The sequence below is a fragment of the Silene latifolia genome, chromosome 10, assembly GCF_048544455.1.
Source record: "Silene latifolia isolate original U9 population chromosome 10, ASM4854445v1, whole genome shotgun sequence".
Classification (NCBI taxonomy): domain Eukaryota; kingdom Viridiplantae; phylum Streptophyta; class Magnoliopsida; order Caryophyllales; family Caryophyllaceae; genus Silene; species Silene latifolia.
The window spans coordinates 146,167,618-146,311,796 of record NC_133535.1 but is presented as its reverse complement, the minus strand read 5'-3'; the positions used below and the strand labels follow the sequence as shown (position 1 = coordinate 146,311,796).

The 144,179-nt window shown below is 36.9% G+C and overlaps 10 protein-coding genes across 13 annotated transcripts; all 10 read right to left on the bottom strand.

The window, feature by feature from the left end:
- Positions 1 to 65,854: 65,854 nt before the first annotated feature.
- Positions 65,855 to 67,418, bottom strand: LOC141606223 (uncharacterized). The gene is made up of 2 exons (XM_074425275.1): positions 66,241 to 67,418; positions 65,855 to 66,151 (listed from the first exon to the last, which is right to left on the bottom strand). Exon 1 carries the CDS (start codon positions 67,210 to 67,212, stop codon positions 66,367 to 66,369), a length of 846 nt encoding a protein of 281 aa, XP_074281376.1. The 5' UTR covers positions 67,213 to 67,418; the 3' UTR covers positions 65,855 to 66,151; positions 66,241 to 66,366.
- A 10,729-nt stretch (positions 67,419 to 78,147) lies between these two features.
- Positions 78,148 to 79,257, bottom strand: LOC141608437 (putative F-box/FBD/LRR-repeat protein At4g00315). Its single transcript, XM_074427792.1, has 2 exons — positions 78,564 to 79,257; positions 78,148 to 78,461 (listed from the first exon to the last, which is right to left on the bottom strand). The coding sequence occupies exons 1-2, from the start codon at positions 79,255 to 79,257 to the stop codon at positions 78,148 to 78,150; spliced, it is 1,008 nt and encodes a 335-aa protein (XP_074283893.1).
- Positions 79,258 to 97,464: 18,207 nt separating this feature from the next.
- Positions 97,465 to 102,266, bottom strand: LOC141606220 (uncharacterized). Its single transcript, XM_074425270.1, has 4 exons — positions 102,034 to 102,266; positions 100,593 to 101,934; positions 100,232 to 100,423; positions 97,465 to 97,955 (listed from the first exon to the last, which is right to left on the bottom strand). The coding sequence occupies exons 2-4, from the start codon at positions 101,823 to 101,825 to the stop codon at positions 97,821 to 97,823; spliced, it is 1,560 nt and encodes a 519-aa protein (XP_074281371.1). The 5' UTR covers positions 101,826 to 101,934; positions 102,034 to 102,266; the 3' UTR covers positions 97,465 to 97,820.
- Positions 102,267 to 104,595: 2,329 nt separating this feature from the next.
- LOC141606216 (uncharacterized) lies at positions 104,596 to 109,828 on the bottom strand. Its single transcript, XM_074425264.1, has 3 exons — positions 109,637 to 109,828; positions 105,179 to 105,373; positions 104,596 to 104,955 (listed from the first exon to the last, which is right to left on the bottom strand). The coding sequence occupies exons 1-3, from the start codon at positions 109,826 to 109,828 to the stop codon at positions 104,788 to 104,790; spliced, it is 555 nt and encodes a 184-aa protein (XP_074281365.1). The 3' UTR covers positions 104,596 to 104,787.
- Positions 109,829 to 109,903: 75 nt separating this feature from the next.
- On the bottom strand, positions 109,904 to 110,836 carry LOC141608436 (F-box/FBD/LRR-repeat protein At5g56420-like). The gene has a single exon (XM_074427791.1). It carries the CDS (start codon positions 110,834 to 110,836, stop codon positions 109,904 to 109,906), a length of 933 nt encoding a protein of 310 aa, XP_074283892.1.
- A 1,199-nt stretch (positions 110,837 to 112,035) lies between these two features.
- On the bottom strand, positions 112,036 to 117,833 carry LOC141606215 (pentatricopeptide repeat-containing protein At5g61800-like). 3 transcript variants are annotated; one of them, XM_074425262.1, is made up of 7 exons: positions 117,680 to 117,833; positions 115,101 to 116,990; positions 114,323 to 114,680; positions 113,731 to 114,148; positions 113,432 to 113,626; positions 113,034 to 113,103; positions 112,036 to 112,728 (listed from the first exon to the last, which is right to left on the bottom strand). In XM_074425262.1, the coding sequence occupies exon 2, from the start codon at positions 116,955 to 116,957 to the stop codon at positions 115,365 to 115,367; it is 1,593 nt and encodes a 530-aa protein (XP_074281363.1). In that variant the 5' UTR covers positions 116,958 to 116,990; positions 117,680 to 117,833; the 3' UTR covers positions 112,036 to 112,728; positions 113,034 to 113,103; positions 113,432 to 113,626; positions 113,731 to 114,148; positions 114,323 to 114,680; positions 115,101 to 115,364. The 3 variants fall into 3 exon arrangements, with proteins under 3 accessions (XP_074281363.1, XP_074281364.1, XP_074281362.1); XM_074425263.1 differs by having other exon boundaries at positions 114,323 to 114,546; positions 117,680 to 117,831; XM_074425261.1 differs by lacking the exon at positions 117,680 to 117,833 and having other exon boundaries at positions 112,425 to 112,728; positions 113,731 to 114,546.
- A 2,946-nt stretch (positions 117,834 to 120,779) lies between these two features.
- Positions 120,780 to 124,449, bottom strand: LOC141606214 (uncharacterized). Its single transcript, XM_074425260.1, has 4 exons — positions 124,031 to 124,449; positions 122,630 to 123,934; positions 122,274 to 122,465; positions 120,780 to 121,604 (listed from the first exon to the last, which is right to left on the bottom strand). Exons 2-4 carry the CDS (start codon positions 123,824 to 123,826, stop codon positions 121,470 to 121,472), a joined length of 1,524 nt encoding a protein of 507 aa, XP_074281361.1. The 5' UTR covers positions 123,827 to 123,934; positions 124,031 to 124,449; the 3' UTR covers positions 120,780 to 121,469.
- Positions 124,450 to 125,248: 799 nt separating this feature from the next.
- Positions 125,249 to 129,147, bottom strand: LOC141606213 (uncharacterized). The gene is made up of 4 exons (XM_074425259.1): positions 129,032 to 129,147; positions 127,600 to 128,915; positions 126,999 to 127,190; positions 125,249 to 125,643 (listed from the first exon to the last, which is right to left on the bottom strand). The coding sequence occupies exons 2-4, from the start codon at positions 128,806 to 128,808 to the stop codon at positions 125,503 to 125,505; spliced, it is 1,542 nt and encodes a 513-aa protein (XP_074281360.1). The 5' UTR covers positions 128,809 to 128,915; positions 129,032 to 129,147; the 3' UTR covers positions 125,249 to 125,502.
- Positions 129,148 to 132,449: 3,302 nt separating this feature from the next.
- Positions 132,450 to 137,669, bottom strand: LOC141606212 (putative F-box/LRR-repeat protein At4g15060). The gene is made up of 3 exons (XM_074425258.1): positions 136,014 to 137,669; positions 135,095 to 135,289; positions 132,450 to 133,098 (listed from the first exon to the last, which is right to left on the bottom strand). Exons 1-3 carry the CDS (start codon positions 137,256 to 137,258, stop codon positions 132,961 to 132,963), a joined length of 1,578 nt encoding a protein of 525 aa, XP_074281359.1. The 5' UTR covers positions 137,259 to 137,669; the 3' UTR covers positions 132,450 to 132,960.
- Positions 137,670 to 139,075: 1,406 nt separating this feature from the next.
- LOC141606211 (putative F-box/FBD/LRR-repeat protein At1g78840) lies at positions 139,076 to 143,395 on the bottom strand. 2 transcript variants are annotated; one of them, XM_074425257.1, is made up of 4 exons: positions 141,615 to 143,395; positions 140,439 to 140,633; positions 139,420 to 139,629; positions 139,076 to 139,350 (listed from the first exon to the last, which is right to left on the bottom strand). In XM_074425257.1, exons 1-3 carry the CDS (start codon positions 142,863 to 142,865, stop codon positions 139,489 to 139,491), a joined length of 1,587 nt encoding a protein of 528 aa, XP_074281358.1. In that variant the 5' UTR covers positions 142,866 to 143,395; the 3' UTR covers positions 139,076 to 139,350; positions 139,420 to 139,488. The 2 variants fall into 2 exon arrangements, with proteins under 2 accessions (XP_074281358.1, XP_074281356.1); XM_074425255.1 differs by having other exon boundaries at positions 139,076 to 139,336.
- Positions 143,396 to 144,179: the final 784 nt, after the last annotated feature.

The following is a 144,179-nucleotide window of genomic DNA, read 5'->3' as shown; positions in this document are numbered from 1 at the left end:
AGGCGAATTCCATGTAAACCAATAACTTATTTCCCGCTTGCGCCAAGGTTACAAGGACTATATGCAACCAAGCACATAGCAGGTGAGATGAGTTGGCACTACAAAAACTCTCGATTAAGAGAAAGGGGGACAATGGCACATCCAAGTGATGGAGAAGCGTGGAAGCATTTCGATAGAGAGCATCCAGATTTTGCAAGTGAACCCGGAAATGTTAGGCTAGGTTTGTGTACGGATGGATTTCAACCTTTTGGGCAGTTTGGGACGAAATACTCTTGTTGGCCCGTGATTGTGACTCCGTACAACTTACCTCCTTGGTTATGCATGAAGAGACAATTTCTGTTCTTGTCTGTGCTAGTTCCCGGTCCTAAGAATCCGAAAACAAATTTAGACGTTTTCCTCCAACCGTTGATCAAAGAGTTGAAACAACTTTGGGAAACCGGCGTGGACACCTATGATGTCTCTAAGAAACAAAATTTTCAATTAAAGGCTGCATTAATGTGGACGATCAACGATTTCGGCATATGGCATGCTTTTACGGTTGGTCCACAAGTGGATATTGTGCCTGTCCTTATTGTCCAGAAAATGATCATAGATCTTTTTGGCTTAAAAATAGCAAAAAGGTTTGTTGGGTTGATTGTCACCGTGAGTTCTTAAACACCGATCATCCTTTCCGCGACAATTGTAAGCATTTTCTTAAAAACAGAAAAAGCGAGAATCGCATAGCCGCATCGAAACTAACGGGTGATGAAGTGTGGGAATCCGTAAAAGAGTTGCCTAAAATAGTTGATGCTTCTGATAAAGAATTGAAAAGATTGAAAGATCAGAATGAAGGTTGGTGGAAACAAAGCATATTCTGGGAACTTCCCTATTGGAAAACGTTGCTGATTCGACACAACTTGGATGTTATGCACATTGAGAAATTTTTTTTTGAACAACTTATCAACACCATCATGGATGTACCAGATAAAACTAAATTTGACACTAAGGGTAAAGAAGACTTTAATGAACTTTGCTATAAACGGACCACATCATCTAGGTTTGTTTTATCAAACGCGGAGAAAAAGGCTCTATGTGACTGGGTTGCTAACTTAAAATTCCCGGATGGTTATGCTTCAGATTTGAGTCGGTGTGTTGACCATAAAAAGATGGTGTTACATTCCATGAAAAGTCATGATTGTCATGTCTTTATGGAACGACTACTCCCCGTTGCCTTGAAAGAGTTGCTCCCGACAGGTCCTTGGAATGCAATAAGCGAGATAAGCCAATTTTTTAGAGACTGTGTACTTCTACGATTAGAGTTGATTCTATGGAACGTCTAGAGTCAAACATTGCGGAGATAATATGCAAGTTAGAGAAGATATTTCCCCCGTCTTTTTTCAATTCCATGGAGCATTTGCCTCTTCACCTACCTTATGAAGCAAAAGTTGGAGGACCTGTTCAATATCGATGGATGTATCCATTTGAGAGATTTCATAATCATATAAAAAAAAAGATTGGCAACAAAGCTCGGGTGGAGGGTTCAATATGCAACGCTTTTTTGTTAGAGGAAATTTCAAATTTCTGTTCTTTTTATTTCGAAGATCACATTGACACAAAAGCAAAAGACTTAGATATTGGTGTAAATTCCGATGACCAGTTGAAATCTAAGTTACCTGAGTTATTCAATGATGACATGGGAACTACAATCGGAAAATGTATACGAGAGGTACTTAAGCGAGAAAGAGTATGAAGAAGCTCATTTTTATGTGCTAAGGAACTGTGGAGATTTTTTAGATACTTATGAAAAGTAAGTTAATACTTCATCATTACTCAATTGTTTTTTAATTATCAAATTAGATTGAATTTATAGGTAATTAATACATAACTAAAACATGCTTTCCCTACTTATAGGGAATTTGAGGCACATATCAAAATCAATTTTCCCGATGTCACATCCTCTGATGATGTTTGGGCATCACATGACAAAAGTTTTCCGAAATGGTTTCGAAATCAAGTAAGTGATGATACATTTTCTTTGAAATTGAACTATACATTTAGATTTCTTATTAGATATTGAAAAAAATATAACAACTTAATTAACATTTTTTTATTCATAGGTTCATAGATTGAAGGATCATCTAATAATAGCTTTAGCATTGGGTCCTAGTAACATGGTGAAGTCTTGGAGACGGTATTCCATCAACGGCTATAAGTTTCGAGCTTATAAGGAGGAGTTGATGTTTGAAGTCTACGTTAAGCAATGGGGTTTTGTGAATTCAATCTGAAGGGTTGGACTACTATGGAACCCTAAATGAAGTAATTGAGCTTTCTTATTATGCCGGGCAAAGGGTTTATAGGGTTATATTGTTTAAATGTGATTGGCTTGATAATTCCCCACAAGGACTTAGTATCCATAAGGTTTATGGACTTGTAGATGTAAACGAGAAAAAGAAACTTCGTGGACATAACCCATTTGTGGCAGCTTTTCAAGTCGATCAAGTTTGTTATGCTCCTTATCCAACCATTAAGAAAGGTAATCAAGGTATTCGGTGGTCCGCGATTTTTAAAACCAAGGCAAGATCACAAGTTGATGCTCCTATTGAAGAAAGTGTCTTTCAAGAAGATGTGGTTGTGAATGATCACTCAATTTCACCGATTTTGTTGGAAGATACAGATGATGAAGATGTATACGAAGTGACAGTGAAAAGAGGTCAAGGGGAATATGACAGAGACGTCGAAGAAGAAGGGGATGAAGATGAAGTTGAAGAACTTATTAGATACGAAAATGAGGAATCCGAGGAAGAAGTGGGAGTGCTTTTTTCAGGAAGATGAACTGTTTTGATTTGTAATGATAGTGATAGTGAGGAGGACTAGTTGTAATTGTACAATTATTAAACATTCAATAAAATATGCCCTCCGTTTTTTATTACTTGTCGTTCTAAACTATTTGGTTTTTTGTTTTATACATGTCGTTTTAGCTTAACATCAATAGTGTGTTTCAATTTTCAAGATTTGGTTATAAGAAACCTCTCAATTCACCCAATAAAATGCATTAAAGAAGAGGCAAGTGGTAATTAGTTCACAGTTTTCCATAGTGTTTTTTTCAATTGTTTATATATACCCTGCAGAAATGGTTGTTTTGAACTAACGATTTGAATTGTTAACATGCAGTGATTATGCCGAACATTTTTCGCCGTATGATTGGGAGCAATAGTAAGGCAAATGCATCTCAACGGAATCGGGAGGACGACGAGGTTGAGAATGAGGAAAATCCCGATCCTCCAACAGATAGACAGGAGAACATGCATGTGATTCTCTCAGAGGCCCGTGCTCGGCCAGATCATTTTTGGTAAGTTTATGTTAATTTTTTAATTTTTAAAAAACTTAACATTTACAGTTTTAATTTCAAATATTTATGTGTTTTTCAGGTGGGATGACGAACCAATCAAGAAATATGTTACTTGGTCATTCACCTGTAACACAGGAGATGAGTACTTCACTAGGTGGGGTGAAGCGAGTAACGCACAGCGTCGGAAGATGTGGAATTACTTTGCGGTAATTATGTTTTTCAATAATAATTTTCTTAAGTTTATAATAATTTTCTTAAGTTTATAAGAATTTTCCAAAGTTTTATATAACTAATTTCACACTTGTTTTTGAAACAGACTCATGTAAGATCCATCGATCCTGGGTATGATCCTATTCCTGAGTGGCAGGCGAGGGTAACGAGGCGGATTACCACTCTTATCAATGGAATAAAATATAACAAGAAACCGCCAAAGTGGGTGCCTGCTTCTTGGTTGGAGAACCTTAGGAATAGGCCAAATGATGCTAGTTTTGCCAAACATTCGAAAATCAACACGGCAAATAGGAAGTCGGGTGGGAAAGATGGGAAAGCATTGGGCACCCACACTCTTGGTCGAAAGAGTTGCTCCGATGCTTTCAAGGAATTGGTAAGTATTGTTTATATTGCTTTTAAAAAGTGGTTAATATATATGATTGACAAAAATATACTTGATTTTACTTGTTTCCATAATAATTTCAGGGTCAAGAGGCCACCCCCCACAAGATGTTCATGAAGACGAAGAAAAATAAGAAGGGCGAGTGGGTTAACCCTCGAGCGGCTGATATTGAGGTAAATTCTTGAATTTAATTTAATATTTATTTTTATTACAAAGAACGATAATCTCTTTCTTATAAAGATAGGTATATATATATATCATTTCTGACGATTTTCTATTTTTTCAGCGTGATTTCCAAGAGGAGATGAGCCAGCCATTGCCACCTGGACAGTCTCCCGACGAGATTCAGGCCTACTACAAGGCTGTAGGAGGATTTGACGAGAAGAACCAGATGTTTGGGACAGAAGATACAGGGGCCCAAATATGGTATGATCTTCCTCCTAACAAAGCTGGCCGGCGGTCTTTATCTTATGCTCCTAGCATGATTTCACAGCTTTCCACCCAAATGAATGATGAGCGATCCGCTCGAGTTGCTCTTGAAAGACAGGTTCGTGAACAGGCTGAAGAAATGGCGGCAATGAGAAAGGCTTGGGCTGATTTGCAAGCATCTCAACCCCCAAACACGTGTTCACAATTTACTCCACATAGACGGGATGACTTTGGGGGTGGTGATGACGGGTTTGGAGGTATTGGTGGTAGTTTTATTGACCCTATAAACACTTAGAGCCTTTAAGTTAGAGCCTTTAGGTTAGAGCCTTTAGGTTAGAACTTTAGTTTAGTTAGTATTGTCGTCTAGTAAGTATGAAAGACATGGTAAAACAATTCTCTGTTTAATTTGTAAGACAATGTACAAATTTGACTATGTTTTTATGTAAAACAATTTGCGTCCCCTTCTCTTTTGTTGTCTATTGATTCCCGCATTAGCGGTCGACGTGAAAATGGATTCCCGCTTGGCGGTCGACGATTGGATGTGTTTTGCAGGTTTTGTTTATATTGGAAACGATGCAAATAGGCATCGTGGCTGGCAGCAGGCTGTATTTGAAACGATGCAAAAAACGCATCGTGGCTGGGCAGCAGGCTGCTGTATCCTCTCCTGTTTTTTAATAAATCTGACGGAAATTCCGTCAGTATTTTTTTTTACCGACGGAATTTCCGTCAGTGATTTTCTCCATCATTTTCCCAGAATTAACAGAAATATGCCACGTGTCTAGACACTGACAGAAATTCCGTCAGTAAAAATAAAATACTGACGGAAAATCCGTCACTACCCTCTGTTAATTTGATTTCAGAAACTTACGTGGAATGCCACGTGTCAGACACCACCGACGGAAATTCCGTCGATAATGAGAAACTTGACGGAAATTCCGTCACTATTGACCTATAAATAAAGACGGATTTTCCGTCAAAGATCCGTCGATTTTGGAAGATCGACGGAAATTCCGTCCGTCTGGTATTATTTTCGACGAAATAGGTCGACACGATTCTCGACGGAATTTCCGTCAGTAAATTGAAATACCGACGGAAAGGCCGTCAGTATGGGCTTTATTTTTCCGTCAGTTTCCCGCGTTTTCCTGTTAGTGTTTGGGAGTACGTAGCGTCTTATATGGGCTATCCTTTGTATTGGAGAATATCGGCTGGAAGCCTGGAATCGCCTCGAAGTTAAACGTGTGGACGGAAAGATGGGTTGGGGGAGAAAGGCCGGAACCCAGAAATGAATGGTTAGGTCTCAACACCAGCCATCTTGCTAACTTACAGGTTAGGGATCTGTTACTACCTGATGGTAACTGGAATGGAGGCGTCATAAAGAGTCTATTCACGGAAGAGTGGACTATGCGGATCCTGGCTGTACCGCGTTGTGAAGTAAGACTCAGGGATAAGATTTTTTGGCCTCACACGACGTCGGGTGTCTTTACGGTGAAGAGTGCCTATGGACAAATTTTCGAGGAATACATGATCAGGGCAGGAACTGCTAAAGACAAAAGTAGAATAAATGATCGAAGCAGACTCTTTTGTCGGAAAATACTTTGGAAGTTGCCAGTTCCACAGATGTGGAAGATTCTCATGGAAAATTATTACCAATGTTTTATCGACAGGGCATGAATTCTACAAGCGGAGTATTGACGTGGACCCGTCATGCGGCATGTGTGGCAGCGATCAACGGACTTTGGAAACGCCTGAGCATCTTTTTCGCGATTGCGGCTTCTCAAGTAGAATCTGGGCAGGCTCTGATCTGGGCATTCGGGTAGATGGAGCCGAGGGCGTCTCTATCTCTGATTGGATTTGTAACTGGATCCGATATTTAGCCAAAAGAGAGGAAGGAATCTATCAAGTGATGTCCTTCGTGGCTACATTATGGGCCTTATGGACTATGCGAAACAGGATCAGATTTCAGGATCAGGAAGTCAACTCACACATTATCATCAATATGATATATCGGGCCATCCGGGAACGAGTGAACATACTAAAGAAGTCTTTTGATAAAAAAACAGATAAAAGTAACAGGAGACCAGAAGAGGAAGGGACTCTCCAAGAGGAATATTTGGCTATTCGGGATGGGCACCCGGTGTGTATTCTCGGCATGCCGAGCGGATGTGTGGTGATACGGGTGAAGGTCGATGCTAGTGATGTATCACTTTCATATATACTTTTATAGCTCCTTTTATACCATTTTACGTACCGTTTCGTGCCTATTATACCTTTTATATGCTTTATTTCAATGAATTGTCGATACTGCCGCTGTTTTGATGCAGAAATGACTCGTTATGAGTATGATCAAGCTAATATTAGCATGGCGGAGACAGCATAGAAGAATACACGAAGTATGGCACGAGAAACGAGGAAGCACGAAGGCTAGAAGAGAAAGAAGAGAAGAAAAAGTCTGTGAAGATGGTTCCTCGATCGAGTCACCTCTGGCTCGATCGAGCAGCTGTCCTCGATCGAGTCACCTCTGGCTCGATCGAGGATTCTCTCTGGCGGGCTTATTTCCGGATTTACCTAAAACGATTATCTTTTGTTATAAATTAAAAACTCGTGTTTTATTGTGAGACTACGTTTTATTTTGCTTGGACACTGCTGGAAAACTCTCCTAGAACCCTAATCTTTCCCTTGTATGGTACTAATATTTCTTCATCAGTTAATCATTGATTGTTTTATGCTTTTAATCATGCTTTCATCCTTAAATCATTGTTGTTGTTATTATAATTATGAGTAGCTAATTCCCTCATCTAGGATGAAGGGGATCTAGGTTAATTAAAAGGGAAAATCGATTAATTGCTATTGATATCGTTTAAGTTGTTGTTTGATTATTGTACTTCTTCTAGTTAATCAACTTGAGGCCTGAGTTATTAATTAGTGTAGCAAATTGATCCTATCGCCGACCGGGTTAGAATTAATATAGGCTGCGATAATTAAATAGATTGTATCTAATTATAGCGACCGCATGTTAGAATCGATCTAAAGGGCATAATTGAGTCGACCAATCTTATGACCTTAAACAACTTGATAGATTTAGCAATTGATTGATAATCCCCGACTGATTGACCTAGTGAACCGTAAATCCTAGACTTTTAATAATATCGTTAAAACCTTCATTTAATTACTTGCAATTAGTTTATTAGAATCAACACAGAACAAACCCCCCGAAATTGGTTACTTTAGACAGTTTAAATATTTACAGACTTAGCTTTTACCGCCTCCCTGTGGATTCGATACCTGTCTTACTACTAGCTATTCTTGTTAGTCCTGAGATAGATTTACTTTGATTTGGTGATACGACTTTAGCCACATCAAATTTGGCGCCGTTGCCGAGGAGGCAACAATTGTTTAGTCTGTTTTTGTTTATTTTGTCTTTTTGTCTCAGGGAACCCAGTTCCTTGAGACCGTTCTCACATTTTTCTTGTTAGTTCCGTTTATGCCCAGGTCTAACAGGTCCGAGATTATTCCTTTTGATCCTGAGCCTGAGCAGACTTTTCGCTACAGACGGAAATTTAATCAAGAAGTGGGTCAAGTAGAAGACTTGAGTATACATGACGTCGAAACAGCGAGCTCCACTGAGTCAGCCGATCGGTCCTACGAAGAGGAAGAGGACGAAATTCCTATTCCTGAAATTCCAGTTACCACTGAAATTCCCAAAGCTCCCATCATGCCTACTTTAGCCAGTCACTCTGAACCAACCTTAGCTTCTATCCCACAAGGATTCAAGCTGCCCACTACTACCAATGGAACATTCGAGATTCGGCCATTTATATCAACTTGGTGGAACGAAATATGTTTGGAGGGACAGCTGCTGAGGATCCTGCGACGCATATGGAGAAATTTGTCACCTACTGCTGTTCTATTCCATTAACAGCTGGAGTGACACAAGATCAGGTGAAGCAGGTGCTCTTTCCTTTCTCTCTGAAAGACGGAGCTGCTGAGTGGTTGAGAGATATGGATATGGATACGGAGGGCGTTACAGACTGGAATTCCTTGGCTCTTGCTTTCTACAAGAGGTACTTCCCACCTCAGAAGACTAATGCTTTGAGAAATCAAATTACTAGTTTCAAGCAAGGAGCTACTGAAGATTTGAACGAAGCTTGGACTCGCTTCAAGCGTTTGGTTCGATCAGTTCCCCATCATGGTTTCCGAAAGTGGTTCCTTTGCAACCAGTTTTACAACGGGTTGTTTGACGATCATCGTGCCCTTTTGGATTCATCTGCTAATGGGATGTTTCAAGATAACACCAATGACGGTGACGCGTGGAAGTTGATTGATCAGATTGCTACCCATACCGCAAGGTATGGAAATCCCAGGGGAAGCACGCGAGGTACCGGTGTTGATAGTGCCCTGGCGGCACAGCTGGAGACTATTTCTGCCCAGATTGCTGAGATAAAGACTACCCAATCATTGGGTAGTAAGAAGAGAGTTCATGCTATGAGTCAGCAAGTGGAGGAGACTTGTGCTAGATGCGGTTTAGATGGTCACACTGCAGCTGATTGTATGAGCACATTTGAGCAGGTTAATGCCTTTCAAGCTTACAGACAAAGTGCACAAGGTACACCTTTCTCCAACTTTTACAATGAAAGAACGAAGGAACATCCGTTCCTTCAATGGTCTAGTTAGAATGTGCAAAACCCGCAGCAGTCACAACCGCAAAAGAATACTTATATCCCTCCCAACAATCGCGGTAATCAACAACAAGGGGGATATCAAAGGCAAAATCAAGGAGGCCAGCAGTTTAACAATCAATATCAGTGAGCCTCCTCAAAGCAAACTCCTCAACAAATTCCTCAACAAGCTCCAAACAATGAGATGGCGGAGTTGCACAATCTTTTGCAACAAACTTTGTCAATGCAAAGGAGGACGGCTCAAATTTCTGAGCTGATTGCCCATAACAACATGCTAGATAATCAAGTGGCTCAGATGGCACTTCAAAATCCATCAAAACAGGCCGTAGGTCTTCCTCCTCAAGGTAAACAAGCTCATGAGCAAGCTAATGTTATTCAGCTGAGGAGCGGTACTTCTTACGTGAATCCCGACCTAAAAAGCCTTGAGAAAGACGTGCCCATTATTGTTGATGAGGTCCCTTATATGCATCCCAAAGGATTGGGTAATTTGGAGCTTAGTGATGATGAGAAAGAACTGTGAAGTTGAAACACGAGCTGACGATAAAAGTAAAAAAGACGAAGGAGCTGAACCTGCAAAGGTTCCTCGATCGAGTCAGAGGCGACTCGATCGAGGATCCACCCAGCTGGATCAAGTCACCCCTGACTCGATCGAGGAACCAAAATCGACAGCTGACGGTGTTTCAAAAATTGTTTCTAAGGATAAGCAAGCCGAGCCCATAACTATTTCACTACCTTTTCCTCATCGACAACAAAAATCCAAGCTGGATAAGCAGTTCGGTAAGTTTATGGAGGTCGTGAAGAATCTACAGGTAAGTGTCCCTTTTACTGAATTAATTACTCAAGTGCCGACTTATGCGAAATTCATGAAGGAAATTTTGACAAGGAAGAGATCCTTTGACGCGGTGGAAACTATTGCTTACACTCAGAAGTGCAGTGCCATGTTGCCAATTAACTCACCACCGAAATTAAAGGATCCAGGAAGTTTTTCTATCCCTTGTCAAATTGGTCATCTTTCTATTAGTAAAGCTCTTTGTGATTTAGGAGCTAGTATCAGCATCATGCCGTATTCTATTTGTAAGAAATTAAATATGGGTCCGTTGACAGTTACTAATATGACACTTCAGATGGCCGATAGAACTGTTAAACACCCATTGGGGGTGTTAGAGGACGTTCCCGTTCGTATTGGGAAGTTTTTCATCCCCGTTGATTTTGTTGTCATGGACATGGCTGAAGAGAACCAAATCCCTATCATCTTGGGCAGACCGTTCTTACATACTGTGGGGGCGGTTATAGATGTTAGGTGAGGGAGATTGACCTTAGCTGTGGGGGATGATATGATTGTTTTTAACTTGAAAAAAGCATTGAAAAACCCCATGATAGAAGAAACTTGTCATAGTATCGATGTAGTTGATTTTACTATTGATGAGTGTCTTCCTATGTGTTTGGGCAGGGATCCTCTGGAGATTGCCCTTGTCACGGATCCAGCTGATCAGAGGAGTTCAGAAGTTCATCGGATTGAGAAGCTTCTAACTGGAGAGGAATGCCCACATCAGAAGGTATATAGTTTGGGTGTCACACCTAAGGTAACTGAGGTAAAGAAACCTGAATTAAAACCTCTTCCCTCTCATCTCAAATATGAATTTCTTGATGACTGTGAAATGACCCCAGTGATTGTCAATGCTAGCCTAACTGAAGGTCAACTATCTGATTTGTTGACTGTTTTGAGAACTCATAAAAAGGCAATTGGGTATAGCATTGACGATCTCAAAGGTATTAGTCCTGATTTTTGTATGCACCGAATTCATTTGGAAGAAGGCCACAAGCCTAGTGCGCAGGGTCAGAGACGACTAAACCCTTCGATGCAGGAGGTGGTAAGAAAAGAGGTACATAAATTACTTGATGCTGGTATTATTTTCTCTATATCTGATTCTAAGTGGGTCAGTCCTTTCCAAGTTGTACCTAAGAAGGAAGGTACTACAGTAGTGAAAAATGATAAGAATGAATTGATTGCTACTAGACTTGTCACAGGATGGAGGATGTGCATTGACTATAGGAAGTTGAACACGGCCACTAAAAAGGACCATTTCCCACTTCCTTACATTGACCAAATGTTTGAGAGATTAGCGTGTCATAGTTATTTCTGTTACCTAGATGGCTACTCCGGTTTCTTTCAGATACCCATTCATCCTGAGGATCAGGAAAAGACCACTTTCACTTGTCCATATGGTGTATTTGCTTATAGGAGGATGCCCTTTGGTTTATGTAACGCTCCTGCTACCTTTCAGCGTTGTATGATGGCCATATTTTTACGATTACATAGAGTCTATCATGGAAGTCTTTATGGATGATTTCGGTGTATATGGTGCGATTTTGATATTTGCTTGAGAAACTTGACTAAGGTTTTGCGTATTTGTGAGGAGAGCAACCTTGTTCTCAACTGGGAGAAGTGCCACTTCATGGTTACTGAAGGGGTGGTACTCGGTCATTTGGTGTCAGGTAAGGGTATTCAAGTGGACAAGGCTAAGGTTGAGGTAATTGAGCAACTCCCGTACCCGGTTAATGTTAAAAGTGTGCGTAGTTTTCTTGGTTATGCAGGGTTCTATCGCCGCTTTATTAAGGATTTTTCTAAAATTGCTCAACCTCTAACTCAGCTTCTTCATAAAGATACTCCTTTTGTGTTTACTGAAAAGTGTATTCAAGCATTCGACAGGATCAAACAAGCACTTATCTCAGCTCCCATAATCCGATCGCCGGATTGGAGCCTTCCTTTTGAGATTATGTGCGATGCCAGTGACTATGCAGTTGGAGCTGTTTTGGGGCAGCGAAAGGACAAGGTGTTACATGCCATTTACTATGCAAGCAAGACTCTCGATGATGCCCAAATCAACTATGCTACTACAGAGAAGGAGCTTCTTGCAGTTGTCTATTCTTTAGACAAATTTAGAGCTTATCTTGTTGGTTCTAAAGTTATTGTTCACACTGACCATGCAGCTTTAAAGTATCTTTTAACCAAACATAAGGCTAAACCTAGACTTATTAGGTGGATTTTATTGTTACAAGAATTTGATTTAGAAATCCGTGATAAGTCTGGTGCTGAAAATGTTGTTGCAGATCATCTGTCCAGGTTACGCTTTTCAGGAAGAGAGATTTTGCCCATTGATGACTCTTTTCCAGATGACCAGCTGTTAGCTGTAGCTGCAAATACTCCATGGTTTGCAGATTATGCCAATTATTTGGTAGGAGGTATGCTTCCTCCCGATCTTTCCTATCGCGAGAAGAAGAGGTTTTTGCATGACGTGAAGCGATATTTCTGGGACGACCCATATCTGTTCCGGGAGTGCGCAGACGGTATCTACAGACGATGTATTCCAGAGGGTGAGGTACATGCCATCCTTTCTCATTGTCACTCTTCTTCTTATGGAGGTCATCATGGTCCTTCTAGGACATTTGCTAAGGTAATGCAATCGGGTTTTTATCGGCCTACTATCTTGAAGGATGCTACTACTTTTGTCCGTTCTTGTGATGCATGTCAAAGGACAGGCAATATCTCGCAAAGGCATGAGATGCCTCAAACTGGAATCTCCGAAGTAGAGATTTTTGACGTTTGGGGCATTGATTACCAAGGGCCGTTCCCTACATCTTTTGGGAACCAATACATATTAGTAGCTGTAGATTATATTTCTAAATGGGTGGAGGCAATTGCCACCCCCACTTGTGATGCTAAATCTGTTGTTAAGCTGTTTCAGAAGACTATCTTTCCACGGTTTGGAGTGCCTCGCGCAGTGATCAGTGATGGAGGCAAGCATTTCAATGAGCGTCATCTTAATTCTCTCTTGAAGAAATATGGCGTTACACACCGCAGAGGATTGGCTTATCATCCTCAAACCAGTGGACAAGTAGAGATTTCCAACAGAGAGCTGAAACAGATCTTGGAAAAGGTAGTAAGCAAGAACAGAAAGGATTGGAGTCGGAAGCTCGATGATACTTTGTGGGCCTACCGCACTGCTTTCAAAACGCCGATTGGAACCTCACCTTACCGTCTCGTCTATGGCAAATCTTGTCATTTACCTGTGGAGCTTGAGTACAAGGCTATGTGGGCCTTAAAAGAGCTGAATATGGATCCCTCACTGGCGGGTGAGAAACGACTGATGCAGTTGAATGAGCTTGATGAATTTTGACTGCATGCCTATGATAGTGCTCAAGTATACAAGGAGCGAACGAAGAAGTGGCATGACAAGCATATCTTGCAAAGAGAATTTCATGTTGGTGAGAAAGTTCTCTTATTTAACTCTCGTTTGCGCTTGTTTCCAGGTAAATTGAAGAGTAGATGGTCTGGACCGTTCACTATTACTGACGTGAACAAATTTGGGTCAGTTACACTGCATTCTGACACAGGAAAGACCTTCAAAGTGAATGGGCAACGCTTGAAAACATACTATGAAGGTGCTTTTGTGGGGGTAATAGAGGCTCTTGACCTCTTCCCCATTGATTCTTCTTGCTGATGAAGAATTACGGTCGTGCGGGACCGCATAAACCAGCGCTACCGAGAGGCAGCTCGGATTTTGTAAATTATTAGTTTGTAATTAGGATTTTAAATTCAACTTTTTGTTATTTTTTTATGTTTCCTTGAACTTTGAGAGATGAGGAGAGGATACTTGATATGCTTTCTAGTATCTTTGCAGGAATTTTTATGGGATTTGAAGCTATGAGTAACAAATGACGAAAAAAGAAGCCCATGCCTACTTCCTCGATCGAGCCAGCTGCGACTCGATCGAGGAACCTATCGGCTCGATCGAGTCAGCTGCGACTCGATCGAGGAACCAGTGAAGAATTTCAAAAAGTTTAAAACGAAAGTCTTTTCACACTACATGAAAAAGAAAAAGAAAAAAAAAAGAAAAAAAAGAAAGTCTCGAAAAGAAAAAAAAAAGGAGGATGAAAAAAGAAAAGTTTCGAAAAAAAAGAATTCAGAAAAGAAAGAGAAAAGAAGAAAAATGTTTGCTTCATTCAGTTTTGTTAAGAGGTCGTGTGTGGTAATTACTGGAGTCTAATGCACATTTGGAGAGCCTTTACATTTCTCTCATTTGTTGTCAAAGTTGAGATTATTTCTCCAGTCGGATGTTTGTTTTATTTCTTATTAGATTTGGCTATTGGTCTAGCGCTGCGACTACCGTCTGAGCCTCACATATCCATACGTGCTTTTGCACAAGCCACTTCTATACCCATGACACTTTACCACCTTTTTGTCCTTGATACATGTACTTGGTCTGTCTAGTGAATGCGTATTAGTTGGAGAATCTCTTATCACATTAGATTGCATGCATATTTCATAAGTCGAGTGAGAGTCTTATTTCTTTCTATCTTACATATATCTCACCCATTATGAGTGCATGAGTGAAACCGCGAGAATCCAACAAAATTATCTTGCAAGGTTGAAAAGTATTTGGCTGAGTCTCGGTATCATGTCACATCTTGAGTAAGAGCTGCGTTAGTCTATTACCCGTGCTTTTGAATTTGTTTTATTAGCACAACTTTGGTCGTTACTTTGTTATAGATATGGACAACTGAGACTTGTATGTGCCTAGACATTTGCTCTGAGTTATTCATTCACCATATGTTTGCTGTTCTTTGTTTGGCCTGATTGCTTTGCTTGAGGACAAGCAAAGGTTTTGTTTGGGGGAGTTTGATGTATCACTTTCATATATACTTTTATAGCTTCTTTTATACCATTTTACGTACCGTTTCGTGCCTATTATACCTTTTATATGCTTTATTTCAATGAATTGTCGAAATCTCTGCCATTTGTTTTGTGTTTTGATGCAGAAATGACTCGTTATGAGTATGATCAAGCTAAGATTAGCATGGCGGAGACGGCATAGAAGAATACACGAAGCATGGCACGAGAAACGAGGAAGCACGAAGGCTAGAAGAGAAAGAAGAGAAGAAAAAGTCTGTGAAGATGGTTCCTCGATCGAGTCACCTCTGGCTCGATCGAGTCACCTCTGGCTCGATCGAGGATCCTCTCTGGCGGGCTTATTTCCGGATTTACCTAAAACGATTATCTTTTGTTATAAATTAAAAACTCGTGTTTTATTGTGAGACTACGTTTTATTTTGCTTGGACACTACTGGAAAACTCTCCTAGAACCCTAATCTTTCCCTTGTATGGTACTAATCTTTCTTCATCAGTTAATCATTGATTGTTTTATGTTCATTAATTATTGTTTTATGCTTTTAATCATGCTTTCATCCTTAATCATTGTTGTTGTTATTATAATTATGAGTAGCTAATTCCCTCATCTAGGATGAAGGGGATCTAGGTTAATTAAAAGGGAAAATCAATTAATTGCTATTGATATCGTTTAAGTTGTTGTTTGATTATTGTACTTCTTTTAGTTAATCAACTTGAGGCCTGAGTTATTAATTAGTGTAGCAAATTGATCCTATCGCCGACCGGGTTAGAATTAATATAGGCTGCGATAATTAAATAGATTGTATCTAATTATAGCGACCGCATGTTAGAATCGATCTAAAGGGCATAATTGAGTCGACCAATCTTATGACCTTAAACAACTTGATAGATTTAGCAATTGATTGATAATCCCCGACTGATTGACCTAGTGAACCGTAAATCCTAGACTTTTAATAATATCGTTAAAACCTTCATTTAATTACTTGCAATTAGTTTATTAGAATCAACACAGAACAAACCCCCCGAAATTGGTTACTTTAGACAGTTTAAATATTTACAGACTTAGCTTTTACCGCCTCCCTGTGGATTCGATACCTGTCTTACTACTAGCTATTCTTGTTAGTCCTGAGATAGATTTACTTTGATTTGGTGATACGACTTTAGCCACATCAGCTAGCTGAAATAGGAATTTTGAGGCGGCTTTCGGATGGATTGCTCATGATGATATGGGGAGTGACCTGGGGCGGAGACAGGTGCGCACGAAAGCAGAATCGGCTTTACAGGCTGAAGCCATGGGGGTTCGAGATATACTACTGTGGGCACAAGAGTGGCGACATCTTCATCTGGACATTTCTTTGGATTGCTTGCAGCTTATAAATCAACTAGCAGGTGCTGACAAGGATGACCACAGGATTATAGGCATTCTTGAGGACATTCGTTCTTCTTTTAGTTTCTTTCATTGCTTATGTTTTAATTTTATTCCGAGGCGGTTAAATGGCATTGCTCATAATCTTGCGAAGCAAGCCATGAAACTGTGAAACCCTTATTTACAGCTGTCAAAAAAAAAAAAATATGAGTACTTCCTTCCCACAACCAAGTGCCCCTCCATTGGCTGTCATTGACACATCCTCCATCGTCGGCCCCTGCCCCTACCAGGCCCGGTCCTAAACTTCTCGGGACTCTAGGCGAAATCGTAAATTGGGCCCCTTTAAAAAAATACAATGTATGATCAGTGGCGGAAGTAGGAATTTGAGGCATTGGGGCACAATTTTTTTTCCCCAACAAATTATTTTGGCTTGAATTTTTTTTAAAAAAATTTCCTTTAAATAATTTTATTTAGCGTAAAAAATATCGAAAACCTTAATAATGTCTCTTGTTATACACACTATAATTTTTTAAATAAATAATGTTTTAGTTTGAATTTTTCTTTAAAATATACAGAGTTTCAAATAAATATAAATACAATTAATATCTTGGTAAATAACTTAGAGGTTTGCAGCACATATAACGAAATAGGATAAAAATTATGGCGAAGTGTCTAAGACCCAAATCAACATATAAAAAAAACAACTACTCTTTTATAAGACCGTTCTATAGCATAGGACGAGCTTAATAGGAAAAGATAGCCCAACAAAGAAACAAGTTACTCCATATTAGCATACCAACACGACTAAAAAGAACAATTGAAAACCTAAAGTACCAAGCACAAAACCCCCATTAAACTCCTGCCTCCTCCGCCACCACTTCCTCTATAGTCGACGGTTCGATACCACAATTCCGATCATCAATCACATCTTCTTAGGTCGCCCCTTATACTCTTTTGTCACTGTCTGGCGTAGGAATTAGCTAAATTAATGGAAAATCTGAAATGGGTTTGCTTTGGAATTGAAGAAAATCGATTGGGTACAAAGGAATTGAAGACAAAGAAGATGGTGAAATGGATAAGATTTTGAGAAAATTGATTGTACACAGGAATTGAAGATTACATACCTAGGAGCCGAACAGGGACACTAAGGCAGATTTCTGAGTTTAGAGTTTTTTTTTCCATATTGGGCCCCTTCCAAGGTTGGGCCCTAGGCAAATGCCCCTCATGACACCCCCTAGGGCCGGGCCTGGCCCCTACACGGTCGTACCGCTTCAAAATCTTTGACGAAATTATTAATTTGTTATGTTGACATGCATCATTTCACCCAAATCCAAACCTCGAAAGTCTTAACCCATGCCAGAGCTTAGTAAACCGTTTAGCTAACGTGAGTTTCTTCATCATTGTGCGTGTTTGTGCCACCTCCCCGCCCCGCCCCGCAACTACTTATAGAGTTATAGGTTAGGATTATTGAACATTTGGACGTACATATAACTAGTATTGTTAGAACACATTGTGTTGATGATGCCACGTCCCCTTTGTTATTTGATTGTTTGCTCTTAGTTGAATGATTAGTGATTGAAGCAATCAAATGGACTTTCAACAATGATTCAAGATGATCAAGATAAACAAGAAAGTCAAGACAATGATATTTTCTAAGCCTTAGTCGAAAAATGTAAGAGTAAGTGTAACATTCTCATTTATATCAAGTCATAGCAAAACCATGCAACAGTACATTGTACTGTGGTTTCTGGTACTACCGTATGGAGGAGGTATTTCAACAAAATGTTTTAAGTGTTAAAACTTTGCAAATTTCAAACCTTAAACATTTGAATTTTCAAAAGCTTAAAAACAATCTGAAATTTTGGAGTCACGAATCCACTTAACTAAGCCTCTACATTTGTGCAAACACCTTTTACTAAAATGGTAAGGAAGACTTGTCAAACTTCTAAAGTAAGAAAAGCTTTTTGCCATTTTGGTAAAATGTCACATGTTGAGTGTAGAAGCTTAAGTTTTCTGATTTCTTAAGCCCCAAGCCTATAGTCTAACACTTACCATCACTCAAGGCTACTATTTTTATATTGGATTTAATTTTTCCCAGTTGTACTTACCTAAGACTAAATCCACTATAAATAGAGTGTCTTAGTCACATTTATTTCTTAAGACTTCCAAAGCATTTATTGTAAAACATTGCAAATCATTTGTGCATTTAAAGCTTTGTTCTTCAAGTGTTTGTAAAACATTTTTCAGATTTTTAAAGTCTTCAAATTGTTTTCGAAAAAGCTGTAAAACCTCCAAGTATCAGTTAGCTGTACTGCGACATAATGAGTTTGTTCCATGATTCTCGTGTTAGATCTTAATTGTGATCTCCATGTTAATTTAGTGAACTCTTGAGATTCAAGATTCTGTAACACCTTGAGATAGAACCCATAAACTCTTGAAGTGGAGTAGCTTTAAGTTTGAGTGCAACCGGAGTAGGTTGACGAGTTATTTTCATTGTAAGGGATTTAGTAAGTTTGAGTAAATTTTTAAACAAGCAATAAAATAACGGTTGGACGTAGGCCTCGGAGTAGAGGCTGAACCAATTTTTAAAATGTCGTTTGTTTGTTCATTTACTTTTACGTTCTTTCACTTTGCTATTTCTCGCTTATACCTAGTCAAGTTCTGTGTCACAGTCACCTATAATGTGGCATAAAACTGTTGTACCTTCTTGTGAACTTACATTCAATTAACTCTCTTAAATCTTGTACTTCAATATTCTTTACTTAAGTTAAACAATTAACTAAGTTAAGGATAAAATTTTTAAAAGGTACACCTAATTCACCCCCTCCCCCTCTTAGGTGTTTATCGTTCTTAACTCTTCAATTGGTATCAGAGCCTCGTGCTCTTGATATTGGTTAAATACAAAGAGTTGATCCTATAATTATGGACGATTCAAACACATTAAGTATCCCATTTTCAAGGGAGAAAACTATGCCTGGTGGAAACATCGCATGGAGCATTATGTTACAAGTGCGGATTATGAATGTTGGTTGATCATTCAAAAGGGTCCCCTCAAAATCGAAGTGACTAATGCTGATGGCACTAGTACCTTGAAAAGTGAGGATAAATATGTTGAGGCCGATTATAGGAAAATCGAGAAAAACTCTAAGGCCATGTCCATTCTTCAATATGGAATAGGTGACTAAGAGATTAATCGTATATCTGGATGTGCTTCGGCCAAAGAGATTTGGGACACCCTAAGCCTTGCTTATGAGGGAACGTCACAAGTCAAGAAATACCGTATTGATCTTCTCATGCAACAATATGAGATGTTCAATATGGAACGAGATGAGTCAATTAATAGTTTGTCTTCACGTTTTTCTAGCATTGTCAGTGACCTTAAGAGTTTAGGTAGAAGTTTTTAATCCGAGAATTTAGTCCGTAAAATCCTTCGTAGCCTAACTGAAAAGTGGCAACCGAAGGTTACGGCTATTGAGGAAGCTAAGGACCTTTCTTTTCTCACCCTTGATGAACTTATGGGCTCACTTATGGCTCATGAGTTAACTCTCATGAAGCGTTCTAGTGAAAGCTCTAAAGGGAAAGGACTCGCTCTTAATGCTCTCTCAAGTGATAAGGAGGATGAAGACGATGAGTTTGCAATATTCACTAAAAATATTGTTGGCATGATAAATGGTCGAAACTCTCAAAGGTATAGCAACAATTCTAGTAAACGCCGTTTTCCTAAGAAAAAATCTAACTCCACTGTTGGTTGCTTTAAATGTGGTGACAAAGGTCACCAAATCAAAGAATGCCCAAAGTGGAACGATATCAAATCTATGGAAAAACGTGACTTTGCAAAACCTGATTACAAAAACAAGGTAATGACTGCTATTTGGGGAATGTCTGATTCTGAAAAGGCGATGTCCTTGAGGATGAATTAGACGCCAAATTGTGCATCTCTTCTAGCTCTTCAAAAGGTGGTTCCAAATCCTCAAAGAAAGAAGACATCAAATGTCTTATGGCTCACTCTGCAGACTCCGATTCAGATTCAGACCATGAGGTAATTAAGTTCAAGAAAAAGGTTCAATCCTTCTCTAAAGACAAAATTTGTCTCCTCCTTGATCAATTTATTGATAAATGTCGTGTCCAAACTAATAAGTTGGAAGCTATGCAAATCGAAATTGAGAACATAGCTGAGGAAAATGTCGTCTTAAAAGAAAGTCTAAATGAGAATGATCAACCTAGTTCCATGTTGAGTCTTGAGAAAGAATGCAAAAGGCTTCGAAAACAAAATTTGTTTTTAGCCAACAAGGTCGATGAAACCAGTGCAACAGATCCCTGCACTGTTGCATCCAGTTCTAACAAAGTAAATGTGTCGTCACTAACTCAAGAACGTGACCAACTTTTGATTGACTTAGCTACTCATAACAATGAAAAAGATGATCTTGTTAAGATTGCTGAAATGTTGAATGATGAGTCTAGTCATGTCAAAAGTGCCTTAGAACGAGCTCAAAAATCAAATGATGACCTTCTTACTCAAATTGAGATGTTAAAAAGGGCTGAACAGACTCATGCCACAGAGGTCTCTACTGTGGCATCTGAGTCAAGAAAAGAAATAGATACTCTCACTAAATTAGTGTCTTCCTTGACTAAAGAACGTGACTCTCTTCTAGCTGACCTCACATTGTGTCAAAGGGATAATAAACAATTGGAACAAATTGGGATGTTACTTAGTGATGAAGCAAGACTTGCAAAACAAGCTTTCGGCAATTTAGGTAAATTGAATCTTAATCATCTTGCTAAAATCGAAACATTGACTAAAGAGCTAGATGAGGCTAAGAAATTTTACTTAAAATGGGAAGGAAGTCAGAATATTTTGGAGTTTCTCTTGAAACAATCACAAGAATATGAAAAATTTGCAAAGAAAGCTGGACATGGTTTCAAATGCAACAGTAGCACACACTATTGCACTCGAAACCAGGATCCAAGCCAAACTGACTTCCGAAGAAGAAAATATGCTGGTCTTCCTGAGTACATCATTTGTAACTATTGTGACAAAACAGGTCATTAGTTTAATGGTTGTGAAAAAAGAGTCCGTGACTTAGAAAGAAACACTAAAAATGCTAAACAAGTGTGGATAAAGAAAGAGGAAGTCAAAAAGGTCGTTGTCAAGAAGGAACCCAAACAAGTGAGGGGCAGCAGCAGCAATTGGTACTTAGACAGTGGATGCTCTCGTCACATGACGGAAGATGAAAACCAGTTCCTCTCGCTAGAAGTCTACGATGGTGGCATGGTGACTTTTGGCGACAACAAGAAAGGTGAAATCATTGGTATTGGAAAGTTGGTAAGTCAAAGTCATTATGCGTGGACAAAGTGTTGTTTGTCAAAGGTTTGAAACACAATCTCTTGAGCATTTCACAACTATGTGATCGAGGTAATATTGTTGAATTTCTTGCTAGTGAATGTAGAATTATCAATGGAAAAACTAGAGAACTCATACTTGAAGGTAAACGTGTCAAAGATGTCTACATAACTAACTTATATTTATTAGCAGGTCAATCACTATCATGCATGAGTGTTCAAAAGAATGACCCTTGGCTTTGGCAGAAATGACTTGGTCATGTAAATGCTAAGACACTTAACACCCTCAAGAGACTTGATCTAGTTGACGGCATTCCTAACATTAAGTTTGAATTTAAATCACTTTGTGATGATTGTGTTAAAGGAAAACAAATTGAATGCTCTTTTAAATACAAAATAGTTGTTAGCACTTCCTTACCTCTTGAACTCATTCATATTGATCTTTGCGGTCCCATGCGTATTGTGAGTAGAGGTGGAAGTCGTTATATTTGTGTCATTGTAGATGACTTCACAAGATTTGTTTGGCTTCTCTTTTTAAGTTCTAAGGACCAAACTTTTGATGAGTTCTTAATTTGGGTCAAAAAGGTTCAAAACAAATTCGGTTATAAACTTGTCTCATTGAGATCCAACCATGGAACTGAGTTTGAGAACTTGTCATTTGAGTCCTATTGCAATGAGAATAGTGTTAGTCATAACTTTTCGGCCGCAAGAACCCCACAACAAAATGGGGTTGTGGAACGAATGAATCGAACTCTTGAAAATATGGCTAGGACCATGCTCATTAGCTCTAAAGTTTCTAAGAATTTTTGGGCCGAAGCCGTAAACACATCTTGTTATATTTACAACCGTGTCATGATTAGAAAAATCATTGAGAAAACTCCCTATGAACTACTACGAGGAACAAAACCTAATCACTCACATTTAAAATGCTTTGGTAGTAAATGCTTTGTGCACAATAATGGAAAAGACAACCTTGGCAAATTTGATGCTCGTAGTGATGAAGGAGTTTTTGTTGGTTATTCCGATCATAGTAAAGCCTATAAGGTTAATAATAAAAGGACTATGAAAATGGAAGAAAGCGTTCATGTAATATTTGACGAATCTAGTCTTTTTGTGTCAAATATACAGGTTGGTGATTAGGATGACGAATATGACGATGATTTTGAGATTGGTATGACACGACATGATATGGATGAAGTGGTGGAAGAGGCTGAGCAACAGTTGGAGCCACTGTTGCCTGAGGAGGATGTCCAAAATTTAGGGGGAACTAATCGTCCTCCAAACCAAGATGATGCTAGCTCATCCAGAGGGGACAAGGATGTTGGAGCTTGTGTCCTCCACAAATTAGTGTGATAACATTTGTAAATCTCTTACAGGTTCACAAGGGTATACTTCGTATATTTAATCAGTTGATTAACGTTTACCTAATAACGGCTGGCTTGCTAGAAAGTTTGACGTTATTATCATACAGATGGCGGTGATCAACTGGTCCCTAAAGGTCACACCTATAGGATGTGTTTGAGAAATGTGGTTATAGAAATATAATCACATTGATGCCCAAAATGACTAAAAAGTTAGTCGATGTGTTGATGAGATAATTATTTAATGAAAATTAAATAATATTAGTTGAGACGAATTAACTGTCAATTCGTAAATTAAATATAAATTAAATATAATAAGTTATATTTAATTAAATGTATATAATGTTAGCTTGGACGAATTAATCTGTTAATTCGAAATTAAATATAATCAGTTATATTTAATATCAACAAGTTGAATGTGTCATAGTGGTAATAGTGAGGGTACACATACCAAGAGGTCATGGGTTCGATCCTCACTAGATGACAATTCAATACATATTATATATTTTTGGAAAGACCAAAAATAAGGATTATACACTCCTTATTTCGGTTTACTTGGCCGAAAATTAGGAGAGTTTTTACTTTCCTAATTGACTCCAAGTTTCGGTCTGTATAAAAAGAAAGGTAGAGAATTATTTCTACCCTAATGCTTTTTCTTGACCTTGCCTACTCTCTCTCATCACAAAACACAAAAACAACTAAATTTTACAGAAAATTTTAGATCGATTTCTAGCATAATCAAAGGGCATATCTCATATCGTCTTGGGTGCAACTAATAGGCGAATATCAATTTTGATATTGTTCTTAGGCCAATTTTGCTAGGACCGAAGGTTAATTCTAAATCCTTATACTTTGTTTATGTATTTTGTTTATGACCTTTATCATCATTGTTAAATTCGTTATAATCCTTCTAGTTTAAGGGAAGTATACAGATTATTTCCCACAAGTGGTATCAGAGCACTAGGCCACGATTTTAATCTTGATGATTTTCATAAAAATTGTATGTAAACAATAACCTAATTCTCGAAATTTTTAGGGTTTCGAATTTTTTTTGGTTCAAAAAATTTTTTTGTGTCGTTTTTCTTCCCTGCGGTTTTTTTTTTCTTCTAGTTTGGTGATATTTTTCCATTTTATTTTTCATATTATAGTTTATAATCAGTTAAAATCATCATATGAAGAATTGGAAGTTTTTGATTTAATGCAGATTAAGTTAAAATTAAATGGAATCGTCATGTTTATGATAATAAGATTGTTTTTGCTATATAGTTTTTGGCATATAAATTAATCATGTTTATTATTTCATATGCTAATCATGTTCTAATAGCAAAGGTAAACAATTTAGTCATCAAATCTTGTTTTAGGGCATATTGCCGCAAAAGAAAAAAAAATAAAAAGGGGGACGATTTTAGGGTTTGCCGAAAAAAAAATTGTTTTTGTTTTTTTTGGTAAACCGAGAAAGAGAGAAAAAAAAAGGAAAGTTTTGTTTTCTAGTTTTTTGCCATATTGCCGAGAAAAAAAATATATGGTAAGTTTTTGTTTTTTCCTAATTTGCCGAATAATAAAAAAAAAAAAGAGGTTGTTTTCAGCCGTGTTTGAGCTGGAATTATAAAAAAAAAAAAAATTGTTGTTTATTTTCAGCCGAGACCAATTTTAATTGGTTTTTGTTTTTTTTTATTTTGGCCAATTAGTTATTGTGAATCGGTTCACAATTTAAAGATACCGAGTTATTTTAAAGCGGTTTAAAATTTAGGCGGATAGAATTCATATTACAAGTTTAATATGGATTAATATGAAATTAATGTGATTAAATTGCGGAATTGTCACTTAATTTAATTTAAATAGGTGGTTTGGATAAATTAATCAACATAATTAATGTATTGTGTTATGTATGTTTAATTTATTTTAGTTGATGCTTTTAATTTTGTTGAATGAATCGAATGAATGAATTTTATTTACGTATTTATTTTGCAATCGGTTGTAATTTGTAATACTTAGTGTGGCCTTAGTCAAATTATGTTTTCGTAATGAAGGAAACATGATTTCTTATGTAATTATGAGATCTCGAATCTCCTTTATTTTAGTTTTGGGTTTTTGAAATTAGAATGTAATTAATAGGTCAATTATGTAATTTTATTTATTGTAATTTCAAAGAAGACTAAAGATGGAGATTGAAGCTCACTCCCGCTACATGGATCAAGATGGAACATCAAGACAAGCTTCTCGGGTCCAAGGATGGATTCTAAACTTGTATTTATTGTTCATTTTGATAGGATAGGCCACACTAGGACTTTTACTGTTTTTACGTTTTTTTCATGCTTATTGCTTTTCATTCACATGTTAGTTTATGCATCATATTCCGCCTAAAGCCAAACCACCTACTACTAAAATGCATGAAAATTGACTCATATAGGTTGTATGTTAGTTTTCATGGACATGCAGATGTCACAGTCTTTAAGCCATCACCTTAGTTTAAATCATTCTCGCATGCTAGATTATAGTTCACTTAAAATGAATTAAAATAAAGGTTATGGGATCTTCCTCTAAAACGGAAATTGAGATTAGTCTTTATAAGGGTAAACATCTATGAATCCCTTCTCCGTCGGTAGGCCTAATATGACCCTTTCTACGTTGGGTAAGTAGTTGTGTTGACTTAGTTTACCTCAACATCATAGTCCGAAGAGTTTCTCGTGATTATGATGGACTATAGATAGAATTTACAGAAATTTATCGACCAAGAATTCTAACGGTAGAATTAGCTAAAAGGTTAGCTTATCAATTTACAAGAGAATTGAGTCTTGGGGTCATTTATATAATTCTTGAGGGAGGTCAATTGTATAAATGTTTTTTGAGTCTTCGCGTTATGACATTAGTTCATTAGACTTAAAATAAAAACGATGCACATGCTTATTATTTTATTCTTCTTTCGTGATGTAGAACACGTTTATTATCAATAATCTTTGTTACAACAAATGGCTGGAAATAACGCAATCCCAATGCCTAGTGCCACACTAGATCGTTCGTCCTGGCTAAAGATGTTCATGGACCAAATGAACCAGTCCACTCGACTGAAGAATGATGGGTCCAATTTTGCGGACTGGGAGGCGGCACTACGGAATGCTGCCACTGCTGAGGGTAAGCTCAGGTACTTAACTGAGCCAATACCGGTCAACCCAGGCCCAAATGCAGGAGCCGACGAGTCATTCGATTATAGTGACTTCGTTATGGAAGCGGGTGCGATAAAGAACGTACTCATCTTTGCAATGGAAACCAATTTGCAGAGACGCTTCATTGCCCAAGGTGCAAACAAGATTTTCACCACGCTCACTAACGAGTTCTCAAAGGCACCGAGAATCGTCACATATGAGTATACCTGTCGCTTCTTTGATGCAAAACTCCAGAAGGGCCAACCGGTTAGCCCACACATTCTTCACATGATTGAGAATGTCGAGAAGCTGGAGGCACTGAATTGTAAAATCAGTGAGAGCATTGTCATTGACCGAATGCTTCATTCTCTTCATGATGGTTTTGCCCTTTTCAGGGCGAACTACTACATGAATGACTTGAAAAAGAGTCCTCATGAGCTACACTCCCTTCTCGTACAGACCGAGAAGGATATGAAATTGAGTGGGAGCATGAAGCTGGATGTTCTCACGATTTACAACAAGGGTAAAGGTAAGGGCAAGGCTCATGGCGACCTAGCTGTAGGTAAGCCAAAGTTTAAGAAGCCAGGAAACGGTAAGAGTGCGCCTGGTGAGACTAGTGGCTCACATGGCAAGATAAAGAGCAAGGGCGGTGACATAGAGTGCCACCATTGTCACAAGACTGGACATTGGAGGAGGAACTGTCCCGTCTACCGTGAGGACATCAAGGCAGGCCGCGTCGTTCCTGTTGGTATGTCATCTTATATTCATATGATTGAGATTAACCATGCAAGTTTCGGAACTTGGGTACTAGATACTGGTTGTGGTTCTCATCTGTGTAATCATTTGCAGGGCCTAAATAACATCATACCTCTCGAAAAAGGTGATGTGGACCTGCAAGTCGGGAATGGAGCACGAGTTCTTCTTCCGCCTCGAAGGAACATATGTAATCCAACTCCCTAGTGGTTTTGAGTTATCTTTAAATAACTGTTACTATGTACCCAGTTTATCTAAGAATATTATTTCAGTTTCCGTACTTGCTAAAGACGGTTTTACATTTTCAATAAAGGATAATAGTTGTATTTTCTCTTTTAATGAAATGATTTATGGCAAAGCAGTTTCCATGAATGGAATTTATATCTTAGATCAAACCACGGAAGTATTACACATGAATAATAAGAAACTAAAGGTTGGTGACAAAGATCAAACCTATCTATGGCATTGTCGAATTGGACACATAAATAAAAAACGCGTGAAGAAACTCGTCGATAATGGGACTATTCCCGCATTCGGATTTTCTACATATGGCACGTGTGAATCATGTCTCATTGGCAAGATGACTCGAATTTCCTTCAAAGGTGTTGGAATGCACGCTAGTGACCTATTAGGACTCATACATACGGACGTGTGTGGACCTATGTCAATTACCGCTAGAGATGGCTATAGATATTTTATCACTTTCACGGACGACTTGAGTAAATACGGATATGTCTACTTAATGAAGCATAAAAGTGAGTCCTTTGAGAAATTCAAGGAATACCAGAATAGGGTACAGAACCAACTGGGTAGAAATATTAAAGCCGTTCAGATCGTGGTGGCGAATATCTTTCAAATGAGTTTGATCAACACCTGAAAGACTGTGGAATCGTTTTACAGTTAACTCCACCTGGAACACCTCAATTGAATGGTGTGTCCGAACGAAGAAATCGAACCTTACTAGATATGGTTCGATTCATGACGAGTCACACGGTTGTGCCTGATTCATTATGGGGTTATGCTCTTTTGTCAGCCGCTCTTATACTTAACCGAAGTCCGTCTAAAGCTGTCGACAAGACTCCATATGAAATGTGGAAGGGAACGGTCCCTAACTTGTCCTTTATTCGGGTTTGGGGCTGCGAGGCTTATGTCAAGTGGAGACACGAGGATAAGCTCGGCCCGCGATCGGTCAAGACATACTTTATAGGTTATCCAAAAGGAACATTTGGTCATTACTTCTATTCGCCTACCGAACATCGAGTTTTTGTTGCGGCTAGTGCGACGTTCTTAGAGAAAGAATTTCTCGAGAACAAGTCGAGTAATAGAACCTTCGAGCTGTCGGAGATTCCAGAACCAACAACCGAGGAACAGATGGAGGAAGCTGTACCTCCAACTGATGATACGGTTAATGTTCTAGAGGAACCTAGGAGGTCGGGTAGAGTCTCTCATCCTCCGGACAGATACATTGGTATGGTCGAAGAGAATGACGATTTACTCCTAGAGAGTAATGAACCCGCTACCTATAAAGGTGCTATGGCCTGTTCCGACTCAAAGCTATGGCTTGAAGCCATGCAATCCGAGATGAACTCTATTATTGAGAATAACGTATGGGATCTAGTTGATTTACCTAATAAGGTAAAACCTCTACAGTGCAAATGGCTTTACAAAATAAAGCGTTCTGTAGACGCGCAACCAGATATCTATAAGGCATGACTTGTGGCAAAAGCTTTCACTCAAGTGCAAGGATTGCATTATGATGAGATTTTTGCACCTGTAGTCATGCTACATTCCATTCGGATAATCTTAGCGATTGCCGCATTTCATGATTATGAGATTTGGCAAATGGATGTGAAAACCGCCTTCTTAAACGGTTATTTGGAGGAAGAGTTGTACATGGTGCAACCCGAAGGTTTCATAGATCCTGAGCATCCTAAGAAAGTATGCAAGCTTAAGCGTTCCATTTATGGACTTAAGCAAGCTTCTCGGAGTTGGTATCATCGTTTCGACCAAGTGATAAAAGAGTATGGCTTCATTCGATCGGTCGAGGAACCATGCTTATATATCAAGTCGAGTGGGAGCAAGATTGTATTCTTGATATTGTATGTCGATGATATACTCTTGATTGGGAATGACATTCCTCTCCTTTCTTCGGTTAAAGAATGGTTGAAGAACCATTTCCAGATGAAAGATCTAGGTGAGGCACAGCACATTTTGGGAATCCGTATCTACCGAGATAGATCACGACGGACGTTATCACTTAGTCAGGAGTCTTATCTGGATAAGGTTCTTGAGAGGTTCAGCATGACCAACTCCAAGAAGGGGAACCTTCCTATGACGACTGGGATGCAGTTGAGCAAGTCTCAGTCACCCACGACGCCTGAAGGTATTGAGTGCATGAGTCGTGTTCCTTATGCATCTGCAATAGGATCGATCATGTATGCCATGATATGCACACGTCCAGACGTGGCATATGCATTGAGTATGACGAGTCGGTACCAAAAGACTCCAGGTGAAACACACTGGATAGCAGTCAAAAATATCCTCAAGTACCTACGGAGGACTAAGGATTGGGTATTGACTTATGGAGGCGATACTAAGCTATGCGCGACCGGTTACGCAGATGCTAGCTTCCAAACGGATCGAGATGATTCAAAATCTCAGACCGGGTTCGTCTTCACTCTTAATGGTGATGCGGTCAGCTGGAAGAGTTCCAAATAGAGTGTTGTAGCAGATTCTACTACTGAATCCGAGTACTATGCCGCTTCGGAGGCAGCAAAGGAAGCGATATGGATGCGTCAATTCTTACAAGGCTTTCGGTAGTTCCTAGTTCGAATGACCCGATCACCATCTATTGTGACAATAGAGGAGCCATCTTCCAGGCTAACGAGCTAAAGTCTAGCAACAAATCTAGACATGTACTTCGGAAAGCTCACTTGATCCGTGATTACGTGGAGCAAGAAGAGATAGTGATTGACAAGATTGCGACGGATGATAACATCGCGGATCCTCTCACCAAACCGTTGAATTATGATAAGCATGTAGGGCATGTAAATTCCATGGGAATTAAACATGTTCCTGAGTTATAGTACTTGATTATGGATTTGATACATTATCTTTTTCATATATTATTTATAACTTCATCGTTTTATATATATAATATTTTGTTTTTCATGTGGATTGTACTGACAACATTGAACGTCACAAAGTGAACTGAATTACATTATATTTGTTTTGGTCCGTAATCGCCAATGTGAGCTGATAACTCCGGCTATTATATTGTGCAGTCGATTGATGGTGGGTTCAACGAGACATAAGTCAAACGGTTGACTGATCGATCACAGATACGAGATTATGACGATACCTCGTAGGACAACTTTTTGTGACAACGTAATGGAGTCCTAAATGTTTCATAACATTCGGTGCCAGGTCGTGGATAGGACGTCCATTGTGTTCCTAGAGTCGATTCTTTTGACTATCGACTGTCTCTTGAGATTAAGGCAGTTTTTGGGTGACTTTGGTTTCTTTCTCACGGTCTACCGTAACTGGGGCTAAGTAGTTTTTTTTCTGGGTCATTTCATACTGTGCTTACATCTGCAGGATTCGAGTTGAGGAAAATATCCAACCCTTATCGGTATAGTTATTTCTCGGGGCCACTCGAGGAGTTGAATCGAAATGCATGGCCATGCTCGAATGTTGATTCGTTTATCAGTTAAGTTACTCTCTAGTCGGGGAAACCACTCTTGATATTGATCGCTTGTAAAATACGACCTTTGTGAATTCGGATTTGCAAATTGTTTTACATTGAGTGGGAGAAATTTTATAGGATATGAGAATCGGTTATCGCACATACACTTGTGAGGACAAGTGGGAGTTTGTTGGAGCTTGTGTCCTCCACAAATTAGTGTGATAACATTTGTAAATCTTTTACAGGTTCACAAGGGTATACTTCGTATATTTAATCAGTTGATTAACGTTTACCTAATAACGGTTGGCTGGCTAGAAAGTTTGACGTTATTATCATACAGATGGCGGTGATCAACTGGTCCCTAAAGGTCACACCTATAGGATGTGCTTGAGAAATGTGGTTATAGAAATATAATCACATTGATGCCCAAAATGACTAAAAAGTTAGTCGATGTGTTGATGAGATAATTATTTAATGAAAATTAAATAATATTAGTTGAGACGAATTAACTGTCAATTCGTAAATTAAATATAATAAGTTATATATAATTAAATGTATATAATGTTAGCTTGGACGAATTAATCTGTTAATTCGAAATTAAATATAATCAGTTATGTTTAATATCAACAAGTTGAATGTGTCATAGTGGTAATAGTGAGGGTACACATACCAAGAGGTCATGGGTTCGATCCTCACTAGATGACAATTCAATACATATTATATATTTTTGGAAAGACCAAAAATAAGGATTATACACTCCTTATTTCGGTTTACTTGGCCGAAAATTAGGAGAGTTTTTACCTTCCTAATTGACTCCAAGTTTTGGTCTGTATAAAAAGAAAGGTAGAGAATTATTTCTACCCTAATGCTTTTTCTTGACCTTGCCTCCTCTCTCTCATCACAAAACACAAAAACAACTAAATTTTACAGAAAATTTTAGATCGATTTCTAGCATAATCAAAGGGCATATCTCATATCGTCTTGGGTGCAACTAATAGGCGAATATCAATTTTGATATTGTTCTTAGGCCAATTTTGCTAGGACCGAAGGTTAATTCTAAATCCTTATACTTTGTTTATGTATTTTGTTTATGACCTTTATCATCATTGTTAAATTCGTTATAATCCTTCTAGTTTAAGGGAAGTATACAGATTATTTCCCACAAAGGATGGTGAAGAACAGCCAAATTAAAGTATAAACGAACCACAATCACCTCCTTCAAACAATCCTCATGCAACAGTCCCCTCTACTGTTACAGACGAACAAACCGAATCCTCTAACTCACTTATTCCCAAAAAATGGAAACACCAAAGCTCACATCCTCCCTCAAACCTTACCACTGACTTAACCTCTGGAATAAAAACCAGATCATCGCTCCAAAATTTCTGTGCACACAATGCTTTCATCTCACAAATTGAACCAGGCCATGTCACAGTAGCCCTGACTGATGAATGCTGGATTATAGCAATGCAAGAGGAATTGGAACAATTCGAAAGGAACAAGGTATGACATCTTGTCCCTAGGCCCTCCCAACGTACTGTAATTGGTACACGGTGGGTCTTTCGCAACAAGCTAGATGATGTTGGAGAAATCATAAGGAATAAAGCTAGACTAGTGGTGCAAGGTTTTAACCAATAAGAAGGAATTGATTACGATGAAACCTTTCCACCGGTAGCTAGGCTTGAAGCCATACGAATGCTTGTAGCTTTTGTATCTTTTCAAGGTATAAAGATTTTTCAAATGGATGTCAAAACCGCATTTTTAAATGGATACCTTGATGAAAAAGTGTTTGTTGAACAACCTCCGGGCTTTGTAAACAACGAATTTCCCAACCACGTTTTTAAACTTGATAAAGCACTTTATGGTTTAAAACAGGCTCCTAGGGCCTGGTATGATAGACTTTCAAAGTTTCTATTGGAAAATGGTTTCTTACGTGGGTCCGTGGATAAAACGTTGTTTATCAAGTCATAAGAAGATGAAATGTTGCTTGTGCAAGTATATGTCGATGACATTATTTTTGGAGCAACTAACAATGTTCTTTATAAGTACTTTTCTGATTTAATGACTTTCGAATTTGAAATGAGTATGATGGGAGAACTTGGATTGTTTCTTGGTTTTCAAATCAAACAAAATGAGAACGGGAACAATGATTCATCAACAAAAGTACTTAAAAGAAATGTTGAGTAAGTTTGGGTTGACTGATTCTAATCCTATGCCTACACCAATGGTGCTTAAAATCAAACTTGATTAGGACGAAAATGGTAAGAGCATTAGTGAAAAGATTTATCGAGGTATGATCGGTTCCTTACTTTACTTAACCGCTAGTCGACCCGACATACAATTTAGTGTGTGTGCTTGTGCCCGTTTCCAAGCAAATCCTAAGGAATCGCATTTCAAAGCCGTCAAACGGATTTTTAGGTATTTGATTGGAACACAAGGGTTATATCTTTGGTACCCAACTCACTAGGAACTTGATCTTGTAGGATTTTCGGATGCGGATTATGCCGGTGATACATTGGATAGGAAAAGCACTTCGGGCATTGCTACTTTCCTAAGACCATGTCTCATTTCATGGGCTTCTAAGAAGCAAAACACCGTTGCATTGTCCACGGCCGAAAGTAAATATGTGAGTGCCGCTTTATGTTGTGCACAAATTCTTTGGGTACGTCAACAATTGCATGATTATGGCCTTATTTTCGAGACTACCCCTATATTTTGTGACAATACTAGTGCGATTAATATATCAAAGAATCCTATACAACACTCACGAACTAAACACATCGACATATATACGACATCATTTTTTACGTGATAAAGTTGAAAAGGGTAATATATGTCTAAGTTTTTGTAAAACGGAAAATCAAATTGCGGACATTTTTACAAAACCGTTGGAAAGAGAACAATTCGTAAGACTTCGGTCGAAAATTGGTGTACTAGGTGACATAGAGCTAAAATGAATTATTTTCTTCAATGATTGACTAGAGGATGGAAATATGTGTTAACAAAATTAGTTAATCCGTCTAATGCATGCAAATGGGTCGAGAAAAATAAACATCAAAATTCTTTGTGCATTTGAGTTAATAGCTTTGAGCCACTAAAACTACTTTATGTCAAATCACCTAAAAGCCTACTACCTAGCCGTTGTCTCTCAACACTCAACCACCCACCTTCCTTGATTAACCACACCAACCCACAATTACTTTCCATGTTTCCATGCAAAAACTTCATATTATCCACTAAACAAATAACCTCCCTTTTTTCGAATTCCCAAACCGTCAATAACACTTCCCTTGCCAATAATTCAATATGTCATCAAAACAAAGATTTTATAAAGAAGTCCTTCAACTTAGAAACTCATTCAATCCAAAATACATTGCCAAAAAGAAAATGTCTTCCAAATCCGCTGCCAAGACTGATGAGACCACATCTGCCACTGCCAAACCCAACGTTGCACGAAAGAAAACACCGCCAAAAAGGGTGGTGGCCGTGGCAGAGGTGGTCGAGGTAGGTATCCTCCTATTTCTTTACAATTAGATGCTGAGGTGGACTTTGACACCGATGAAGAGGAATCCGGTTCTAAGGGAACCGAGAAAGATGAAGAAATTGAAAAAGTAAGTGTTGTGGTAAAATCAAGTGAGAAGGAAGGTCAATCAAGTGAGATGAGATAGGGGGAACTTGAAGGTAAAAAATCAAAAGAGAGTAAAGAAAGTAAAGAAAAATCAGAGGGAGATGAAGAAAAATCAAAAGAAAGTGAGGGAAAATTAGATGGGGAAGAAGAAAAATCAAAAGAAAGTAAGGAAGAATTAGATGGAGAAAAAGAAAAATCAAAAGAAAATGAGGGAGATTCAAAGGCAAGTTCGAAAAAATCAAAAAGGGGAAAGAAAGTTTCGAAGGAAAAGAAGGAGAAGAGTGTAGATGTTAGTGCAGAAAAGAATGATGGTGATTATTCAATTGATAAGGAAAAGAATGATGGTGATGATGTGATTTTGAAAGACTTAGTGAATGAAAGTTTGGAGAAGGATGTGACGAGTGAAATGGATGCAACAAAGGCTCCCACTGTTGAAGGAGAAATCGGTCCTAATGCTGAAAAAATTGATGAAGACCCAAAAATTGATCCAAAGAAGACCATGCATGTTGAAGAAGTAGTTGATGTTGAGGATCATGGTGATGCCGAGAAGGTGTTTGATGATGAGCTTGACCCATTATTCTCACAACCCGCATCAAGAACCCGGTCTAAGCGAAAGATGATTGAGATCTTCGGTGATGATGATGATGCAACACTGGAAGCCACCCCACCAAAGCCCAAGGCTACTCAAAAAAAGAAGGGATCCAGTTCCAAAACCAAGGCAACCAAAAAGGCTCGGTATCATCAAGAGATGTCTAGTGTGAATGAAGATTAGATTATTGAGGAGAAGGTTCCACTCAACACTTATATGGACCTGATCATTGCTCCGTTTGGCGAATCATTCAAGAATGACGTCCTCAACCATCTCAATTCTCTCGATCTTCCGGATGAGACTCTCAAGCTATGCCATGGTATGCTGATCTGTTGCTTCCACAGTGGAAGGAGATACAGAAAATCTTGGTATGATACTTCAAAGAAGCTATGTATGCACAGGGTTGAGTGAATTTGTTGGACAAGTATAGTCCCCTGTACTTGTCCGAGATCATTCAATTCTATGCAACAGTCAAGGTAGATGTTGCATCTGGCACCCTCTCCGCCTACATTAATCAGAAACCTTTTGTCCTTACACTTGACCAACTTGCTGCCCATCTTGATGTATATAATGTCGGGCTTACGTCATTTCCCAAACGTGACTGGGGAGAAATTGATGAGGTCACATCCACCCAATTCATGAAGGTTCTTCGACCTCATGACAACAATGGCCCAACCAACATTTATGCCTATGAACTGACCGCACTCATTAGGTTCATCTTTAACCTTATTTTCCGCAATCTCGTCCCTAGCAACAATAGCCGTGGGAGATGCTCCCTTTTTGATATGCTCCTTATTCATCACATTGTCAAACACAAACCCATAAATCTCCCTTGCCTTATGTTTCACCGAATTCATGAGATGTCCACTGAATTTCAAAGCGGCAATTTCGACAAAAATGTCGTGGTGTCTTATGGTATGTGGCTCTCTACTATCTTTATGAAGGAGGGGTTAGTGTTGAAAGGAAGTCCTGCAATTGAAAAGTTGAGTGATGAAATGACACCGGGTCTTCTATCTCGGATGAATTTGGAGATTAAGGATGGGAAATTGGAGCGGAACAATCAGTCGGGTAGTGGTGCTACAATGGGGTCTACTGTTGAACTGGGTGTGGTGCTAGCAAAGTTGGATGAACTTCTTGGAGTTGTCAATCGCTTGGTCAAGGAACAAGGCAAGTTACGGGATGAGGTAGGTGATCTTCGTACCATGAATGAAGATCTTCTTGAACGTCTTGATGCTAAGAAGACGAACTCCTCCACTTGAACTCATGCCTTCCTAACCCGTTTATCTCTTATTTAAACCTTGGCTCTTTATTGTTTTAAGACTCTTTTGCACTCTTGGATGCTTGTGTGTTTGGTTTGCTTGAACATTTTGTGTGTGTTTTTAAATCGTGTTGCTAAACTTGAACATGTTTTATCCTCCCTTGATGATGTCAAGAGGGGGAAGTAGTTCAAACTATGCTATGTGTGATCTTTTAACTCTTAGGCTAACGTTCACCGTGATTACGTCTTAGCTTCCATGATTAGATGTTTTACTTTAGCCAAGCATGTTGCACCCTTCGAATACCTTGATCATGTTTATAAACCATGTATATGTTGAAATGACCAAAGACCGATTAACCATGGGCTAAGGGGGAATATCACACATGTTTGGACTTGTTATCATCAAAGGGGGAATTTGTTAGAACACATTGTGTTGATGATGCCAAGTCCCCTTTGTTATTTGATTGTTTGCTCTTAGTTGAATGATTAGTGATTGAATCAATTAAATGGACTTTCAACAATGATTCAAGATGATCAAGATAAACAAGAAAGTCAAGACAATGATATTTTCTAAGCCTTAGTCGAAAAATGTAAGAGTAAGTGTAACATTCTCATTTAAGTCAAGTCATAGCAAAACCATGCAACAGTACGTTGTACTGTGGTTTTTGGTACTACCGTATGGAGGAGGTATTTCAACAAAATGTTTGAAGTGTTGAAACTTTGCAAATTTCAAACCTTAAACATTTGAATTTTCAAAAGCTTGAAAACAATCTGAAATTTTGGAGTCACAAATCCACTTGACTAAGCCTCTACATTTGTGCAAACACCTTTTACTAAAATGGTAAGGAAGACTTATCAAACTTCTAAAGTAAGAAAATTTTTTTGCCATTTTGGTAAAATGTCAATTGTTGAGTATAGAAGCTTAAGTTTTCTGATTTCTTAAGCCCCAAGCCTATAGTCTAACACTTACCATCACTCAAGGCTACTATTTTTATATTGAATTTAATTTCCCAAGTTGTACTTACCTAAGACTAAATCCACTATAAATAGAGTGTCTTAGTCACATTTATTTCTTAAGACTTCCAAAGCATTTATTGTAAAACATTGCAAATCATTTGTGCATTTAAAGCTTTGTTCTTCAAGTGTTTGCAAAACGTTTTTCAGATTTTTAAAGTCTTCAAATTGTTTTCGAAAAAGCTGTAAAACCTCCAAGTATCAGTTAGCTGTACTACGACATAATGAGTTTGTTCCATGATTCTCGTGTTAGATCTTAATTGTGATCTCCATGTTCATTTAGTGAACTCTTGAGATTCAAGATTCTGTAACACCTTGAGATAGAACCCATAAACTCTTGAAGTGGAGTAGCTTTATGTAACACCCCCATACTCCAAGTGCCTTACCAGGACCACTCAGGTATAAGGATGCTACCAACTCGGTTACCCGAGGCAATGATAATCAGATAAACAATAACGAAACAACATTTAAATAGAAATACTTTAGCGAAAGGTTACAATCTCAAAACCAAATCCAAAGTGCGAATACATGTTCTCAAACCAACTGTCTAAACAGCTAACTGAAATGTTTATTAAACTACTAGTTACAGCGGAAGACTTCTATCATCGACCGTGGCACATCCCGGCTATCCCGAACTCGACTCATACCTACTCAATAATCGCTCACCATCCCGAATGGATCACCACGAGTTTTTAAAACATTAAACGGGGTCGAGTACTAATCACGCAATTTATATAACCAACAAGATCGAAGAACAACACGGCTCAAACAAATCACACACAATCACCCATTCCAATCAATCTCCGTCACCGATCGTCCATCGAACCACCCGCCGCGGGGGGGGACCGCAGCCGTACCCACCAAATCCCCGCTCATCATACCGAGCGATAACCCTGTCCCATTAATGTGCAATCCCCTTCCATGGCGGGTTTCACGAAGGGCGAAACTAGGGCGTGAAGGCACTCCCGCAAGTGACTCCACTCAGCCGAGAACGCATCTCGAGAACCAGAGACAAGCAATCACAATCACAACATAACATCAACAACCGTCTGAACCAATCAACAATCACTAATTACAGCACAATCACCACACATTATGTAACTAATACTAAGTAGGGAAACCCTAACTGGAAAGCACAACAATCAGACGATCTCACAGCTGATATCAAAAAGCTTCCTCTACGAATCCTCCTCTTAACATACAAACATATAATCACTACCAATCATACAAACAACAAAACCCCCAAATCCCCAAATTAGGGTTTAACCAACTTTAAAGAAACATTATAAAAACGGTATATAGGTCTTACCCTCGACGCTAGGATCACAACGGTATAGAGAAAGGTGAAATCCGACCTTCCAAACTCCGGGATTTGCTAATAATGCGGCGAGAATGATTCAACGTAACTTCTAATCTTCTCTTGAAGGTTTTTAGATTGTAAACGTGTTTCGAGAAAAAGTGACGAAAGCCTTATATATCATTCCCGCATTATTAATAAAACCCGTCAAAATATTACCCGTAAACCGGGCTACTCGATCGAGTAGCTGAGGTACTCGATCGAGTTCCCCCTTACTCGATCGAGTATCAAGGTTACTCGATCGAGTACCCAACAGGTCAGAAACTATTTTTAAAACGCAACACACTCTTACTCGACAGAGTAAGGCCCACTCGATAGAGTACCCAGAGACTCATAAAACCGTAGTATTACAGTCTTCCCTCCTTAAAAAGAACTTCGTCCCCGAAGTTCAACCCATACATAAAAACAAACATACTAACTCGACCAAGACACAACAACATAGCTAAGAACTCAAACGAAAACCCAACCTATAAAACATGAACTCTTAACACCCACTCCACCAACTATGTTTACTTCCACAACATGACTCACGATATCGTATCTACCACATATATATCTCTCACGACACCAACTCCATACATAACCAACTACCGTCCACTAACGCTGCTAGCTCCATAATATATCAGCCACTGCCAAATCCAACATCAAGATACACATAGACATCAAACGGAATGTTACACTTTAAGTTTGAGTGCAGCCGGAGTAGGTTGGCGAGTTATTTTCATTGCAAGGAGTTTAGTAAGTTTGAGTAAATTTCTAAACAAGTAATAAAATAACGGTTGGACGTAGGCCTCGGAGTAGAGGCTGAACCAATTTTTAAAATGTCGTTTGTTTGTTCATTTACTTTTACGTTCTTTCACTTTGCTATTTCTCGCTTATACCTAGTCAAGTTCTGTGTCACAGCCACCTATACTGTGGCATAAAACTGCTGTACCGTCTTGTGAACTTACATTCAATTAAGTCTCTCAAGTCTTGTACTTCAATATTCTTTACTTAAGTTAAACAATTAACTAAGTTAAGAATAAAATTTTTAAAAGGTACACCTAATTCACCCTCTCCCCCTCTTAGGTGTTTATTGTTCTTAACTCTTCAAGTGTGAAAAAGGAAAGAGGGAAGATAATCAAACTAGTATGAAAAAGGAAAGAGGGAAGATAATAGGAAATTGGAGGGAGTATTTTGTATCATAAAACAGTTTTAGACAAAATCGACTTTGAGAATTAGTGTTACAGTATGATTATTATATTCAATATTAGAAAAGACTTGGTCAAGTAAGAATACTCGACAACACTTGATGCATTTCCAATTTCCATATGTGAAATGAGGTAGGACTTAGGAGCCTTCTACTCGGCTATTATTCCTAATAATATAAGAGTGGTATTTAACTTTAGTGTAAACAAAACAATAAAAATGTGGTGGAAATCAAATAAATGTATTTATATGCGAGAATGCAAGGTGTGGAATCACTTCAGTTGTGAACAGTATGTTTGTTAGTTAAGGAAATGACATCGATTTGTGTAAGTGTGTAAGAAAAACAAGGGCTTATTCAATAGACTAATCCCCATTTATTTATCAATTTATGCTACTCATTTTGATTAATAAATGACATATTCTGATTGCATATTGATCATCACAAATTCTTATTATAGACGGATACTATCCGTCTATACGTATAGACGGATACCATTTCCCCTCACAAAATATCCATTTGCCATAAAGTGGAAAACACATGGGGGGTGCCCCACCTTGTCCCCCTACCCATTTTATTAGAGGTCTTTATCCGTCTATTCGCCCCACCCGTCTATACCAAGACCTATTGATTGATCATATTTTACTATTTTTGAATATGTGTCATGATACATACAAGTGATACAACATTATATTCAAGTTATACATGAAAATTATATAAATAGTCATCTAATCAAACATTTTGTTTAAAATTCTGCTAAATTAATTTAATAATTAGCTCTGTTACTAAAATGTAATCATATTCTTGTAATTTTTATCTATTATCGTAAAATTGCTTCTGCCGTTTTGTTAAACATCGTCTACAAAGTGTTTTGAGAAAAAGTGACGAAAGCCTTATATATCATTCCCGCATTATTAATAAAACCTGTCAAAACATTACCCGTAAACCGGGCTACTCGATCGAGTAGCTGAGGTACTCGATCGAGTACCCCCTTACTCGATCGAGTATCAAGGTTACTCGATCGAGTACCCAACAGATCAGAAACTATTTTTAAAACGCAACACACCCTTACTCGACAGAGTAAGGCCCACTCGATAGAGTACCCAGAGACTCATAAAACCGTAGTATTATGTAATACCCCAAATAAAATTAGTTTTAAGATATATATTATAATAGGACCATTAGAGACTTTATACAATAAGCTCGTATATTTTTCTGTATACACGAAGACGGCTCCATTTTAGTATTTTTGTCTAAGAGTATATGAGTCGGACCCGTTACGATTTTTACTGCTCTATTAGATAATTACAAAAAAAAAGAAAAAAAAAAAGAAATTCTACACTAATTCCACCGAGGCCTTAGTGGTGACTCATGTTTTCATGAAGGCTAATATACTACGTTTCATTCACTTCATTTAGAAGACTTATATAGGAGGGTAAATTTCAGCTTGGGATAAGTGGCAATTCATATAAATACATAGAAGAAAAAGAAGAAAAACGCAAGATTAGCTAAATGATGAAGGTTGAAAATTTTGGGTAATACGTATTAGGGAGCTAATAAGATCTCATGTACTGAATTAAGGTATGATTTTAGAACCCTTCGTTGATATAAGTAATTGTTTACCTTGAAATAAGATATTAAAAATAATCCGTTATATTAGTTTCATTGTTAATTTCGTCTTATGATTGTTATACTGTTCAAATGTTATATTAGTTACCGTCTTATGAATATATGACTGTGGTACGGTTGTTTTTGTCATATTGCATAATTGGCCAATTGTAGCATTCGGGATACGATTATTGGTTTGAGGTGACATTATGTCGTAACCTGTGTACACAGAAGGGGGCGTTGGCTCCGGGAGTACTCCAAATATATATAAAGAAAGAGGCGTTGGCCCATGAGAACTAAGGGGCGTTGGCCCGAGTGAAATTATTCTGTTCCTGTGTACATGGAGGTGTGTCTTAGACCCGGTGTGAGTGCGGATCTCCATAATGTTTCTCTTTTCAATAATGGTATACCGGCATTAATGTGATATGAATATATATATCCTGTTGGGATGGTAGTCATATAATGTTTTTGGGATACTGGGTTGGTCCCTGGCAGGGAATACTGTATTCTGTTAAGTTATTGTATTGGGTGGTTCACGGTAATAAAGAGAAATTCCTATTGAATAAAGAATATGACATAAGGACGGTGGAGGGAACTGGAGTCATACTCAGCCTGTGGTTGGCTGATTCCGTTACTTTCACTCTTTTTCAGGTACATGTATCGGGGAAGATCAAGTGTGAGAAATTAGCATTATAGAGGATAATTAGTATAAGTTGTAAATAGTTTTAAGTTTTAATAGTTTATTTATTATTATTGTTTAGCCTTGTATTCTCCGAAGGGGGAATACGGCGGTGACGCCCTTGTAATTCCGCTGCTGTATATTATTAATAAAAGAGATATTTTGAGCTACCTACTTGCTTTTCGGGGCGTTACAGATTGGTATCAGAGCAGCCCTGCAACCACGTGGTGAGCCTTCGGCCGCACGTCTAGCGGGGAAAAGATCCGTGGGGCTAGTTTATAAAACTCATAACAGACTAAAATAGAAACCGACTAATAGAGAGGGGTAGATATAAAGTGTCTTGGGTTTAAGTGATTTGTTTGTTAATTGGTACATTGCTTTAATGATGTATAATTGGATGTTTTATTTGTTTTTATTGTGCTTGCATCGCATATAATGTCAGTCTCATAATATAGGGTACCCCATAATATATAGGTATATTTATCGGGATGAGATAGTCAAGTTTCTGGACATTTTACCTTTTTGGAATTTTACTTTGTGCCCTTCCACTCATTATATCTTGATATTGTTTTCATGATTAATGATTTCATAGTCTTTGATTCAAACAGTTCGACGTATAACGAAAATTTTAACTAGTTCAAGATTTCGAGTTAATCCTTAAAGAATTTTCAAATTTTTGGTTGTATATAAAAAAAAATTTACCTATAAAATTTGAAAAATGAAAATTTCAAATTTGTTTTCTCCGGTTTTTTTGCGGTTGTTGGTAGGCTAAGACTTGTTATTAATGACGTCTAATAAGAGGTTAAGCACCTACAAAAGCATTTGAGTTTGTCTTTGAATTGGATTACTTGAATTATTGTTCGCGACGGGAATTCTTGCGTTCCATTATATAAGACGCTTTTTACTAATTTCATAAATGTGATAAAAAGACTTTGTTAAAGTAAAATCTTGTAAATCTCCCGAGTTTCGAAAAATTGAAGTTTAAATTTTTGGTTAATAGAATACTTATCTTTCTGGCTTTGAGTTTTAAGAAACCGAACTTTTAATTTTTTTTCGATTTTCTATTTTCAAGTTTCGGGACGAAACTTATTTTAAGGAGGGCAGAATGTAATACCCCAAATAAAATTAGTTTTAAGATATATATTATAATGGGACCATTAGAGACTTTATACAATAAGCTCGTATATTTTTCTGTATACACGAAGACGACTCCATTTTAGTATTTTTGTCTAAGAGTATATGAGTCGGACCCGTTACGATTTTTACTGCTCTATTAGATAATTACAAAAAAAAAAAAAAAAAAAAAAAAGAAATTCTACACTAATTCGACCGAGGCCTTAGTGGTGACTCATGTTTTCATGAAGGCTAGTATACTACGTTTCATTCACTTCATTTAGAAGACTTATATAGGAGGGTAAATTTCAGCTTGGGATAAGTGGCAATTCATATAAATACATAGAAGAAAAAGAAGAAAAACGCAAGATTAGCTAAATGATGAAGGTTGAAAATTTTGGGTAATACGTATTAGGGAGCTAATAAGATCTCATGTACTGAATTAAGGTATGATTTTAGAACCCTTCGTTGATATAAGTAATTGTTTACCTTGAAATAAGATATTAAAAATAATCCGTTATATTAGTTTCATTGTTAATTTCGTCTTATGATTGTTATACTGTTCAAATGTTATATTAGTTACCGTCTTATGAATATATGACTGTGGTACGGTTGTTTTTGTCATATTGCATAATTGGCCAATTGTAGCATTCGGGATACGATTATTGGTTTGAGGTGACATTATGTCGTAACCTGTGTACACAGAAGGGGACGTTGGCTCCGGGAGTACTCCAAATATATATAAAGAAAGAGGCGTTGGCCCATGAGAACTAAGGGGCGTTGGCCCGAGTGAAATTATTCTGTTCCTGTGTACATGGAGGTGTGTCTTAGACCCGGTGTGAGTGCGGATCTCCATAATGTTTCTCTTTTCAATAATGGTATACCGGCATTAATGTGATATGAATATATATATCCTGTTGGGATGGTAGTCATATAATGTTTTTGGGATACTGGGTTGGTCCCTGGCAGGGAATACTGTATTCTGTTAAGTTATTGTATTGGGTGGTTCACGGTAATAAAGAGAAATTCCTATTGAATAAAGAATATGACATAAGGACGGTGGAGGGAACTGGAGTCATACTCAGCCTGTGGTTGGCTGATTCCGTTACTTTCACTCTTTTTCAGGTACATGTATCGGGGAAGATCAAGTGTGAGAAATTAGCATTATAGAGGATAATTAGTATAAGTTGTAAATAGTTTTAAGTTTTAATAGTTTATTTATTATTATTGTTTAGCCTTGTATTCTCCGAAGGGGGAATACGGCGGTGACGCCCTTGTAATTCCGCTTTTGTATATTATTAATAAAAGAGATATTTTGAGCTACCTACTTGCTTTTCGGGGCGTTACAGATTGGTATCAGAGCAGCCCTGCAACCACGTGGTGAGCCTTCGGCCGCACGTCTAGCGGGGAAAAGATCCGTGGGGCTAGTTTATAAAACTCATAACAGACTAAAATAGAAACCGACTAATAGAGAGGGGTAGATATAAAGTGTCTTGGGTTTAAGTGATTTGTTTGTTAATTGGTACATTGCTTTAATGATGTATAATTGGATGTTTTATTTGTTTTTATTGTGCTTGCATCGCATATAATGTCAGTCTCATAATATAGGGTACCCCATAATATATAGGTATATTTATCGGGATGAGATAGTCAAGTTTCTGGACATTTTACCTTTTTGGAATTTTACTTTGTGCCCTTCCACTCATTATATCTTGATATTGTTTTCATGATTAATGATTTCATAGTCTTTGATTCAAACAGTTCGACGTATAACGAAAATTTTAACTAGTTCAAGATTTCGAGTTAATCCTTAAAGAATTTTCAAATTTTTGGTTGTATATAAAAAAAAATTTACCTATAAAATTTGAAAAATGAAAATTTCAAATTTGTTTTCTCCGGTTTTTTTGCGGTTGTTGGTAGGCTAAGACTTGTTATTAATGACGTCTAATAAGAGGTTAAGCACCTACAAAAGCATTTGAGTTTGTCTTTGAATTGGATTACTTGAATTATTGTTCGCGACGGGAATTCTTGCGTTCCATTATATAAGACGCTTTTTACTAATTTCATAAATGTGATAAAAAGACTTTGTTAAAGTAAAATCTTGTAAATCTCCGAGTTTGAAAAATTGAAGTTTAAATTTTTGGTTAATAGAATACTTATCTTTACGGCTTTGAGTTTTAAGAAACCGAACTTTTAATTTTTTTCGATTTTCTATTTTCAAGTTTCGGGACGAAACTTATTTTAAGGAGGGCAGAATGTAATACCCCAAATAAAATTAGTTTTAAGATATATATTATAATGGGACCATTAGAGACTTTATACAATAAGCTCGTATATTTTTCTGTATACACGAAGACGGCTCCATTTTAGTATTTTTGTCTAAGAGTATATGAGTCGGACCCGTTACGATTTTTATTGCTCTATTAGATAATTACAAAAAAAAAAAAAAAAAAAAAAAAAAAGAAATTCTACACTAATTCGACCGAGGCCTTAGTGGTGACTCATGTTTTCATGAAGGCTAGTATACTACGTTTCATTCACTTCATTTAGAAGACTTATATAGGAGGGTAAATTTCAGCTTGGGATAAGTGGCAATTCATATAAATACATAGAAGAAAAAGAAGAAAAACGCAAGATTAGCTAAATGATGAAGGTTGAAAATTTTGGGTAATACGTATTAGGGAGCTAATAAGATCTCATGTACTGAATTAAGGTATGATTTTAGAACCCTTCGTTGATATAAGTAATTGTTTACCTTGAAATAAGATATTAAAAATAATCCGTTATATTAGTTTCATTGTTAATTTCGTCTTATGATTGTTATATTGTTCAAATGTTATATTAGTTACCGTCTTATGAATATATGGCGTGGTACGGTTGTTTTTGTCATATTGCATAATTGGCCAATTGTAGCATTCGGGATACGATTATTGGTTTGAGGTGACATTATGTCGTAACCTTGTGTACACGAAGGGGGCGTTGGCTCCGGGAGTACACCAAATATATATAAAGAAAGAGGCGTTGGCCCATGAGAACTAAGGGGCGTTGGCCCGAGTGAAATTATTCTGTTCCTGTGTACATGGAGGTGTGTCTTAGACCCGGTGTGAGTGCGGATCTCCATAATGTTTCTCTTTTCAATAATGGTATACCGGCATTAATGTGATATGAATATATATATCCTGTTGGGATGGTAGTCATATAATGTTTTTGGGATACTGGGTTGGTCCCTGGCAGGGAATACTGTATTCTGTTAAGTTATTGTATTGGGTGGTTCACGGTAATAAAGAGAAATTCCTATTGAATAAAGAATATGACATAAGGACGGTGGAGGGAATCGGAGTCATACGGCACTGTGGTTGGTCGATTCAGATTACTTTCACTCTTTTTCAGGTACATGTATCGGGGAAGATCAAGTGTGAGAAATTAGCATTATAGAGGATAATTAGTATAAGTTGTAAATAGTTTTAAGTTTTAATAGTTTATTTATTATTATTGTTTAGCCTTGTATTCTCCGAAGGGGGAATACGGCGGTGACGCCCTTGTAATTCCGTTGCTGTATATTATTAATAAAAGAGATATTTTGAGCTACCTGCTTGCTTTTCGGGGTGTTACATATTACAGTCTTCCCTCCTTCAAAAGAACTTCGTCCCCGAAGTTCAACCCATACATAAAAACAAACATACTAACTCGACCAAGACACAACAACATAGCTAAGAACTCAAACGAAAACCCAACCTATAAAACATGAACTCTTAACACCCACTCCACCAACTATGTTTACTTCCACAACATGACTCACGATATCGTATCTACCACATATATATCTCTCACGACACCAACTCCATACATAACCAACAACCGTCCACTAACGCTGCTAGCTCCATAATATATCATCCACTGCCAAATCCAACATCAAGACACACATAGACATCAAACGGAATGTTACATTCTACCACCCTTAAAAGGAACTTCGTCCTCGAAATTTACTCACACTCATAACCTCATCATCCAACTGTCAACACTAGTGAAATATTCTCACACTCCTAAACATCACACTACTACAAGCACGGCCATGGCCTTTTAACAACATCAACCACAATATATACAAATTCATTCTTTATGCTACACCAACACTCTATTTCGAATTATACTACGACATGCACAATCATCAAACTCTCTTTTATCGCATCCTACTCCTCTTAAGATAAATGTTACGTCCTCGTAACTCACTAATACTATATCCTTAGTTATATCTTCTCATTATTCTCATCACCATCACATGTCATAGATAACCGCTTATAATCTAAACACTCACTAATCATATATCCAAGGTTCTCTTACTTAAACAACTCTTATACTTCACTTCACCCGTCACACCACCTAACCTATACCACAAAATCCTTAGCTTAACCCAAAACTTCACTTTTTCCCTATTACCGCCAAAACGACATAATCCTCTATACGTGTACCACTTTCATACTCATAACTCACGATCCACAATTATTACACATACTCACACTAGATCCTCAAGTTCTTTTCTTTCACTACCGCAAAACTCATCCGCAACTTACCATGAACTCAGATTTCCAACACTCTATACTCACTGTCCCAATAAAAGATTATGAACCACCTGCATCTTTCAGGTCATTACCACACATGTTCTACGACTCACTTGCAATTACCATATCTACTAAAGCCTCATCTAGAACAAGATCAAAAGTACTGTAACAACCTCTCACAACCGTGTTCCATCAACAGGAAAATCACTATACCATGACAACAACGAAAACATATACAACTCTATTTCATATCATACTCGACCCTCATTCCCAGACTTAAACAGGTAAAGAAAACATCAACAAACAAAACAGCAGTCTACATGTTCAACCAAAGCTCACAAGGAACAGCAGCAAACAAAACAACAATCTATGTTTACTGGTATGTACTTTCGAAAACTCGTATCATAATCATCTCGCCTATTCCACCAGAACCGGTGACGGCATCGCAACACCGCCACCAACAGCTAGACCTGGCAAAACGGGTCAACGGGTCGGGTTCGGGTCGGGCCAATTCGGGTCGGGTCAATTCGGGTTTCTCGTTGATTTCGGGTTAATTCGAGTCGGGACGGGTCTTTTCGGGTTTCGGGTCTATTTCGGGTTTGTTGTCGGGTCTGTTTCGGGTCAAGCGGGTCGGGTCATTTTGGGTCGGGTCATTTTCGGGTCAATGAATAATAGAGAAATAGTCATTTCAAGTCTTTTCGGTTCAATTAGAGTTATATTTTGTCGGGTCATTTTCGGGTTTAGTGGTTCTGGATCGGGTCATTTTCGGGTCGGGCCAGTACGGGTCAAGGAAGCTCGGGTCATGTTCGGGTCGGGTCGGGTTAATTCGGGTTTTCGGGTCACATTCGGGTGATGTAGTTCGGGTCACTTCGGGTCTCGGGTCAGCTTTTTCGGGTCGGGTCAATCGGGTCGGGTTGCTTTTGCCAGGTCTACCAACAGCCACACCGCAGTGCGAAAATACCCGCATCACAACACTAAATACCGTGCCCGGATCACCACCCGAGGCACCACAACCACATCGATAGTCATAACAACTTACACAATCTCATAAGCACTGACTCAACATAACTTCTCGGACAAGAAAAAAAACTTACTCAAATCCACTTTACTAAATCATAATGCAACATATTATATGAATTAAACAGATAATAACCTCATGAATATCATCCCCTTACCACATCACGGAATAACGTATGTCATGAATACATACAAGTATAACCAGTCATGCCAGATCAATCAAATTATTACCTTTTTGAATATCATTCAATTAAATTACCGTGTCCAACATATATTACAGAACATTGGATAATGACTTTATAACTATCACACCATACCACTTCCCGTGAGGTCAGAACCTCACACAAACATTTACACACATCATAGACCCATAATCACATCCAACTAGTCAATCCTGATCACGTAAGTTACCACCTGCTAAAGGTTACCTTTCACCCGAGCTTAACTCGTATGCCCCTCATAACATTCTCCCATTCGTATAACCATGACCTCATGCCAAATATAACCATACCATTACTATTCAACTACTAGCAACCGCCTCCTATAACCACATCTTATACTTTCTCACAACTATACCTATCAATCTGGTCTCTACAAAATCAACCTCCTTAGAATGGCTATCCTTCCTGCTCATCATCGCCCTTAACCACTAGTGACAACACCACAATACCCCCACTGCTCGTATAACAACCCTTTCACACTCATCTCTAAACATCACGGTTTCTTTCCTACCTTTGGTTAACATCCCAAATAACGAACATCAAATCCATTAACAAAATTACCTCAACATTATTCCCAATACTATCCTTACTTGTATCGTCATTTAACTCTCCACCAAAAATCTCGTATCGTGCAAATACTTCACCAACTTCATACTCCCTTAATTTCTCGAAACTCATGATTAATCATATTTTCCTGAAACTCCTATATAACCATTAACTAACGTCCTCATGATAGTATCATACATTTGGACGATTCCTGACTTCTATATCACATAACCCCGATCGACATCTTTCTCAGCTTACTTTTATCCTTCTTATCTCTTTACACACAACAATACCAATTAATAATTGAACTCCTTATTACTTCTACCTAACCCTTTAGTGCTCCAATTACCTTCTCATCGTTCCAAAACTCAAATCCCATTATTTCATATCGATATCATCTCACTCTTTCTTATAAGGGATCTTCTCTTATTATGCTATCACTCACACTTGTCAATAATCTATCCATAAAATCAACGTTCACTGTTCAAACAATTGCATCTCATTTGTACCTCTCTAGAATCAGAATTCATTTCATACCGTTAATTGCCCAAGGAAATCACACAGTAGTTTCACCTCTCAATAAACCAAATCTCCCAAACTCACTCACTGTGTACAAATTTACCTCGCGACATGTCTCCATAAAGTTCACTGTATACCACTCTTCTCAACCCCTTTAAAACGAAATTTCATTACATATATCCTTAACCCACACGTCTCTTAACCATCTCTCTCCATAATTCTTTACACATCTCAACCCCTTTAAAACGAACCTAATTTCTGTTGGAGCTTGTGTCCTCCACAAATTAGTGTGATAACATTTGTAAATCTCTTACAGGTTCACAAGGGTATACTTCGTATATTTAATCAGTTGATTAACGTTTACCTAATAACGGTTGGTTTGCTAGAAAGTTTGACGTTATTATCATACAGATGGCGGTGATCAACTGGTCCCTAAAGGTCACACCTATAGGATGTGTTTGAGAAATGTGGTTATAGAAATATAATCACATTGATGCCCAATATGACTAAATAGTTAGTCAATGTGTTGATGAGATAATTATTTAATGAAAATTAAATAATATTAGACTGTCAATTCGTAAATTAAATATAATAAGTTATATTTAATTAAATGTATATAATGTTAGGTTGGACGAATTAATCTGTTAATTCGTAATTAAATATAATCAGTTATATTTAATATCAACAAGTTGAATGTGTCATAGTGGTAATAGTGAGGGTACACAAGCCAAGAGGTCATGGGTTCGATCCCCAGTAGATGACAATTCAAAACACTTTATATATTTTTGAAAAGACCAAAAATAAGGAGAATATACTCCTTATTTTGGTCAGTTTGGCCGAAATTAGGAAAGATTTTTCTTTCCTAATTGACTCCATAATTTCGGTCAGTATAAGAAAGAAAGGGAGAGAATTATTCTACCCTAATTCTTTTTCTTGACCTAGCATCTCTCTCTCATCAGAAAAAACACAAAAACCTAAATTTTACAGAAAATTTTGGATCGATTTCTAGCATAATCAAAGGGCATATCTCATATCGTCTTGGGTGCAACTGATAGGCGAATATCAATTTTGATATTGTTCTTAGGCCGTTTTTGCTAGGACCGAAGGTTATTTCTGAATCCTTTACTTTTTTTATGTATTTATTTTATGACTTGTAATCGTCTTAATTAAATTCGTTATAATCCTTCATAATTAAGGGAAGTATACAGATAATTTCCCACAAGTGGTATCAGAGCTAGGCCACGAATTTTAATTTTGTTGATTTTCGTAAAATTGTATGTAAACAATGAGGAATTTCGAAAAGAAAAAAAAAAATTGTTTCGGCTGAAATTTTTTTTTGCCGTGAGGTAAAATTTTTTTTACCGTCTGTTTTTCTCGTTTTTTTCTCTTATTGTTGATGATTTATTTAAATTTGATTCATACAAATTATTGTTTTAATCAGTTAAGATGATAATAAAATGAATTTGTAGATATCTTGATTTAATTCGGATTAAATTAAATTGTTAATGGAATAATCATGTCGATGATACAAGAACTTGTTTTTGCTATATAGTTTTAGCATATAAGATTAATCATGTTCATTAATTCATTTGCTAAATCATGTTCTATATGGCAACTGTAAACATTTTCTTCATCGGGTTTGTTTTAGGGCAATTCTTGCCGCAAGTTTTTTTTCCTGTTCGGGTACTGTTCACCGTGAACAGTGTTCATAAAAAAAAACGAGTTTAAAAGTAAACAAAACGGGCTGTTTTGTTTTGTTGTTTTGCCGAAAAGAAAGAAAACAAAAGGATGGGTTGTTTTTTTTATTTGGGTCGTGAGCTAAAATAAAAAAAAATAAAAAATATTCTGTTTGTATTTTTTGCCGAGACAAAATAAAAAAAAAGGATTTTGTTTTTTTTTTATTTTGGCCAATTAGACATTGTGAAACGGTTCACAATTTAAAGATATCACATTATTTTAAAGTAGTTTAAATTTTTGACGGATAGAATTCATATTACAAGTTTAATATGGATTAAGAATGAAATTAATGTGATAAATTACGGAATTGTCACTTAATTTAATTTAAATAGGTGGTTTGGATAAATTAATCAACATAATTAAGGAATTGTGTCATGTATGTTTAATTTATTTTAGTTGATGCTTTTTAATTTTGTTGAATGAATCGAATGAATGATTTTTATTTACGTATTTAATTTTGCAATCGGTTGTAAATTGTAATACTTAGTGTGGCCTTAGTCAAATTATGTTTTCGTAATGAAGGAAACATGATTTTTTATGTAATTATGAGATCTCGAATCTCCTTTATTTTATTTTAGTTTTGGGTTTTGAAATTAGAATGTAATTAATAGGTCAATTATGTAGTTTATTTATTGTAATTTCAAAGAAGACTAAAGATGGAGATTGGAGCTCACTCCCGCTACATGGATCAAGATGGAACATCAAGACAAGCTTCTCGGGTCCAAGGATGGATTCCAAACTTGTATTTATTGTTCATTTTGATAGGATAGGCCACACTAGGACTTTTACTGTTTTTTTTTACGTTTTCGTTATTATTGCTTTTCATTCACATGTTAGTTTTTTGCATCGTATTCCGCCTAAAACCAAACCACCTACTACTAAAATGCATGAAAATTGACTCATATAGGTTGTATGTTAGTTTTCATGGACATGCAGATGTCTAAGTCTATAAGCCATCACCTTAGTTTATTCATTCTCGCATGCTAGATTATAGTTCACTTAAAATGAATTAAAATAAAGTTGATGGGATCTTCCTCTAAAAGGGAAATTGAGATTAGTCTTTATAAGGACAAACATCTATGAATCCCTTCTTCGTCGGTAGGCCTAATATGACCCCTTCTACGTTGGGTAAGTAGTTGTGTTGACTTAGTTTACCTCAACATCATAGTCCGAAGAGTTTCTCGTGATTATGATGGAATAAAGATAGAATTTACAGAAATTTATCGACCAAGAATTCTAACGGTAGAATTAGCTAAAAGGTTAGCTTATCAATTTACAGAGAATTGAGTCTTGGGATCATTTATATAATTCTTGAGGGAGGTCAATTGTATAAATGTTTTGAGTCTTGCATTATGACATTAGTTCATTAGACTTAAAATCAAAACGATGCACATGCTTATTATTTTATTCTTCTTTCACAGTATAGAACACGATTATTTTCGATAATACTGTTACAACAAATGGCTGGAAATAACGCAATCCCAATGCCTAGTGCCACACTAGATCGTTCGTCCTGGCTAAAATGTTCATGGACCAAATGAATCAGTCCACGCGACTGAAGAATGATGGGTCCAACTTTACGGACTGGGAGGCGACACCACGGAATGCTGCCATTGCTGACGATAAGCTCAGGTATTTAACTGAGCCAATACCGGTCAACCCATGCCCGAATGCAGGAGTCAACGAGTCACTCGCTTATAGTGATTTCGTTATGGAAGCGGGTGCGATAAAGAACGTACTCATCTTTGCAATGAAAACCAATTTGCAGAGACGCTTCAATGCCCAAGGTGCAAACAAGATTTTCACCACGCTCACTAACGAGTTCTGAAAGGCACCGAGAATCGTTACATATGAGCATACCTGTCGCTTCTTTGATGCGAAACTCCAGAAGGGCCAACCGGTGAGCCCACACATTCTTCACAAGATTGAGAATGTCGAGAAGCTGGAGGCACTGAATTGTAAAATCGGTGAGAGCATTGTCATTGACGGAATGCTTCATTCTCTTCACGATGGTTTTGCCCTTTTCAGGGCGAACTACTATATGAATGACTTGAAAAAGAGTTCTCATGAGCTACACTCCCTTCTCGTACAGACCGAGAAGGATATGAAATTGAGTGGGAGCGTGAAGCAGGATGTTCTCACGATTTACAACAAAGGTAAAGGTAAGGGCAAGGCTCATGGTGACCTAGCTGTAGGTAAGCCAAAGTTCAAGAAGCCGAGGAAAGCGGTAAGAGTGCACTGATGAGACTAGTGGCTCACGGGGGCAAGACAAAGAGCAAGGGCGGTGACATTGAGTGCCACCATTGTCACAAGATTGGACATTGGAGGAGGAACTGTCCCGTGTACCGTGAGGACATAAAAGCGAGCGCGTCGTTCTGTTGGTATGTCATCTTATATTCATATGAGAGATTAACCATGCAAATTTCGAGAATTTGGGTACTAGATCTTGGTTGTGGTTCTCATCTGTGTAATAATTTGCGGGGCCTAAAGAACATCACACCTCTCGAAAAGGGTGATGTGGACCTGCGAGTTGGGAATGGAGCACCAGTTGCTGCAGTCTCGAAGGGAACATATGTAATCCAACTCCCTAGTGGTTTTGAGTTATTTTATATAACTGTTACTATGTTTAATCAGTTGATTAACGTTTACCTAATAACGGTTGGCTTGCTAGAAAGTTTGACGTTATTATCATACAGATGGCGGTGATCAACTGGTCCCTAAAGGTCACACCTATAGGATGTGTTTGAGAAATGTGGTTATAGAAATATAATCACATTGATGCCCAATATGACTAAATAGTTAGTCAATGTGTTGATGAGATAATTATTTAATAAAATTAAATAATATTAGTTGAGGCGAATTAACTGTCAATTCGTAAATTAAATATAATAAGTTATATTTAATTAAATGTATATAATGTTAGGTTGGACGAATTACACTACTACAGAATTCATCAAGGACATCAGTGGATGGACATCGGATTTTTGAAAATACAGATGTAATAAGTTTGCACATCGGATTTTTATAAAAGTCTGATGTAATTATATTATATGGACATCGGTTGTTATTTTCAACCCATGTCCATTATAATGGACATCGGATTAAATTACAACCCATGTCCATATAATCCTCAATTTGGGCGCAAAATGAAAACAATTCCCCCGCCCCAAATTATTTTCACTAGCATACTGAGTCAATCTATTATACTTACTCCATATCATTCTTTTTTTTAGACAAACCCTAACCCTTAGCTTACTCATCCCTTTCTTCTCTATCTCATCGTTCATCCCTTAACTTCTTCACTTCAAAACCCGATCAAAAACCCAAAAACGCAGCAAATAAGACTATCACCATTTAAAAGAAAAACTCGCTCATTCAATCATCCGTGTCAAATATACAAACTCCAAATCCCTAATTCGTTTCATTATTTCTCACTCTCTCCGCCATCCCTCACAGTCTCACACCCTCTAAATCCATCACGTCGCCAAGGCGGCCACCCGCCACTTTGTCCACCTCGCACCACCATCCATCGCGCACCACGACGAGCCATTGTCGCTAACTCTGCGTTTTTGCGCCTTTTCTCCTCGAGTTTGTACCCTAATTTTGTTCCTAAATTCGAGTATTATTTATTGTTCATTATTTCAATTGAAAATTTTGATCTTTGAGTTTGAATTCTTTGGTGTATTGGTTGATATTGGTACATGCTAATTAAATTAGGGTTTTCTTTTTTCTTGTCAAATTTCCATTGCCAACATCTTTGTTCTCCAACTTCAAGTATAAAATCATGTTCGAACTTAGCTGAGAACATCTTTGTTCTCCAACTCTTCATCTACCATTTAATTAATTAGCATTTTGATTGTCAGTTTGTCCCCTTTTACCCATTTTGTTTTTTGTTGTATAATTGATTCTGTTTATCATATAATTTGAATATGCTTATCAATCTTGTCATTTTAAGCACTAATCCTAAAATATTTTCACATGAACCGTGTATCAGGTCCATGCCGAAGAACTCATGACCAAAAATTGAAAGAAAGGTGAGTTATCCAATGGTTTTTCAAATTGAAATTTGTCTTTCCTTTGTGTTAGTTCATATGTGTGAACCTTTTCAACATTCAGGATCTTTGTTTGTTACTTATTTTGCTATAATTTTGAATGAGCTACCTCATTTATATTTTATATGTGTGGTATAAAATGAAATTTAATTAGGCTACTCCACTAACCATTTGCTAACATGACCTGGTTACTATTTTTTTATTACACCAATTTGAAGAATTGAAGGTATAGCACATTCAAATGGTGGATTCTTTGGGTGTGTGCTAAAACGAATGTTTATTGGTTTTGGTGTCAAAGCTTTATTCTTTCTACTCTATCCACTCAAATCCTATTAACCCCATAAGTTACTTATTCTTGAAAAATCACTAAAAAAAGTTTGCATCTTTAACACTAACACACTTGCTGTTGAGTACTTTAGTGTTTTAAGGGTTGTATAGTGTGTAATGTGGGGAAAATGTTTACTTCTATAGCATCTTCTAACTCTAAGCGATTAAATTTCGCATCTTTGCCTAAAGCCTTAAACATCAAAGACGATGATAAAGGTGTTGCAACTCTATTGTTTGCTTGTTTGCTTCATTTGGAAAAGATAGGGTTTTGAGTATATTCTTGAATGGCCGGATGGGAGAAATGTTGAATTGGGATCACATGGGGTTTTGTTGTTGACTAAAAGTCTGACATTGGCAAAAGGAGGTGCAAATGGAAGGGCATTTGAATATTTTTAGTTACCTTTTGTCTCTATTTCTCATATGGTCTTAAGAGCATTAAGTTTAGGTTCAATACTTTTTTATTTCAGTTTTGTTTATCATACAATTTCGAGGGTTTTGATTTTCTTCTTGAGTGACAAATTGTATTTTGATTAATGCTTTTCCTCTAAATGTTGTTTTTCAGGTGCAATGTGAGTGCTTTGGAGATGTTCTCGCGGACTTTGCACGAGCTTTTTAAAATTAGTGAGTGACCTATACAATTGTTGGTCTTTGATCCTCCCTCATATTATAACTTACCCTCGGGATCTCATACCCTGCCTTTGCTACCACTTGAAGTCATGAATGTTACTCTATTGCACGGATTACCTAAGAAAAGTACCGAACCGATGATGCGTTCATTCTTTGGTGGTTTTATTCTTTATACTATGTTATTCTTCATTCTAGGTTCTATTTTTCATACCAGTCCACCTCGTCTCAAGTTTTCCAATATGTTACGAGAAGTCTTACTTTAACTAAAGCTTAATGAAGCAAACACTAACACTCCAGGCCTGGTCTACTTAAATTTTTTTATAGGCTACACTCAACAGTTCCTTCATTTGGATATATCTATATGTGATTTTTGGTTTGGTACATCTTGAGCCTGGCAAAGCTTGGGAATCTATCTTTTGTTCCGTATTTTTGCAAAGACTCGGAGATAATTAAGTTATTTTTATCGAACTTGTTGCGAGAAATCCATTTCACAGAGTGTTGATATTAGACACAATGATGAACCTTGATGGAACACTCAGCTTAATTGATCTTCTACATTCTTCTAAGTTCTAATGTCTGAGAGGTATGTAGTAACTTCCTCCTCACCATCACAAAAGAGTGTAGGGATTTGATTCCATTGTTGTTGTCTTTGTATCTTATTGAACGTATGTGTTTACGTTTTTTTTTTAAGCAAGGAAGAGAGATCATTTTTCAGAATGCCCTCATCTTATATTGTCAATGTAGGAGTTCATAGATTTAAAATATTTATGTTTCGGGTTTTTCAGAATGCCCTTAATTATTAGCTTATATGAAGTCGCCCTTGTGAGGCCATGTCCGATTGCCCCATTGTCATTAATATGCATTACGGGTTTTTCAAGACACCACGCCATATTCACAAGAAGAATTAGATGAGGTTCGGGACTTGTGGGCGAACTATTTTCTCAATATCTAGCCGTAGATAGCTAGCTAGCGTAGTAATGTATTAGGTAGTTGCATTTTGAAAAAGCGATTACATGATCTGCAAGACCATATGTTATGTTGGTGGGATTTGTTATGCCCTTTGTTGTTGTTCGTTAGTTGTTGAATTCGGATGACGGAGACGGTTGCGTTGTATGTTGATTGGGATCGGTTTTTATTAATTGAAATCGATCATTTTGGTTGAATGGCAGTTGGCATGTTTTGTATTAATGTTTTGGCATTGAAATTGGTGTAATGCAATATGAATTGGCCTGCTCTTTTCAAAATTTTTTTAAAAAAAAACAATATAAAGGACAGCGGATTTATAAAAGTTCGATGTAATTCTAGCTTCAAAGGACATGGGCTTTCTATAAAAATCTGATGTACATTACACATATGGACATCGGATTAATGTTAAAATCTGATGTTCATTACTCATATGGACATCGGATATATTTAAAAATCCGATGTGCATATATTAATGGACATCGGTTTAAAGTCACATGTCCATTACACCCCATATGGACGGGACTGAACTCTACATCGGCCTATAATCCGATGTCCATGTGTCTAGAAGTCCGATGTCCTTCATGATTTCTGTAGTAGTGTTAATCTGTTAATTCGTAATTAAATATAATCAGTTATATTTAATATCAACAAGTTGAATGTGTCATAGTGGTAATAGTGAGGGTACACAAGCCAAGAGGTCATGGGTTCGATCCTCAATAGATGACAATTCAACACACTTTATATATTTTTGGAAAGACCAAAAATAAGGAGAATATACTCCTTATTTCGGTCAGTTTGGCCGAAATTAGGAAAGATTTTTCTTTCCTAATTGACTCCATAATTTCGGTCAGTATAAGAAAGAAAGGGGAGAGAATTATTCTACCCTAATTCTTTTTCTTGACCTAGCATCTCTCTCTCATCAGAAAAAACACAAAAACCTAAATTTTACAGAAAATTTTGGATCAATTTCTAGCATAATCAAAGGGCATATCTCATATCGTCTTGGGTGCAACTGATAGGCGAATATCAATTTTGATATTGTTCTTAGGCCGTTTTTGCTAGGACCGAAGGTTATTTCTGAATCCTTTACTTTGTTTATGTATTTATTTTATGACTTGTAATCGTCTTAATTAAATTCGTTATAATCCTTCATAATTAAGGGAAGTATACAGATAATTTCCCACAAGTTTTGTTGGAGCTTGTGTCCTCCACAAATTAGTGTGATAACATTTGTAAATCTCTTACAGGTTCACAAGGGTATACTTCGTATATTTAATCAGTTGATTAACGTTTACCTAATAACGGTTGGCTTGCTAGAAAGTTTGACGTTATTATCATACAGATGGCGGTGATCAACTGGTCCCTAAAGGTCACACCTATAGGATGTGTTTGAGAAATGTGGTTATAGAAATATAATCACATTGATGCCCAAATATGACTAAAAAGTTAGTCAATGTGTTGATGAGATAATTATTTAATGAAAATTAAATAATATTAGTTGAGACGAATTAACTGTCAATTCGTAAATTAAATATAATAAGTTATATTTAATTAAATGTATATAATGTTAGCTTGGACGAATTAATCTATTAATTCGTAATTAAATATAACCAGTTGTATTTAATATCAACAAGATGAATGTGTCATAGTGGTAATAGTGAGGGTACACATACCAAGAGGTCATGGGTTCGATCCTCACTAGATGACAATTCAACACATATTATATATTTTTGGAAAGACGAAAATAAGGAAAATACACCTTATTTTCGGTCAGTTTGGCCGAAAATTAGGATGGTTTTTTCTTTCCTAATTGACTCCAAATTTCGGTCTGTATAAAAAGAAAGGGAGAGAATTATTTCTGCTCTAATTCTTTTTCTTGACATAGCCTCTCTCTCTCTCTCATCCGAAAAACACAAAAACAACTAAATTTTACAGAAAATTTTAGATCGATTTCTAGCATAATCAAAGGGCATATCTCATATCGTCTTGGATGCAACTAATAGGCGAATATCAATTTTGATATTGTTCTTAGGCCAATTTTGCTAGGACCGAAGGTTAATTCTAAATCCTTATACTTTGTTTATGTATTTTGTTTATGACCATTGATCATCATTGTTAAACTCGTTATAATCCTTCTAGTTTAAGGGAAGTATACAGATTTTTTCCCACAAGTGGTATCAGAGCACTAGGCCACGATTTTAATCTTGATGATTTTCATAAATTTGTATATGAACAATGAGGATTTTCGGAAAAAAAATTAGGGTTTCGAATTTTTGGGTTCGGAAAAAATTTTTTTGTGCCGTTTTTTTTTCCTGTGCCGTTTTTTCCTTTCAGTTTGATGATATTTTTCCATTTTATTTTTCATATTATAGTTTATAATCAGTTAAAATTATCATATGAAGAATTGGTAGTTTTTGATTTAATGCAGATTAAGTTAAAATTAAATGGAATCGTCATGTTTATGATAAAAAGAATGTTTTTTGCTATATAGTTTTTGGCATATAAATTAATCATGTTCATTATTTCATATGCTAAATCATGTTCTAATAGCAAATGTAAACAATTTTGTCATCAAATCTTGTTTTAGGGCATATTGCCGCAAAAGAAAGAAAAAAAAAAAAAAAAAAAAAAAAAAAAGAGGACGTTTTTAGGGTTTACCGTAAAAAAAATAAAAAAAAATAAAATAAAATAAAATAAAAAAAAAAAAACGTTTTGTTTTTTTTTGGTAAGCCGGAAAAAAAAAAGGAAAGTTTTTTCTCTTGTTTTTTTTGCCTTATTGCCATAGGAAAAGAAAAAAATATATATGGAAAGTTTTTTTGTTTTTTCCTAAATTGCCGGAAAAAAAAGAGGGGGGGGGGGGGGGGCTTTTTTTTTAGTGTAGAATTTGAAATTATAAAAAAAAAAAAAAAAAAAAAAAAATTGTTGTTTATTTTTCAGCCGAGACCAATTTATAATTGGTTTTTGTTTTTTTTTTTATTTTGGCCAATAAGTTATTGTGAATCGGTTCACAAAAGATACCGAGTTATTTTAAAGCGGTTTAAAATTTTGACGGATAGAATTCATATTACAAGTTTAATATGGATTGAGAATGAAATTAATGTGATTAAATTGCAGAATTGTCACTTAATTTAATTTAAATAGGTGGTTTGGATAAATTAATCAACATAATTAATGTATTGTGTTATGTATGTTTAATTTATTTTAGTTGATGCTTTTAATTTTGTTGAATGAATCGAATGAATGAATTTTATTTACGTATTTATTTTTGCAATCGGTTGTAATTTGTAATACTTAGTGTGGCCTTAGTCAAATTATGTTTTCGTAATGAAGGAAACATGATTTTTATGTAATTATGAGATCTCGAATCTCCTTTATTTTAGTTTTGGGTTTTGAAATTAGAATGTAATTAATAGGTCAATTATGTAATTTTATTTATTGTAATTTCAAAGAAGACTAAAGATGAAGATTAAAGCTCACTCCCGCTACATGGATCATGATGGAACATCAAGACAAGCTTCTCGGGTCCAAGGATGGATTCCAAACTTGTATTTATTGTTCATTTTGATAGGATAGGCCACACTAGGACTTTTACTGTTTTTACGTTTTTTCATTCTTATTACTTTTCATTCACATGTTAGTTTATGCATCATATTCCGCCTAAAACTAAACCACCTACTACTAAAATGCATGAAAATTGACTCATATAGGTTGTATGTTAGTTTTCATGGACATAAAGATGTCACAGAGTCTTATTAAGCCATCACCTTAGTTTATTCATCCTCGCATGCTAGATATTAGTTCACTTAAAATGAATTAAAATAAAGTTGATGGGATCTTCCTCTAAAACGGAAATTGAGATTAGTCTTTATAAGGGCAAACATCTATGAATCCCTTCTTCGTCGGTAGGCCTAATATGACCCCTTCTACGTTGGGTAAGTAGTTGTGTTGACTTAGTTTACCTCAACATCATAGTCCGAAGAGTTTCTCGTGATTATGATGGACTAAAGATAGAATTTACAGAAATTTATGGACCAAGAATTCCAACGGTAGATATAGCTAAAAGGTTAGCTTATCAATTTACAGAGAATTGAGTCTTGGGTTCATTTATATAAATCTTGAGGGAGGTCAATTGTATAAATGTTTTGAGTCTTCGCGTTATGACATTAGTTCATTAGACTTAAAATCAAAACAATGCACATGCTTATTATTTTTATTCTTCTTTCGCAGTGTAGAACACGATTATTTTCGATAATACTGTTACAACAAATGACTGGAAATAACGCAATCCCAATGCCTAGTGCCACACTAGATCGTTCATCCTGGCTAAAAGTATTCATGGATCAAATGAATCAGTCCACGCGACTGAAGAATGATGGGTCCAACTTTGCGGGACCGGGAGGCGGCACTACGGAATCCGCCATTCCGACGGTAGGCGAGGTATTTAATCGAGCCAATACCGGTCAACCAGGCCCAAATGCGGGAGCCGACGAGTCATTCGCTTATAGTGACTTCGTTATGGAAGCGGGTGCGATAAAGAACGTACTCATCTTTGCAATGGAAACTAATTTGCAGAGACGCTTCATTGCCCAAGGTGCAAACAAGATTTTCACCACGCTCACTAACGAGTTCTCAAAGACACCGAGGATCGTTACATATGAGCATACATGTCGCTTCTTTGATGCGAAACTCCATAAGGGCCAACCGGTTAGCCCACACATTCTTCACATGATTGAGAATGTCGAGAAGCTGGAGGCACTGAATTGTAAAATCAGTGAGAGCATTGTCATTGACCGAATGCTTCATTCTCTTCACGATGGTTTTGCCCTTTTCAGGGCGAACTACTATATGAATGACTTGAAAAAGAGTCCTCATGAGCTACACTCCCTTCTCGTACAGACCGAGAAGGATATGAAATTGAGTGGGAGCGTGAAGTAGGATGTTCTCACGATTTACAGCAAAGGTAAAGGTAAGGGCAAGGCTCATGGCGACCTAGCTGTAAGTAAGCCAAAGTTTAAGAAGCCAGGAAATGGTAAGAGTGCGCCTGGTGAGACTAGTGGCTCACAGGGCAAGACAAAGAGCAAGGGCGGTGACATAAAGTGCCACCATTGTCACAAGACTGGACATTGGAGGAGGAACTGTCCCGTCTACCGTTAGGACATCAAGGCAGGCCGCGTCGTTCCTGTTGGTATGTCATCTTATATTCATATGATTGAGATTAACCATGCAAGTTTGAACTTGGGTACTAGATCTTTTGGTTGTGGTTTTCATCTGTGTAATCATTTGCGGGGCCTAAAGAACATCATACCTCTCGAAAAAGGTGATGTGGACTTGCGAGTCGGGAATGGAGCACGAGTTTTTCTTTGCCTCGAAGGGAACATATGTAATCCAACTCCCTAGTGGTTTTGAGTTATTTTTAAATAACTGTTACTATGTACCAGTTTATCTAAGAATATTATTTCTGTTTCCGTATTTGCTAAAGACGGTTTTACATTTTCAATAAAGGATAATAGTCGTATTTTCTCTTTTAATGAAATGATTTATGGCAAAGCAGTTTCCATGAATGGAATTTACATCTTAGATCAAACCACGGAAGTATTACACATGAATAATAAGAAATTAAAGGTTGGTGACAAAGATCAAACCTATCTATGGCATTGTCGAATGGGACACATAAATGAGAAACGCGTGAAGAAACTCGTCGATAATGGGACTATTCCCGCATTCGATTTTTCTACATATGGCACGTGTGAATCATGTCTCATTGGCAAGATGACTCGAATTTCCTTCAAAGGTGTTGGAATGCGCGCTAGTGACCTATTAGGACTCATACATACGGACGTATGTGGACCTATGTCAATTACCGCTAGAGATGGCTATAGATATTTTATCACTTTCACGGACGATTTGAGTAGATACGGATATGTCTACTTAATGAAGCATAAAAGTGAGTCTTTTGAGAAATTCAAGGAATACCAGAATAGGGTACAGAACCAACTGGGTCGAAAGGTTAAAGCACTCCGTTCAGATCGGGGTGGCGAATATCTTTCAAATGAGTTTGATCAAACACCTTAAAGACTGTGGAATCGCTCTACAGTTAACTCCACCTGGAACACCTCAATTGAATGGTGTATCCGAACGGAGAAATCGAACCTTACTTGATATGGTTCGATCCATGATGAGTCACACCGTAGTGCCTGATTCATTATGGGGTTATGCTCTTTTGTCAGCTGCTCTTATACTTAACCGAAGTCCGTCTAAAGCTGTCGACAAGACTCCATATGAATTGTGGAAGGGAACGGTACCTAACTTGTCCTTTATTCGGGTTTGGGGCTGCGAGGCTTATGTCAAGTGGAGACACGAGGATAAGCTCGGCCCGCGATCGGTCAAGACATACTTTATAGGTTATCCAAAAGGAACATTTGGTCATTACTTCTATTCGCCTACCGAACATCGAGTTTTTGTTGCGGCTAGTGCGACGTTCTTAGAGAAAGAATTTCTCGAGAACAAGACGAGTAATAGAACCTTCGAGCTGTCGGAGATTCCAGAACCAAGAACCGAGGAACAGATGGAGGAAGTTGTACCTCCAACTGATGATACGGTTAATGTTCCAGAGGAACCTAGGAGGTCGGGTAGAGTCTCTCATCCTCCGGACAGATACATTGGTATGGTCGAGGAGAATGACGTTTTACTTCTAGAAAGTAATGAACCCGCAACCTATAAAGGTGTTATGACCTGTTCCGACTCAAAGCTATGGCTTGAAGCCATGCAATCCGAGATGGACTCCATGTATGAGAATAACGTATGAGATCTAGTTGATTTACTTCATAAGGTAAAACCTCTACAGTGCAAATGGCTTTACAAAATAAAGCGTTCTGTAGACGCGCAACCAGATATCTATAAGGCACGACTTGTGGCAAAAGGTTTCACTCAAGTGCAAGGATTGCATTATGATGAGATTTTTGCACCTGTAGTCATGCTACGTTCCATTCGGATAATCTTAGCGATTGTTGCATTTCATGACTTTGAAATTTGGCAAATGGATGTGAAAACCGCCTTCTTAAACGGTTATTTGGAGGAAGAGTTATACATGGTGCAACCCGAAGGTTTCATAGATTCTGAGCATCCTAAGAAAGTATGCAAGCTTAAGCGTTCCATTTATGGACTTAAGCAAGCTTCTCGGAGTTGGAATCATCGTTTCGACCAAGTGATAAAAGAGTATGGTTTCACTCGATCGGTCGAAGAACCATGCTTATATATCAAGTCGAGTGGGAGCAAGATTGTATTCTTGATATTGTATGTCGATGACAAACTCTTGATTGGGAATGACATTCCTCTCCTATCTCCGGTTAAAGAATGGTTGAAGAACCATTTCCAGATGAAAGATCTGAGGCACAGCGTATTTTGGGAATCCGTATCTACCGAGATTGATCACGACGGACATTATCACTTACTCAGGAGTCTTATTTGGATAAGGTTCTTGAGAGGTTCAGCATGACCAACTCCAAGAAGGGGAACCTTCCTATGACGACTGGGATGCAGTTGAGCAAGTCTCAGTCACCCACGACGCCTGAAGGTATTGAGCGCATGAGCCGTGTTCCTTATGCATCTGCAATAGGATCGATCATGTATGCCATAATATGCACACGTCTAGACGTGGCATATGCATTGAGTATGCATTAAAAAAACTAGTCATTTTATAAGCTTATATCTTATGTAAACACACACATATAATTAAAGAACAATAACACTCTTTTAAAGCAGTACTACAATAAATTTGGCAAGAGCATTTTTCAATTGGGAGTAAAACCTTAATAGGCACATCTGAGTAAAAAAGGATTGCTTAGAGTGATAAATGAACTATAAGGTTATGAAACTGATTAAAAGTAAAAGTGTTACTAAACTAAGAGAAAATAAAAATCGCAAAAAATGTAGCGGAGCAAAGTCGAACACGTCACTTCTACAATTATCCACTATAAGCTATCAGAGCTATGCAACGTCCCCCACAACGCCAAATAGACACATCTGTTATCTATACGCTAACAATGTATAAGAGCTATCAGACCATGGCCCGATTGGCCTACCCGTAGCTTCATCACACGCATTCGGATTGATTTAAGTAATTTATTCTTTCATTTAAACTTTAAAGGTAAGGGACCGTTTAGGACAAGTAAATTAAGGGCAAACTGGGTCGGGTTGAGTGAAGGGACATATTCGTATTGTCTGTTTATGTATGAATTGGGTGAGGTCAAGTCAGTTTTGACGAGGTTATCAGAAGAGGGGTAATACTGTAATAGTCACCCAACACCTCCCTAGAGTAATGATGCCAATGGGTAAAGCTTTACACCGTCCCCTTTCCTTCCTTTCCATTAAGAGTTGGTCAAGTCATGTGCTTCAGTCCCACAATTTTTTAGAGATGGATTTTGAATTATGGCCCCCTCCACCTATACAATATATACACGATAATAAAACTTGTACCAAAAAAATAAAACTTGTCAATTTAATTTTATAGGCCGTAACAGCATATAATCAAACATAACATACTATTATTACTACTACCAAGCATACCTCAGCAGAAAAGTCTTGTGAACTTGTTGTTATTGACACTGAATCAGGGTGGCAAATCAAGAAAAGTCCCTCCAGGGCCATAATCAGAAATTCTACCCAATCGAAAGCATATGATTCTTGCACCTTTAACTCTCTGAGTTTGTATGGTGGGCCTGTAACCACATTCCTCAGCTCCTCCTCCTCTACCGCAACGGGCCCAATCTATAGATGCCCACATAATATGATTTGTCATATGCACACAAGACATTTGAACATTATAAATAAGTCATCAAATAGGTACAAGTTCACACCTCAAGAGAGTTAGGCAACTGAATCACAAGAGACTGGAAGGATTTTGTTTCTTTGAGAATCTTCTTTAGCTTAATAAGCCAATCAGCGTTTTTGAAATCCCTCATCATATTCACCAACGGGGAAAATTACGCATTACAATGATCTGACACTCTAATCAACGACAAAGAGGTCCCTACTTCACATTTGCACACAAACTCGATCAAGTTAGGGGCGTCAATTGTAACCTTCATCAAGTTGAAGACCTCTATAATTCGCAGTTCCTTCAGCGAAATGCTTGAGATCATAATGCATTTCAGCATTGAGCATGAATCCAATACTAAGCTTTCTAACGCTACAAGCCCAGATGCCAGCTCGGAAACAATATCATCTGTTATAATAGCATTATAAATAGTATCCAATTCTCTCAAGTTTTTCAATGCAACCACATTCATGTTAAATGGCCACTTAGCAACCCTATGAACTCCACGATAAACTAACCTTCTAAGTGGGGATGCTTTGAATTGAGATTGCATTACCTCACTATTGATAAATTCACCACTCTCATTCACATTTCTTGGCCATGGGAGTGAAATTTTTCCGAGATCACTTATTGTGGTAAATTGAACCAAGGGGCAGAAAGTGATAATTCTCTGAAGCATATCGATATCTACATTTTCCAGGATTAAAGTCAGATCCTCAAGAGAGATAAGTTCCATGGTCTCATAATATGGCAGCACAGCGTCGCTACAATACAAAAATTTCAATGATTTTGCACGAAATAGAATCTCAGGAAGCCTGTAGTTTGATGACTCTGATGTGTGTGGTGACTTTCGTGAGTAAGGGGGAAGGGTTTCAATAAATAAATTCTCGACTTGGTTTTGCACCGCAATCTTTATCCATTTATCAACCAACGGTTCAATCTTTTTATCTGCCATAGGAAGCTCAAGGTCAAGTTTCCTTATTCTATACTTATGAGTATCGTATCTTTGCATAGTCCTATCTATAAATCCCAGATAACTCTGAATAACATCATCATCATCAACACTGAAACCATACTTCACTGAACACTCCCAATATTCCTTCTTATAGTTCTTAAGCTCAAAAACCAAAACCGGAACGGAAGACGAAACCTCATACCACCTCTTAGACAGCACGCTAGTGCGTCCCACCTCTTTGGTATCAAGGTTTAAGAGAATACTATGTACTCCCTCCTATTCTTAATAACCCTCCCCTTTCATGGAGGGCACAAGATTTAAGGGAGGGGAGTATTATATGGTAAAGTATTGTAGTGAGCTAGAAGATTGGAGAGAGGAAAAATATTGTGTGATTAAAATAAGTATTGTTGTGGGGTAAGATGATTAAAATAAGATAAAATATGAGTATTGTGGGGTATTGTTGTGGGGTGGAGTGATTAAAATAAGTATAAAAGTTTGCCAAATATGGAAATAGGGAGAGTATTGTGAATAGACGAAAAAGGAAATAGGGAGAGTTATTTAGAATAGGAGGGAGTAGTATAAATTCCGGAAGTTCCGAAATTCTATCAACTGTACCCTTTTGAATCTTTGCTATATTTTCCCCAAACATCATGAATTTTTCACAGGAATTTCGTCGAACAGTTGGTATGCACTATCTAAATTCTTATTTTTTAGCTAAACTATCAAATACCCAATTCACAGTTCATGTTCATATCTTTACTGCAATTTTAAAAATCAGAAATACCCCATCTCAGTACTACAGTTCCGCAACATTATCAATTAAATATTAAAATGTAAGATAAAAAAAAAAAAAAAAAAGATAAGGAATATACCACAAGGATTTGAATCAATCGAGGAGAAATCCGCAAATTCAATCATAATTTCTTGGAATTTTAGAAACATCAATAATTTTTGAAACTACTGGTGTGTGTACTGTGTAGTTACTCAGTTAGGAATGTAGTCAGGTCAGTTTGGTCGAGTTTGGATTTGTACAAGTTGGGTCGGGTTATATCAGGTTTGAGATATTGGGTTAGCCTATCCTTTTGGGCCTAGACGGGTTTAGGGTCAGGGCATTTCGTGGCCGATGATGTTTCAGGTTTGGGCTGAGTTATTGTCGGATCCGATTACTTTATTACTTCCTCCATTCAAGTCCACTCTACCACTTTGCTTTTTCACGTTTGCCAACGCGTGTTTTACGTGGTAAATATCGTTAACTACGTATTTGCAAAAATTATAAAAGTTAGATATTTTTAATGTACTCGTAAAGACGAATTAAACAAGATCACACATAAATATATTTTCACTTATGTATTGAGAGAAAATCGAAATTGAATATGTATTTGTGAATAGTGTAGAAAATTGAAATAGGTAGAGTGGAGTTGAATTGAGGAAATATCGCATTACTTCAATTTTTTTTTTGAAGGAAAGGATCAATTCATTAATTTCATTAATGAAACGTCAAACGCCACTTACAAAAGATAGGTATAATCGAAAACAATTCTAATGGAAAACAAAGGACAAATTTCTCCTGTAAAACTACGGGCCTCAAAACATGATATGACAATTCGGCTCGTCCTTGTATCGCTCTCTTCATGTAGCTTTTAAGGGGATCTTTCGTTTGATTTATTGATGGAGAAAATAATTTACCTGCTACTGGCACCATAGATGTTGACGAATACGCATATCCATTGTAGAGTCGTATGATGAATCATCAACAAACCGCTCTTATCTATAATTCCAATAATAATACTAAACCTTAGAAAGACAAGGACTGAAAAAACCCTGGAAATAAAGACGGAAAAACAGATCTCACCAAAAGGGAGACTTTTACTGATTAATTCATAATATTTCATACTATTAATTGATAAATGAAACTATTTGAGGGGTTTACCATCGATCAATGATCGATGAAAGCCCTAGATTTAATTGATGAAGGCTAGGGTTTTTAGAGAAAAGGAGGAGGAGAACTTGTATTGTATTATTTTTCGGATTGGGTTAATTCTGTGAAGTCTATTATTTCACTTATTTGCATTACTTCAATTTTTGATTATTAGGTTTAGTTTATCCATTATTTACTTTAATTTACTCTATTACTAGTTTGAATGCCCGTGCGTTGCAACGGGATAATTAACTTATTTATAATGCAAAAAGAAAATGTTATAAGGATTTAATGTTTACATTCTATGTCTAATGATTTGTTTACATATTATTAAAATATCTCTTTCAAAAAAAATAAAAGATTAATATATACGTGGGTTAACTCTTATTTATAATCATATAATCACCCCACCTTATACTAATATTTCGATGTGGGACAATTCTACTATTTATAAGTAATCTATTCACCAAACTAGGACTAATCTTTCGATGTGGGACAATTCTACTATTTATAAGTAATATATTCACCAAACTTGAACTATGTTTCTGATGTGGGACAATTCTACTATTTATACGTAGTATATATTCATCAAACTTCCATTGTTTTTCAATGTGGGACAAATAACATACCCAGAATTAGACCATCTTTTTTGCACTTAGTTCGACATCCAACCAGATCCCGAATAACGAATACGGACAATTGCTACTCATTATATATAATAGTTATATTTAAATTTAATAATATGATCAAGTATTCTCCATTAATATTTGTACGCTGTTTTTCTTCTTTTTTTTTTTATCATAATTGAGATACGGAAATGTCCCGTGGTACCCCTTAATTTTGTCAGATTTTCCATGTTACCCCTACTTTTAATAATCTGCCTATGATAGCCTTAAGGTTCCATTTTTTTGCCCATGGTACCCCCTAACGTAAAGGCTGTTAAATGGTCGTTAAGTTTGATGGCGTGGCAATAAAATAACAATTAAAAAATAATACCCCCTTTATTGTTTTATTGGTACGAATATCTCTCTCTTTTAAATGAAAATTTAATTAGCTATATCATTATAATATTGAAAATTTCTCATGGTAACCTTGAACTTTGATAGATTACACATGGTATCCCTAATTTTCAGTTCTACAAATGGTACCCCTGTGTTCACCTTTTTCTTTCCCAGAATACCATTTGACAACTTTCGTCATTACTCCTATGACTTGTGACTCCTATTTCTTTTGCTATATATTACACAAACACTTCATCATCTAATTCCTAATTCCATATTTTATTTAATAAACTAACATCTAATGCCTAAACAATGTTGTCAGGATCGAGATCCTACTTTGGATCGAACAGGGGTGGTAGGATCGGATCGGAGGATCGAATCGTAGGATCGTAAGATCCTACAAATAGCTTGGATAAACAAGTTTATGTAAACTATTTGGTATAATTTGTGATGTATAATGTTAAAAAGTTTATTTAATGACATGAAAGTCTTAATTTTCATATCAATATATTACATATACCTTTAATTTAGAGTTATAAGTATAGAAGAACAACCAACTCACAAATTTGTTGCACAGATAAACATTTTACGATCCTGAACGATCCTACCATCGATCCTATACGATCATGTACGATCCTATCCGATCCTACCCGATCCTGATCGATCCTATACCGATCCTACCACCAAAACGATCCTACGACGATTTGAATCGTTTTCCACTTTTTGGATCGTAGGATCGTACGATCCTACGATCCGGATCGCGATTTTAACAACAATATACCTAAATAATAAAACACAAATAGCATGACATGCTCAGTTACTCATCTAGTTACTCATATGAGTAACGACATTATGAAAAACTTAAACACAAAGGTATTATATGTAGAAACTTAAAATTAGGGTATTATGTGTAATAATCTACCAAAATTCGAGGGTACAATGAAAATTTTCCGTTATAATATTTAACATTTTATCGCTCTTTCTCCCACCTAAAAAATGTTACAACTTTAAAAATTTAACATTTAATTCAAGATTATGTTTAAAGTCTCTTATATAATAAGTATACTTTGAGAGATTCAATATATTTGGGGTGATACCTAAGTTCCAAGGATAAATCCTATTTATAATCATGGGATCACTTCACCTTATGATAATCTTCTGATGTGGGACAATTCAACTACACCTACATTATTTTTCAATGTGAGACGAATAACATATTTAAAAGTACACCATATTTTTTGAACCTAATTCGACATCCAACCCAATTTAATAATAAGCAAATACTATATTATCTATTAGTATTCATACGTTTGTTTTCTATTTTTTTTATCATAATTAAAATATATGCAAATGATATGAACCTGTACTCTAATAATAGAATTTTTTTTAATAAAATTCTAATTATATTATTTAAACGTAGTATATTTACCACACCTACATTATTTTTTAAGGTGGGACATATAATATAAAATCTATAGGTAGAAAATAATGATATAAACTTTTAAGAGCTCTCCAAGATAATACTTAACAGACTCAAAAAATTTTGGGTTATGACTTCTATTTATAATCATAAGATCACCCTGCCTTATGGTAATCTTCCGATGTGGGACAATTCTAATATATATACATAGTATATTCACCACACTTACATTACTTTTCAATGTAGGACAAATAACATACTAAGTACACCATTTTTTTTCGCACCTACTTTGACATCAACTCGATTTAATAATGAGAAAATACAATCGAATCTACACTCTAATGATAGCATTTTTTTGTCACTATCTAATTATATAATTTTCATATGATATTTTTTTGTCAAATGAAATATAAAGTTTTTATATCAAAATTATAGACATCACTTTAATATAATATAGAAAATGTATATATATGAGACAATTCTATTATTTATACATAATATATTCACCACACCTACATTATTTTTCAATGTGGGACATATAACATACTAAAAAATACATATCTTTTATATATAAACTTTTTGTGTTAATACCTAAGTTTCAAAGATGCCTCCTATTTAAATTTATAGAATCACCCTCCTAAAAAGTACATATCTTTTATATATTATTCTTTCGATGTGAGATGCATAATTTAATTATTTAGACGTAGTATGTTCATCATGCCTAAATTATTTTTCAATGTGAAAGATATTACATACCAAGAAGTAAATGTCTCTTCTTAAAAAACCATTATTGTATACGTATTATTTTTCTTTGAAGGTAAAACCACTCAGTCTCGATCGACGATCATTAGATAGGGATCTCTATATCATACATATAACGACACATTAACGCTCTATTAGTGCATTCAGGAGACAACCATTAGTAAAATCTTTAGTTTTGTACTGTGTTAAGAGACAACCATTAGTAAAACTCTTTGTTTTGTATTGTGCTTTAACTTTGTGTATGTTGTAATGTTGTTCATTATAGGTTGCCTATGTGACACCAATATTAAGTGATAATAATAGAAAATCTTAAGAGAACTCTTTAAAACAATATTTATGAGACTCAGAAAATTTTGGGTTGATACATAAGTTCCAAATATGTCTCCTATTTATAATCATAGGATCACAATACCTTATACTAATCTTTCGATGTGGCACAATTCTACTATTTATATGTAGTATATTCACCACACCTACTTATTTTCCAATGTGGGACAAAACATACTTAAAAGTACACCATTTTACATATTAAGAAGTACACCATCTTTAATATGTGCAAATAATATGAAATTTATACTCTACTGATAGCATTTTTTACCACAAAGCTAATTATGTTATTTTCATAATTTTTTTAACGATATTTTTTTGCCAAATGAAATGTAAAAGTTTGATATAAAAATTAGAAATATCACTTGAATATAATTTAGGAAATATACATATTATAATAATTAAAAGATTCTCTACTTTATTTTTTACATCAAAAATTATACTTTCCTAAATTGATTTTTGATGATGTGGACGCTCTCAGATCGCTCGAAAAAACTCTTATATATATATATACTAGATTTAATGCCCGTGCGATGCACGGGCCACTTGTAATATTATGTTTTATAAAGAGTTGATTGAATATCACATATAAAAAACTGATGTACTAAAAATTTCCAATGACACTCATGAAAAGACTCAATTCAAACTGTGATCCTATGTTGATTAAACTATGTCTCATCGTACATATTATTTTGAAAACGCTGAATAATTTCGAATTTAATTGAATTATTACTAACTCTCATCGTGCGAATGAGTAGACACACGATAAAAAACACTATATGAAAGGCGTTTCATTTCACAAATTTTCAAGGGAGACGGTCTCTCATTAATGTTAGTGAGACTAAGAGACTTTTCTTATAATAGGTAGTTATAATTTTTAATTTATTTCTAACTTTTTAATTAGTTTCTAGGGTATTTATTACTTATTTCTCATTAATGTATTAAGAGACGGTCTCTCAGAAGACTTACTGATTTTATTTTTATCCTCTCTTCTCATTGTCTTCTACAGTAATCTACAATTTCAAATAGTGATAAAAACTGTTCTAAATGTTTGGTTTGTTCATAAAAGAATCCTATTACTAACTCTAAGGTGATGGTTGAGGCCCAACTATTATAAATATTCCTATTACGCTCCCTCACTCAAATGCCCGTTGGGCTTGAAGAGTGGTTAGTTGTACACCGGCTCCCCCGTACCGTGTGCTGGTTTCCACTTCGAGTTTTTGAGGGGTTTTGAAGTTGCCGGGATTTGAACCGTGACCCTTGGTCACCGGCTCGATACCATGATAGATGAACCATCTCAACCAAAACCTTAAGGTGATGGTCGAGGCCCAACTATTATAAATATTCCTATTATCCCGGTCATTTGTTGTTTTATTTCATTTTGGGCGTCTCAGTTAATTGTTGTCCTTTCTATTTTAAGAATGGACTTAATGAGCAATTTGATCATTTACACTCAATTTGTTCCACTTGACATTTAGTAATTCACTCCTCCTCTTTCCCCGATCTTTCCACTTGTCATTTAGTAATTGACTTCCTTCTCTTTCCTTAATCTTTGATAACAATTGACCGAGACGAAGAGAGTAGCTTAATAAGAGTCTCAATCGAACACAACTTTCCAGACTTGAACTTGAAATCTTAACTTAAAAAGTAAGGGAAACAATCTTCATTAATACATCGATGATTCAAAAGACACGTTAAGTTACATGTTAGATTGTGGACTCAAGAATTAACAATGCTTACATATATTGAACTTATTGCAAGACTAACGCTATGCATATTTGTATAATTGTATGCAAGGATCTCATAATAATGCAAATCTACTCAAGAAAACTTGTTAACAACAACCACGCGATTATAATTATTAGGGCTTCTTAATATCTAATGATCGAATAGCTAAGTAATCCCAACCACTAACATGCACATTTACAATAATATAGTAAAAATTATTTATGAGCAATGCTATGGATGATTATTATTTTCAGGTTTTCTCCGTTCTTGTCTTCTCGTAAAGAAGATAAATAATACTCCATATAAAATTTTAAGGAGAAGGTAGTAGATAGAGAGGGGTTTATCATTGATATTACATGTATGCTAAGAACCGTCTCATCACTCATGTAAGATTTTGAATTTGATGACAACTTTTAATTAAATACATTCACATTGTGTTATCTGATTATGATTTTGATGTCAGCAAGTTGACGATTGATTAATTTGTGAACTCTTCCGTTTACACAATCACCTTACTTTCCGAGGACTAAAAGATACAACATGTGCCATATTGCTGGAGTTTACACAAACATGGCTTTCGTGTATGAACATCCAGGTCAATTGCAGGAGTTGAACAGTAGAATGCCGGTGGAGAGAATTAGCACCCGTGATGGGTTCACTAAATGGAGTATGCTACATCACTTTACCTAATCCACACAAACAAATTAGTCACAATCCAAGCCGACGAACAACAACAAAATATAAACAACTCGGTGAGAAAAGCGACAATAAACATACAACAACATGAAACATTAGAGACAATTATATTATATTCATTGTTAAAGATTAAGAACATTAGGATTTTTGCAAAATTAACGAAGAAGAATTTTTGAGATAGAGGATAAGAACGTCATACCATACACCATGATGATTCTAATCTCAGATAATTGTGATCTACGGTGGGAAGGTTGTGTTTATATACACTGCCAAAAGCAAGTTGTTTACAAATTCAAAGTCTAATCAATTACTATGAGATAGAATTCTAATCAACTACTTTGTTTAACCGTAATTGCCAAATAGGCTAGAATCTCTTCATAATATATTGTACGAAAAAGCAATATTAGTAGGACTAAAGTTTAAAAAAGTTGGGAGTCTTTAATTAATAATAATAATAATGCTTGAAAGTCTTTTGGGAATGTTGGACTCTCTATAATCGCTCGAAAAAAGCTTCCTTTATTAATATTAATAATATTAATATTAATATATATATATATATATATATATATATATATATATATATATATATATATATAGATATAGATATAGATATATATATATATAGATTAAATACGCATCAATCTAAATACTAAATCACTTTCATTTTGATCAATATTATTAGGGGGTGTTTGGTTCGCGCGTGGATATGCTTTGGAATCATGAATCATACCCGGGTGGTATGGGTTTGGAACTTAATTCTTCATACTTGTGTTTGTCTAGTTTTTTTTGGTAGGATGGGGTTCAACTTCATCAAAGTTTAAAAAATCTAAAATATATCATTAAAAATAATTATTTTTGATATTGAAAAATCATGAAAATAAAGATTTGATCAAATAAATGTAAAAAAAATCATTTAAAATGTTCCCCATAAGTTTTTTTTCATGGTTTTGGTTTTATTATTTAAAACTCATGGGTATCTATTAGGATATTAAGCCTTAGGGTTAGGGTTAGGTTACAAGATGTGAGCTATTACCATATCTTGTAACCTAACTTTAATGGGCCTAATATCCTGATAGTAATAGACTAAACCTTAGACGGTAGCCGTCATATCTTGTAACCTAACCCTAATGGGCCTAATATCCTAATAGTATCAATCTCATACCCCCGGTATGAAAAACTCATACCTCATGGGTTTGAGGTAAGGAGTATGAAACCCCTATTTTTGCCAAACAAACGCCTAGTATAAGTTTGCCAAACAAAATCCTGATGTGGGACTGACCAAACTGAACAGAGGAAAACATATCCCCTACCCATATCTTTGACATTTCAATAACCTAAACTTGAGCCACGACAGTCTAAACCGGAACTCAGTTCCCCATGAATCCGAGTGTGAGCTTGAGCCATCGGTACATTCAACTTCAATGCTTTTCAGGGGATGCTTCCATTTCCAGCATTGAAATGAGTACAGCCGGCATGGTAATTTGCACTTCATGATATGCAAGATCGCCTGTAAAAACAAAATATGGAAACATGGGATTAGTCCTAGGGAAATTATCCCGTCCAGAAAATGATGTGATATTTCCAGGATTCTGATGGATGACCAACAACAACAACATCAGAGTCTTAATTCCAAAATGATTTGAGGACGGCTGACATGAATCATCCTTTAGAACCGTCCATGCCTGAACCCACACCTCAAAATGCGAAAAAAAAAAATAGTAAAAGAAAAGTGAAAAACAAAAGGGGGACGGTCGTTGAACACAATCCATGTAAACTAGAAGACCAACTAAGAATTCCATAAGTTTTGATATGGGGACGGCCGTTGAATAAAACTAAGTGCAGAATGGTTGAAGATATACGATTTTAAAGAATGGCATTCATAATAGTCACCCAACACCTCCCTACACAGCTAGAGGTGGCAATCGGGTAAGTCGGGTTGGGTTTGGATCGGGTCACGTCGGGTCGGGTTATATCGGGTTCGGGTCATATCGGGTCAGCATACCCTTTCGGGTCGGGTCATTTCGGGTCAACTGATGTATCGGGTCGGGATCGGGTTTGGGTCGGGTCATTATCGGGTCCGGTAACATAATCGCATCATTACAATTTTTAACCATTAAATTTAGTTTTTAACCTATTATTTGGTTTAATTAATTCATTACTAAGTCAAACATATCAATCTAAACGCAAAATAATTTTCATTTTGATCAAAATTAAGCTTTATAATTGTCGGGTCATCAATTTAATCGGGTCAGCATCGGGTCGGGTCAATATCGGGTCGGGTTCGGGTCACTGATAATCGGGTCGTGTCGGGTTACGGGTCGTCATCGGGTCGGGTCGGATCGGTTTCAGGTCACAATATTTTCGGGTCGGGTCGGGTTTGCTCGGGTTCGGGTCGAATCACTCAGGTCGGGTCAGACTTGCCAGCTCTATACACAGCTATGCGGGATGCGGCTACGTCCCCATATACACGATAGTAAAACTTGTCAATTAAACGTAAAATTGTAAATAGGCCGTAAAAGCAATATATCAAACGTAACATACTATTACTAATATTACTACTATCGTAGCATAGCTCAGCAGAAAATTACCGTAAACTTGTCAATAAATCAAACATAGCATACTATTATTACTACTAATACCGTAGCATACCTCCGCAGAAAAATTCCGTGAACTTGTTATTGACAGCACATCAGGGTGGAAAATCCGAAAAAGTCCATCTAGGAATGTAACCGGAGATTCCCAATAATTCCAATGTTGTCCATGCAGCTTTAACTCTCTAAGCTAAGTTATTAACCATGTTCCTTAGCTGGTCCTCCTCTACCTAAATCAATAGATGCCAAATATAATCTTCATTATTTTCATCTATAGTTACACTAGGTATTGTATGATCCTCACTCGTAAATACACGACCACAACACAGCTATGATTTGTCATGTGAATACTAGATGACGACAACAACAACAACAACATCAGAGCCTTAATCCCAAAATGATTTGGGGTCGGCTGACATGAATGTGAATACAAGACATTTAAATGGGTACAACTTCATACCTCAACAAAGTCCGGCAACTTAATCACCAGAGATTGGAAGAAGTTTGTTTCTTCGAGAATCTTCTTTAGCTTAACAAGCCAATCAGTGGTTATGGAATATTATATGCCCTCACCAATGGGATGAATTGTGCATTACAATGCTCTAGCACTCTGACCAACGACAAAGAGGTCTCCACTTCACAGTTGTACCAAAACTCGATCAAGTTAGGGGCGTCAATTGTAACTTTCACCAAGTCTAAGCCCTCTTTGATTCGAAGTTCCTTGAGATCATAATGCATTTCAGCATTGAGCATGAATCCAATACTAAACTTTCTAAAGACACAAGTCCATAATCCATATGCCAGCTTTGAAACAATATCATCTGTTATAGTAGCACTACTGATCTGCAATTCTCTCAAGTGTTCTTCAATGCAACCACATTCATATTCAATGGCCACTTAACAACCCTATTAAATCCACGATATGCAAACTTTCTAAGCGGGGATGCTTTGAGTTTACCGAAAACTTGAGCTCCCTTGTTCACTTTTCTTATGTTCAAGGTCAGTTGATGTAACGAATTCAACCAAGGGGCAAAAAGAGAGAATTCTGTGAAGCAAATCCGTATCTACAGTGTCCGTATCCAAAGTCAGATACTCAAGGGAGATAAGTTCCATGGTCTCATAATATGGCAGCACAATGTTCCTACAATTCAAAACTTTCAAAGATTTGGCTCGAAATAGAATCTCCGGAAGCCTGTAGTTTGGTGTGACATATGAGTAGACGGATAGACTTCTAATAAATAACTCCTCGACTTGGTTTTGCACCGCAATCCTTATCCATTTATCAACCAAACGTTCAATCTTTTCATTCGACGTAGGAAGCTCAAGATAAAGTTTCCGTATTCTATACTTATGAGTATCGTATCTTAGCATTGTCCTATCTATGATCTCCAGAATACATTGACCTTCACCAACATTAACACGGAAACCAAACATCAATGAAACACAATACAAAATTTCCTTCTCACAGTGCTGAATCCGAAAATCTAAAACCGGAACAGAGGACCAAGCTTGATACCACCTCTTAGACAATACACTAGCACGACCCGCCTCTCTGGTATCGAAAATTGAAAGAATATTATGTAGTATAAATTCCCGAAGCTCCGAAATTCTATCAACTGTACCCCTTTTCACCTTTGCTACATTTTCCCCAAACATCATGATTTTTTTTCAAAGGAATTTCGTCAAACAGGTGGAGTGCACTATCTAAATACTTAATCTTTAGCTAATATAACAAATACCCAATTCACAGTTCTCAATATTTTTACTACTACAAATTAAATAAACATAGGGATTAATCTGAGAAGGATTCATGGGAAATTCCAGAATAGTTGATAATACCAGAAGGTTTCACAAGGAAGAAACTACCCTCAATTAACTTGGCTTCTTCCGTAATTTATGGTAAAAATGAGTTTATACGTGTGAGAATATCTTATGAATTTTTACACATTTAGATTATTAATATATGCCGTAGAGAACCTTTCATAAAAAATTGTACACAAAGACGAGGCCTTTTCGAAAAATTATTCAAAATATATTAATCTACTTATTTGCGATATGCTAGAAAATGGAAAAAAAAAAAATCAGACACAACTCTCTCTAGGGTTTCTATGAGAGCCTTCGTCTAAATTTCGTCTTTAGGGTTTTCCTTGGTTCTGAAGGCAGATTTCCACGTCTTTCTCGTGGGAATTTGTAGATTGTTACTCGTAATTTACCTTGTTTCTACTAATCATGAGCACACAAAAAACGATACAACATAGGGCTGGAAAGGAGACTTTAGATGAGGGAGAGGACTTCATATAGAACAGTGGCGATAATACGGCGGAGACAGTGAAGGTGGAGTCCATCCTAGTCGGGAGAATTTGGACAACGAAGGCGATAAACGCAAAGGCGGCGATTGAGATGATGATAAGGCTATGGAATACAAAAGGTACGACTGTGGGTAATCTTATCGATGCTAAGAACAAAATTTTTGTTTTCAAATTTAATTCTGAGAAAGACAAAGCTAGGGTGGTCGAAGGTCAACCCTGGCATTTTGATAAATTCATATGGTGCCTAGATGACCCTATCAGCGACGGTAAAATATCCGATACCCCTCTGTTTCATATTCCGTTGTGGGCTAGGGTTTATGACTTGCCTATTAGAGGTCGGTCTAATATGGATAATCTACGGAGGATGGGAATGCAGTTAGGGCAGTTTGTGGAGGTTGATGAGGTTCCTTTGCCGGAGATTGAGAAGGCTGTCCGTATTCGAATTATTCACGATGTTCGAAAACCATTACGCTCGTTTGTGAGTATTCGTATGAGGAATGGGGAGCCGGTTGATTTTAAGGTTAAATATGAACGCCTTCCTACATTCTGCTATGGATGTGGCATTCTGGGACATGGAGAGAAAGACTGCGAGGACGGACCATACGATGAGGACGAGCTCCAATTCGATGAAAGCCTGAGGGCATCACCATGGCGAGCCACAAAGACAACAGCGGAGGGGCGTGGGAAGAGTGCTAGGTCGCTTAGCGTGGTTTTTGAGAATGAGCACAGGCAACGGGAGGAGGATGTTATCTCCAACATGATTAATAAATTGCAGGAGATTTCGCTTAAGCACAAAACTAAGGGGGTTGGGGTACCTGGGGTGAATCAGAAAAAGGGTGGCGACGCCCAAGAGGGGACTAGTAGTGGATGGGAGGCCGGGAGTGAAGCTGGAAGGGGAGATGAGGGGCGGATGGTGGTAGAGCAGATGGTTAACAGGGAGAGGGAGGACTGCGAGAGGGAAAGTGGGAGGAATAACTTAGAAGGACAGGGGATGAGGGATGATGTAGACAGTGGAGCTGTGGAGGAGTCGGGGACAGGGGTGATGGGGAGGGAGCTTGGGCAGATTGGTACAGCAACGTGGAGGAGATTATGCCGAGGAGGAGGGATGAGTGAGAAGGATGGTGGACTGGAAAGTGATGAGCTTAGCCCTGGGACAATTTCAGGTGGAAAACGAGGACGTGTGACCGAGGAGGAAGTGGAAAATGCGAAGGGAAAAAAGTATCAAAAAACCATGGATGTATGTTCATCTGAGGCGGAGGTTGGGATCAACCAACCCCGCCGGGCCCAATGAATCTCATAAGCCTTAACTGCAGGGGGCTGGGCAACCCCACTGCAGTAGGCGGGTTCCGTAATTTACTACGGAAGGAGGCCCCCGCGATGGTCTTTCTCTCCGAGACCAAATTAAGCGGTGAAGAATTTAGGAGAGTTCGTGCTTGTTTAGACGAATATACTGGGATTGAGGTCGATAGTATTGGTAGGTCGGGAAGTTTGACTTTTATGTGGAAGAAACACATCAAATGTGTGCTTAGGTCTATGTCGGTCCATCATATGGACTTCGAGATTTGTGGAGAGGAGGGCGCGTGGAGAGTTACTGGCTTCTATGGATGGCCAGCCGTGGGGGATAGATATCTTTCTTGGGAATTGCTTTGGGAGCTCGGAGCTCAATCACGTGTTCCATGGGTGTGTATTATCGGAGACTTTAACGAGATTCTATTTGCCACGGAGATGAGGGGGAGGCTCCCGTGCTCAATGGCAAATGAACAATTTTAGAGAAGCGGTTGATGATTGCGGATTGCGGGATGTTGCTTTCGAGGGATATAGGTTTACCTATGATAATGGACAAGCGGGGAATGATAATCGTCAATGTCGCCTTGACCGAGCCTTATGTTCAGACGAGTGGTTTAAATTGTTCCCACGGGCTAAGCTTATCCATCTTGATCGAGAATGGTCGGACCATGCTCCCATTAAATTGATTCTGAGTAGGAAGGAGAGCACGGGGGCGAATAGGCAGAAACTGTTTCGGTTTGAGCAAATTTGGGTGGGGGAGGAGGGGTGCGAAGACACTATTCGAAGCTCTTGGAATGATGATGAGGATTGGTTGGCTACTCTTGCTCGGTGTGCGGAGGGGTTGCAAAAATGGAAGGGAGTAAGTATTGGCAAAATCATGCGTGATATTAACAAAAAAAGAAGGAGATTGGCAGCTTTGAATGAAGGGGGACGATCAGTGACCGAGGTTAGGGAGCGTCGAAAGGTGGTCAAGGAAATTGCTAACCTGTTGAAGCAAGAAGAAATATTTTGGAAGCAGAGGTCGCGGGCTTTGTGGCTAAAAGAAGGGGATCGAAATACAAAATATTTTCATCGGAAAGCGTGTCAAAGAAAGCAAAGAAATCATATTGAGAAGCTTGTCGATGATAATGGCAGGGAGCATGTCGGGTTCGAAGCTATCTCGGGTATGGCTCGGGATTACTTCATGCAGCTATTCAAAACAGGACACCCTAGTGATTTCGAGCACCTTTTGGATGGGATTGAAGGCGGAGTTACCAATTCAATAAATAATATTCTTCGCAGCGAGTATACAATTGAAGAAATTGAGATGGCTTTGAATCAGATACAACCTCTCAAGGCTCCGGGTCCGGGCGGTATGAATGGTTTATTTTACCAAATTTACTGGCACATTGTGGGTAAGACTATTGTTCAACATGTTTTACGTATTTTGAGAGGTGGAGCTATTCCTGATGGATGGAATTTGACGCATATTGTGCTTATACCCAAGAAAAAAGCCCCGGATAAAATGACTGAATTTCGACCCATTAGCTTGTGTAATGTTATCTATAAATTGGTGTCAAACGTTCTCGCTAATCGGCTCAAATTATTTTTAGGGGATATCGTTTCTGAGAACCAAAGCGCTTTTACCCCGGGGAGACTTATAACCGGTAATATCCTTGTTGCTTTTGAGCTTTTTCACCATATGAAAAATTCCAAAAATAAAAATGGTCACATGGCAATCAAGCTAGATATGTCGAAAGCCTATGATAGGGTGGAATGGTTTTTTCTCGAGAGGGTGCTTAGGAGAATGGGTTTCGAGCCACGGTGGGTGGATAGAGTGATGGCATGTGTCTCATCGGTTTGTTTTTCGGTTATGGTTAATGGGCAGCCCACGAAAGTCTTTAGGCCGGAATGGGGTCTACGCCAAGGGGACCCTCTTTCTCCCTACTTGTTTATATTGTGTGCAGAGGTGCTATCGGGGTTGATAAGAAAAGCAGCTGAGCGGGGTTCCATTCATGGTTTACGTGTTGCACCGGCTGCCCCGACCGTTTCCCATTTGTTTTTTGCAGATGATAGCATTTTCTTTGTCAAAGCTAATATCACCGAAGCGAACCATGTTAAGAGTATCCTTTCGGACTACGAGGGGGCATCGGGTCAAATGGTGAATTTTGACAAGACCACGGTATCTTTTAGTCGAGGCACGCGAGAGAATGATAGGCAAGGGGTGGCAAATTGTCTCGGCATACAGGTAGTGGAGGTACAGGAACGATATTTGGGACTCCCTACTATGGTGAGTCATTCCAGAAAGGTGGTGGCCGATGTAATTAGGGACAAATTGTGTAAGAAGTTACAAGGATGGCGAGGTCAGTTGTTTTCGAAGGCGGGGAGAGAATTATTGATAAAGGCAGTGGCCCAATCAATCCCGACCTATGCGATGAGCGTCTTCAAACTACCGACAAATTTTTGTGACGAATTACGTTCTATGGTCTCTCGGTTTTGGTGGGGTTCGGCTAATGGAAAAGGAAAAATACCGTGGATAGCTTGGTCGAAATTATGCAAACCGAAATGCTATGGGGGCTTGGGCTTTCGAGATTTCCATCAATTTAATATGGCTCTTTTGGGTAAGCAGGCATTGAGGCTCCTCGCAAATCGTTCGTGTCTCATGGCTCGTGTATTGGGAGGGAAATATTTTCCAAATGGTGCTTTTATGTCGGCTGAACTTGGGGTCCGTCCAAGTTATACTTGGAGAGGAATATGGGAAGCTCGGGAGGTCCTCCGTATGGGGATTCGAAGGAGGATTGGAGACGGTATAAGTACTAGGGTATGGGTGGATCCGTGGATTCCTGGGACACAAACATGAATGGTGCTCTCACCTAGGAACGATATGAGCACGGAGATGGTTGTAGCTGAGCTTTGGAGCGCTGATGGCCACGGCTGGAATACTAGCAAGGTACGTGAATGTTTTCTCCCTTTCGAACATGATCGTATTCTCAATATTCGGATTAGTCCATCAAAACCGAATGACTCATGGACATGGGAATTGGAAAAGGACGGTGAATACTCTGTAAAATCAGCCTATCAAGCATTAACCAATAGAGGAGAGGAGGATGTTGGCTCGTCCAGTAGAATGGAGGAGAGGAAGGTATGGAACCGGATATGGAAAGCTAATGTTTTACCAAAGATGAAAGTGTTCTTTTGGCAATTATGTAACGAAGGTATCGCAACTAAAAGGAACCTTGCAACTCGTATACATTCGGTGGATGCTACTTGTCCGGTCTGTTGCAGCGAGTTGGAGACTTGTCTCCATCTCGTGATGGGGTGTGGGTGGACGGGTGGGTTATGGGATAGGTTAGGTCTTGAGGTGAAGGTGAATTCTGAGGCTGAGCGGGTGAGGGAGTGGGTGGAGGATGTGTGGAGGGAGATGGAGGACGGTGAGATGTATTCCTTTATCATGGGTTGTTGGGCGATTTGGGAGGCGAGAAACAAGTGGGTTTTTGAACAAGCCAGAGTGGATGCTATTAATGTGGTGAGAAGAGTTGAGAATTTGTAGCGAGAATTACGAGAGGCAGAGAACGATCAGGGGCTTCGAACAAGCACAGTGAGTACGATGACGGGATGGAGTAAGCCAAATGAGGGATGGGTGAAGGTGAATGTGGATGCGGGAGTGAAGGAGGGTTGGGGAGCGGGGTTTGGTGCGGTCTGTCGAGGGAGTGAGGGTCAGGTGCTATGGGGACTGACGGAGGAGTACGATGGAGCCACGGATGGTCGAAGCTGAAGCGATCTTGATGAGCATTCAAGAGGCGAGACGAAGAGGCCATACAAACATAGTGGTGGAAAGCGATTGCAAAAGCTTGATTGATGCGTTGAAGATGAAGGAGACAGGACGGAGTGATTTCCATTTAATTTTGCATGATATTTATTGTTTTTATAACTCTTTTGTTTGCATTTCTTGGAGTTTTGTTAGTCGAAAGTACAATAGAGTAGCGCACGAACTAGCTCACTAGGGTTCGATGCATTATGGTAGGAATACTTGGGACGGAGTCTTACCTTGTATGGCTCAATCTTTGGTTGATTTTGATATTAATGAATGAGTAACCCATCCTTGGGATTTCAAAAAAAAAAAAAAAAATGGAAAAAAAAAAGGATTGTACTAGTATAATATTTCACCATGAAATAAAAAAATGGAAACTTTTGCCTTGTTTATGAGAGTACTAAAAAATTAAAAAGATTTCTCTCCAAAATAAATTTTTTGGTGTAACCCTTCCCACGTTTGGTTTTTCCATATAAAAAAATATAAATAAACTATAATATGATATTACAATTGCAACTTCTAGGTGTTTGTTTGGGTATATTGGAATGGAATGGAACTAGTTTTTGAACCCGTGCACTGCACGGGTGAAAACAGAAAGTATTATTAAAAGTAACAACTTACATATTTTTTGGATTTAGTAAATTATTAGATTTTAGAAAATTTTACTTTATTTATTACCCATACACTTTTGATACTATGATTTTTTTTCTCAACTTTTGACAAGTTATTGGCAAGTAGTCGAAGTAAGCGGCTCAGGTAACTTAGACTTGTCAAAATTGAGCTGATCCGAATAACCCTACCCGACACCCAAATTCAGGACCAAAGCTTGATCTGAACCCGAATTGTGTAATACAATGGATAAGTAACTCCTTACATGAAACTCCCTTTGTCTCAATCAATTGTGTGCCTTTATATTTTAGGAATGCCTTTGTTAAGCAATTTGATACTCCACACTTAATTTGATTTACTTGTTATTTAATAATTGACCCCCTCCTCCTTTCTTGGCATTTGTGTCCAGACCAAAGGTAAACAAATGATCGGGACGAAAGGACTCAAGGTAGTATGAAACTTCATATTTTATTTACCCAATTGTTATTACACAAACTGAAACTATTGCAATGCGACACATGTTATTTTCCTACCCCGTTGACGTATCAATGTTTATGTTCTCATACGCATTTAAGTAAAGATGTATAAAATGGTTTTCCTACCCCATTGGCATATCAATGTTTACGTTCTAAATTCTAATACCCCGTCTTAAACTTAAAACGAATCAAATAAAACACATAGGAAAAAAGCATAATATCTAAGGATTAATAATAAGCTTGTCCGATCCATCCAAGTACGGTGTTATTTAACCCCATCTTAAGAAATACCAACTATGCATTTATAATGTGAAGTATCAAAATGGTGGTAAATACAACCTTAACCGTTGTGAATTTCTACGTCATTGGTTAGTGTTGTATTATCACCTGTGTAAAATTATATGGTAGATATATATTTGTAAATCAACCTTAATTAGAGTAACTGCAAGTAGAGGTGGCAAACAATGACACGACACGAAAACACGACACGAACCCGACACGAAACTAACAGGTTTGGGTTGAGACTTAATGACCCATTTATGTAAGTGGGTCGACACGAACACGACACGATATTTAATTGGGTTGGGTTAGGGTTGACCTCTCTAAACACGAACCCGACACGAATGACCTGTTTACTAAATTAATCCTAATTTTTCTTGATCCTCCATCACATAAATATACTTAAACTTTCAAAATATGGACGTGACATGAAAACCCGACACGAAATTAACGGGTTAGGGTTGAGGCCTTATGACCCATTTATGTAAGTGGGTCGACACGAACACGACACGAGATTTAATTGGGTCGGGTTTGGGTTGGAGGGATTGTGACCCGTTTACATGTGACACGAACACGAACCCGACACGACCCGATCTGTTTGCCAGGTCTAACTGCAAGTTAAAAGAAGTACTGTAAAGAGTAGATTAGAGCACAAAAAAACGATGAATCAAAGGATGATTTATTTAACATATCAATTTATACAAATCCAATATTAACCCCTATCTAACTTGCCTCCAATAAATTGTTCAATCAATCTGTGTTAGTTACATTTCTTGAAAGATACTCTCTTCGTCCAATTCATTTATTTTTGTACCTTTGATTAAAAGACGCCTCACAAAGAATATCAAAGATAAACAAATGATTTTGACGAAGGGAGTAATATGGAGTACTCATGTCCAATATACTCATTGAAATATTAATGGGAAAGGAATCCTTTTTTGACGTTAATGAGGATAATCACAATTGGAATAATCATAATCCAAATCATTTTGAATGAATTTGGCCAAATTAATATGCTAATTTTATAATTGGAAAGGAATCCATTTTTTTTCTTAATTTTGTGGGAGATGCTGTTTTTTGAAGTTAATGAGGATAGTATTCAAATTACAGCTGCCAAATTTAACGCAAATCACACTATTGTTATTTGATGTAAATTCACAATTCTTAACAATACAGTTTGGCAAATATAATATATGATTATGATAATATATGGTATAATATTTTAATATATAGTCTTTCACCTGGTTATGACACATAGCATTCAATACGAAGTATACATCAAGATGTCCTACTATAAAAGAACATTTGGAGTTGCGTATGGTAAAAAAAAAAGTAACATTGATGTAAGATAGCAATAACATTATCGAGTATAAATTAACAATTTAACATAGATAACATCTTTCCTATTATCTTATTCTATCTAATATTCTCTAATATTTGAAGGATAAATATAAAACTATAAAATGGGAAGAAGCGAAAAACGCAACTAAATAAAAAAATCAATGACAAATTGAAAATGAACAATATGATAAACAAAAAAAAAATTAATTGAAGGAATATTTCAATACTATTTCGTATAACTGAAGGAATATTTCAATACTATTTCGTATAATCGATTTGATTTGGGCGAGATTTTTAGTGAACTGAAATCGGGAATTTTTGTGATATTTTTCCTATAATATTCCCAACTAATTAAGGTTACAATCCATAATTAAAAATTTGGTAGCAAATAAAATCTTTTTCCTATAATCTTTCTAAAAAAATGATTTCCGGTGTATCTGAGTAGGGCGAGATTTTTGGAGTTAAATTCGGCATTTTTTGTGTGATAATCGATTTGATTTGGGCGAGAGTTTTAACGAAGTGAAATTGGCAAGATTTGTGATATTTTTCCTATAATCTATATATATATATATATATATATATATATATATATATATATATATATATATATATATATATATATATATATATATATATATATAAGAGAGTTTTTTCGAGCGATCTGAGAGCGTCCACATCATCAAAAATCAATTTAGGAAAATATAATTTTTGATGTAAAAAATAAAGCGGAAAATCTTTTAATTATTATAATATGTATATTTCCTAAATTATATTCAAGTGATATTTCCAATTTTTATATCAAACTTTTACATTTCATTTGGCAAAAAAATATCGCTAAAAAAATTATGAAAATAATATAATTAGTTTTGTGGTAAAAAATGCTATTATTAGAGTATAAATTTCATATTATTAGCACATATTAAAGATGGTGTACTTCTTAATATGTAAAATTGTGTAATTTTCGGTATGTTTTGTCCCACATTGGAAAATAACGTAGGTGTGATGAATATACTACATATAAATAGTAGAATTGTCCCACACCGAAAGATTAGTATAAGGTGATGTGATCCTATGATTATAAATATGAGGCATATTTGGAACTTATGTATCCACCCAAAATTTGTTGAGTCTCATAAATATTGTTTTAAAAAGCTCTTAAGATTTTCTATCATTATCTACGATATGATATAAAAAATAAAGTGGAAATCGTTGGGAAATACCTGGGAAAGAGTTAAGAACATAAACATGAAAATCAAAAACTACAAAATTAAAGGTTTTACTAATGGTAGTCTTCTGACACAGTACAAAACTAAAGATTTTACTAATGGTTGTCTTCTGAATGCAGTAATAAAGCTGTTCCGGGTGTGATTCCGAAGCAGGATTGTGACCACGTAAGCTTGTAGAATGATGTCGTTGCTTGTATCTTCCTTTCACTCTTTCCTGTAAAGATTAACAAACTGAGGACTCGGCTTGGGGCCAAGCGTACTCACTCCGACGCTCAAGTCAGTAAACTTAGAGAGATAAGTTGTATGTTAACTTGGCAAGATATATTGTAGAGAGATAAGGAAGTTTATACCAGATTATTGGATTGTGAGATTATTAGATCCATTTCTCAATGAGAGATGTGGAGTATTTATAGACTTTCACCTTTTGTCACGTAGTGGCCAAGTGGTCAAGTGGTCGTAGCAGGTGGAAAGACTATCTTACCCTCGGCCGAGGGACCCATGACAGGCCGGCAGGCCTGGTTGACTCCATGCCGAGGGGACTGGATGTGAGTACACGGAGATGTCTCTCGGCCGGCTAGTTGCCGAGCCGAGACCCAAGTGACAGGCCGACAGGCTTCGTCGGTCAGGCTGTTTTTCCTTTGACTTGTTGTCTTTTGGCTTTGACCTTGGTCAATATGTTGACTCGGTCAGCGGGTGCAGAATATGCCCCATCAATTTGCCCCCAGCGTAGTCTATGACGTGGTATGGACCTTCGATGCGTGTTGAGCGTATTCTGCGCATGCCGAACTTCTTCCTCGGCTTGGTTCTGTTCAGGCCGTACCATTGTTGTGTAATGGACATCGAATGTGGAAAAGGAAATGGCGCTGACCGAGACCAAGGTTGAGAGTGCCGTGTGCTTTTGATTGCCCCCGGCTGGTGCTACCAAGCTTGGTTGATCAGCTGGCCGTTGGCAAGTAGATACCAAGGAGCGTGTCAAAGAAGATTGGTTACTGTATGTCGATTGACATTCCGTGGCTGCATGCTTGACACGTGGCCTGGTGCTGATTGGTGGACGCTTCATGGGCTTTGCTCTGATTGGTCAATTGAATGGGCTTTGCTCTATAAATAGAGCAGTTTGCCCCTCATTTTGACCTGCAAACTTCTTTTTTCTTAAAAAATTTCCTCTCTCTAGTTTTCGAAGCGTTTTCTTCTCTCTAATTTTCGAAGCGTTACTCGGCGTAACACTTTCTTTCAAGGTAAACAAACAAATTCTTCCCCAACTTTTATTTGTTAATTAATTGTTGCCACCATGTCTGATTGTCCAGTACCTCAACTCCGGGGGGCGAACCGTCGCATCCCGTCGAACAGGAGCCACTGGTTGTCACCCCGGTAGGGTTCGGGGCTCGCAAGTCGCCTTCTCCTGAAATCGACAAGAAATATCTCGAAGATTTTGATGATGATGATGAGAAGACCCAATCTGATCTAGAGAGGTCGCATTACTTGTGGCACGGCGAAGCCTGTTCGATTAAACCGGATCTTGTTTGGACGAACAAGTTCGCTCGTGTCGCCGGGCCGGAACTTTTCGAAGACCATTACAACTTCGGCAGGGGGTATAGAATCATTGTCACTGTGGGTGATCAGGCAGTCTGTTGCCCTCCCGAAGGTTGCATCGGCGTATATATTAGGCATCTGGAGTATGGGCTCCGTTTTCCTCTTAATGAACACGTCGCCGCTATAATCAAAGCCATGAACGTCGCTGTGGCACAACTGCATCCGTTGGCCATTAGGACGATTATTGGCTTCGTGTGGTTATGTCTCTTTAAGGGGGAGGCCCCAACGGTGAACCTCTTTCGCCGGCTCCACCATCTTCGTCAGTCTACCCAAGGCGTCATGGGGTGGTACAGCGTGCAGACTTAGCCGGGTTACGTGACCGTCTCAAAGCTGACATCATGCAAAGACTGGAAGGGTCGGTGGGTATACGTCGAGGTTCCGGAGGACTATCCACTGCCCCGGTCCTTCCAGCGCCGCGTCAATTTGCGGTGTGAGAGTCAGGGGGAGGATGAAAGATATGTCTCCCGTCATAAGATTAAGATGGACGCCAAGAAGGTTTATCTTAACGACGACGAAGTGCGGGCCATGAGCATGTTCGCGGCTGAGAAGGATGGCACGCCGAAGGGATGGATGCCTCCGACGCAGATCGTCCTTCAAGACGAGCCGCTTTGTCACGTCGGCCTCATACCGGCCCTCGGCCAGGGTGAGTGGGGTCGGTATGAGGCCCACTTTTGCTTTTATGCTTCGATGTTTTAGCCCCGGTTTACTTCTTTTGCTTAACTCCTGCTTTGTTTCTTGCAGATCGATTTGGCCGGGATCTGTCCGTCTCCATCCTAAACAAGTTGGGACTTGACCAGGACAGGAGAGTTGTTGAGTTGCACCCTAAGGCCGCGTCGCGTGATCGCAGGCTGGCCCCTCACGAACTCATGGAGCAGGCGTTGAAAGCTATGGATGTGGGGGCGACTCAGGCAGAGATTGGCGGACACGTGCCGCGCCGAAAACCAAAAGCAATGTCTTCGGCGGCTACGACGTCAACTCCGACCCGATCTCCCATCCCCGTAGTCGAAAAGGAGAAGGTGGTCGTCAATGTTGATGAGGACGTCACCGTTCTGGAGGGTCCTCCTCCTTCAAATAAGAGGAAGGAAGCAACGCCTGTTGCTGCTGCTGTTACCGAGGAGAGGCGAGGGGAAAGAGGAGGGGGTCACCGACCCTCAATCCAAGAAGAAGGGGCGGTACGGATCTAACCCATGGCTCGGATTTAGCGGGTTCCTTATGCATGCCACGATGACAAGCTTTCGATATGTCAATGAATGTTGACATGGACGCTTTGTCGGGTTTTTATAGATCGGCCGTCGCCCTTTGTTGTTCTCACCGAACGGCAATTGGAGAAGCGACTGTGCAGACGGCGACAAAAATGTCACCGCCGACTCCTCGTCCGAGAAGGCTTCTTCCGTTCGGCTCGGGCGGACGGCATAAGGTGGCCAAAAGGTGGTGAAGTGGGTGAAGTCGCTGGCGCTCATATTATCGAGCAAGAAAAGCTCATGGCTCAAGCTGCCCCTGCGCTCGAACGGCTTAGGCTTGAGCTTGCCGCTTCTAAGAAGGAGGCCGAGAGGACGAAGAAGGACTTCCTGGCCACCATGAAGGACTTCCTCGCTGAGCGAAAGCTTAAGGAGGACGCTGAGAAGGTGGTCCTGGCCGAGAGAGCCAAGGTTGAGGCTGCGTTGGCTGACGTCGCTAAGCTGCGGGAGGAGAAAGACAAATTTGAGGGCGGCTATAAGGCCATGGTTGAGCAGAGGGAAAGATGGAAGACCCTGCATTCGGCCGAGGCGAAGGAACATAAGAACACCAAGGCTATCCTTGCTCAGAGGTAGAAGGACATTGAGACGCTGAAAACCGTCATCATCCCAGACATGTGTGCCCGGTACCGGGACCAAGCTGAAGATGCTACAAGGGATGCGATCAAGGAGCTCCTTCCTGAAGGCACCTTCCCGTGGCAAGATTTTGACAGGCTTCTGGATGAGAAGGCGGCTGCTGCGGAGGCCAAGGCCGTGGCCGAGGCTAAGGCGGCGAAGGCTGCTCAGGAAGCTGCGGCCAAGGCGGCCCATGCTGCTAAGGTGAAGGAGGCTAGGGAGGAGGCCGAGAGGGCAAAGGCAAGTGAAGTTGTTCTTCTGAATGCAGTAATAAAGCTGTTCCGGGTGTAATTCCGAAGCAGGATTGTGACCACGTAAGCTTGTAGAATGATGTCGTTGCTTGTCTCTTCCTTTCACTCTTTCCTGTAAAGATTAACAAACTGAGGACTCGGCTTGGGGCCAAGCGTACTCACTCCGACGCTCAAGTCAGTAAACTTAGAGAGATAAGTTGTATGTTAACTTGGCAAGATATATTGTAGAGAGATAAGGAAGTTTATACCAGATTATTGGATTGTGAGATTATTAGATCCATTTCTCAATGAGAGATGTGGAGTATTTATAGACTTTCACCTTTTGTCACGTAGTGGTCAAGTGGTCGTAGCAGGTGGAAAGACTATCTTACCCTCGGCCGAGGGACCCATGACAGGCCGGCAGGCCTGGTTGACTCCATGCCGAGGGGACTGGATGTGAGTACACGGAGATGTCTCTCGGCCGGCTAGTTGCCGAGCCGAAACCCAAGTGACAGGCTGACAGGCTTCGTCGGTCAGGCTGTTTTTCCTTTGACTTGTTGTCTTTTGGCTTTGACCTTGGTCAATATGTTGACTCGGTCAGCGGGTGCAGAATATGCTCCATCAAAAGCGTTAATGAGTCGTTATATGTACGATGTAGAGATCCATATCTAATTAATGATCGAGACTAAGTGGTTTTATATTTAAAGAAAAATAATATGTATACAGTAGTGGTAAACATACTACGTTTAAATAATTAAATTATGTATCTCACATCGAAAGAATAGTATACGGTAGAGTGATTCTATAAATATAAATATGAGGAATCCTTGAAACTTAGGTATTAACCCAAATTTTTTTGATATAAAAAATATGTACTTTTTAGTATGTTATATGTCCCACATTGAAAAATAATGTAGGTGTGGTGAATATATTATAATAGAACTGTCCCATATATATACATTTTCTATATTATATTAAAGCGATGTTTATAATTTTGATATAAAAACTTTATATTTCATTTGACAAAAAAGTATCGTATGAAAATTATATAATTAGATTGTGACAAAAAAATGTTATCATTAGATTGTAGATTTTATTGTAATTTCTCATTATTAAATCGGGTTGATGTCAAAGTAGGTGAAAAAAAAATGGTGTATTTAGTATGTTATTTGTCCTACATTGAAAAGTAATGTAAGTGTGGTGAATATACTATGTATAAATATTAGAATTGTCCCACATCGGAAGATTACCATAAGGCAGAGTGATCTTATGATTATAAATCGAAGTCATAACCCAAAATTTATTGATTCTCTTAAGTATTGTCAGGAAGAGCTCTTAAAAGAGTTTGTATTACTGTCTCTAGAATAATGATCTCTAACCTAAGTTAATCTTTGGAAAATCTTTTAGTTATTATATATACTATATACTCTGTATTTCTTATTTTATATTCAAGTGGTATTCTGGGAAAGAAAAAGGTAAACACATGGGTACCATTTGTAGAAACTTAAAATTAGGGGTAACATGTGTAATCTATCAAAGTTCAAGGTTACCATGACAAATTCCCAATATTATAATGATATAGTTAATTAAATTTTCATTTAAAAGAGAGAGAGATTTGTACCAATAAAACAATAAAGGGGGGTATTATTTTTTAATTTTTATTTTATTGTCACGCTATCAAACTTAACGCCCATTTAACAGCCTTTACATCAGGGGGTACCATGGGCAAAAAAATTGGAACCTCAAGGGTACCATAGGCAGATTCTTAAAAGTAGGGGTAACATGGAAAATCTGACAAAACTAAGGGGTACCACGGAAAATTTCTGTATCTCAATTATGATAAAATTTTTTTGAAGAAAAACAAAATACAAATATTAATGGAGAGTACTTGATCATATTATTAAATTTAAATATAATTATTAGATATAATGAGTAGCAATTGTCCGTATTCGGTATTCGGAATCTGTTGGATGTCGAACTAAGTGCCAAAAAAATGGTGTAATTCTGAGTATGATATTTGTCCCACATTGAAAACAATGCAGGTTTGATGAATATATACTATGTATATATAAATAGTAAAATTGTCCCACATCAGAAAAATAATCCAAGTTTGGTGAATATATTACTTATAAATAGTAAAATTGTACCACACCAAAAGATTAGTATAAGGCGGAGTGATTATATGATTATAAATAAGTTAACCCACGTATATATTAATCCTTTATTTTTTTTAAAAGAGATATTTTAATAATATGTAAACAAATCATTAGACATAAAATGTAAATATTAAACCCTTATAATGTTTGTTTGCATTATAAATAAGTTAATTACCCCGTTACAACTCACGGGCATTCAAACTAAGTTAATGTCGGAACATTATTAATGAAGATTATTTGATCATATTAATAAATTTAAATATAACTATTAGATATAATGAGTAGCACATTGAAAAACAATGCAGGTTTGATAATGGATGTCGAACTAAATGCAAAAAAGATGGTGTAATTATGAGTATGTTATTTGTCCCACATTGAAAAACAATGCAGGTTTTATAAATATATACTACGTATAAATAGTAGAATTGTCCCACATCAGAAAAATAATCTAAATTTGGTGAATATTACTTATAAATAGTATAATTGTCCCACATCGAAAGATTAATATAAGGTGGGGTGATTATAAATAAGAGTTAACCACGTATATATATTAATCTTTTATTTTTTTGAAAGAATATTTTGATAATATGTAAGCAAATCATTAGACATAGAATGTAAACATTAAACTCTTATAACGTTTTTTTTTTTTTGCATTATAAATAAGTTAATTGTCCCGTTGCAACGCACGGGCATTCAAACTAGTCTTTCTAATTAATTAAGGTTACAATCAATAATTAAAAATTCGGTAACAAATAAAATCGTTTTCCTATAATCTTTCTATAAAAATGATTTCCAGTGTATCAGAGTAGGGCGAGATTTTTGGAGTTAAATTCGGCATTTCTTGTGTGCTTATATGGAATTATATATCATATATTATCTTTCAATCATTTTTATACTTCCTAACAAATATAATATTTTTCCTATAATCTTTGTATCATAATATAATATATTTTTTGATACTTTTGGGCAACTTCTATCGAATATATCTCAAATATCTCCTAATAAGATTATACCGAAAATATGTTAAAGAATATGTTAAAAAATCAGCAACTTCCAGTTTTTTGGTGTAACCCTTCCCACGTTTGGTTTTTTCATATAAAAAAGGGTAATTTGTAAATAACCACCTAGTATGTCCTAAATTTTACAAATAACCACCTAATATGTCATTTTTTACAAATAACCACCTTAATTTCAACTTAACTAACAAAATTAACACCTAATTTTAATTAGACTGGAGATTTTACATAACCCGAATTTTTTACGATTCAACAACTTAAATTTTAAGTAAAGTACCTGAACTACCCTTCATTATTACCTACCCTCAAGTCACAGTCACACACCCTTACCTCTCATTTCTCAAGAGTCAAGAATCCCTAATTTTAACTTCTCAGGAACCCTAATTTTAATTCAATTACAATTGAAAAATCCATTCAATTTGTGCCAAAATGTTCCTCTTTTTTAACTCTAGGTAATTGTCAAGTGATTTATCCACTCGTTTCAACACGACTCCATTAATTTCCTTAAATTATCCAATTCAATTCGACAATCACACAAAATTTAGTATTCACCAAAAAGAATCACTCAACTAGCAAAAATTGACGCCGCGAACATTAATCGTGAAAAGCAGGAGTAGTGCGAAACGTGAACAACAACTTCATCAATTACCACACTTTTGAACAACAACCGCAATTCAGTGGCGCCATCAATAAGACCGTTTAAAATATCGACAGCGAAGGTCCCGAATTATAAGGAGAGAATGGAAGAACCATAATTTGACCTCCCGAGCAGGTTCTGTGATAGCCATGGGCAGAATTGCCTTAACATACATGGTTACATACTGGACACTTGATTGGATTGAATTAAAGTTAGGGTTCTTGAGTGGTTGAATTAGGGGTGTTCGTTGAAGTAAAGGTGAGGGTGTGTGAGTTGGGGGTGGCTAATGATTAATGAAGGGTAATACAGGTATTTTACTTAAGTTTAAGTCCTTGAGTCGTAAAAAGTTCGAGTTTAATAAAATCGTCAACATAATCAAAGTTAGGTGTTACTTTGTTGAAATTAAGGTGGTTATTAGTAAAAACCGACATATTAGGTGGTTATTTGTAAAATTTAGGACATATTAGGTGGTTATTTACAAATTACCATATAAAAAAATATAAATAAACTATAATATGATATTACAATTGCAACTTCTAGGTGTTTGGTTGGGTATATTTGAATGGAATGGAATGGATTTAATCCGTTCCATTGTTTGGTTGGGATGATTTGGAATTGAGTTAGATACCCAATGGATTCTAACTCTACCCCAACCCCTTGGAATCCCATATTACCCTTCCCCCTTGGATTCAAACTCCATTCCCCCCTCCTATAACTTGTGGTGAACCAAACAAGATTATGCAAGTATGAATTTAGAACCCCATACCACCATACTATCTCAAACTCCATTTCATTCAATTCCGACTTGTTGAACCAAACGACCCCTAAGTATATTTGACCTGTAACCAAAGGGTTGGCTACAAGTTGGGTTGGTTTGGTTGGGGTCATTTAGATGAACTCGAGTTCAAGTTGCAAACACGTCAGATCCCTGTATCCACCCACACCCAGGTTATGTCGTGTCGACATGGCTACAATAAAGTGGTTAGGTAAGTTCGAGCCCACAATTTGGGAATTCTACAGGCCAATACTGAAAGGAATTTTGTGGCTAACATTCTAAAAAACTTTCATAATAGTCTTCACCAAATACCACGGGTTAATATGCTGACGTAACCACAATCACGAGTCACGACCAATACGACAATACAATATCATTGCAGAGAGACATAAACTGAACATTTAAGAAAAGAAGATGAAACACGGTTGACAGTGGCGGAGCCAGGATTTGAACTTAGGGGGGCGAAAAATTTTAGGGGGGGCGAACGACTAATTTTATAAGGCACCCCAAAAATATTTCGAAAAATTTAACTAAAAACTTCAAAAATTTCATCCGTGTGTTCGGCAGAAGCCCAAACTGAACAGAAGGGACACATACTGATCCCCTACGAGATACATGTATTTGAGATTTCTATAAGCTAAAGTGCTAAACTTAGAGCCATGACAGTCTAAACCTGAACTCAGTTTCCCGCGGATGACAGCTTGAACCATCGATATCTTCAACTTCAATGCTTTTCAGGGGATGCTTCCAGCATTGTACTTTGCATTTCAGGATATTCAAGATCGACTACAGAAACAAGATATGGAAACATGGGATTAGTTCCGGGGAGATGATCCAGTCCGTAAACTGATGCAGTATATGGTGGTTTGGCTAATACTTTCAGGATTCAAGTTTGATGGATAAAAAGGGCAGTCCGGTGCACGATGGCGTTCCCACTGGCGAGGGTCCAGGGAAGGGTCCCACCACAAGGGTGTAATTGGGGCAATCCTTCCCTTGCCATTTTGGCAAGAGGCCGCTCCAACGACTTGAACCCGTGACCTCACGGTCACAAAGCAACACCTTAACCGGTGCGCGCCAAGGCTCCCCTTCTCAAGTTTGATGGATGACAAGATAAAAATTTAAAAAAAAAAAAAAAAATTGCACATTTGCACCAAAGCAATCACCCTGTAAATAGGCAAGTCAAGGAGAACACCTATTTCAATTCCAGTAACAGTTTGCCTATATATACAATCCATATAGACAAGACGGCCAACTAAGAATTCCACGAGTTTGAAGGTAGAAGGTCGTTGAATAAAACTAAGAACACAATGGTTGAAGGTATATGATTTCATATAATGGCATTCATAATGGCCATCTTCACACCCAAATAATTCACCTTATATGGGGTTTGCTCTGAATGAGGGTAATTGTTACTAGGCTAATAGAATTCAAATAAAGGGATTGTAGAGGTATTGGTCTTAGAGATAAGGGAGTATACCTAGCAAATGGGTTACTGGGGCCAGCCATAGGTTGTGCAAATTCTAATCCGGCTCATTTATATTTGTTTTTGGCATGGATGAAGCCAGAATAAATACAGTAGTAAGTAGTAACAGGGGCCAATTTCCATATCTTAAAATCCCGCATGAGCCTCGCGTTATTATTTTAGTGTCGATGACATTGAACTATTTATTAAGTTTTATTTTTAACATAAAAAAAGTCGTTTTAAGTTTTTACATTTGCAATGGAGTCAAAGACTCGTTATTCTTTAGTTTTGGATTATGATGAAATATAACAAAATGACTCAATAAACTGGCTCCGCTTCATTTTTTCTTGAAGTGGCACTCAATCGGTACAATTCTCACTTGTGAGCCATTCAAATGCAACCTCTTTACGTTGCTAGCACATGGGTAAGGCTGCGTACAACGTACATCCGACCCCCCTACAATTCTCGTTCCTAAGTCCTTCAAATTTGGCCTCTATATGTTGCTTAGACAAGGTAGGGTTGCGTACATCTGACCCCCTCACTCCGCAATTTGCGGGTGCCTGTGACGCACCAGGCGTTAATGGCCAAATTGGTAATGATGTTGTGCATATGAAGAATAGAAAGTCATACAAAGTACTATTCTTTTAATATTGAACTATAAATTAAGTTTTGTTTTATCTAAAAAAAAGTCATTTTATAAGCCTAACTATTATGAAAAAAATACATATAAATAACAATAAGGCTCTTTTAAAACCGTATAACAATAAATTTGGCAAGGTTATTTTTCAAATGGGAGTAAAAGCTTAATACAGTTGCACAATGATCGCATGATAAAAAAAATGTTCGCTAAATAAAAAGGATTGCTCACAGTGATAAATGAAGTAAAGAAACTGGTTAAGTTTTATCGCTAAAAGTAAAAGTGTTACGAAAACTATATAATGAATCACTATAATCTAATTTACCGGTACAGTGATACTACAAATAATTTAAGGAAGATAAATAATACAAACAAAATATTGAAATCCTAAACTAAGAGAAAATCAAATTCACAAAAATGTAGCAAAGCAAAGTCGAACGTGCGACTTCTATAATTATCCCCGATGAGTATACAACGTCGACCACTACGCCAAATACACATCTGTTATCTATATATTAATAACTTTATAAGATCTATCCGGCCATGGCCTGATTGGCCTACCCGTAGCTGCCTACCTGTAGCTGCGTCACTGGCATTCAGGTTGATTTAAGTGTTTTATTCTTTTATTTAAAGGTGAGGTTCAGTTTAGGATAAATAAAATCAAGGGCGAACATGGTCGGGTGAAATGAGGGGACATATTCGTGTTGTCTGTTTCTGTATGAATTGGGTGAGGTTAAGTCAGTAAAGACGAGGTTATTAGTAAAGGGGGACGGTAGTAAACGCCCGACACCTTCCTAGATTAATCCATTATCCAAAAATTTTGAGAGATTCGAATTATGGCCCCCTTCTACCTATACGGCTATACCACATATACACGGGTAATAAAACTTGTCACTCTAATTTAAAGGCCATAACAGCATAAATCAAACATAACATACTATTATTACTACTACTGTAGCATACCTCGGCACTCAACTTCTGAAAACATGTTGTTATTGACAGCACATCAGGGTGGCAAATCCAAAAAAGTGCATCTAGGGCCACAAGCGAAGATTCGATACCATCCAAAGCACGTGTGTCGCGCAGCTCTAACTTTCCGAGTTTGTATGACGGGCCAGTTACCACATTCCTCAGCTGCTGCTCCTCTACCTCAGTCTATAAATGCCAACATAATCTTCATTATTTTCATCTATAGTTACAGTAGGTAAGAACTAAGATTGTATGACCCACACTCGTAAATACACGATCACAACACAACTATGATTTGTCATGTGGACACAAGACAACATAATTATTAAGTCATCAAATTGGTACAAGTTCATACCTGAAGATAGTTACACAACTCCATCGCTAGAGATTGGAAGAAGTTTTTTTCTTCGAGAATCTTCTTTAGCTTAACAAGCCAATCAGTGGTTATGGAAAACAACCAACCCACCAATAGGGAGAATTGTGCATTACAATGATCTAACACTCTGATCAACGACAACGATGTCTCCACTTCACAGCAGTACAAAAACTTGATCAAGTTAGGAGCGTCAACTGTAACCTTCACCAAGTCTAACCCCTCTTTGATTCGAAGTTCCTTCAGCGAAATGCTTGAGATCATAATGCATTTCAGCATTGAGCATGAATCCAATACTAAACTTTCTAAAGCCACAAGTCCATATGCCAGCTTAGATACAATATCATCTGTTATAGTAGCACTACTGATCTGCAATTCTCTCAAGTTCTTCAATGCAACCACATTCATATTCAATGGCCACTTAATAACCCTATTAAATTCACTATATGCAAACTTTCTAAGCGGTGATGCTTTGAATTTAGATTGTGTTATTTCAGTACCAAAAACTTCAGCTCCCTTGTTCACTTTTCTTTCCCATGGAAGTGAAATCTCTCCAAGGTAGCTTACTGTTATATCTAATTCAACCAAGGGGCAGAAAGAGATAATTCTCTGAAGCAAATCAGTATCAACAGTATCCAGGAGTAAAGTCAGATACTCAAGAGAGATGAGTTCCATGGTCTCATAATATGGCAGCACAACGCTACTACAATGCAAATCTTTCAGTGATTTTGCACGAAATAGAATCTCAGGAAGCCTGTAGAATGGTGTCTCTCGTGAGCAAAAGGGAAAATTTCTAATAAGTAACTCCTCGACTTGGTTTTGCACCGCAATCCTTAACCATTTATCAACCAAAAGTTCGATCTTTTCATCCGCCCTAGGAAGCTCAAGGTGAAGTTTTCTTATTCTATACTTCCGAGTATCGTATCTTTGCATAGTCCTATCTATGAACCCCAGAAAACTCTGAATCACATCATCATTAACACTCGCACCATGGAATAAACAATTCCAATATTCCTTCTTATAGTACCGAGACTGAAAATCCAAAACCGGAACAGAAGACCAAACATCATACCACCTCTTAGACAACACACTAGTGCGATACACCTCTTTGGTATCGAGGTTTGAAAGAATACTATGTAGTATAAATTCCGGAAGTTCCGAAATTCTATCAACTGTACCCCTATCCATCTCTGCTACATTTTCCCCAAACATCATGATTTTTTTCAGAGGAATTTCAACAAACAGTTGGCATGCACAATCTAAATTCCTAATCTTTAGCTAAACTAACAAATACCCAATTCACAGTTCATGTTCATCATCTTTACTGTACAATTTAACAATCAGAAATACCCATCTCAGTACTACATTTATGCAACATAATCAACTCACAGAAATGGAATATAAGAAAAGAAAAGGAGTATACCACAAGGATTTGAATCAATCGAGCACATGGGAAATTCAACAAATTCCATTATATTTGAAATGTTGAACTGAAACTACGATCAATTCAATTAATTTCATTCATAATTTCTGGGGATAGAAAGTCGCTGATAATTTCTGAAACTTTTTTATCTATTCCCAAAAGCGGGGAAGTGATATTCTTCTTTTCCCAAAGGTGATATTCATTTTTTAAATTTAAAGTTTGTTTTTTTTTTTTTGTGTCAAACACAACTTTTAGAAAACTTTTTTTTTCTAAACACTACCTTTTTTTTTTAAAAACACAACCTTTAATAATTTTTTTTTTGTAAAACACGACATTTTAGCCAGTGTTTAACCACTTGCAATAGGGTGACTTTAAGTCGATATTTGAGGTAGCAAAAGAGGTCGATTTGAGGTGTTCTTAGACTCTTTGGAAAGGTGGGAGCACAAGCTTTCCAGGGGTTACCAATACGGCGGTGATAGGTGGCCTTATGTGGGTATATTGGTGTGTAAAGTAAGGCAGGTCAAGAAGTGAATTGGAGGTAAAAACAAATCAGAAAAACACCAATTAACTCCTTGACTAGCCTTAATTTACACACCAATAGACCCCACATAAGGCCACCTATCACCGTCGTATTGATAACGCCTGGAAAGCTTGTACTCCCACCTTTCCAACGAGTCTAAAAACACCGCAAATCGACCTCGTTTGCTATCTCAAACATGGACTGAAAGACACCCCATTGCAAGTTTTCAAACTCTAGCCAAAATGTCGTGTTTAACAAAAAAAAATTATTAAAGGCTGTGTTTCACAAATTTATTTTTTAAAGGTGGTGTTTGGAAAAAAAAAAAAATTTAAAGGTTGTGTTTGACAAAAAAACCCAACTTTAAAATAAATAAATAAATTAAAAAAAAAAAGTTCCCATGGTATCCTTAGATTTGAAAAAAAATGTTACATTTGGATCTCTGAGAGTTATTGTATGTCAAAAAGTATTTTTTCATTAATTCAACTTAGAGTTGTCATATCTCTATCTCATTAAATGAATTATACATCAGATGTACTATCTTCAGTTTTGTAGTTTTTGAGCATTATAATAATATTTTCGAGTTTTGTTTTAAAGTTTCTGAGTTTTACTATAAAGTTTCTGAGTTCATTCACTTAAACATTAAGTTCAAAAAATTACAATATAACTCAATAACATTACATATAAGCTCAGTTAAATTTGAGTTTTGACGGCAAAAAATTAAAATGTAACTTATAAACTTTAAAAAGCTCAGAAAAAATACATACGCTCAATAACAAATGAGGTCTGAGGTACTATATCCGATGTATGTTCCTATTTCTCTATCTCTTACCCAAGAGTCCAAATACAATATTGTTTTTTTTTTTTTTTTTTTGGCAAATTATAGCTCTTGAAAAGAGGAGCAGTTTGGAAAAAAAGTAGTCTAAATTTAGGACACAAGACACATTATTTAAACGGAAAATTCACGTAGTACCCCTAAACTTTGCCATTTTACATATGGTATCCAATATTTTAAGTTTGTGTACATGTTACTCTTTACGTTTGATTTTTATGCACAACATGTCCTTTTTGTCGCTCTAACAAAATTCAATTCAGCATAACCCATGCATCGGAATCGGAATCGGACAATTTTTTGTCCTACACACATTTTCTTGTCATAATCTACAATTTGAAAAAAAAAAATTTGTCGACCGACATTTTCTATGGTTTTTTCTAATGGAAACCTAAAATCGACCATAACTTCAATCTTAAATTTTCTAATGACCATTTTTTGTTTTATTAAATTATAGATCCCGAAGAGATAATCAATATAGAAAAAAATTTTGGCCAATTCCAATTTCTGATCTATAATTTATGCTGAATTGAAGATTCGAATAACGATAAAAAGAGCATGTCATACTTGAAAATTAAACTTCAAGGTTATCATGTACACAAACTTAAAAAGTTGGTTACCATGTGCAAAATGACATAGTTTAGGGTACCACGTGAATTTTCCTTTATTTAAATTTAATAAAATACGAGTATATATTTAAGTTATATATGTATAATTTTATTTTTGAAAAAATATGATATTAAATTTAAATAAATGAAGGTAAAACTTAACATTGATTATAACTCATCCTTTTTACGCAATTAGGGGGTGATAAAGACACAAGACAACTCACAAGCATCTAGAGCTCAGCTCGGGCTTACTCGATAACTTAACGAGTCAAGCAGAGCGTTCTCAACGTGGGAATTCTACTTGATAATAATCTATCACAAATTCTTGTTGCTTGGACTCCTCAAAAAGCCTTCATAGCCTTTACTCCTTACCTATATATGTTGCTTGGACTCCTCAATTTTCTCTCTCGTAGTACCCGTGTCAGACGCTCACGACTCGGACATGGGTGGACACGCGAAAATTTCATTTCAGACCAAAAATATGTTTTTTTTTTTCAAAATAATAGCTGAATATGACACTTTGACACGCACACATGTCGGATACTTCTAACCAAGTCCGATCAACACAACTCTTTACCACATACCAGAACATTCAACACAAGATAGAAAGACGTAAAGCGAACATTCAGTTGATACGAGAACAATGATACAATGTCATGGTAGAAAGACGTAAAGCGAACATTCAACCCAAGATAGTTGAAACATGGTTGACGAAGTGTCCAACAGAAGCCCAAACTTAACAGTTAAAGGCAGACATAGATCTCATACTAGAGACATGTATTTAAGATTTTTATAACCTAAACTTCGAACCACGACAGTCTAAACCTGTACTCAATGCTAAACCTGTAGTCAATGTACCCTGGATATGAGAGTAATCTTGAGCAATCGATACCTTCAAATTCAATGCTTTTCAGGGGATGCTTCCAGCATTGTACTTTGCACTTCAGGATTTCCAATAAGATCGTCTACAAGAACAAAATGTGCAAACATGGGATTAGTTCAGTTCCAGAGAGATTATCCACTTCGAAAAAAGTCATTTTACAAAGTTCAAGTAATAAAACTTGTCGATTTAGAACAAGTAAAACAAAGGACGAACTGGTCAACGAGTGAGGTCAAGCCAGTTTTGACGAGGTTATTAGGACAGGGGTAATAAAACTTGTCGATTTAAATTAATAGGCCATAGCATACCTCATCAGAAAATTCCTCTAAACTTGTCAATATTGACAGCACATCAGGGTGGCAAATCCAAAAAAGTCCATTTAGGGCCGTAAGCGGAGATTCAACACGATACCAATCACGTGTTCCGTGCAGCTTTAACTCTCTGAGTTTGTATGGTGGGTTAGTAACCACATTCCCCCTCAGCTGGTCCTCCTCTGCCACAACCTGTAAATGCCAACATAATCTTCATTAATTTCATCGATGATCGATATATAGTTACATTAGGTGTGATTGTATGACCCTCACTCGTAAATACACAACTACGAGATTTTTTTGATAATGGGAGTTATTTAGCAAATTAATTAGGGATTTAGGGTACATTTCAAACTATTTGGCCAATGGGTCCACGTCATCACTTTTTTTTTCCAGTTTTTGGGTAAAGCTGCTATATCTCTACCACTTTCCAGATGGTGTAATGTGTATTTGCAACTTTTTGGTACTAAAATAGTAAAGCCGCTAAGGTCTCTAGCGGCTTATCCTTTTACCGAGCTTAAATTATCATTTCTTTTAGTTGGTGTAATGTCAAAGCATGCAAACCACTAAGAATATAGGCGGCTTCATGCATTTTTATTTTTTTTAAACTTAACAGTAGCATTTGAGAAGTGATACTGGCTTCACCTAAAAACTGAAAAAGTTGAATAAACTGATGACGTGAACCCATTCAACCAAAATAGTTTAAAATAATCCCCAGAAATCTAATTAATTTGCTAAATAACCCCCGTTACCCAAAAAATTCCGACTACAACATAACTATGATTTGTCATGTGGACACAACACATTTGAACATAATAACAAAGTTAGGGATGTAAATGAACTGGGCCTGCTCAACAAGCTCTCGGGATCGACTTGGTCAAAGCTCGGCTCGAGATCAGGCTCGAACTAAGCCTAAGCTGAGCCCAAACCGAGCCGAGCTCGAGCACACTAAGGCTCGGCTCGGGAGCTCGTTTGAGCTCGTTATTTTTAAAATTACTTAATTTTTTTAATATATTTACTTAAATTGTATCAATTTTAAAATAAATAAATTAAAATATTAGTTTATAACATAAAATTACATAATAATCTATATCTATATATATATATAAAAGAGAGTTTTTTCGAGCGATTCTAGAGCGTCCACATCATCAAAAATCAATTTAGGAAAGTATAATTTTTGATGTAAAAAATAAAGAGGTAAATCTTTTAATTATTATAATATGTATATTTCCTAAATTATATTCAAGTGATATTTTCAATTTTTATATCAAACTTTTACATTTCATTTGGTAACAAAATATCGTTAAAAAAATTATGAAAATGATATAATTAGCTTTGTGGTAAAAAATGCTATCATTAGAGTATAGATTTCATATTATTTGCACATATTAAAGATGGTGTACTTCTTAATACGTAAAATTGTGTACTTTTTAGTATGTTTTGTCCCACATTGGAAAATAAGTAGGTGTGGTGAATATACTACATATAAATAGTAGAATTGTCTAACATCGAAAGATTAGTATAAGGTGATGTGATCCTATGATTATAAATAGGAGGCATATTTGGAACTTATGTATCCACCCAAATTTGTTTGAGTCTTATAAATATTGTTTTAAAGAGCTCTTAAGATTTTCTTTCATTATCTACGATATGATATAAAAAATAAAGTGGAAATCGTTGGGAACTACCCGGGAAAGAGTTAAGAACATGAACAAGAAAATCGAAAAATACAAAACTAAAGGTTTTACTAATGGTAGTCTCCTGACACAGTACAAAACTAAAGATTTTACTAATGGTTGTCTTCTGAATACAGTAATAGAGCGTTAATGAGTCGTTATATGTACGATGTAGAGATCCCTATCTAATGATCGAGACTAAGTGGTTTTACCTTCAAATAAAGAAAAATAATATATATACAATAGTGGTTTTTTTAAGAAGAGACATGTATTTCTTGGTATGTTATATCTTTCACATTGAAAAATAATGTAGGCATGATGAACATACTACGTCTAAATAATTAAATTATGTATCTCACATTGAAATAATAGTATACGGTAGGGTGATTCTATAAATATAAATAGGAGACATGCTTGAAACTTAGGTATTAACCCAAAATTTTTTGATATAAAAGATATGTACTTTTTAGTATGTTATATGTCCCACATTGAAAAATAATGTAGGTGTGGTGAATATATTATGTATAAATAATAGAACTGTCCCATATATATACATTTTATATATTATATTAATGTGATGTTTATAATTTTGATATAAAAACTTTATATTTCATTTGACAAAAAAATATTGTATGAAAATTATATAATTAGATTGTGACAAAAAAATGCTATCATTAGAGTGTAGATTTGTATTGTATTGTATTTTCTCATTATTAAATCGGGTTGATGTCAAAGTAGGTGCAAAAAAAAAATGGTATACTTAGTATGTTATTTGTCCTACATTGAAAAGTAATGTAAGTGTGGTGAATATACTATGTATAAATATTAGAATTGTCCCACATCGGAAGATTACTATAAGGCAGGGTGATCTTATGATTATAAATAGAAGTCATAACCCAAAATCTTTTGATTCTCTTAAGTATTATCAGAGAGAGCTCTTAAAAGAGTTTGTATTACTGTCTCTACAATAATGATTTCTAGCCTAAGTTAATCTTTGGAAAATCTTTTAGTTATTATAATATATACTCTATATTTCTTATTTTATATTCAAGTGATGTTTCTAATTTTTATATAAAAACTTTTACATTTCATTTGACAAAATAATGTCGGTAAAAAAATTATGAAAATAATATTATTAGATTCATGGTAAGAAATGCTATCATTAGAGTATATATAGATTTCATATAATTTGCACATATTAAAGATGGTGTATTTCATAGTATGTTATATGTCTCACATTGAAAAATAATATAGATGTGATAAATATACTACATATAAAAAATAGAATTTTCCCACATCGAAATATAGCATAAGGTGGGTGATGCTATAATTATAAATAGGAGGCATCCTTGGAACTTAGGCATCAACCCAAAATCTTTTGAGTCTCTTAAGTATTGTCTTGGAGAGCTCTTAAAAGTTTATATCATTATATTTTCTACCTATAGATTTTATATGTCCCATATTGAAAAATAATGTAGGTGTGGTAAATATACTACGTTTAAATAATATAATTAGAATTGTGTTAAAAAATATTCTATCATTAGAGTATAGGTTCCTATCATTTACACATATTTTAATTATGATAAAAAAAATAGAAAACAAAAGTCCATGGTAGCATGTGTAATCTATCAAAGTTCAAGGTTACCATGAGAAATTTCCAATATTATAATGACATAGTTAATTAAATTTTCATTTAAAAGAGAGAGATATCCGTACCAATAAAACAATAAAGGGGGTATTATTTTTTAATTGTTATTTTATTGCCACGCTATCAAACTTAACGTCCATTTAACAGCCTTTACATAAGGGGGTACCATGGGCAAAAAAATAGAACCTCAAGGGTACCATATGCAGATTCTTAAAACTAGGAGTAACATGAAAAATCTGACAAAATTAAGGGGTACCACGGGAAATTTCCGTATCTCAATTATGTTAAATTTTTTTTGAAGAAAAACAACGTACAAATATTAATGGAGAGTACTTGATCATATTATTAAATTTAAATATAGCTATTAGATATAATGAGTAACAATTGTCTATATTCGGTATTCGAGATCTGGTTGGATGTCGAACTAAGTGCAAAAAAGATGGTGTAATAATTCTGAGTATGTTATTTGTCCACAATGAAAAACAATGCAGGTTTGATGAATATATACTACGTATAAATAGTAGAATTGTCCCACATCAGAAAAAAAATTCAAGTTTGGTGAATATATTACTTATAAATAGTAGAATTGTCCCACATCGAAAGATTAGTATAAGGTGGGGTGATTATATGATTATAAATGAAAGTTAACCCACGTATATATTAATCTTTTATTTTTTTTTGAAAGAGATATTTTAATAATATGTAAACAAATCATTAGACATAGAATGTAAACATTAAACCATTATAACGTTTTTTTTTTGCAATATAAATAAGTTAATTATCCCGTTGCAACGCACGGGCATTCAAACTAGTTGTTATTATAAGCTAACAAAAAGATAATATTCTCGTTTGAATTTGAATTTTTAAATCAAAAATTACGTTATAATTAAAATAATGCTCGAAAAAATGGTACCCAAACAAAGTTCGGGCTCGGGTTTGGGCTCGTAAAATATTATATGAGCCGATCCCGAGCCTTGATTTCAAGAGCTCAGGTTCGGGCTCGAACTCTATTTTTACCATATGAGCCGAGCTCAATCATAGGTAAGCTCGAGCTCGGCTCGGCTCGGCTTGTTTACACCCCTAAACAAAGTCATCAAATAGGTACAAGTGTACAACCGTTCAAGTTCATACCTCAAGACAGTTTTTGAACATAGAGTTAGGCAACTGAATCAATAGAGACTGGAAGAAGTTTGAATCTTGAAGAATCTTCTTTATTTTAACAAACCAATCAGTGGTTACGGATTTCGTCGTCATTCTCACCAATGGGGAGAATTGCCCATTACAATGATCTGACTTTCTGATGAATGACAAAGAGGTCTCCATTTCACATTTGTACCAAAACTCGGTCAAGTTAGGAGCGTCAATTGTAACCTTCACCAAGTTTAAGCCACTTCTGATTCAAAGTTCCTTGAGCGAAATGCTCGAGATCATAATGCATTTCAGCAATACGCATGAACTCAATACTAAGCTTTCTAAAGCTACAAGCCCAGATACCAGCTCCGAAACAATATCATCTGTTATAGTAGCACTACTAATCTCCACCTTTCTCAAGTTTTTCAATGCAACCAGTTTCATGTCCAATGGCCGCTCAACAACCTTATTAAATACATGATAAGTAAACTTTCTAAGCGAGGATGCTTTGAATTTACCAAAAACATCGTCTTCCTTGTTCACTTTTCTTTTCCATGAAAGAAGAATAAGTTTAGGGCCCGTTAATGTATTGAATTCAACCAAGGGGCAGAAAGCGATAATTCTCTGAAGCATATCCGTATCAACAGTAGCTACATCCTGGAATAAACTCAAATCCAGATACTCAAGAGATATAAGTTCCATGGTCTCATAATATGGCAGCACAACGTGCGAACATTTCAAAACTTTCAATGATTTTGCACGAAATAGAATCTCTGGCAGCGTATACGAGTAACGGGGATCATTACTATTGATACATAACTCCTCGACTTGATTTTGCACCGCAATCTTTATCCATTTATCAACCAAAGGTTGAATCTTTTTATCCATTATAGGAAGCTCAAGGTTAAATTTTCTTATTCTATACTTATGAGTATCATATCTATGCATAGTCCTATCTATGAACTTCAAAAATCTCGGAATCGCATTTTTATCAACACTGAAATAATACTTCATTGAATCAAACCTAAATTTCTTCCGATAGTACTCATGCCGAAAATTCAAAACAGGAACGGATGACCAAGCTTCATACCACCTCTTAGACAACACGCTAACACGACCCGCCTCTTTAGTATCGAGGTTTGAGAGAATATTATGTAGTATAAATACCGGAAGTTCCGAAATTCTATCAATTGTACCCATTTGTGTTCCATCTATGCTACATTTTCCCCAAACATGATGATTTTTTTACAGGAATTTCGTCGAACAGGTGGAGTGCACTGTCTAAATTCCAGATTTTTAGCTGATCAAATAAAATTGATGGAAGATAAAGAATAGATAACAAAGAGTATACCAGTAATACCACAAGGATTTGGATCAATCGAGATGATTCTCTAGAAAGTCCTTTTAACATTTTTTGAAACTTTTCATCTTCCAAGTTGATCTTGACATTCAATTTGGAAAAAAAGCCTCTGGTAAGAGTTATGGTCCGTCAAACTTTTTAAATTGAATTTACTTCAAATACGTGGGCCATTTTTTTGACACCCCATTTTTATCACAAACTAGTTTTATTCCCGTGCAAAAAAATGCACGGGCTGTAATAGCAGACACTATTATTATTAGATACATAAACATATAATTGAGTGTGATTAAGCGTTCAATACCGTGACAATATAAATAGTCCATATTTGAAGATTTGAATGTCAAATAATATACAACCGTATTTTGTTAGAATTATATTAAAGGTTTGACATCTTAACCCGTTGAATGTATGTAAAATTGTAAATTGCAACATTTATGTAAATTGTGACATTTTAACTTATGTTTTAACATAAGCAATTAAAATAGAAATAAAAGATAGACATAAGAGGGATTGGCTTGAGGAGAGAAGGTAATTAAATGATTGGCTTGAGGAGAGAAGGTAATTAAATGGTATAAGAGACATGGCGAGGCCCACATGTAAAAACACACCAGTCAATCAAAAGTCAAGAAAAAACTTGACTTTTATACTATGTAGATTCTCATGTAGATGGAGACTATCCGTATTCTCATGGTAGACGGACGCTATTTGTATATAGTTGTTCCTCTTACAAATGAAAATGAGTAGCGCAAGTAGGTGGAAAATGGATAGCCCATTTACCCTCCCACTTTAATTTTGTGAGAGTCATTATTCGTCTATAACTATAGACGGATAGCGATCGTCTATAATGAGACGGACAATATTTTTATTGGTACCCCGTTTTTATTTGGATTTTTTTCGTCATCCCATATTTTTTTATTTTTTTTATAAGGAAAGAAAAATAGGTTAATCGAAATCAACCTATCACATCCCAACGGATGTGAGCATAAAACAAGTCGAAACTTATAATTTACCAGAAATCATTATACATCAAAGAGAAAGGAGGGTAATGAGAAATCTCACAAGAGGAAGTCTTGAAACTTCAAAAGTTCAAGAAAAACTAAAATCAAGAATATGGGAAAAAAACTAAATTTAATCAGAACCAACAAAAAAGTAAGAAAGAAATGAGCAGAAATTCATGATAGAAATCATGAAAAGATAAAATCCAAAAGTCCAAAGATGAAATAAATTTCAGATTTTTGGACAACATTTTAAGAAATGAAGATTATCATTTCAGCTCTTCCAAAACTTAACCCGACGTCTGGGTGAACCCTTTAATCCCGGGTTCTTTCTTGCATGCACTAACGGTAAACTCCTGTGGATTTAATTCAAGTATGAAGAAGTTTTTAAATACTGTGTTCGCTGTGAAGAATTAGTCATAAGGTGTCCCATTGTGTGGATAATATTCCTGAGATTGTTAATAGTCTCGATATTTCTTTGGAACGAGCTATGGATCGTGGCTTTGTTGTCTTTCAAACTCGGTATCAATTTACCATGTTCAACCTGAACTTATGTGCTTTGCCTTCCACATCCAAATATGCTACTTCAAAAGTTAGACTTGGTCATCGGGCGGGAGAAGCTCTTACTTCTGACTTGTTTATGGAACGTGTCATTGATTTTGATCTTGGCCTTGTTGATGGAGGCCGGATGTATCCGGGAATGGAATTTGCAGTTACTGCGCTTCCATTTGCAAGTCCTATGATTTATGAGAATACAGGAGTTAAAAACAAGCATTAAGGACAAGTCTTAACTCTTATCACAGCAAGAACAATGATTCAATGTCATGGTAGAAAGACGTAAAGCGAACATTCAACACAAGATAGTTGAAACAGGGTTGACGAAGTGTCCAACAGAAGCCCAAACTTAACAGTTGAAGGGAGACAGAGATCTCATACTAGAGACATGCATTTAAGATTTTTATAACCTAAACTTCGAGCCACGACAGTCTAAACCTGTACTCAATGTACCATGGATACGAGAGTAATCTTGAGCTATCGATACCTTCAAGTTCAATGCTTTTCAGGGGATGCTTCCAGCAATGTACTTTGCACTTCAGGATATCCAAGATCGTCTACAAGAACAAAATGTGCAAACATGGGATTAGTTCAGTTCCAGTGAAATTATCCACTCCGAAAAAGTCATTTTACAAAGCACAAGTAATAAAACTTGTCGATTTAGAACAAGTAAAACAAAGGGCGAACTTGTCAACGAGTGAGGTCAAGTCAGTTTTGACGAGGTTATTAGGAGAGGGGTAATAGTCGCTCAACACCTCCACGGCTCCACCTATAAGACAATACCCCATATACACGATAATAAAACTTGTCAATTTAAATTAATAGGCCGTAACAACATATAACCAAACATAACATAATATTATTACTACTACTACCATAGCATACCTCAGTAGAAAATTCCTCTAAACTCGTCGATATTGACAGCAAATCAGGGTGGCAAATCCAAAAAAGTCCATTTAGGGCCGTAAGCGGATATTCGACACGATGCCAATCACGTGTTCCGTGCAGCTTTAACTCTCTGAGTTTGTAAGGTGGGTTAGTAACCACATTCCTCCTCAGCTGGTCCTCCTCTGCCACAACCTATAGATGCCAACATAATCTTCATTACTCGTAAATTCACGACCACGACACAACTATGATTTGTCATGTGGGACACAAGTCATCAAATAGGTACAAGTTCATACCTCAAGACAGTTTTTGAACATGGAGTTAGGCAACTCAATCACTAGAGACTGGAAGAAGTTTGAATCTTGAAGAATCTTCTTTATTTTGACAAACCAATCAGTGGTTACGGAATTCGTCGTACTTCTCACCGATAGGGAGAATTGCGCATTACAATTGCGCATTACAATGATCTGAGTTTCTGATGAATGACAAAGAGGTCTCCATTTCACAGTTGTACCAAAACTCGATCAATTTAGGAGCGTCAATTGTAACCTTCACCAAGTCTAATGCACTTCTGATTCGAAGTTCCTTCAGCGAAATGCTCGAGATCATAATGCATTTCAGCATTAAGCATGAATCCAATACTAAGCTTTCTAACGCTACAAGCCCATATGCCAGCTCCGAAACAATATCATTTGTTATAGGAGCATAAGCAATCTTTAGTTTCAATAAGTAACTCCTCGACTTGGTTTTGCACTGCAATCCTTATCCATTTATCAAACGAGAGTTCGGTATTTTCATTCGCCATAGGAAGCTCAAGATAAAGTTTCTTTATTCTGTACTGCTGAGTATCGTATCTTAGCATAGTCCTATCTATGAACCCAAGAAAACCTTGAACTTCATCAAGATAATCACTGTAACCAAACATCAATGCATAACAATACTTATACTCCATCTCATAGTGTTGAGTCCGAAAATCCAAAACCGGAATGGAAGACCAAGCTTGATACCACCTCTTAGACAATACACTAGCACGACCCGCCTCTCTGGTATCGAGGATTGAAAGAATAATGGAATAATACCAAAAAGTCCTAGAAAGCTATATGACAATTAACCTGAGATGAAGTTACAGGGCATTTTAGCGAAACGGAAACAGTGAACTTCACACCATAGACAAAATGAAAACCGCTGATCCAAGAGTAATACGGAGTAGCTAAGAGTGAGAGTTGCAGAAATTAGGTGTTTGAAGCTGCCAAATCAAGTAAGATGTTTCAGTAAACTGATCTGGCGAGTTTGTTTTATAGAGGTTAGAGAATAACAGTGCAACTTCATAAAAAACATAGGAAACAAAGACCAATATTTTTGGTTCCTGCAGCCTATGTAGACAAAATAATTGATAATGCACAATTCACACACAACAAGTTTCTTTGAAACAGATTAGACAAGTGAAGGTAACTTATGAGCTTATAACTTGGGTGGACTATTATCCCATACATGATACATCAGAATTAGCACAAATGTCGCAGCTGATATTTAAAACCATGGTTCTAAATTTTAATGATATCATGCCAGGTTTGAGTTCTGTAACAAACTTTGGACTCAGAGAACGGATAGGGGAGTGGAGGAAGGGGAGACAAAATGGTGAAAGTGACCATCAGGTAGAGGTTACCTTCATTATGAACAGTATTCATTAAAGGAAGAATCCAGCTCCGAGTTCTTTAAATATGTTGCAATATTCTCCAGTTCGCTCCTTTGTAGCCGAGTACATATAACCAGCTGCATTGTAGCAAGAGCAGACCAAGTATCATGGAGCATACACATCGCAAGTCACAACAACTGATATTTCAAGACAAAAGCACAGGATCATGGATCTCATTCAGATGATATGAGCCATTTGATGATTTGGACCATATATATAATGAAATGTTAACCATCAAGTTCCAAATTGATGATTTTGTATCCCACTCAGAACCAAATGTATATCATCAGTACGAGGATGCAAACTGTCCCCGGCTATGAACTCATGAGTTGTACCATTTAGTTTAATCAGACTGCAAGCAGCATTCTTTTTCACCCTTTTAGTCTTTATCAAATGCCGTGTCTGGAGCACATTATCCCATAAGTCAGAATTAGCATACATGTCAACCATCACAGAATAAACCCCACCATCGTCAGGACACAACTTCTTTACATGCTTGGCAACATCCTCAGCAACATCGATAATCCCATGTTTTCTGCAGCCAGCAAGCAAACCTCCCCAAGTATAGATATCGCCCTGAATTGGCATTTGTTCAATCATCTGTAATGCTTCCCGAATTAAACCAGCACGTCCATACAAATCAGCCATGCAGCCATAGTGCTTTAGCTCTTTACGAACTCCATACATAGCTTCCATATCTTGGAAAAGCTTACGAGCTTCAGAAACTAGACCAGCATGACTGCACCCAACCAGGACACCTAAGAAGCTCACTCCATCAGGTTGAATTCCATCTTTCATCATCCTGAAAAAATACTCCAAGCATACTTTACCCTGGCCATTCATAGCAAGGCCCACTAATAATGCATTCCATGTAAACAAATTTTTTGAAGAGCTCGATTCAAATATATTTATCGCAATTTCAATGCAGCCAGACTTGGCATAAAAGTCCACCAAACCAGTTGACAGGAACGAATCCAGTCTAATCTTGTTCTGGAGTATGTAATTATGGATCTCTCTGCCTTGCTCTAGATCACCAAGTTTTGCGCAGGCAGAAAGAACAGAAACTAATGAAACATTGTCAGGGCTAGAGCTGCAGGAAGAATGAAGTAAACTATTAAAGAGGTCAATGGCCTCTTGACAAAAGTTCATGCGGGCATAGCCCGCAATTAGCGTACCCCAAGACACTTCATCATGAATTGTCATTTTATCGAAAAGTGCACGTGCTTGTTCAAAGTCTCCAGCCTTTACAAAACCATCAATCATTGCATTGTAGGATACAACATCTTTATGGTCGCTACACGCAAATAATGAGCTAGCATCACTAAGGCAGTTCAATTTAGCATATACATGAACTATGGAATTGAGAACATATATATCAGAAATGAATCCAAACTTCAAGATTTCTGAGTGAAGGGTGGCAGCAATCAAAGGCGCGTGGAGAAGCCCGGAGGCTTTAATGGCAAATGGGTACGTATGGAAATCAGGAGGAATGGAAACACGACGCATTTGAGTAAACAAGCATATGGCTGATGCAGGAGAGGACAAGAGTATCTGGACTCGCATCATCGTATTGTAGCTGAAAGAAGTCGGTGAGTTAATGTGATTGAACACTGAGAGGGCATAATTTAAAACATCAGAGGAAGCTGTGACATTCGTCGCTGCAGAAAGCTGTGCAACTGTGGATAGAATGTTAGAGAGGAGAAAACAGTTGCGCGGACTGAGAACACCGGTGGTAATACCATACGCGTGAGTTTGATGGACCTGTGAAAAGGTTTTGCAATGCTTCAAAGATCTTAGTAAGAATTGCTCTATCATTGACATAATCATGCTCCACCGTCCATACAGCTTATACTATATAGCCTGTGCATTTAGCAAAATACCGTGTAAGTTAACTACGCGATATGCCTTGACCATTCCTAACTATGATTGACAATGAACCAAATTTCCATAATTCAATTGACAATAAATGAAGTAATCATCAACAACAAAGCCTTAATCCCGAAATGATTTGTGGTCGGCTAACAAGAATAATCCTTTGAAACCGTCACATAACGATTGCACAAGTAAACTGTAAATCAGAGAAAAGGGAGAAAAAACATGATAAACAAGCAAATTCCTTAAGCTCTGAAATTCTATCAACTGTACCACTTTGAATTTTTGCTACAATTTCCCCAACACAAAAACTTCGGAAAGACGGTCTCTCAATAGCATTATTGAGAGACCGTTCACATGATAGGACGAGGACCCACTAAATTTCTTTTTTCCTTATTATATCTCCCACTAAATTAGTGGGAGACGGTCTCTTATGAGACCTACTGTTTCCCCAAACATGGTGATTTTTTAAGAGGAATTTCGTCAAACAGGTGGAGTGCACTATCTAAATTCTTAATCTTTTAAGAAATCTAATAAACACCCAATTTGCAGTTCTAGTTAATATATTTACTACTACAAATTAAAATAATTCAGAATTACCCAGCAAACAATTGCTATATAATACAGTTATGCAACATAATCAATCAAATCAAAATAAAAAAACGTAAGGATTATACCAAACGATTCATGGGAAAGTCCAGAATAATTGATCATTGATGTTGAACGGAAACTGCCCTCAATTAAATTGGTTTCTTAAATAATTTGTGGGTTAATCAGAGAGAGCATGTTTCGAAACCATTTTATGGTAAAAATAAGTTGATGCTTGAATGAAAACTAGTATAAATCTGAACGGTATATAAAGTTTTTACATTTAAATGCAATTATCGGATTTTCGGAAAGTTTGTTGAGAATATATCATCACAAACTAGAGTTAAAACTTATACTTACCATAATTAGTGATATAATGTTGAAAATCTTTCCCTACTTAACTTCTTATCATGTGCCTTTAAGGCACATGTTAGAAAAACCCATTCACTATTTATAGAACTTAAATTGATGCGTTATTAATTTCGTATTTCACCCTTTTTATTTTTATATGAAAATGAGTGAAAAAACTTATTAAGAGAATTGAGTGAAGTTATAAAATATATTTAATTATTTTTTACTACAAAACTAATGATTTCAATTTACAACTTTTCTCAAATAGTAATTTTGATGAATTTTTTGTTAGTAATTTATAATTTTTGATTTAATCAAAAGATTAAATAATTATTATGTTTATAAAAAAAATAACTTATTAAAATGTAGTCTTGTTTCCTTATTTAAAGAGATTCCTTTTGGAGGGAAAAGTTATGAGAAGTTATATATATATATATATATATATATATATATATATATATATATATATATATATATATAGGAGATAGGAGATTTTCCGGCGAAGTAAGGTTTTATAGGTGTTCCGGGTGTAATTCCGAAGCAGGTATTGTTACCACTCGTGGCTTGTAGAATGATGTCTTTGACTGAATCCTCCTTTTGGCCTCAATTGTTCCGGGTGTAATTCCGAAGCAGGTATTGTTACCACTCGTGGCTTGTAGAATGATGTCTTTGACTGAATCCTCCTTTTGGCCTCTCCTGAAACAAAGAACAAACTGAGGGCTCGGCTTTGGCCGAGCGTACTCACTCCGACGCCCAAGTCAGTGAACTTAAAGAGATAAGTTATGTGTTACTTGGCTAAGTATTTATTGTAGAGAGATAAGGAAGATATTACCAGATTATAGGGTATTTAGGTTATGATTTTGGGATCCTTTACTCAATGAGGGTTGAGGAGTATTTATAGACTTTCACCTTTTGTCACGTAGTGGCCAAGTGGCTAGCAGGTGGAAAGACTGATCTACCCTCGGCCGAGGGACCCATGGCAGGCCGGCGGGCCCTGTTGACTCTCCGCCGAGGGGTCTTGGATATGAGTACGCGGATATGTGCCCCTACGGTGCTAGTTGTCCCACCCGAGACCCAGCGACAGTGTGAGGGCTGCGTCGGTTAGGCTGTCTAAGTCGTTGACTTGCTGTGGATATCTTTAACCTTGCTCAATATGTTGACTCGGTCAGCGGGTGCAGAATATGCCCCATCAATAGGGTTGGTTTCAAATTATTTATGGTCAATAAGTTCACCCTATCTTTTTGAGTCCCGTGAGTCCACTTATTATCACACGCTCTACACAAAAATATCACGATTTTTTTTTTTAAAGAATAAAAAAAAAATTATGGATAATTATTATTATTATTATTATTATTATTTTAAGTCTGAGCTGTGATATTGTTTAGTATAACCTATGATATTGTATCTGAGTCTGTGAATCCAGTAAAAGAATATCAAACAATATCACGGGTTATACTATACAATATCACACCACTGAACCTGCGATACGTTTTCTAAATAACTAAAAAGCAAAGCTAAATTGAGATCACAATCCAAAATCCGACATATGGGAAGAAATCTTGAAGTATGACCTTTACATATATTACTTAGGTTAAAGTAATATCATATTGGCACCATAAGTGTTTTTTATCTTTGCATTCCGAAACTTAGGTCTTCCAGCGCACCTGATATTGGCCCGTGTTTTTTCTATCTCTCAAGGAATGGTGTCAAGGATATCACCATTAAGAATGTGGAAAACTCGCCTCTTAAGTTGTCTTACCACCTTTTTTCGTGTTTAAATCTTGAAAGACTCACACTTCACAAGTGCATAATCAATTTGCTACCATTCTTTAAGCAATTCGTAAATCTTAAGACGATTGAGTTTGAAAATGTCACTTTTAAGGGGAACTCTCTCACTGATTTCATTGCTAGTTGTCCAGCTCTTCAAAGCCTGACATTAACGAGATGCAAAGATTTTGAGTATATGGAAATTATCGCACCAAATCTCAATTACTTGACAGTGTTGGAAAACTTTAAGTCTGTTTGTTTTAGGAATGCTGCAGCTCTTATTGGATTTTCAGTCACATTAGAGGAAACGGTCGCAAATCACCAAAGTGCTGGAGCATGTGAGCTCCTTGCCTACCTTGCCCGTCCATGTAAAATTGAAAATCTTTCATTTGGTGGGCATTTTTGCAAGGTAAGATAGTGGTCGCATGATGTTATACCATTGTAATCCAATGAATTAGAGTATATGTTAGTCTGACCAATTTTCCTGGCTCCACAATGAAGTTTTTGACTACAGGTAGAATTGGAAGAATGTTTCAAATATCAGGCAAACACGTAGTACCTATGACATTATTATTTTAACAGTTCAACTTCATGGAGAGCACCATGAAGCTATTGAGATAAATTAGTTTGTGTCATGAACTCATGATCAACATCCCAACTTTAAAACGTAACTGGTACAGAACAAGACGACGACGGACATACATTTCACAACTTTGTCTTGTTTATTCAATTCATAATATTCTTGTGTACAGCGTGTGATACATAAGTGGACTCATGGGACTCAAAAATATAGGTGGACTCACCGGATCTTGCCTCAGTGGCTTTATTCTATTATGTTTTAGTGTTGATAACAAGTATTCTCTATCAACCGTTAGGACAATCTCTTTTGAGGCACTGAATGCGATATAATGGGAAAACCCTTATCAAGTTTGGTTTCTTGATATAAAAATTATAAATAAACTATAATATGATATTACAATTTTACGCAATCGATGGTATGCTCTTCGAAAATGCAATTCTTAACTATATTTGACATTTAATTATTGTGTGAGGCTATCTGACACGGCCTTCTGAGACCGTTCTATTTTTTTTTTTTTTTTTTTTTGTCGGAGTGAAAAAGATTGCTAGTTTAGTCTATAGACATAGCTATAGCACGAGCAATCCTAATAATATTACATTGAATAGTGGCTAAGAGAAAAGCAAACCATAAATCTAATATAACTAACACCGTCTCATGACAAAAGAGACGACCGGTGACAAGCTGGTAAGTTGAGGTAGAATGGTCACGAGCAACTTCGTCCAAATCATCAGCAATACTAACAACTTCCATGAGCCAACGAGATGAGCCACGTGCACTTACGCCACAAGAGCGTAGAAAGAAAGGAGGAAGAACGAGTTGAACAAGCTTGTCTTCAATGGAGAAGAATCTCTTACACCGTGATTGGCTACGAGTTAACTTGAGTTCGAGCTTCAAACACTTAGATCCAACCCATATCCCGTATCCATACCCAGGTTATCTCGTGTCAACATGGCTCAAGTCTTTACCAAATACCACGGGTCAAAATGCTGACGTAACCACGATCGCGACCAATATGCCAATACAATATCATTGTAGAGAGACATAAACTGAGCATTTAAAAAAAGAAGATGAAACAAGGTTGACAGTGTGTTCAGCAGAAGCCCAAACTGAACAGAAGGGACACATATTGATCTCCTATGAGATACATGTATTTAAGATTTCTATAAGCTAAAGTGTTAAACTTAGAGCCACAACAGTCTAAACCTGAACTCAGTATCCCACGGATGACAGCTTGCGCCATGGATATCTTCAACTTCAATGCTTTTCAGGGAATGCTTCCAGCTTTGTACTTTGCACTTCAGGATATCCAAGATCGACTATAATAAAACAAAATATAGAAACATGGGATTAGTTCCATGGAGATGATCCAGTCCGTAAACTAATGCAGTATATGGTGAAAACACGTGTTGGGTTTGGCTAATACTTTCAGGATTCAAGTTTGATGGATGACAAGATAAAAAGTCAACACTAATGCAGTCTCTATATGTAGCTAACACAGAGTAAAGTTCTTGCGTACATCCGACCCCCTACCCACAATTTGCGGGAGCCCTTGACGCATCAGGGGTAGATGGGTCTTATTTAAAAAGTCATTTTATAAGCCTATATATTATGGAAAAAAAATACATACGGAGTATATAACAAGTCTCTTTTAAAACCGTATTACAATAAATTTTGGCAAGGTCATTTTTTCAAATGGGAGTAAAATCTTAATACAGTACGATGATCTCATTGATATAAAAATGTTCACTAAATAAAAACGATTGCTTACAGTGATAAATGAAGTAATGAAACTGGTTAAAATTTTATTTCCAAAAGTAAAAGTGTTACGAAAACTATATAATGAATCACTTTAATCTAATTTACCGGTAAAGTGATAGTCAAATAGTTTAAGAAAAATAATACAAACAAAATATTGAAATCCTAAAGCAAAATCAGAGAAAAGCCTATAGTAAACATATGATACTATAACTACTACTGTTGCAAACCTCAGCAGAAGAATTCTTTAAACTTGTTGTTATTGACAGCACTCCAGGGTGGCAAATCCAAAAAAGTCCATCTAGGCCCATAAGCGGAGATTCTATACCATCCCAAGTATATGGCTCGTGCAGCTTTAACTCTCTGAGTTTGTATGGTCGGTCAGTAACCGCAGTCCTCAGCCGGTCCTCTTCGACATCAATCTATAAATGCCAACACAATCTTCATTATTTACATCTATAGTTAACCTGGGTATTGTATGAAATTCATTCGTAAATACACGACCATGACACAACTACGATTTGTCACATGAACACAAGACACTTGAACATAATAAATAAGTGATCAAATGGGTACAAGTTCTTACGCCAAGATAGCTAGGCAAATCAATCACTAGAGACTGGAAGAACTTTGAATCTTCAAGAATCTTCTTTAGCTTAAAAAACCAGTCAGTGGTTATGAAATCCTCCATCGTATATAGCAATGGGGAGAATTGCGCATCACAATGATCTAAGACTCTGATCAACGACAAAGAGGTATTCACTTCACAGTTGTACCAAAACTTGATCAAGTTTGGAGCGTCAATTGTAACCTTCATCAAATCCAAGCCCTTTTTGATACGAAGTTCCTTCAGCGAAACGCTTGAGATCATAATGCATTCCAGCAATGAGCATGAATCCAATACTAAGCTTTCCAGCGCTACAAGCCCATATAACAGCTCAGAAACAATATCATCTGTTATAGTAGCACAAATAATCTCCAACTTTCTCAAGTTCTTCAATACAACCACGTTCATCTCCAATGGCCATGTAGAAAACCTATTAAACTGACCATAAACAAACTTTCTAAGCGGAGACGTTTTGAATTTAGATTGTTTTCTTTCCCATGGAAGTGAAATATTTCCAAGATCAGTTGTTGTAATGAATTCAACCAAGGGGCAGAAAGAGATAATTCTCTGAAGCATATCCGTATGGATCATATCTACATTTTTCTGGATTAAAGTCAGATACTCAAGAGATACAAGTTCCATGGTCTCATAGTATGGCAGCACAATATCCCGACATTTCAGAACATTCAATGATTTTGCACGAAATAGAATCTCAGGCAGCCTATAGTCCGATGTATAATGAAGAAGAGTATTAATAGACAACTCCTGAACTAGGTTTTGCACCGCAATCCTAATCCATCTATCAACCAAAGATTCAATCTTTTTATCCGGTGTAGGAAGCTCAAGGTGTAGTTTCCTAATTCTATACTTCTGAGTATCATATCTTTGCATAGTCTTATCTATGAACCCCAGAAAACTCTGAATCACATCGTCATCAACATTGAAACCATACTTCGTTGAAACATCCCAATATACCATTTTATAGTATTGAAGCCGAAAATCCAAAACCGGAATACAAGACCAAACTTGATACCACCTCTTAGACAAAACACTAGCACGACCAGCTTCTTTGGTATCGAGGGTTGAGAGAATATTATGTAGTATAAATTCCGGAAGTTCCGAAATTCTATCAGCTATACTCGTTTCCATCTCTGCTACATTTTCACCAAACATCATAATTTTCTCACAGGAATTTCGTCGAACAGTTGGTATGCACTAACTAAATTCAAAATCTTAAGCTAAACTAACAAATACCCAATTCACAGTTCATGTTCATCATCTTTACTGCAATTTAAAATTCAGAAATACCCATTTCAGTACTACAATTACGCAATATAATAAAAAAAAAAAATGGAGGATAAGAAAAGAAAAGGAGTATACCAAAGGAAAATGGGAAATCAGGAAATTCCAGTAAATTTGAGAAGTTGAACTGAAACTACTGTGAAATTCACTTAGTTTCCTTCATAATTTCTGAAACTTTTGATCTTGATATTCAATTTGAAGTCGTGGCAAGGTATCCAAGTCCCCATGTGCATGCAACATAGCTAGAAAAACGCGCCAAAAGCGGCAAAGTAGGGGGTAACGTTATCTTAATCAGCTAGTCTTGCTTGTGACGGGCTCTTGTGACCTCTCACAAAAAGGGGAAGGGGATAAGGTGGGGGCACCCATGTGCTTCCCACTCACCTCTTAATGGGCATTTTGTGAGAGGAAACGGTATCACAAGCTTATAACGGATATCGCTTGTCATCAATGAGATTTTGTGTATCTTAATAGCTCCGTAGAGCATAAAATGAAGCTCCATATGATACAAAACAGTGTAGTGTACTTATAAGTGGCAACCGGGTCATGTCGGGTCGGATCAGATTGGGCCAGTTTATCCTGTAGGCCGAGTCGAGTTCGGTTTGGATCGGGTCGTGTCATTTCAGGTCAAATGATGTATCGGGTCGAGTCGGGTCATTATCAGCCTATCTTTCATTATTAAGTCAAATGTGTTAATCTAAACACGAAATCACTTTCATTTTGATCAAGATTAAGCTTAATAATTATCGGGTCATCAATTTAATCGGGTAATATCGGGCCGGGTCTTGTTTGGGTTGGGTCACTAAATTCGGGTCGTGTCGGGTCACGGGTCGTCATCGGGTCGGTTTCGGATCACAAAATACTCGGGTTCTATCAAGTCGAGTCAAAGTAGCCAACTCTAGGTATACCTCGTATGTTTGTCCAAAATCACATAAATTGTATTTTCCTAGGCATTTTCAATCCCTCTATAATAGATAGTTTGACAATTCACGTAAATTGTCCCGTTTATGTGTGTTGTAAAATCATAAAAAAATTAATTCTCGGATGCCAGCTAGACGACACACCTTAAACCCATCAACTTAAAATCACGTAAAAACGAATAGGCAATACTCCGTCAAGGGTAAATAAAAAGGACAGTAACATATATCTCCGCTCCGGCGGAGTTGACTAAAACATGCCATATCCAACCCGTATCACGTATCCGCACCCAGGTTATGTCGTGTCGACATGGCTAATCAAGATGCCGCCGTCACCACGATCACGACCAATACAATGATCCGATGTCATGGTAGATTCGTAGAAAGACGTAAACTGAACATTTATTTAAAAAACAGATGAAACACGGCTGACAGAGTATTCGACAGGAGTCCAAACTGACCAGAGAAGATACATGGAGTATATTTGAGATTTCTAACGACTAAAAAGAACAATCTCAAATAGACAAGGATCCAAGTCCGGACATGGCCCACCAGAAGAGACCCATAAGGTCCATTCCCAACTAAATCTTGCTAAATCGGATACTGTCTCTGAAGATAATAAGCTAAACTTTAAACTTACTGCCACAACAGTCTAATCCTGAAATCAACTTCCGACGGACCCCAGAGTAGGCTTGAGCCATCGATACCTTCGACTTCAATGCCTTTCAGGGGATGCCTCCAGCATTGTACCTTGCGCTTCAGGAAATTCAAGATCGGCTATAAAAACAATATATAGAAACATAAAAAGGGATTAGTTTTAGGGAGATGATCCGGTTTGGAAAATGCTGCAGTATACGGTGAAAAACGTGTTTGATTTGGCTATAATACTTTCAGGATTCAAGTTTGATGGATGACCAAGAAAATAAAATTGCATCAAAGCAATCTCCTGAATTTTACTACTCGGAAAATAGGCAAGGCAAAAAAGTACACTCATTTCAGCTCGAATAAAATTATAAACAAGAGGACCAACAAAGAATTTCACGAGTTTTGTCGTTTTGATATGGTGAGGGTCATGGATGATATTATGTGCACAATGGTTTGATCAATCTTCCCTATTTCTCTTTTGAGCTTATTTTCTTATCTTCCCCTTTCCTTTTTTGGTTATCTTTTATTCATTCTTTATTCATTCTCTCTCCTAAAAAGTCAACAATTCCTCCTACTTTATCCTACTTTATTCATTTTTTATTCATTTTTTATTCTTTATTATTTTCTCTCACCACAACTCACACTACTTTATCCATTTTTTATTGTTTTCCTTATTTTTGGTGCAAAAAGCAAAGGGGAAGATTGATCAAACTTGGAGGGAGTACAATTTTATTTAATGGCATGAAGGTATACAATTTTATTTAATGGCATTCATATTATACTAGCAAAGTCATCTTCTCACCAAATAATTCACCATAAACCGGACTTGCTTGTAATGTGGGTAATTGTTACTGTTACTAGGCTAGCAAAAGTTAAAATAGGAGGAATTTTGAAAGCATTGGTCTTAGAGGAGTTACGGGAGTAGACCTAAAAACGAGTCATTAGGGTCGGATATAGCCCATATAGGTTGGGCATTTAGGGTATGTTTGCATTCGGCAGGATAAAATACTAACAGCGGTCGATTTTGATATTGTAACATCTCTCATAAACCTAAAGACATTATTTTAGCATCCTGGACATTATTTTTATATTGGCCTATCCGTAGCTCCGTCACTGGCATTTGGGTTGATTAACTGTTTGATTCTTTTATTTAAATGTACGCGTCATTTTAGGACAAGTAAAATTAAGAGCAAATTGGGCCGGGTAGAGTGACGGGACATAGTTGTGTTGTCTGTTTGTGTATGGATTGGCTCAGGTCAAGCCAGTTTTGACGAGGTTATTAGGAGAGGGTCAGGACTCAGGCCAAGTACTTTGGCCCAGGATTTTTGAGAGAGGGATTTTGAATTATGGCCGCCTCCACATATACGGCTAGACCACATATAGACGATAATAAGACTTGTCAATTTAATTTAATAGGCCATAACAGCACATAACAAAAATAGCATACTACAACTACTACTACCACACTACCATGGAACATGGCATACCTCGGCAGCAGAACTCCGTAAACTTGTTGTTATTGACAGCAAATCAGGGTGGCAAATCAAGAAATATCCATCCAGGGCTGTAAGCGAAGATTCTGTATAATCCAAAGCATGTGTTTCTCGCAACTTTAACTCTCTCAGTTTGTAGGGTGGGCCAATAACCACATTCCTAAGCTGCTCCTCATCTACCTTCATCTAAAGAAGCCAACATATCTTCACTATTTTCATCTATAGTTACACTCGGTAGAATTGTATTACCTTCACTAGTAGACACACGACCAAGACACAACTACGATTTGTCATGTGGAGAAAACCTCCCAATTTTATTGTCCCCATTTCCTCTAAAATGTATCCCAAAATTATTGCCCTTTTTTTAAATTTAGTGCGGGAAAACTAAGTACACCCAATATTGCCCATAGTTAACTAACTACCACCATCACCACCATAAGATTAATGTATCCCAAAATTATTGCCCTTTTTTTAAATTTAAGGGCTAAATTTGGCATTTCACTTTTCCTTAAATCCTCCCTAAATAGAAAGGGGGGAAATAAAAATGGGATAGGGGGAGTAATAAATAAGTCATCAAACGGATATAAGTTCATACCTGAAGAGAGTAAAACAGCTCAACCACAAGAGATTTGAATAAGTTTTCTTCGAGAATCTTCTTTAGCCTAATAAGCCAATTAGTGTTTAAAGACTCCGTCATCATAAAATTCATAATCACCAATGGGAAGAACTGCGCATCACAATCCTCTGGCACTTTGATCAACGACAAAGAGGTCTCCACTTCGCAGTGGTACCAAAACTCCATCAAGTTAGGGGCATCAATTGTAACCTTAATCAAGACTAAGCTCTCTTCGATTCGAAGTTCCTTCAGCGAAATGCTTGAGATTGTAATGCATTTCAACATTGGGCATGCAGTCAGTACTAAGCTCTCTAATGCTTTAAGCCCATTTGCCAACTCAGTCAGAATATCATCTGTTACAGTAGCACTCTCAATGAACAACTTTCTCAAGTTCTTCAATGCAACCATATTCATATTCAATGGCCACGTAACGACCCTATTTGTTCCAAAAAAAACAAACTGTCTAAGCGGGGATACTTTGAATTTAAATTCACCACACTCGTTCATAATTGTTGGACATGGAAATGAAATTTTTCCAAGATCAGCACTTGTATTAAATTCAACCAAGGGGCAGAAAGAGATAATTCTCTGAAGCAAATCTGTATCAACAGTATCCACAACTAAAACCAGATCCTCGAGAGAGACAAGTTCCATGGTCCCATAATATGGCAGCACAACGTTTATACAATTCAATACTTTCAATGATTTTGCATGAAATAGAATCTCAGGAAGTCTATACTCTGATGTGTATGGATAGTGAAGGGAAATATGTAACTCCTCAACTTGGTTTTGCACCGCAATCCTTATCCATTCATCTACCAAAGGTTCAATCTTTTTATCCCCCGTAGGAAGCTGAATGTCAAATTTCCTTATTCTATACTTCCGAGTATCGTATCTTTGCATAGTCCTATCTATGAACCCCAGAAAACTCTGAATCACATCATCATCAACATTGAAACCATTCTCCTTTGAAGAATCCCAATATTCCTTCTTATATTCCTTAAGTTGAAAAACTAAAACCGGAACGGAAGACCAAACCTCATACCACCTCTTAGACAGCACACTAGTGCGTCCCACCTCTTTGGTATCAAGGTTTGAGAGAATACTATGTAGTATAAATTCCGGAAGTTCCGAAATCCTATCAACTGTGCCCTTTTCCATCTTTGCTACATTTTCCCCAAAACCCATGATTTTCTCACAGGAATTTCGTCAAACAGTTGGTATGCACTATCTAAATTCCAGATCTTTAACTAATCTAACAAATACCCAATTCACAGTTCATGTTCATATCTTTACTGCAATTTAAAAATCAGAAATACCCATCTCAGTAGATGAATGGATAATTAATTATGCAACATTTTAATTAATTAAATAAAATGCAAGATAAAAATAAAATAAATAAGGAGTATACCTCAAGGATTTGCATCAATTGAGCACATGGGAAATGCAGCAAATTCCATCATAATTTCTGGGGTTTTAGAAAGATGTTGAGCTGGTTATATGCCCGAAGCTTTTGAGTTTTGGTCCGTGATACGGAGTAATTTTTTAAGGTTTAATACTATATACTAGGCTCGTATTAAGATTATCTGTAAAAATATATTTTTAAGTTAACAAAGAAGTCCAACTATGTTGAATTATTGATGGAAAAAAATTTATGGTTGATATACTTGATTGATGAATTATTAGTGCTTTTACCGTAAAAAAAATTGACATTTTAATAGTACTTATAACATCAAGTGATTTAGTTATAATATGTACTTTGCCGCTCTCTCTGTAAACATGGTGCAGCTCACCAAAATGATTAAGTGATTGTCTCTGACTCTTATTTATTGTCTAGGGTAGCATAGCCTCGATGTATATTGTCTTTGTATCCGAGAAAGTCATTCCTATGCTCGGTTCAATACCTTTTGCCAACTTTGGAACCCGTAATTATCTTCCTTTCTATTTCGAAATTCCCAAGGCGATTGATAATAAGACAATGTCTCTTTAGATAGTCCTCTTATAGAGTTAATGTTCCTCAACAACATAATCGACATACCACACTTGGTAAAACATAACATTATGAGTTTATGTTAAAAAATTCATCATGTATACTCCCTTCCCTTCTTAATAAAACTCTTTCCCATTGCTTCTCAAAGGTCAAACATCATTTATAACTTTTAACCATTAATATGTCAAAAATCATGGTCAAACTAATATATTGACGACTCTGCAAAATCAATACATAGGATCATTGCGAAGAGGATGACATACATTTAGTTTGAAATTCCTAAAAGATAATGAATTTTGCTCCCAAAGTCTAACAGGACTAAGATACTCTACCAAATCTCGAATAATAGGAAAAAAACTACTCCTAAAAATAAGGATGTCATACGAGCGAGGGGACATAACGAATACAGGCTTTCTCATACCCATATTAATTAGAAAAATTACATGCCCTTAGTTGTCACAGGTAAAAATTTTCAAAACCGTAGATCAATTTGTGTAGATCTTAAAATAGTTCATTCCATATAAATGTTATATTCTCGCTTATTCTATAGTTTTCAAATATTTCTGATTTTTTTTTTTACCCATGGCTAGCTAACACCCATGGTTGACACTTGACACGATTTAAAATTCAGTTTGAGTCTTAAACTTTATTTATATTCGCTGCATCCAAGACAAAAGAGATATAATTGGACAATTGTGATAGATTTTCCTTCCGATTAGTTTAAAAAGCAGTTTTTATTTAATCGGTTAACTGATCGGTTCCGAATTTCCAGTTATCTTTTAAGCTCGTTTTTTAGGTTTTAGTTAATTTTTATAATGAAATCTGAGATATAGTATATGAATAGCGTGTATGACATTAATATACCATATAATTAGTTACATAGTGTATTTTGAGTATGTAGCACCCACTATTTCGTAATGGTTAGATTACTTGGATATATGCTGGCGGTATATATGAAATTATATAGTAGATGAAATTAGGTGATACTACTAATGCGTGAGTCTAGAACCGATCATCAATTCATCATATGAATAACACTATGAGTTACTCCATTGTTACACAAGAGCTTTGAGTTGTTTAAATCCGCAAATTCTACTTCAGTTTTTCTCAGTTTCATTCCTCCATCCAATGATCTCCACATTCTTATAGAAAGTAATTAATTAAACAAAAATAGTAACAAATATAGATTAGTGAAATGTTTTATGTATTGATAACTTGAATGTATATGGAGGCATTTATGTTTAGGATTTCTATACACACATTCCAATGATTATTTAGTGATTACATTTTGATGAAATCGTAATTTATACTTTGTGTAACTACGTAAGATTATGCTACATCATCTTAACATAACACTTTAATAAAATAAATCCATCTTTTATCCGCCAGCTTCTTGAATTTTGATGCGAGAATATAAACTAAAAATGTATGAGACAATAAGCGGGGGAAAATAAATACGATAATTTGAACTATTACGAATTTCTATGGATAATTTTATTAAAATATATATGGTCTACTTATATTAGGATAATTTTATTAAATTTTGTTTTAAATAATAAGAAATCTACTTTTATTAGGATAATTTTATTTATTTAATTTTTTTCGAAATCTACTCTTGTTAGGATTTCTGAAAAAGTTGGACTCTCTAATATCACTCGAAAAGTTCTTGCTTTATATATATGTATTGATTGATTGATTGATTTTTTCCCGAGACTGGGAATGCAGCCGAGTTAAAATTTACGGTGAGAGTTTTACTTTTTAGTGGTTTTAGGTTTCGTTTTGCAAGATATTTCAGGTACCTGATTTGGTAAAAGTAGCTTATTTAACCAAAATTTCAGCTACCTTATTTTTTTGTAAGCGTTTGGCAAGTAACTTAAGCTACCTAAGATGAAATGCTACCTAGAGACTAGAGTAGCATTTGAGATTTCAAATACCTGATTTGATTTATTTTTCCGTTTTTACCCCTTAAATTTATACTATTAAATAAGTATTATATCCTTTTACGTCATTTCATCAAAATTAGTTACCTTTTCAGTTAGTTTGTCAAACACTTTTTTATATAATCAACAACCTTATTAGTTCCAAGTTTTCAGCTACCTTATTAGTTACCTTTTAAGGGTTCAGTTAGTTTTTCAATTTTCAGCTACCTTTTCAGTTAGTTTTACCAAACAGAGTTTTACTCTTGAATCCGAACTAAAATGAATAGTCTATGCAAAAAAAGAAATGTCCTTTTTAGTGGAAAGATCTACTGTTGTGCAATATTCGACGGTTGGAACTACTTTCTTCTAATTGAACCCATAATCACTTGTTTAAAAAATGAAAATTCTTACACTAACAAGTCAACAACTAACTTGCCAACGGGCTTGGCCGTTTATCAAGGCTAATTCTAAGATTTTAACAGCACGACATGACACAACACCGTAAACCTGCCATGTAGTGCCATTTCGAGGTTGTGGCACAATGGGCTAAGAGGAGAAACAATCCAACACAACTCACTTCTATTTCTAAGTCTAATATTTTTACCTTATATCATGTGTCACTCATATAGCCGATATAGGTAGGTCAGTTAGTCTTGCTGAAGACGGATCGGAACAAGTGACGGGTAATACCACTCACAAAACGAATAGAGGGGACAAGGTGGGGACACCCCCATGTGCTTCCCTCTCTCCTCTATTTGGGTAATTTGTGAGAGGAAATGATATCCGTCACTCCAAAGTGACGGATACGTGCCGTCTCAATGAGATTTTGTGTAGGTATAGACCTCCAAACAAAAACTATGTTTTTTTTCATTTTCCTTCTCAAGTCATTTCCTTCTCTTTTCAATACCTCTTAACATGTATGAATAATTGGACGTGTATACTCATAAAATCTCTTTTTAATAAGAAATTTTGTGGTCTAGTCTTTATAAATTTTGAAATAATATGTTTTTGTAACAATTAAAGTCAAAGGCTTTACTAAAAAAAAAAAAAAAAAAAAAAAAAAAAAAACGTCCCAAAAGGCAACCCGTCTTGCTTGTGACCTCTCACAAGTCACAACCCTCTCCCACTCGTCCCTTTGTCTCACACGTCACAAGCTCGCAGGAAACTAGGAATACCTAATAAAGCCAAGGGAACAAAAAAAAGAAAAAAGAATGCAGGGTTGTCTTCTCTAAAATAAATTAATTTTCTACGAATAGAAATATAGTACGTCATTTCTTCTTCCAATTTGCTTTTTTGGATGCATTCGGATGGAACCTCTGTTCTTATCGGCTAAATTCTGAGAACATGCATTGTTGGAGGAACAAGCGACTGTATCAGCAGAAGATATTCCTGAAATTGCAACTCTGCAGTATAGAGTGTACTACTCAGTCACTACCAAGACAACCTTAGCCTAATCTCGAGCTGAGGTGAATATGAAAGTAATCGAGGGGATTCAATGCATTCAACTTCAATGCTTTTCAAGGGATGTTTCCAGCATTGCACTTTTTCCTTGAGGATGCTCAAGATCAACTGTCAAAAGAACAAACGATTATCAAATTAAGGTTTCAAGGCACTTAAGTTTTTCATACTTTCAGAATTCAAGTTTTCACGCAATGGCAAACATAAGACTTAAGAGGGAATTCGAGGGAGATGATCCAGTCTGGAAAACAACACAGTATTTAGTGGGAATGGATTTGGCTAATACTTGCCGGCTTCATGTTTGATGAATATCCAAGAAAAAAAAAAGCACCAAAACAATCTCCTTTTTTTTTTTTTTTTTTGACAACAAGAGGAGGTTAACTTACAAGATTGTCCCAGCAACAATGTAAGCTACCCGACTAGGTAGCACCAGAAGATCGACTACTAAATCTAGCACTTCTAAGCCAAACCAAAACAATCTCCTGGTGTTTACTACTCTATAGATAGGCAAGATAAGGAGTATACCCATTTTGGCTGGGGTCACACTTCCACAAAAACAAAAATATAAACAAAGAATTCCACGAGTTTTAAGTGGTTATCGAATAAAAGTAGGGCATAATGGTTGAAAATATAAGGATTTATTTAGGGTGTTGATTTTCGCAGTCAACGTTTTACTCATTGCAGTACACTATTGACCATTATGCCCATCTCATTTCCCCTCCCATTTCCCTCATTCTCCCCTTATAATTTTTTTCCTCCCATACTGTATAATCAAACCATGGATGGTGGTGGCTCGCAGCCGGCGTGAATGACGGTGACGCTTGGGAGGTGGCCTGACGGCGGCGGAAGAATTAAAAACCCTCAAGCAGCCCTATTGCAGCCTCCATTTCAAAGATTTCAAGTTCATCTAGGATTTTACCCGTGAATTAAAACACTTCCATTTCTACTATAATTTCAATGAAATTCGAGCCCTAATTGATGAAATTGGGCCAAAACTCAGTCAATGTTGCACCAAATTGGTTCTTAGACAAGATTATGTTGTGGCAAAGACTTGGTAGTACCTCAAGACATTGAAGATGATTTTTGTGATTGGTTGGTTAATGTGAACGATGAGTTTTCGACGGTGTGGAGGAGTGGCGCGGTATGTCAGGGTGGCGGCCAATTGTCGATTGGCGATTAGGCAGGGTGGAGGAATGGGTGGTGGGTTTGTTGGAGAAGGTGGAGGATGAATGGGTGAATGACTGGGATGGTGGACAGGTGGTACTACGAGGAGGAAGGTGGTAACGCGGCGGCCAATCGTCAGGAATCCAGTAGTGTGCCTGCGGTGGAGTTGTACGGTGGTAGTCGCGGTGGTGGGTGAATCCGTGAATATAATGCAGTATTGCGTGATTTTAATTTTTCTGTTTTTTCTCTTTTTTGGATGTAGTACACTATTCTCTCGAGGCCAAGGGTAGTAAATAGAAATTAATTGACAAAAAGTATTGAAATGAGTAAAATGTGTACTGCGAAAATAAATTACGTTTATTTAATGGCATTCATAATATACTAACACAACTATCTTTCCTCCCCAATAATTCACCATAAATGGATATAACTTGGAATGAGAATAATTGTTCCCAGGGCATTCAAAATAAAGGAATTGTGTAGGTAGCGGTCGTGGAGTAGTCAAGGGAGTAAGAAACATAAATAGGCCTAGGAATTAGGTACTTCGAGTCAGGTAAGGGTTGGGCCAATTTGAATCCAAGCCATCTTGTATATGTTTGCATTCAAGGTTGGGTCATTTAGGTTGGAGTGTTTTATTCTTTCACTTAAAGGGTACAAGTCAGTTCAACAACAACAACAACAACATTATTCAAGTGCCTCAATGGCTCCCGCAAATTGCGGGGCAAGGCCCAATTGGGTACACGTCAGTTCAAGACAAGCAAAAATCAAGGCCCAAATGGATTGGGCAAGTAAAGCGTCAGGGGACCTAGTTGTGTTTGTCTGATTGTGCATGAGTTGGGTTGGGTCAGGTCAGTTTTGACGAGGTTATAGAGAGGAGTAGGGGTAATAGTCAACAACACCCTAGTAAGTAGTAACATATAATAACCATGCAACAATAGCATACCTTAGAAGCTGAATTCTCTAAACCCGTTCTTATTGACAGCACATCAGGATGGCAACACCAAAACAGGGCATCCAGAAAGGCCACAAGTGAAGATTCTGTAGGAGTTGAATCACTTATTCCACAAAGCGTGAACTGTCTGAGTTTGCAAGGTAGCCCGGTACCAGCATTTATCAGTTGGTCGTGTTCGACCTCAATCTATATAAATACCAACATAATCTTCATTATTTTCAACCATAGTTAAACATGGCAAGAGTGTATACAGAGGCGTTTTTAAGGGGTGCACCTGCAACCCTCATCCAGTTAAGAAATAGGAGTAAAAAATAATTAAAACTAATAAGCTCTGAGAATCAAGACATTTTTCGTTCGATTCTTTGCGTTACAATTTTACTTAAATTTTTCTTCATCATTTTCTTCTGTCTTTTCTTTCCACGCATCTAAACCTTCTAAATTTAAGTGTGAGAACAACTGCCTTGAAAGTGTGCCCTCCCTTTTCCCGTAATTTTTAAAAAAAAGTTATCTAAACCTTCTAAACCTAATTGAAGTAGTGGCGCAATAGTTAATAATGTGCCACAAATTAAAATATAAGATGACTGCCGTAGAAAACACAAATGTTTATATAACACGATTCCACACAATTTTCAAGTATAGATCAGTAGACCCACATACCCCTATAAGAAAAAGTTTTGTTCATACTACTAGAATTATGTTTTAGCTTTTAACGTAAATATTTTGTAGCGTAAACGCCATTGTCGGGATCTTAGTTCCATAACTGCACCCATGTGAACAAATCCTAAAATCGCCACTTATTATATAATACCCACTCAAAAATACACAACCGCAATACAACTATGTTTAAGTCATTTAGACACAAGACAATTAAACATAACAAATAAATCATGAAATAGGCATAAGTTCATACCTGATGAGAGTTGCACAAGTCCATCTTTAGAGATTTGAATACCTTTGTTTCCATGAGAAACATTTTTAGCTCAACAAACCACTCGGTGGTTAAAGATTCCGTCACCATTGGATAGAACTTAGCATTACACAGATCTGGCACTCTGATCAGCGATAGAGAGGTCTCCAACTCACAGTGGTATGAAAAGCTGACCAAGTTAGGAGCGTCAATTGTAACATTCATCAATTCTAGGCTATCAGAATCTACAGATTCAACCTTCAAGAAATCTGGGCAATCTGAAATTTGAAGTTCCTTCAACGAAATGCTTGAGATTTCAACGTATTTCAGCCTTAAGCATGAATCCAATCTTAAACTTTCTAACGCTATAAGCCCATTTGCCAGCTTAGAAACAGCTTCATCTGTGATATTAGCACAACTAAACTCAAGCTTTGTCAAGTTCTTCAACGCAGCCACATTCATTTTCCATGGCCATGGCAAATCCACACAAAGACTACTAAAAACAAACTTTTGAAGTGGATGTGTTTGGAATTTGGATTGCACTATTTCACTACCACAACCTTCAACTCCTCCATCAACTTTTCTCGTCCAAGGAAGTGAAACTTCACGAAGGTATTCGTGTGTAATTTCCAATTCAACCAAAGGACAGGAAGAAATAATTTTTTGAAGCATTTTCTTATCTACAGAAAATGGCTCTAAACTCAAATGTTTAAGAGAGACAAGCTCCAAAACCTCATAATACGGTAGCACAATGTTTCGACATTTCAAAACACTCAGCAATTTTGCAATAAACAGAGACCCAGGCGGTTCGTACTCAATTTCACCATGAACCTCGAATTCCAATTCCTCAACTTGGTTTAGCACGGCGATGTCTATCCATCTGTCAACCAAAGTTTCTAGCTTTTCATCATCTATAGTAATCTCAAGGTACATTTTTCTTATTCTATACTCAAACATGAAGTATCTTCGCATGGTATTATCTATGAACTCCACATAACGTTGAAGCCTACCATACTCACTCTCATCATTTTCACCAATATCCTCATCTACCTTAAAGTATAGAGGATGAAAAACCAAAACCGGAATAGAAGCCCAAGCAATATACCACCTCTTAGACAATACACTGGCACGACCCGCCTCTTTAGTATCAAGAATTAAGAGAATATTATGCAGGATAAAATCCGGAAGCTCCGAAATTCTATCAACTGAACCCCTTTTCATCTTTGCTACATTTTCCCCAAACCCCATGATTTTCTCACAGGAATTTCGTCAAACAGTTGGTATGCACTACCTAAATTCCTAATATTTTGCAAATCTAACAAATACCCAATTCATAAATCTAGTTCATATCCTTACTACAATTAAAATTCTGAAATACCAATTTCAAACAACTATAATACTCACTATTGTTGACGACGAACACCCAGTTTTACCCCAAAAAAAACAACTACGAGTAAAATATTACAGATTTACAGTTATGCAGCATACTCGATCAAATAAATGAAGATCAGAAAAGATAAGAGTGTATACCAAAAGGATTTGAGCAATCGGGCACATGGGAAAATAGGAAATCTTAAACTGATAATCCCCTCAATTTCTGTTCATAATTTATAGTAGTAGGTCAATCTTTTTACGAACAAATAATGTAACTAGATGTGTTTTCTTTTGCGCTAAAAATGCTAATTTTTCCCCCCAATTCCCCATGGGCCCAATCTAGAGTTGGCAATGGGTCGTGTTAGGCCGGCCCATGTTTCAGCCCATCGTGCCTTCCTCTAAAAATGGCCCGGCCCAAGCATGGATATTGGGCAGGCTGTGCCTGGCCCACTCACCCAAATCCCGCCGTAGCCCGCTCTTGGCACGCCCAGTTTCGTGCTCGGGCCGTGCTTGGCCCATGGGCTAATTGTGCCCGGCACGTGAGCCTGCTCAATAGCCTTTGTATTTTTTTCCCTAAATACTTTTTGATTTAAATAAATAATGAATATTAATGATTTAAATATATATTTTATTAAATATTAATGTACTTGATGTCTTGATTATTTGATTACTTGTATTTTTAATGTGCTAGATTTAATTAAGTAATTAATAACGATATTTAAAAAAAGGAATTTAATTAAAAAAATTAAGAAATGGCCAAATCTCAGGCGAGGCCCACCGTGCCTGGTTCGTGTCAGACCCTCCGTGCTTGGACACGTGAATTCCCAAAAAAACGCAGCCACTGCCCGCCTCCAACCCGTTTGTGTCGTGCCCGTGCCGTCAGTACTGTTCATCCGTCCCGTGTTGTAGTTTCTACTTTACGAAAATTCTAGTGTAAGACGGAAATATTAGTTTTATGATTACAACATTTTCCCATACACCCATTTCAAAAAAAAAAAAAAAAGAAGTCCCATACACCCATCTATTTAAATAGTGTACTACTTAATCGGTTTTTTTAACTAAAAGACGAATACTAGGGCTGTTCATTGGTCCAGGACCGGACCGGACCAAACTCTCTGGACCGAAGACCAAATAAGGGTTAAGAGGTGGACCGAGGACCGGACCATATTAATATTGGTCCGGTCCGGTCTGGACCATAAAAACACGTGGACCGGACCGGACCAAATGGACCAAAGTGGACCAAATATTATTGTCATTGACATGTTTTAGCATATAAAACTAGAACTTGAGAAGTTCGTAATGATCAAAATAAATAACATTATTTTCTTACTAGATTTAACTACATAATTACACATCTTATAATACGTGTAAACAAAGTAGAAAATAAAATCAATAATATTACAAATTAAAAATTCTTTTATTACATAACTTCGGTCCATGGTCCGGTTCGCGGTCTATTCGGGTTGGTCCAGGACCGGACCGAAGACCAAAGTAGAGTAAATAGGTGGACCGTGGACCGGACCAAACAAAATTCGGTCCGGTCTGGTCCGGACCAAATGGTCCGGTCCGATCTGGTCTTTGGTCCGGACCACTGAGTGAACAGCCCTAACGAATACCGCCGAGTTTAGGAAGATTAATTATCTACTTTTTATGTAATTTAAATATTACGTAAAATATTGTCGGATAGTAGAATCAGTTAAGTTGGTGGAGTACAAAATAGAGGCAGCGAGCATCCTTATCCATAAAACCGAAGATGTCTTAAACTAGTAAAAAAAAAAGTTGGATCATGAAATTTTTATCTTCCAACATGAATTCCGTCAAATGTAACTTCGGGATAAACATTTTCATGAAGATAAACGAGTTTTACTCGGATTGCATCTCTGTTTTTCTCGGCTAGATTCCCAAAACATGCATTGTTGGACGAACAGGTGACTGTATTTGCAGAAGATATCCTGAAATTGTAACTCTTAAGCTCAATAAGTCAATATATAAAGTTGTAAATACAAGGCGAGGGTTTTATCAAATACAAAGATACCTGTGTACAGGCTACAGTTGTACGCTCCCGAGGTGCTGAGGTAGTTTTCAGTATAAGAGTACTACTTAGTCACTCCCAAGACAACTTGATCCTAATCTCGAGCTGAGTAACATATGAAAATAATTCAATGGTTTCAATGCATTCAACTTCAATGCTTTTCAAGGGATCTTTCCAGCATTGCACTTTTTCCATGAGGACGCTCAAGATCAACTGCCAAAGAAAAACAAACGATTGGCAAATTAAGCTTTTAAGGCACTTAAGTTTTCATATTTTCCGTATTCATGTTTCACACAATTGGCAGGCATAAAAGGGATTCATGTCAGGGAAAAGATCCAGTCCGGAAAACAATGTAGTTACAAAAGTGTCATTCTTCTTGTTTTTACTACTCTGTAAAAAGGCAAGGTACGAAATATATCCATTTCCGTGGTCACATTTTACCTACACATACATGTACATTCATATAAACCAAAATATCAACAAAGAATTCTAGGAGTTCTGAACTTATGATATGGAGGGTTATTGAATAAAATTAGCGGATAATGGTTGAAGTCTTGAAGATATAGGAATTTATTTAATGGCTTTTATAATTTACTAACATAGCTATCAATCCATCCCATATAATTCAACATAAATGGATATAACTTGGAATGTGAATAATTGTTAATAAAATTCAAATAAACGAATTGTGAAGGTAGAGGTCGCGGAGTAGTTAAGGGAGTAGAAAACGAAAAATAGACAATTTGAATTCTAGTAATTTTGTATATGTTCTCATTCAAGGTTGGGTCATTCAGATTCGACTGTGTTATTCTTTCACTTAAAGGGTACAGATCAGTTCAATACAAGTAAAAATCAAGGCTAAATTGGATCGGGTAGAGTGAGGGGACCTATTCGTGTTTGTCTAATTATGAATGGGTTGGGTCGGGTCGGGTCAGTTTTGACGAGGTTATAGGGTGAGGTAGGGGTAATAGTCAACACCACCCTAGTAAGTAGTAACATATCACCATGCAACAATAGCATACCTTAGAAGCCGAAGTCTCTACATTTGTACTTATTCTCAGCACATCAGGATGGCAACACCAAAACAGCGCATCCAGAAAGGCCACAAGTGAAGATTCTGTAAGAGTCCTATCACTTATTCCACAAAGCGTTAACAGTCTGAGTTTGCAAGGTAGCCCGGTACCAGCGTTCATCAGTTGGTCGTGTTCGACCTCAATCTATATAAATGCAAACATAATTTCATTAATTTCATCCATCGTTATACAAGGTAAGAGTGTATACAAGGGGGTTTTGACTTTTGAGGGGTGCACCTGCAACCCTAATCCAGTTAAGAAATAAAATTTAAGTATAACTAATAAGCACTAAGCTGAAGGTGCAGCGATGGCGCAGCTGTAGGTCAGAGGCTCATAATCCAAGAGATTTGTGGTTCGATTCATTGCGTTACAATTTTGGTCAAATTATTCAGCTTTTTTCTCGTCTTTTCTTTCCACGCATCTAAAACCTACTAATTTAGTAAATTTAATTTAAGTGTGAGAACAACTGCCTTGAAATTGTGCCTCCCTTTTCCAGAATCTTTTTTAAAAAAAAGTTATCTAAACCTTCTAAAACAAGACCAATTCTCATTGAAGACGGGGACACTTTTCATCACTAGCTGAAGACGGACCAAATGTCGCCATGTGAACGACAAAATGTGACCATCTTAATGACAAATTGTTATAGCTTAGAAAATTAATCTAGCAACTTTTTATCTAAAAATGGTTACATTTTCGTCTTAAATGGGTCAAATTTTACCCAACTTCAGCTTGTGACGAAATGCTGCCCCTCTTTAGCAAGACTTATTGCTAAAACAAATTGAATTAGTTGGCACAATAGTTAATAACGTGCGGGGAATTAAAATCTAAGATGAAGACCGTAGAAAACACAAACGTTTATATACCACGAATTCACAAGTTTCATAGATAGATCAGTAGACTCACATACCCCTAAAAAAAAGTTTTATTCATACTACTAGAATTATGTTTTAACATCAATATTTTGTAGCGTAAACTCCATTGTCGTGATTTTAGATCAGTAACTGTACCCGTGTGAACAAATCCTAAAATCGCCACTTATTATACAATACCCACTCAAAAATACAAAACCGCAATACAACTATGTTTAAGTCATTTGGAGTTTTAGAGATAGGCATAAATTCATACCTGATGAGAGTTACACAAGTCCATCTTTAGAGATTTGAATACCTTTGTTTCCATGAGAAACATTTTTAGCTCAACAAACCACTCAGTGGTCAATGAATCCGTCACCATAGGATAGAATTTAGCATTACACTGATCCGCCACTCTGATCAGCGATAGAGAGGTCTCCAAGTTACAGTGATATGAAAAGTTGACCAATTTAGGAGCATCAACGGTAACAGAATCTGGAGATTCAACATTCCAGAAGTCTGGGCAAGCTGAAATTTGAAGTTCCTTCAACGAAATGCTTGAGATCTTAACGTATTTCAGCCTTGAGCATGACCGCAATGTTAAACTTTCTAATGCTATAAGCCCATATGTCATCTCTGAAACAGCATCATCTGTGATATTAGTACAACTAAACTCGAGTTTTCTCAAGTTTCTCAACGCAGCCACATTCATGTTCCATGGCCATGACAAATCCACACCAAGACTACTATAAACAAATTTTTGAAGTGAATGTGTTTGGAGGTTGGATTGCACTATTCCACTTCCACAACCTTCGACTCCTCCATCAACTTTTCTCGCCCAAGGAAGTGAAACTTCATCAAGGTATTTGTGTTTAATGTCCAATTCAATCAAAGGACAGAAAGAAATAATTCTTTGAAGCATTTTCTTATCTACAGACATTGGCTCTAAACTCAAATGTTTAAGAGAGACAAGCTCCAAAATCTCATAATACGGTAGCACAATGTTTCGACATTTCAAAACACTCAGTGATTTTGCAATAAACAGAGACCCAGGCGGCTCGTACTCAATTTCACCATTAACCTCGAATTCCAATTCCTCAACTTGGTTTAGCACGGCGATGTCTATCCATCTGTCAACCATAGTTTCTAGCTTTTCATCATCTATAGTAATCATAAGGCACATCTTTTTTATTCTATACTCATGCATGGAGTATCTTCGCATGGTATTATCTATGAACTCCACAAAACGTTCAAGTCTACCATCCTCACTCTCATCATTGTCACCGATATCCTCATTCTCATCATCGTCGCCAATATCCTCATCTAACTTAAAGTATAGAGGATCAAAAACCAAAACCGGAATAGAAGACCAAGCAATATACCACCTCTTAGACAAAACACTAGCACGACCCGCCTCTTTGGTATCGAGAATTAACAGAATATTATGCAGGATAAAATCCGGAAGCTCCGAAATTCTATCAACTGAACCCCTTTTCACCTTTGCAACATTTTCCCCAAACCCCATGATTTTCTCACAGGAATTTCGTCAAACACTTGGCATGCACTATCTAAATTCCTAATCTTTTGCAAATCTAACAAATACCCAATTCATAAATCTAATTCATATCCTTACTACAATTAAAATTCCTAAATACCCATTTCAAACAACTAAAATACTCACTATTGTTGACGGTAGCCACCCCGATTTACCCCCCAAAAAAACAGCTAAAATACTACAGTAATGCAACATACTCGATCAAATAAATGAAGACTAGAAAAGAAAGAGAGTATACCAAAAGGATTTGAGCAATCGGGCACTTGACATGGTAAATCTTAAACTGATAATCCCCTCAATTTCTGTTCATAATTTATAGGTCAATCTTTTTACGAACAAATAATGTAACTAGATGTGTTTTTTGGCGCCAAAAATGCTAATTTTCCCCCCAATTCCCCAAGGGCCCAATCCATACGTAGTTTCTACTTTACGAAAATTATTTTTTAAGACGTAGATATTAGTTTTATGATTAAAACATTGTCCCATATATCCATTTATTTAACAATTGGTCTCCCTTGTGATGGGTTACCATTTGTGACGGATATTTTGTGAGATAAAATGGTAACAAAATGGGTTAGTGGAGAAAGGGGACCACATGAATAGTGTTGCAGAGAGAGAAAAAGTGGGTACATTGTGAGGTAAAATGGTATCCGTCTTCAGCTTGTGACGGATATGTCATGTCTTCAATGAGAATTTGTGTTTATTTAAATAGTGTACTCCTTAATCGGTTTTTTAAACTTAAAACCGATACCTCTGTTTTTAAGGAGATAACTAGTTTTGTGACCCGTGAAAATCACGGGTTTTATTTTTTTTTGTTCTTTTATTTTTGCGGTATCGTTCATGAATGCGTTATTTGGCCTGTTTGTCGGATAAGATATATTATATCTAAGGTGGTTTGGGAATTTATTATATTAAAATAGTTGGAACTTGTTGGAAATCACAAACTAACAATGACACCAAAACTCATGAATCCCTCGTTTTAAAGAACATATGAATGTCCATTCTCTGATTTCGCAGGGTGGTATTGCATATAAATTAAATGGGAAATTGTATTGTCTTGTGTTTCATTAGAGCACTTTAAACAACTTATTCTCAAAGCTTAGAAGCAAAAGTCAATACAAATTATGGAAAAACGTAAAATTGCATTCAAACAGTGGAATATTAAGTTTGCAAACTACTCTTATTTTGCTACGGTCCTCATTGTCTTTGTCTTTTTACTGATTGTTGTCTTGTTGTGTTAATCACTGTCGATCCCCTTTCTGTTTTTGTTCCCTGCTTTTTTTT

Bases quoted from the DNA above. Each gene is read 5' to 3' on its own strand.
- LOC141608437 (XM_074427792.1), bottom strand. From the start codon at position 79,257: ATGATGTTTGGGGAAAATGTAGCAAAGGTGAAAAGGGGTACAGTTGAT. The intron at 78,462-78,563 runs GTTTTCGGTAAA...GTTGCATTGAAG, and splicing joins AAGTGAACAAGGGAGCTCAA to AACACTTGAGAGAATTGCAG.
- LOC141606213 (XM_074425259.1), bottom strand. From the start codon at position 128,808: ATGGGTTTTGGGGAAAATGTAGCAAAGATGGAAAAGGGCACAGTTGAT. The intron at 127,191-127,599 runs GTATGAACTTAT...TGGCTTCTTTAG, and splicing joins AGCTGTTTTACTCTCTTCAG to ATGAAGGTAGATGAGGAGCA. The intron at 125,644-126,998 runs GTATGCCATGTT...TTGTTTTTATAG, and splicing joins TACGGAGTTCTGCTGCCGAG to CCGATCTTGAATTTCCTGAA.
- LOC141608436 (XM_074427791.1), bottom strand. From the start codon at position 110,836: ATGGGTACAATTGATAGAATTTCGGAACTTCCGGTATTTATACTACAT.
- LOC141606220 (XM_074425270.1), bottom strand. From the start codon at position 101,825: ATGATGTTTGGGGAAAATGTAGCAGAGATGGATAGGGGTACAGTTGAT. The intron at 100,424-100,592 runs GTATGAACTTGT...TGGCATTTATAG, and splicing joins AGTTGTGTAACTATCTTCAG to ACTGAGGTAGAGGAGCAGCA. The intron at 97,956-100,231 runs GTATGCTACAGT...TTGTTTCTGTAG, and splicing joins TTCAGAAGTTGAGTGCCGAG to TCGATCTTGAATATCCTGAA.
- LOC141606223 (XM_074425275.1), bottom strand. From the start codon at position 67,212: ATGCAAAGATACGATACTCATAAGTATAGAATAAGGAAACTTGACCTT.
- LOC141606211 (XM_074425257.1), bottom strand. From the start codon at position 142,865: ATGGGGTTTGGGGAAAATGTTGCAAAGGTGAAAAGGGGTTCAGTTGAT. The intron at 140,634-141,614 runs GTATGAATTTAT...GCATTTATATAG, and splicing joins ACTTGTGTAACTCTCATCAG to ATTGAGGTCGAACACGACCA. The intron at 139,630-140,438 runs GTATGCTATTGT...TTTCTTTGGCAG, and splicing joins TAGAGACTTCGGCTTCTAAG to TTGATCTTGAGCGTCCTCAT.
- LOC141606215 (XM_074425262.1), bottom strand. From the start codon at position 116,957: ATGATTATGTCAATGATAGAGCAATTCTTACTAAGATCTTTGAAGCAT.
- LOC141606214 (XM_074425260.1), bottom strand. From the start codon at position 123,826: ATGATGTTTGGTGAAAATGTAGCAGAGATGGAAACGAGTATAGCTGAT. The intron at 122,466-122,629 runs GTAAGAACTTGT...TGGCATTTATAG, and splicing joins ATTTGCCTAGCTATCTTGGC to ATTGATGTCGAAGAGGACCG. The intron at 121,605-122,273 runs GTTTGCAACAGT...GTTTTATTATAG, and splicing joins TAAAGAATTCTTCTGCTGAG to TCGATCTTGGATATCCTGAA.
- LOC141606212 (XM_074425258.1), bottom strand. From the start codon at position 137,258: ATGGGGTTTGGGGAAAATGTAGCAAAGATGAAAAGGGGTTCAGTTGAT. The intron at 135,290-136,013 runs GTATGAACTTAT...GTATTTATATAG, and splicing joins ACTTGTGCAACTCTCATCAG to ATTGAGGTCGAACACGACCA. The intron at 133,099-135,094 runs GTATGCTATTGT...TTCTTTTGACAG, and splicing joins TAGAGAATTCAGCTTCTAAG to TTGATCTTGAGCATCCTCAA.
- LOC141606216 (XM_074425264.1), bottom strand. From the start codon at position 109,828: ATGGAGACCTCTTTGTCATTCATCAGAAAGTCAGATCATTGTAATGGG. The intron at 105,374-109,636 runs GTATGAACTTGA...TGGCATTTACAG, and splicing joins TGTTCAAAAACTGTCTTGAG to GTTGTGGCAGAGGAGGACCA. The intron at 104,956-105,178 runs GTATGCTATGGC...TTGTTCTTGTAG, and splicing joins TAGAGGAATTTTCTGATGAG to ACGATCTTATTGGAAATCCT.